General features: G+C 41.9%; 1 protein-coding gene and 1 pseudogene across 2 annotated transcripts; one reads left to right on the top strand and one right to left on the bottom strand.

The window, feature by feature from the left end:
- Positions 1 to 46,445: 46,445 nt before the first annotated feature.
- On the top strand, positions 46,446 to 96,456 carry IGSF5 (immunoglobulin superfamily member 5). The gene is made up of 10 exons (XM_032276839.1): positions 46,446 to 47,237; positions 56,392 to 56,460; positions 57,765 to 57,843; positions 60,374 to 60,691; positions 65,822 to 66,121; positions 74,797 to 75,000; positions 82,591 to 82,615; positions 86,439 to 86,530; positions 87,771 to 87,850; positions 95,639 to 96,456. The coding sequence occupies exons 3-10, from the start codon at positions 57,786 to 57,788 to the stop codon at positions 95,732 to 95,734; spliced, it is 1,173 nt and encodes a 390-aa protein (XP_032132730.1). The 5' UTR covers positions 46,446 to 47,237; positions 56,392 to 56,460; positions 57,765 to 57,785; the 3' UTR covers positions 95,735 to 96,456.
- Positions 96,457 to 97,702: 1,246 nt separating this feature from the next.
- LOC116550800 lies at positions 97,703 to 98,252 on the bottom strand (annotated as a pseudogene). Its single transcript, XR_004268583.1, has one exon. The product of XR_004268583.1 is annotated as a 60S ribosomal protein L21 pseudogene (transcript).
- Between the last annotated feature and the right edge of the window lie 16,498 nt (positions 98,253 to 114,750).

Genomic DNA, 114,750 nt, shown 5'->3' with positions numbered 1-114,750 from the left:
TTGCGTAACGCCTGCTCATCTCAGGTAAGAAGCAAGAGCGTCAGATAGGGGAGAGACTCTGGAGCGCCCCTGACCCAACCTCCCTATTGTACAGAGGACAAAAGGCACTTGCAGCTGCCTTTTCCACAGGAGACAGCATTGGAAACATGGCCTTCCTACCCATGTCTCTGTAATATTAGCTGTTTCTGGATATTGAATGCCACAATAAATCATAGCAGGTAAGATGTTATGTTGAAACACAAAACCTTGACTGGGTGTGGTGGCTCACGCCTGTAATCCCAGCACTTGGGAGGCCAGGGTGGTCGGATCATCTGAAGTAAGGATCTCGAGACCAGCCTGGCTGACATGGTGAAACCCTGTCTCTACTAAAAATACGAAAATAAGCTGGGTGTGGTGGTGCGTGCCTGTGATCTCAGCTACTCCGAAGGCTGAGGCAGGAGAATGCTTGGACCCAGGAGGTGGAGGTTGCAGTGAGCTGAGATCATGCCACTGCACTCCAGCCTGGGCCACAGAGCAAGACTCCATCTCAAGAAAACAAACAATTAAAAAAGCCCTTTCTGTGTTATTTGCTGATCCTGCCGTATGTCAGAAGAGACCATAGGTAAGACTGTATGTAAAAGAAGAGAAAACCTTTCCATCCAGAGGCTCAGAAAATTTACATTTTTGCCCAAGTCACACAGCTAGAAATTGACCCTAGAGTTTTACTTTACTGCATTAAAACCTAGAATTCAAAAATAGACCCAAGGGTGTACATCTTAAAGGAAGCATGCTGTAATGCTATGCTCAGACTTCTAGGCGTGTACTGACTGGCACTTGCTCAGCATTCATCAACACATTTTGGCTGATGCTTATCATGCACCAGAGTTCCTGCTGTCATGAACTTATTTTCTGTTTAAGAAAGTGGTTTGTAAACAGGCCTTTACAATGCCACGTGATATTGATGGATGCAAGGGGGTGTGCAAAGAGAGGGCACTGATGATGTTCTTTTTTCTTTCTTTCTTTTTTTGAGACATTCTTCCTCTGTCCCTCAGGCTGGAATGCAGTGGTGTGATCTTGGCTCATTGCAACCTCAACCTCCCAGGTGCAAGCAATTCTCCTGCCTCAGCCTCCCAAGTAGGTGGGATTACAGGCACCCACTATCACGCCTGGCTAACTTTCATATTTTTGAGTAGAGATGGGATTTCACCATGTTGGCCAGACTGGTCTCGAACTCCTGACCTCAGGTGACACGCCTGCCTCAGCCTCCCAAAGTGCTGGGATTACAGGCATAAGTCACCACCACTGGGCCTCTGATAGTGTTCTTGAGAGTTGAGGAGAGCTTCCCAGAAAAAGTGAAGTCTAACCTGAAACCTAAGTAAGGCCTAGTCACATGGGAGGAGAAGGGGGCTCCAGGGAGAGAGGCCAGCATGTGGAAAGAAGCAAGGGGATGGGGAGCTGAAGCAGGGGGCTGGGGAAGGAAATGAGGTTCAACACAGCAGGAGCACTGAGTCCAAGGCCGTGGGATGCAGAGATGAGGCTTGTTGTGGACTGAATTTGCCCCTCTCAGATTCATATGTTGAAGCCCTGATCCCCAGTGTGATGGTATTGGGAGGTGGGGCCTTTGAGAGGTAATTCAGTCATGGGGTGAAGCCCTCATAAGTGCAGTAAGTGCCTTTATAAGAAGAAACACACGGGAGATGACCTCTCTCTGTGCCATATGAAGACAGGGCAAGAAGGCCAAGAAGGTGACTGTGTGCAAACCAGGATGGGTGTGTACCACAGCATGCTACAGGGAATACTAAGGACACAGGGCAAAAACTCTGGTGACAGAAATCCAGGCTGCAACCTGAATAGTGGTTTTAGTCTTAGCCCTGGACCTTGAACTTTAAGCAAGAGACTTAATCTCTCTGAGACTGCGTCTCTACAAAATTTATTTTTCATCACCAAAATAAAGATAACTATCCTTTCCTTACCTTCCACCCAGAGCCACTGTTGTTCCTTAAGATCACCTGTACATAAAATAGAAAAGCGTCCCTCTCTTCTGGCTCTTGAGCTGAGTGTCCTTGGGAAGAGGACCTCCTGCATGAGTTCAGCGATGGCTGCATGAGTTAGCTAATGCTGTGTAATGACTTACCGCCCCAGCAGCTTAAACCAACATTTATCATTGCAGAATTTCTTTGAGACTCTAGGCACGGGTACTTGTGTGTCTCTGGGACAGGGTTTTTCATAAGGCTTCAAAGTGTTGGCTGGTATCTCGTCTGAAGGTTTGACTGGGGGTGGGTCATCTTCCCAGTGTTGGCAGGACTTAGTTCTGTATTAGTGGGGACTCTACCAGAGAGAGACAGAACCATCATCCATATCTGTATCTACCTCTGGGTTTTTATTGCAAGGAATTGGCTTGTGCAATTACAGTGGTTGGCTTGACAAGTCTGAAACTCACAGGGCAGGCCATTAGGAAGGGCAGGCTGTAATCCTTTTGATGCTGCAGTCCACAGGTAGAATTTCTGATTTCTCAAAGGAGCTGCAATTCTGTTTTTTAAGAACTTCTGGTTGATTGGCTCAGGCCCACCCACATTATCCAGGATAACCTCTCTTGTATAAAGTCAACTGACTGTAGATGTTAACCATATCTACAAAATAGCTTCACAGCAACACTGAGGCTAGGGTCATATCAAATCATGGGGACTGTGGCCTGACCGTGAGGACACACAGCCTGATCATTACAAGTTCCTTGTTGGTGGGGGTCAGGGTGTGAGACTGAGGCTCTCTGTTCCTCACTGGCTGTGAACAGAGACCATCCTCAGCTCCCTACCAGGTAGCTCCCCACACTTAGCTCCTAACACGACAAGGCCCATGCCACAGTCTTCTGTAGCTGGACCATGTAAGATGCAATGACATCATATTTTTCTTGTTGTATTCTACTTGTTAGAAGTAAATCTCTTGGTCCCACCCCTACTCGGGGCAGAGGATTGCTTCAGGGCCATGAGTAGAAGTCTGCAAACACAGTGGCCCTACTGTCATTGCTGGGGAGAGTATCTGAGATGATGTGTGTGAAATAATTATGTGAGCCTGTATGTAAATATTAGCTAGAATCACAGGAAATCGTTTTGTTTATTTTTCACCTACAAAAATGGCTCACCTAATGTAAATGATTATAGTAAAACAGGAGACTGAGAGGGCACAAAATGACTTTATGATTTTGGGGGGGAACGGACAAGAATGAAATTTTGGCTAAATGGTAATTAAAACAGAATCTGGGGGTAAACAGGGGAGAGAGAAAGAGAGAGAGAGAGAGAGAGAAGGAGGTGGTTCCGATTGTACTAGGTTTACACTGGGCTTATTTTTCTTTCAATCTATTGTCTGTCTATCATCTATCTATCTATCATCATCATCATCTGTCTGTCATCTATCTATCTATCTAATCTATTTTGTCATCCATCATCCATGTATCGATATTATGTATTTTGTGCTGGTCAGATGCTAGGCTTTATCTGAGCATACAGCCATACCATGTAACAATGTTTTGATCAAGATGAACTGCCTGTGTGATGGTGGTTCCATAAGATTATAATGTAGCTGAAAAATTCCCATGGTCTAGTGATGTCATAGCCATTGTACCATTGTAGCTCAATGCATTTGTGGTGATGCTGATGTAACCTTCAGGGCTGCTGGTTGTATAAAAGTCTAGCACACACAATTATGTGCAATATAGAATAGTTGATAATGATAATAAACAACTGTTAGTGGTTTATATATCAACTGTACTATACTTTTTATCTCTCAGAGTGTACTCTTTTACTTACATTAAGAAAGGTAACCATAAAATAGCCTCAGGTAGGTCCTTCAGCTTTTTATCTCTCAGAGTGTACTCTTTTACTTATATTAAGAAAGGTAACTATAAAATAGCCTCAGGCAGGTCCTTCAGGAGGTGTCCAGAAGCAGGCATTGTCGTCATAGAAGATGACAGCTCCATGCATGTTATTGCCTCTGAAGACCTTCCAGTGGCACAAGATGTCCAGGTGAATGACAGTGATATGGATGAATCTGACCCTGTGTAGGCCTAGGCTAATGTGTATGTTCATGTCTTAGTTTTTAGCGAAAGAATTTAAAAACTAAAAAAGTAAAATTAAAAATATGAAAAGCTTATAGAACAAAGATATAAAGAAAATATATTTTTGCATTTTTGTATTTGTGTTTATGTTTTAAGCTAAGTGTTAGTACAAATGAATTAAAAAGTTAAAAACATTAGAAAGCTTATGAAGTAAAAAGGTTACAGCAAGCTGAGGTTAATTTATTATTGAAGAAAGAAAAATATTTTTTATAAACTTAGGATAGGCTAAGTGTAAGTACACTCTATGATGTTCTCACAACGAAATTGCATAAGAGCACATTTCTTAGAGCTTGTCCCAGTGGTTATGCAACATGACTGTATTTAAAATGCAGCGCAATAACAGTGCTTTAGAAATGTTTTGTCTGTACCTTGAGAAACGCATTTGTTCTAAATTTGTAGCACACTTGCCTGTGAGATAACAGTAGTAATTGTGTAAGTCAAAAATGAATACGCATAGATGGTGCAAAGGAATGACTTGGATAGAAGAGTTAGAATCTAAACCTCACTGAGAACATCTTGTCTTGAAAATTTGACTTTGTAACAATATGAATATTTTTACGATTATACACCAAAATAAAAAAGTAATTTCCAAAGTTTATTGAAAAAAGCAAAATAAAACAAATGATCACAGCATGTAAAGTGACTTTAAAACACAGTACCTTGCCTATCTTTAGGAAGATAAATCCTAAAAACAAAAAGAATGGCAAAAAAATATTTACAACTCCTTTCAGGGATCTTATCTGGCGTGGCAGAGTTGCTGTGATCTTTCCTAGACTATTGATCTGTAATGTGAAATGAAGCAAGTGAGTACTTGTGCTGAGAATGAGAATGTTCAGTGTTGCTGAGGAGATGCGAATGTAAGACCTATGACGTTAAATAAACACTTTGTTGCTCTGAGTTTTTGATTTGGCAATATCAGGCTCCACTCACGATGTAATTTCTTTCTGTCGTAGAAATATTTCCTTATTTTTGTCTAGGCTACAGGCTAGAGACAATGAATAATCCTTCAGCAACGAAGACTCACTGTCCATATTGTGATCTCTAAAGAAAAAAAAAACAAAAAAAACTAAAACCCAAAAAACAAAAACAAACACACAAAAAAACACAAAAACCAGAACACACAACCTAGAGATCCTTGAAGAAATGGCTGATTTCAGATTTGAGGTAGCAATTGGAGAAGATGAGCCTGAAATATGTTATCCTACCTGAAAGCAGGCAAGCCAACAAATACTATGGGATCATGTCACAAAGACTCAGGAGCCTGTAGTCTACATAACAAGCCTGTAGTCTTATTATAATAAGTGGTAATAAGAATAATCCTGCCAGGTGCAGTGGCTCATGCCTGTAATCCCAAAGCTTTGGGAAGCCAAGACAGGAGGATCACTTGAGCCCAGGAGTTCAAGACCAGCCTGGGCAACGTAATGAGATCCCAGTTCTATATAAAAAAAAACAAACAAACTTAGCCTGGCATGGTAGCACGCACCTGTGGTCCCCGCTACTTGAAAGACTGAGGCAGGAGGCTCACTTGAGCCTAAGAGTTCAAGGCTGCAGTTAGGCATGATTATACCACTGCACTGCATGCTGGGCAGCAGAGCAAGACCCTGTCTCAAAAACAAACAAACAATAGTCACTGCATTGAAATCCATTAGTTGTTTAATGTTACTAAAACACACACACACACACACCAGTCATATTTAGAAAATATCAGGGGACCAATTCACTATTTTTAAAAGTATAAACAAAAAGAAAGGGTACAACATTTATCCTGATTTTCCTTTATAAAATATACTGTTCATCAGGGATTGGAGAACCAGAGCTTGAGAGTCATATTGGCCCTGCTGCTCTGTTTTTGTGAATAAAGTTTTATTGGAACACAGTGGGTTTGTCTGTGGCCTCTCTCACACTATGGCAGTAGTTGCCATAAAGACCATATGACCCATAGAGCCAAACATATTTACTATTGGGCCCCATTGTAGATTGAACCCTGCCTTAGGGTATTTTATATATTTGACCAGGGGAGTTATCTTTTTTAAAAAAATAATTTTTATTTTTAATTTTTGCTGGTTCATAATTGGTATATATATTTATGGGGCACATGAGATAGTTTGATATAAAGGGAGCTATCTTTTAATAGCTGTATTGAAGATAAATAAAGAAGGAGTGATAGAATATCACCATCTTCCAACTCTTAATACAAATAGGGGAACAAATTAATAATTATAAATGGTTGCTAATATTGAAAAGAGACAACCAGATACTAAGGGCTTTCTGATAGAATTGCATGATACCACCTATAGCAGTCTGTTTTCACACTGCTAATAAAGACATACCTGAAACCGGGCAATTTACAAAAGAAAGAGATTTAATTGGGCTTACAGTTCCACGTGGCTGAGGAAGCCTCACAGGCATGGTGGAAGGCAAGGAGGAGCAAGTCACATCTTACATAGATGGCAGTAGGCAAAGAGAGAGCTTGTTCTGGGGAACTCCCTCTTATATAACCATCAAATCTCATGAGGCTTATTCACTATCATAACAGCATGGGAAAGACCTGCCCCCATGATTCAATGACCTCCCACCAGATCCCTCCCACAACACATGGGAATTCAAGATGAGATTTGGGTGGGGACACAGCTAAACCGTATCACCACTTATGAAGTATTCTTGCAAAAAAAAAGAGAGAAGTCAAACTGCAGTCAGGTCAGACTTCCATATCTAGCTATCAATCTACAGGAAATGCAGGGGACAGAAGAATCTCTTGACTAACAACACAGGCAATCAGCAAAGTCCTAGAAGGTGGGAAACTACAGGACAAAAACTCGGTTTCTTCCACAAATATATTGTAACAAAAAGAGAATGCAGTGATGGGATGTGGGGGGGCTCTTGTGGATTAATAGAGAAAGAAAGTGACATTGTGAGCAATTGCAATTTATGGCTGTTTCTTATCTTTTGATTACAACACAAATACTCTGATAAAACATAAGTGGAGAAATTAAACACATTCTAGATATTTGATAATATCATGGAATTATTGTTAAATTTCAGCTGTGATAGTTGTTTTATGGTTGTGTTTGAAAGAGTACTTGTCTTTTACAGATGCATACTGGAATATTTATGAACAATAAAATGTCTGGTATTTGCTTCCAAATAATGTGACATAATTGGAAGGAAACGTGTGGGTGTGTCAATGAAGCAAGATAAGTTGATAATACTGAAGATGGCTAATAGTTATGTGTAGGCTTGTCCTACTATTTTCTCTACATTTATGTATGTACTAGTTTTCCGTGGGTGTTATAAGAAATAACCACAAACTTCGTTGCTTAAAGCAAGGTTAAATTTATTCTACAATTCTGTAGATCAGATATCCAACGTGAGTCTCATGGGGCTAAAATCATGGTGTCAGTGGGTGTCTTAGTCTGTTCTGTGCTGCTATGACAATACCTGAGGCTGGGTAATGTATAATGAACAAAAACTTATTTCTAATAGTTTTAGAGACTGTGAAGTCCAAGGTCAAGGGGCTGGCATCTGGTGAGGATCTTCTTGTTGTGTCATCCCATAACAGAAGTTGGAAGAGCAAGAAAGGGTGACAGAGAGCAAGAGATCAAACTCAAAGTCTCAAGCCCTTTTATAATCAACATTAATCCATTCATGAGGGTGGAGTCCTCTTTACCTAAGCACTTAAGGCCCACCTCTTAACACTGTTGCATTGGGGATTAAGTTTCCAGCACATGCCTTTTGGGGGACATAGTCTAGCCATAGCAGTGGGCAGTGCTGCATTCCTTTCTGGAAGCTCTGAGGAGAATGTTTTCCTGCCTTTTCCAGCTTTTAGAGGCTGCATATTCCTAAACTTGTGGCCCCCTTCCTTGACCTTCAAAGCCTCAAGGGCAGGTTGAGTCCTGTTCATGCTACCATCTCTTTGGGTTCTCACCAGCCATAAAATATCCTCTGCTTTAAAAACCTTATGTGGCTACATTGGACTCACTGGTTAGTCCAGGATAATCTCGCCATCTCAAGGTCAGCTGACTAGCAACCTTAATTCCCCTTTGTCATGTAATCTAGCATATTCACAAAGTCTAGGAATTAGGATGTAGATATCTCTGGAGGATGGAATTGTTCTGCCTACCAGATTATTATGTTAGACATTTTTCACAATAGAATGTAGAAAATAAAAGTTACCTGAGGAAAAGCATACCCTTCATTGTTTTCTTTTGACTGTGTTTATAAATTGGCTGCACAACCAATTTTGCTTAGCACAAAAACAAAACTTTCAGTTGAACAAGGTCCATGGTAGTGAGGAACTTTGCCCTATATATGACACCAGGAGGAAAATGCAGATGTTGTAATCCCATCACTATGTGGATTGTATCTAAAGCATTGAATAAAGAAGAGGAACCATTACAGGATCATGCCACAAGTGAAATTTAGCTTGCCTGATTTATTACCTTGTTTTCAAAGCAAAACTGTAATGTGGTGGTGAGTTATATAAAAAGAAACCAATTGGTAAGAAAAAAATCAATTAAAAATAGCACCTTACCATTATAAAATATTTGTACTGATTCTCATTCGACTTCACAACAACCTTTCTGTTGAGCAGGATATGTGTACTTTTTTCATTTTGCAGTTGAAGAACTTAATTGGGACTCTGGAAGTAATGACTTGTTTTAACTTTTCTTGGTTAACTGGCAAGATAAGGAATGGGACCCAGCTCTTTTGACTCCCCTGCACCAAATTGCCTTGGTAAACACCAGAGAAATGCTGGGATGTGTTCAGAACACCTGTTTTTTAAGAAAAAGATGATTGTAAATCCATATTGTTTTCCATAAACACTAGATAAACCAGGTATAAAATTTAAGGTACCTGTTTAATGGTCACCGATGTTGGGATTTCTTCCCTGCAGCCCTCTCTGCTCAGTTCCTGCCTCAACCTATGAACTCTGATTTTGAACGCCCAGTGCAGATTATTTCCCAACTAAAATAGAAACAGTGTCACTAAATCACATTTTAGTTTCCTTTTCCTTGTACAACAGGAGATGGCATTTCCCGGCAATGCCCGAATTTAGCTGAGGCCATGTGACCAGTTCTAGCCAACAGCCTATAAGCAGAGTGTTGGGTGTGGCTTTTGGATTGAAACATAGAAGAGCACCTGTGAATTCTCCATGCTTTTTTTTTTCCCCCCGCCCTTAGTGGTAAGTTTTGAGGCCACTTGTTGACATGATAGAGCCCCAGATTGGAAGTGGCTTAGGTCTCAGTGAACCACTGAAGTACTATTTAACGCCAGTATTAGAGATATTAACACCACAATGAGAGTTAACCGATTATGAAAGTGTGTGTTTCCCCTACAAAATTTGAGAATCTTGCAATGAGCAAGGGTGTGTATCAAGTTCATATTTCTTTGCTCTATAATCTGACATCAATATATCTTACTTTCTTATTAAGGACTCTTATTGCCATTAAAGAAAAAATATTGCTTGGCAAAGATTAAAATAAATAGAGGCTAAGCAATATTTGTAGCTTGTGAGAATCATAAAGACAGGATAATAATATAACTGGATTAGAAATAAATAACTGGATTAGAAAAAAATAGTAATATAAGTGGATTAGAAAGATAAGAGTGTGTGTTAGAGGTTTGCCCTGTCATGGCAATTACGCCTAAAGAAATCACGCTGTGCTTGTTGCAGCCAGACTGGTGAGATGTAGGTAGCCCCTTTCTGACTGTGGATGGCAGCATGGCTTTCCACGGCAGCCAGGGACAGAGGGCACAAGGTGAGCCAGGTGACCTGCAGTCCTTGACTGTGTCAGTCTGGGGAACCTCTGCTCAGTCAACCATTCAATTTACAACCCTTGGGTTGAGACCTTTAAAAACAAAATAAATGGTAAGAAAAATTTCTCACAGCAACAGTGCAATAAACTGACAATTAGAGTAAATAATCTAACATCTTACATTTGTGTACTGTTAATGATTTACAAAGCACGTTCTCTTTTTGGGCCTCAGGATGACTCTGAGAAGTGGACTGAGAGGTAAAACTCCCATTTCCTGTGAGGGTGCACAGGATTTGCCCTCATGGGCCTTCCTGGCTTTGCTTGGCACTCCACTTTCTTCTCCTTGTTTGTCCACTTAAAGATAACGCTTCGGCAAATTGTTCTCCACGCAGAGTGTGTTAAGCTTGGTTCATAACTCATAAGCTCCTGTAGATTTCCCAGCTGCCCTTGTAATTAGTTTGGGACCAACTCCTACTGGTCGTTGACTTAAGATAGAAGGCAATTAAGAGCCACTGTGCCCTGTCCATCCTTCTCCCCACTGAGCTGACCTTGGAGGCTGTGTATTCCAGTTGACCGTGTAACCCACAACCTCCATTGGCCTTAGGAGTGAAAAATTAGCCTTTCCTGTGTGAAGCCACTGACATTTCAGGGTCTATTTTGTGGTTTCACCATAACTTACCCTATCCTGATTAATAAAATTACTTACTCTCCAGTCTTTGTAAGTGTATCATTAAGAGATGTTTCTAAGAATCCTTAGAAATTGGTGGCTGAAATTGGAATGCTGAAACACTACAGAACATGATCAGTATCATTTCTACTTTTAACTTTACATGAGTTTTCCCACAGGCAGAATTTTAAAAAATAATTCTTTTTATCAAAATCATACATTTACATAGTGTAAAATGTCACTGGTGGGCTCAGGCTTGTGAGTACTGACAGCAGCAGCTCTCTGCCCCAGCCCTTCTCTCCCAGGTCTGAGTCCTTTCTGCCGTTTCCTCTGGCATTTAGGTCTATATTTCTAAATAATACACTTATCCTGCTGTTCTTGTTCTGTTGTTTCAGACGTCTTCCATTGGCTTTCTGCTACTGCAGATGGGGATTCAGCCACCTTCTCCCCTCACCACCACTGCGCCTCCCCCATCTTCTCATTATATCACAATTTTTGGCAAATCTGAATTTACTATTAATTATTTATAACCACGAAAATATTGCTCACTGCTAGGACAAATAGTGTGCCATGATTACATATTTTTTTTTTTCTGTGAAAGTTCCTCTTTATTTTTTATTTACTTAGTTTGTGTAGGTGGCCATCAACCGTGCTTCCCTCCTCATTCAAGTGCCTATTAATTCCAGGCTCCGCATGGCCAAAGGTCATGGATCATTTTCTGATTGGAGCCCGTGCTCGTGTGCTCGTGGCACTTGCTCTTCCTCCCGTGGTCGGGTCTGGCTGCGTTGCTCCCCAGCTGCCATCCCGGGTCCCATGTCCTGGAGTCCATGCCTTTCTTCTTTTGGGGTTAGGCTCTTTTGTGAGTGGAGCACATCCTTTTGGAGTTTCCAGAGAAAGGGTGCATGAAGGTAAAACTTTTGATATCTTGCTTCTGTGAAAATGTTTGCTCATGTTGCTGTGGATAGTTTGATAGTTTGGATTTGGAAATGGAGTTGAAAATAATTTCCTTCCCAGTCCATCTCTGGAAGCACACACTGGGAGTGGTTGCCCTTGAGGAGGAAAACAGGTTAGGGATGGGGTGAGACTGACTTCATCATATAACCTTTTGTACTATACAACTTTTAGAAATCATTTGTGGACTCTGCATTATGAAACTTAAAAAGGCATTAGTAAACAGAAATCATGAAAAATATTATCTCAGAGCCACAAAATTAATGGAGATTTGGAAATTTTAGGGAAAAGGAGCACATGTAAACAAAAGTTTGGTCATCAAAGATGGAAGTGAATTTGTCTCCAACAGTCTTCCTGTATTCTGAAATTCTTACTGTCTTTACTGTTACCATTGCCCTTACTCTCCCGAACAATGCCACCCCAAACCATTTCCACAGAAACCAGATTGCTTTAAGTGGACTTTCTTGGACTTTCCTAGTTCAACTAAATAGCAACTCTGCAGACAGGTAGGCATCTCAGTGGACAATGCAAAACAAGAAGGCTGAATCTGGCTAAGGGCCTACCTGTAACAGTTACATGATGTTACACAGAATTCAGAGTTAAATGAACATATGAGAGGGACGTGGTTCAACCTGTATTTTCTGTGAAATGCTCTTTTTGTTGTTACATAGTATTTTATGTGTTTATGGGATATTTTGTTGCATGAATAGACTGTGTAATGATCAAATCAGGGTATTTGGGGTATCTGTCACCTTGAGTATTTATCATTTCTATGTGTTGGGAAGATTTCAAGGCCTCTCTTCTAGCTACTTTGAAATATACAGTACATTGTTGCTAATTATAGTCTTCCCACTCTCCTGTTGAACATTAGAACTTACTCCTTCTATGTAACTGTGTGTTTTTATCCACTAACCAACATCTCTTCATCCCCCCGCACCCACACAACCCTTCCCAGCCTCTGGTATCCATCATTCCATTCTCTACCTCCATCAACCTTTTTACCTCCCCACATATGAGTGAGAACAGGTGGTATTTGTCTTTCTGTGCCTGGCTTATTTCACTTAATGACTATGGTTTCCTCTATGTTATTGTAAATGACATAGTTTCATTCTTTTTTATGGCCACATGGTATTTCATCATATATAATACCACATTTTTAATGTATATGTTTCTTACTATAAAAAGCTCTCAGGCTTGTCCTTAGGCATTAAACATTTAAAAACATCTATCCATCAATCTATCAATTTTATCCTATCTATCTATCTGCCTAATCTATCATCTATCTGTCCACCTAATCTATCATCTATCCATCCACCTAATCTGTCATCTATCTATCTGTCTATCCTACTCCCTGCCATGGTCAGTCCAAGAGCCTTTTTAATTATAGAGATAATCTTTGCGAATCCGTCCTGCTTTTCCCAATAATTGTGGGGGAAAATGGCCAAGGAGGAGCCTTCAGTGGACACAAACATAAAATAATTTAAAATGTTAACAAATGGTAAATTTCCGTAATCTAGAGAGAGAGAGTGGTTCTCAGCTCAGGCTGAGGATTGTAACCACCCAAAGACCTTGAAAAATACCGATGCTTGGGTCTGTCTTGAGAGATTTTGACTTAATTGATGTGGTTACATCTTGAGCATTAGAAGTGTTAAAAGCTCTCCACGTGATTCTAATGCTGCCAGGCCTGAGAGGCACTGCTCTAGGGAGGATACTGACCTCTAGAGATGGAAAATGAAAGAGGTCATTATTTATTTCTGATGGATCATGGACACTCTTGTCTTCACATGCTTATGTATTCGGCAATACAGATTTTCCATTAGTTTTTCTCCCATTTAATAGACTTTATTTTTTGGAGCAGTTTTAGTTCACAGCAAAATTGAGAAGGTGCAGAGATTTCCCATATACTCCTTCTCCCCCTCCATGGATAGCCTCCTCTACTATTGATGGTCCCCAGCAAAGTGGTGGTGCATTTGTTATAATCAATGAACCTACATTGACACATCGCTATCAGTCAGAGTCCATAGTTTACATTAGGGTTCACTCCTGGTGCTTCATAAATTCTATGGGTTTGGACAAATGTATAACGACATGGATGCACCTTATCACATCATGCAGCATAGTTTCACTGCCTAAAAATCTTCTGTGCTCTGCCTATGTATCCCTCTATCTCTCTTCTGGCCCCTAGTAACAACGGATTTTTTAAATAGTCTCCATAGTTTGTGTTTTCCAGAATGTCATATGATTGGAATCATACTATATGTAGCCTTTTCAGATTGGCTTTTGTTTTTTTCACTTAGAAATGTGCATTTAAGTTTCCTCCCCGTATTTTTGTGGCTTGTTACCTCATGTCTTCTCTTTTCAGTACTGAGTAATATTCTGTTGTCTTGATTACCAGTTTATCCATTCACCCACTGCTTCGAAGTCTTGACAATTGTGAATAAAGCTGCTAGCTATAAACATCTATGTGCCGTTTTTCTGTGGACCTAAGTTTTCTGTTCTTTTGAAAAGACAGCAAGGAGTGTGATTGCTGGATCATACAGTAAAAGTGTGTTTAGTTTTGTGCAAAACTGCCAAGCTGTCTTCCAAGGTGGCGGCACCATTTTGCATTCCCATCAGCAATGGGTAAACATTCCCATTGCTCCACGTTCCCACCAGCATTTGATGTTGCCATTGTTCTGGATTTTGACCTTTGTAATAAGTGTGTGGTAGTGTTAGCTATTTATTTACTATTTGTTAGATTTTTTTTAACTTTTATTTTAGGTTCAGGGGTACATGTGCAGGTTTGTTATAGAGGTAAATTGCTTGTTGTAGGGGGTTACTGTAAAGATGATTTCATCACCTAGGTAATAAGCATGATACAGGATACGTAGTTTTTCAATTCTTACCCTCCTCCCACCCTCCACTCTCAAGTAGGGCCCATTGTCTGTTGTTCCCATCTTTGTGTCCATGTGTACTACACTTATAAGTGAGAACACATGGTATTTGGTTTTCTGTTCCTGTGTTAGTTTGCGTAGGATAATGGCCTCCAGCTCCAGTCGTGTCACTGCAAAGGACATGATTCCATTTTTTAAGGCTGTATAGTATTCCATGGTGTATATGTCCCATATTTTATTTGTTCAGTCTACCATTCATGGGTATTTAGAGTGATTCCATTTCTTTGCTGTTGTGAATAGTACTTCAGTGATCACATGTGTGCATGTGTCTTTATGATAGAATGATTTATATTCCTTTGAGTACATACCCAGTAATGGCCTTGCTCGGCCGAGTGGTAATTCTGTTTTAAGTTCTTTGAGAAGTTGCCACATTGATTTGCACAATGGCTTGGATAATTTCCATTCCCACCAGCAGTGTTTAGTCATTGTTGGATTTAATTCCTACTTAAAAAGAATGCATGCTAAATGGTCTCCAGACTTAATTAGTGTTGTGGTTTTGGCATTATTTGTCTTTCATCTACTTTTTCACATTAAACAATGAAATATACATGAAATGTGAAATAATCCGTACAGTTTAATGAATTACAATAAGGCAAGCACAGGAAAGCATAACCTGACCAACCAGCACCTAGAAGCTTCTTTTGTGCCTTGCCTGAAAAATAACTTCTGACTCTTTTGATAATTAATTTCTTGCCTTATAGTTCTGCCTATGCATGTATTCCTAAACAATCCAGTTGTTTGCTTGTATTTAAAAAATTGTTTAGCTTTGTAGCTGTAGTTTACACATCACTGTAGGATGTTCCATTGCATGAATATAACATAACTGACCCTCTCTATTGTTGATGGACATTTTCGTTGTTTGCATCTATTGGCTGTTACGAATGATGTGCTTCAGACAGTCTTGGTGATGCACCCAGTACCCAAATACACTAATTTCCTTAGAGCATATATTCCCAGTGTGGCGTATTTTCAACTTTAATACAAAATATAAATGAAGTTCCAGATTGATTACACTAACTTAGCCCCATAAACAGTATATGAGAGGTCTCATTGCTTTAAATACTCCATAGCACTTGGTATTTCCAGTTCTGCAGTGTTTACCAGTATCGTGGGTGGGTAACAGTGTTTCCTTGTTTTAATTTGAGTTTCCTCAATTAATAAAGAGACTAAGAATATGCAGCAAATGCTTCTGTGGCACCAGGTTACATCCCCTTGGCTCACCATCTATTTCATAGGTTTTATTTGGTGTTCCTTTTCTTACTCCTTGAGATGGGTTCTCGGTCCATTCATCTTCAGCTCGTCTTCCTTCCTTACTTTTCTTTTCTTTTCTTTTTTTTGAGACAGAGTTTTGCTCTTTGTTTCCCAGGCTGGAGTGCAATGGCAAGATCTCAGCTCACTGAAGCCTCTGCCTCCCGGGTTCAAGTGATTCTCCTGTCTCAGTCTCCTAAGTGGCTGGGATTACAGGTGCCCACCACCATGCCTGGCCGATTTTTGTATTTTTAATGGAGGTGGAGTTTCACCATGTTGGCCAGACTGGTCTTGAATTCCTGACCTCAGGTGATCCACCTGCCCTGGCCTCCCAAGTGCTGGGATTACATGCATGAGCCACTGCACCCGGCCACTCTTCTTCCTTTCTATCTGTGTATTCAGGGCTATGCGTTTCTTCCTACACACAGTTCTAACTGCAGCCTGCAAGTTTTGATATGTAGTATTTTCATAAACTTTCATTTAGGTAATGTTTATTATCGAACCAATGAGGATTTCTCAGCTATGTGCATTAGACCACATTTGTTTATTCATGATATTTATTTTTACTATTTTTCTATCTGCCTATTCTATCAATTACTGACAGAAAAATGTTAAAATTCTCCCACAAGTATTGTGGATTTTGCTTCATATAGTTTGAAGCCAAGTTATTGGATATATATTAATTAAAAAGAGTTATATCGCGCTAGTTGGCCAAGCATTGCATCACTGTGAGTGACTCATTTTAACGCAAGCAATGTTGTGTGCCTTCCAGTCTTGTTGATTTTAATGTACCAGCTTTATCTTTCTTACTTTTTGCATGCTGTATTTTTCCCATCCTTCAATGTTCAACCTTAATGTATTCCTATAATGTACATGCATCTTTTGTAAATAGCATGCAGTGAGATTTTGTTTTCTAATCCAATAGTTTTTATACCTTTTAACTGGAGCATTTAATTTGTTTACATTTAATACAATTATCGACATATTTGGTGTACACTTTATTTTGAGCTTTGTATTTATATTACCTGTTCTGTTTCCTTTTTTTTTTCCCATCGATTTATTTTGAGTTTAGCTAATTATTTTTTTGCCTCTAATAGTTTGGAAATTGTGAACTGTGATTCTGTTGCTTTAGTGATCACCCTGAAACCACACACACATACTTCTTTGATAAAAATCTAGAGTTAATCAATGCTTTATCCTCTTCTCAGGTAATACAAGGAGATTAAACATGGCAATTACAATTATTCTCCTCCTGACACGAGTTAATGTTGTCATATATTATAATTCTTTCATTTTAATCCCACTAATTGTTATTATTATTATTTTATAGGTAATGTTTACTTATCTTTGCCCATCTCAGGCCTTCCATCTAGGATTGCTTTCCTTCTGTGGAAGGTACCTCCTTGAAAATTGATATAGAATTAGAAGTTAGCAGTTGTTTTCTTTTAGGACATTGAAGATTTCATTCCAACCACCCTTTGGCTTCCATTGTTGCTGCTGAGGAACCAGCAGAAACAATGGTCTAATTGTTATTTCTTTGTTTTAAGATTTTTTTTCCTTGTCTGATATTCTGCATTTTCACTATAGATATGGATTTATTTTTATCTACTCTTTGTGGGAATCATTGGACTTCTTGAATTGCTGATATTTCTAAGGCTGTCTTTTATAATTTGAACTCAGGGAGCGTGGGTGTCTCGGAATCTGTATCTGAAGTCTTGCAAGTCTGTTTTGCCATTTGTTATTTTTCTACACAGTGCCTTGTGTCCTTGTGTGGTTGACTTCCTTTGATTGGACACCGATCATTGCTCTGAAAATTATCTGTGGGATTCTCTGATGCCTAGGATGAAAGTGCCTGCCTTTAGCCCTGAGGTTCTTTCCCTAGGCACATAGGTACACTACCTTTTGGTACAATTCCACTTCACAGCTTGAGGTTTCTTGGAATGCTCCAGTGTGGTAGATCTGGGCTTCAGATCTGCCAACCACCTGCCCACTTTTGGACATATTTTCTCCTTTCTCGTTTTTTTTTTTTGTTTAATTTTTTAAATTTTTATATTGCGCTAAGCACCAAAGGCAACATTCTTCACAGCTGCTTGTGGGTGAGAGGAAAGAAGCAGGCTCACCCCAACCCTAATTGTGGAGCTGTGTATGGTTGCAATGAATGTGCTGGGATGCTAAGAGACTCACAAACTTTGGCAGCCGTGAGTGTTCATTTCTGTTTCTCCCAACCCCATGAATCTATCAAAACACAGCTTAATCTTGCAATCTGGAATAGCTGAAGGTAAAGGCGATCAAACATTTTGTTGACTTCTCTGGGATCTTGCTTTTCTTCAGGTCTCGGTTTGGTCATTCATCACTATGTTGTCAACCCTTCAATGCATATAAGAAAATGTAAAAAAAAATTATCATTTACAATTACTTCCAGAGGATGATCGATCTCAACAATTCAGCGCAGCGTTGTTCAACAGTGTGTTCTGTGGGGATGGAAATGTTCTGTATTCAAGCTTTCCAATATGGTAGCCACTGCATTCTCTGGCTGTCGAGCACGTAAAATGCAGCTAGCATGCCTGATGAACTGAAGTTCTTATTTTAAAATGTACATAGCCACATGTGGCTGTGGCCACCATATTGGACAGTGCAGCTCTAGTTCATGAGCAATTATCAGAAATGGGAGTGTCTTTATTCTTTAATTTCCTCTGGTTGAGCAGATAACTGACTGCAATGCATCTAGCCCAGCTGCCAGAATCTTGGTGAAGCATCGTGGTTTTCTTTGTGTTTATTTAAATTTCCTATTTATATAGTAAGGCTGTATTCTTTGTATAGCACAGAAGAAAAATTTTGTTTTATTAAAAAATTATTTATTTATTTAGAGACAGGGTCTTGCTCTGTCACCCGGGCTGGAGTGCAGTGGCGTGGTCATAGCTTACCGTATCCTCAAACTTCTGGGCTCGAATGATCCTCCCACCTCAACCTCCCAGGGCACTAGGGGGAAAATATTGTGTTAAATATCACCACAATGCGTAGGTAGAATGCCATTTCTTAAGATGAGTCACATCAAGGATAGGAGAGAGACATACTTTGTGGGTTTTTTTGGTGACAGACTTTAATACGATCAACTACAGTTTGCTTGTCATTCCAAGGCCAACCTCAACAACATAATAAGCGCTGTCCTTAGTCTTAGAGAAATATTTATCTAGAGAAATATAAAAAGGAAAGCAACAAAAACATAAATGGAGTCATTTTCCACCTGGCTGGCTGCTTCCACACTGCTCACCCGGTGCAGGCAGCAGTAGGTGTGTAGAGGAGGAGGATGACGTGTCCCGCAGCGAGAGTGTCTCCCCCAATAGTCTCAGGAAATGCTGTTGCTTCCTGCCAGGAGAGGACAACAGCTTGAGGACAGGGTTCTCGTCTCACGCGTTTGTTCCACGCTGCGGAACCAAGCTTTGAACTGTACTTGATGTACCACGGGTGCACAGAAAAGATTTTCTGGATAAAATCATTTTGGTGCCATTGTCTTTTAATTATTAGAACATCAAAAACAGCACAGAATTGTTATTTCCTCCAGTATTCCGGAGGACCCTGCGCTTGGCAATACAGCAGCTGGCTCTGGCTTGGCTACAGTCTGCTCCCTTCTTGCTTCTCGGGTGACAAATGCTCACCTCTGTTGACAGTGTGATCTAGTGTTGGCCAATCAGAGTGCCTCATTCCTCCCCACCTCAGAATTGTTCATGGGTGGCAGCTTCATGCAAGCCCAGATTAGAGTCCTTCTGTTAGGCTGTTCTTACCAGAATCTCAGGAGGCCGCCCATGAGTCTCTTGGGGAGCTACAAGAGTGGGGGCCAGCTGCTTTCCATTGTAACCCTTGCCATTTGGAGAAGGCCTCTCAGGAGGAGGAGAGAAGGACACCAAGCAGGGAGATGAGAGGTTCGGGTGATGGTAGAGGAGGGACCCCATCACTGAGGTCCCCAGAGCAGTCCAGGTTCTCTATTTCTTCTTCCAGATCTTTGAACTCCACTAGTATCCTTTCGACAAGGTAATTTTCTGTTATAAATGATCCTTAATTAGGTTTCTGCCACTTGCAACAAATATCTTTTATCCTAAGTTGTTAAAATGAAAAGTGTGTGTGTTGGGGGCACATTTTCAGGGGAAAGAAAATTCCCAGCAGCTTCAGAATCAGCTGAGGTGGGGTAAGCATAGTCTTCCGCATGTTCTTCTGGTGCAATTCTTTTGTCGCTCTGTTTCTTTGATAGTTTTTAGTGGACATCATCCTAAAATTCAAATACCAATTTCATTTCTCATCCAAGATGAGCTGTGTCACAAATGAACAAGAAGAGTACCAGCAATGTGATTTCTTTTTTTTTTTTAAATTAAAAAACCAGAACTTCCAAGGTACAGAAAATACACCACCCTGTCCAAATTTAGGGCCACTGTCATCAAGGGATACTTGTCTTCCTTCCTTTCCTTCCTCCCTTCCCTTCCCTCCTTTCCTCCTTCTCTCCTTCCCTCCTCCTTTCCTTCCTTCCTCCCTTTCTCCCTTCCTTCCTTCCTCCCCTCCTCCCTCCCCTCTCTCTGTCTCCTTCCCTCCCTCTCTTTCTCTCTCTTTTTCTCCTTCCTTCCTCCCTCTCTTTCTTTTCTTTTCTTTCTCTCCTTCTCTTTTCTTCTTTTGATATGAGGTCTCACTCTGTCACCCAGGCTGGAATGCAGTGGTGTGATATCAGCTCACTGCAAACTCTGCCTCCCTTGCTCAGGTGATCCTCTCACCTCAGCCTTGCAATTAGCTGGGACTACAGTAGGTGCATGCCACCGTGCCTGGCTAATTTTTTGTATTTTTAGTAGAGATAGGGTTTTACCGTGTTTCCTAGGCTGGTCTTGGACTCCTGAGCTCAGGTGATCCTCCTGCTTCAAGCTCCCAAAGTGATGGCATTACGGGTGTAAGCCACCATGCCCAGCCCAGTTAATAATTTCTAATGCTATAAAGACCTCTTTCTAAGTGTAAATACATGCTTTTGTTTTCATCTGGGCCATATCATTCCAACTTCTGGAAAGTGTTAGTTCAAGTTATGGATGTCCAAGTATTTATTTTCTTAATAATCATCATTAGCACTCATTCATTCATCCATCCATTCATTTTCCATTGAGTGCTTATCCATGACAGGCAATGCCCTAGATACCGAGGATACATTGTAAACAAATAAGAAAATAGACCCTGGCCCTTGTATAGTACACAGAGTGTTATGGCTAATTTTAGCTTGGATTATGAAAGCATAAACACAGAGGAAAATATGGCTCGAGGATGATCATTCATGGGCTTTATAGTGTAATTTACAGAATTCACAGGATTACTGCGTCACCCAACCTCACTAAATCAAATGAAGTGTGTGTGTGGGGGGGTGAGGTGGGGGTGGGGGAGGGGGTGGCTGGGGGAAACCAACCCAGGAATGTTATTAAGTAAAGTTTTATGTTCAAGTCTTTCTCATTCAGTACATCACCTTGCAGTGCCATCTGGCGGTTAGAATGAAGGAAAACATGTCAACCCATACTGATGGTTGTGGGAACCTGGGAACTGTGTGGGCTTCTGTGTACAGGGTATTGGGAGGGTCGTGCACTAGAGTCCCCAGTGAGCACCTGTCTCAGTGCTCAGTTGAACCCCTGGGGAGGCACCATCCAGCCTGAAGGTCCCCTGCATCATGACTTAACCGTCCCCTAATACAAACACCACACAGGTGGGGTCCAACCACAAGTCCCCACCCCTTACCACAGCGTAGACTCATTTGTTTCTATGATTTATTTTATTTTAACTTTGTTACTAGCCACTCTAAAAATGAGAATGTTTTCATTTCTTTCTTTCTTTCTTTCTTTTTTTTTTTTTTGTAACTAAGTCCTGCTCTGTCACCCAGGCTGGAGTGCAGTGGTGAGATCTCAGCTCGCTACAACCTCTGCTTCCCGGGTTCAAGCGATCCTCCTGCCTCAGCCTCCTGAGTAGTTGGGATTACAGGCGTGAACCACCACGCCTGGCTAATTTTTGTATTTTTAGTAGAGATGGGGTTTCACCATGTTGGCCAGGCTGGCCTCGAACTCCTGATCTCAAGTGATCCACCTACCTCGGCCTCCCAAAGTGCTGGTATTATAGGCGTGAGGAGAATTTTTTCTTTAATTTTAGGTTTGGGGGTACATGTGAAGGTTTTTTACATAGATAAACATGCATCATAAGTGGTTTGATGTACCTTTTTCACATCACCTAGGCATTTGGCCCAGTACCCAACATCTTTTCTGCTTCTCTCCTTCCTCCTACCCTCCCTACTCAAATAGACCCCAGTGTCTGCTGTTTCCTTCTTTGTATTCATAAGTTCTTATCATTCAGCTTCCACTTATAAGTGAGAAAATGTGGTATTTGGTTTTCTGTTCCTGCATTAGTTTGCTAAGGATGATAGCCTCCAGCTCCATCCATATTCCAGCAAAAGACATGATCTTGTTCTTCTTTATGGTTACATAATATTCCATGGTGTATATGTACCACGTTTTCTTTATCCAGTCTGTCACTGATGGCCATGCAGGCTGATTCTATGTATTTGCTATGGTGAATAGTGCTGCAGTGAACATTTGTGTGCATGTGTCTTTACGGTAGAATGCTTTATATTTCTCTGGGTGTAGACCCAGTAATGGGATTGCTGGGTCGAATGGTAGTTCTGCTTTTAGCTCTTTGAGGAATCATCATACTGCTTTTCACAATGGTTGAGGTAATTTACACTCCCACCAACAGTGTATAAGGATTCCCTTTTCTCTGCAACCTTGCCAATATCTATTATTTTTGACTTTTTAATAATAGCCATCCTGACTTGTGTGAGATGGTATCTCACTGTGGTTTTGATTTGTATTTCTCTCATGATCAGTGATATTGAGCTCTTTTTCAAATGCTTCTTAGCTGCATGTATTTCTTCTATTGAGAAGCCCACTTTTTAATGGGGTTTTCTCTTGTAAATTTGTTTAAATGCCTTACAGATGCTGGATATCAGACCCTTGTCAGGTACATAGTTTGCAGACAGTTTCTCCCATTTTGTAGGCTGTACGTTTACTCTGTAGTGCGCTCCAGCCGCTGAGGCTAGTGGGGCCGACAGGGGAGTCATTTCCACTGGCAACACCCAGGCCAAGCATTATTCTCATAGTCACAGAGCAATCCTTGGCAATTCAACATGTGGAAACAACATCTTCATGATTTAGCTTTTGATTGAACTTTTTTTGGTCTTAGCCTTTTCAAAAATAACCTTTATGCTTTAGAATAGTTTTATATGTAAAAATTGTGAATATGGTATGGATCGGCAGTCCCCAACCTTTCTGGCACCAGGGATCGTTTTCATGGAAGACAGTTTTTCCACAGACCTGAGGTGAAGGGGATGGTTTCAGGATAAAACTGTTCCACCTCAGGTCATCAGGCATTAGATTCTTATAAGGAACGTACAACCTTGATCTCTCATATGCACAGTTGACAATAGGGTTCACACTTCTATGAGAATCTGATGCCACCACGGATCTGAGAGGAGGCTGAGCTCAGGTAGTGATGTGAGCAAAGGGGAGTGGCTGTAAATACAGATGAGGCTTCGCTCACTCACCTGCCACTCACCTGCTGTGAAGCCCAGTTTCTAACAAGCCACACACCAGAACCAACCAGTCCATGGCTCAAGGGTTGGGGACTCCTGGAATGGAAAGTTCCATGTCATCCATACCCAGTTTCCCCTATAGTTAACATCTTACGTAAGTATGGTACATGAACAACATCAGACAAATCTCAATTGAGAAACATTTGACAGGACACTTGGCCAGTACTGCTCAAAACTGTCCTAGTGTCCAGAAAGTCCGGAGAAGCTGTTACAGCCAAGTGGCGCCTATGAAGACATGATGACTGAGTGTAATGTGGTGTCCTGGATGGAATTCAAGACAGGAAAGGGGCATTGGGGAAAAACTCAGGAAATACATCTGAATAAGGCATGGACTTTGGTTAACATTCACTTGTCAGTATTGGTTTTCACCAGTTGTGACATGTTTAACATACTAAGGTAAGATGTTAATAACGGGAACTTTTAAAAAAAAATTTTTTTAAAAATTTTTAAAAGTTTTTAAAGGATTAGGAGTTTCAAAATAATGGCAATTCAGGAACAAACCCTACAAAACTACAATCTGCCAGCCTTCTACCCACCCTTTATATCAAAATGTGAATGAGAGTCAATCTTTTGTAAATGTGCTTTATTATAAGTATATGAAGATCTTAATGTCACTGGGCAAAACAGTCATTTATTAGAATAGTTCAAACTCACTCTTGCAACAAAGTAAACCACATTCCATCAAGGCACAGGAAAAATGAATGCAGGGATTTAGGAATGCTATACTTGCTTCTCTTCAACTTTAGCAGCGGAAGTTGGAGAGTTAATAACGGGAATTCTTGGGGGAGGTACATGGGAATTCTCTGTATGATCATATTAATTTTTCTGTGAATCTAAAACTACTCTAAAATAATTTCATTGAACAACAACAAAAAATCAGAACTTCAAAACAAAACAAACAAAACCAACCACAGCCACCTGAAGTGAACAGAGCCTTATGTCATGTGACTGGTGGATTGAACTGCAGGTGGAAAAACTTAACCTATAGAAAGAGACATTTTAAACCATATCTTTCATTGAAAGAAAAGTTTTCCAAATGGGAGATTAGATTAGTGAAGCATCTGACAAACTTTGTCGTAAATATCTGAATTAAAAGATGGCACAGCACAGTGAGGAGAATACAGGGAGATTCTGATGTCAATGTTAGAGACAAAACTCTTGGCCGTCCAATGGCATGACTCTTGGGAATATCATGAGATCTTTAGAGCCTCTGTTTAGTCCCTTTAAAGTGAGTATAATACCCACTTCTCACCTTTGTGAGACTGATTGAATGAGACTACAGGTACAGCCCCCTACAAAGTTCCTGGCGCAGGAAAGCAATCGTTCCACTTAGGCAATTCTGAAATCTGTAAGACCGAAAACCAAGAAGGGCAGCTGGAACTCTGGGCACCAGTGCAAGTTCAGGTGGAAGTCCTGCTTTTTCTGGGAAGCCTCCTTTCTGTTATTAAAGCCTTTCAACTGATTGAATCAAGCTCACTCAGACTATCTGGATAATATCTTTTACTTCAAATTAATGTTAATCACATCTACAGAATGCCTTCCCAGAAACTCCCTTATTAGTGTTTGATTGAATAATTGGGGACTAGAGCCTGGCCACGATGACACAGAAAACTGGCCATCTGTCTCTCCATCCATCTTTCCTCCCCTCCCTCCCTCCCTCTCTCCCTCCTTTCCTTCCTTCCTTTTTTCTGTTTTTCCATCCATCCTTTCTTCTTTCCATCCATCCATCCATCCATCCACCCATCCATCTTTTATTTCTTGCAGGTTTTTGGACTGAGGGATGAAGTTTCTAGCTGGCTATTCAGGAGAGTCTGCCTTCAGTCTTGATTCCTTGCCATGTGGACCTCTCCAACATGACTACCTGCACCATCCAAGTGCACCTGCTGAGAAGGGAATAGAGAGATTCTGCTAGCAAGACAAAAGCTGTAATCCCATGGAATCACAGAAGTGGCATGCTATCACTTTTGCTACAATCTGTGAGTTAGAAGCAAGAGAAGCAAGTGAGAAGTCCCAGCCCAACTCAAAGCAAGGAAATTACAGAGTATGATTACTGCAGGCAGGGATTACTAAGAGCATCTGAGAGTTTGCCTGCAACAAGGAACTTGGAATTCAGAAAGGTCACATAGTGGGTCAGTGGTAAAGACTGTGTCACCCTGACCTCACTGAGACCTGACATAACTATAGGGGTAGAATATATTCCCTAAAGCAAGACACAAGTATTAATTTTGTTCCAATTAGTGCCAGAATCAGGATCCTGACTGACACACATCTTCTTTGTGGAAAAAAAAAAAAAAAAAAAAAAAAAAAAGAAATCAGAAGTGAATCTTTAAGAAATTAGCTGTTGATTTCATGAAATTATTAAACAAATTGCTTGGATCTAAAAAAAACTTTTGGGCTTGGCATGGTGGCTTATGCCTGTAATCCTGGCACTTTGAGAGGCCAAGGTGGGTGGATCATTTGAGGTCAGAAGTTCAAGACCAGCCTTACCAACATGGAGGAACCCCATCTCTACTAAAAATACAAAATTAGCTGGGTGAGGTGGTGCATGTCTGTAATTCCAGCTAGTTGTGAGGCTGGGGCAGGAGAATCACTTGAACCTAGGAGGAGGAGGTGCAGTGAGCCGAGATTGTGCCATTGCACTCCAGCCTGGGCAACAAGAGTAAAACTCCGTCTCAAAAAAAAAATATATATAGAATACATTTCTCATCTTCCTTTGCAGGAGGTGTAGACATTTGACTAAATTCTAGCCACTTTGTTATGTGGGCTTCTTGGAAGATTCCTTATACTTGATATGGTTTGGCTGTGTCCCCACCCAAATCTCATCTTGAATTTCCATGTGTTGTGGGAGGGACTCGGTGGGAGGTAATTGAATCATGGGGGCAGGCCTTTCCCAGCCAGTTCTCAGGATAGTGAATATGTCTCATGAGATCTGATGGTTTTAAAATGAGGCATTTCCCTGCACAAGCTCTCTCTCTTTGCCTGCTGCCATCTATGTAAGATGTGACTTTATTCTGCTTGCCTTCTGCCTTGATTGTGAGGCTTCCCTACCCACATGGAGCTGGAAGTCCAACAAACTTCTTTCTTTTGTAGATTGCTCAGTCTTGGGTATGTCTTTTATCAGCAGCGTGAACATGGACTAATACACTGGGGGATAAGTTGGCCGTCACATTCTTTGTGGATTTCCTTCTTCTTGCTGTCCGCACCAGCTGGGCAGTGAGAGGATATAGAGAACAAATTTTTATGCTGAGGGTGGCAGAGGAGAAAGATGAGAGGAATCTAGGCCTGTAGACATTGTGAAGTGGTCTAGGACTGTACCTCCCGACTTCTTTGTGCAAGAGAGTAAAGCCTTACATGCATGAATCTGTTGAGGTCTCTTTTATAGAATTCAGCATTTGAATCGTCTGTGGCTGAAAAGAACCTGGATACAATAGAAACTATTTACACCCTAGAGAGCTGTGCTAAAGAAACTATTTGCCATCTCATCAGGCTGGCAAATGACACACAGTGTTCAATAAAACTCAAACAGATGCTATTCTCTTCTCTGCTAAATGTGACTGATTTATCTATTGTGATGTCTCGCCATTCCAAATAAAGAGATCAGGATTCCCTTGCCCCATGGCTGTTCTGCAGAGTCTGCCTTGCCCATCTGGCATGTAAAACCCTGAAATGTAAAACTCTGCTATTTGTAGGAGTGCCAAGATGTTTCAACATATTTTAGATATTTTTTGGAAAGTTGTAAAACATGGCTAATATAGGAAATGGTAGCAGTTCATAAACACTACTTAGTGTTCTTTGCTTCAGATGTCACTAGACTTATGTAAATGGAACTGAGATGTTTTTCTTTGTTCTGTGTAAAGTGAAGCCCATTTTTTCCCCTCCAACATTATAGACACTCCAGAGTGGTTTTCAGCATTTGAAAGCAGCAGGGCCTCTTTCTTTTTGGATTTGGTTAAAATAAAAGGGCTACGGACAGTCTTGAAGTGTGAATCCAAACCCCAGGGTTTTAAACTCTTCAGCAAATCTGAACGACGACAAGTTTCCTCCTTCAGAGACAAAACAGGGCTCAATCTATGAAACCTGACTTTGAAGCAGATGACAACTTTTCCCACAGGTGGTGTACCAGTACTTCTAGGAAACACAAACACCTAATTTTGATCTTATTTATTAGGATTTCATTTTAACGTGGATCTGGAAGAAACATAACTAGCACATCTTGCTCATAATTATACAGCTGTTACTGTTTAGGAGGAGGCCTAACAGTAAGTTAATTAAGTGGGTCATTAACAATCGTTAATTGTGTTTAAGCAGGAGATCAAGTGAAAGAATAATCCTCAGTGAATCTTGGCTGTGGGTGACTGATGGAAGTTTCGGAGGCTGGACTGGAAGATGAAATTGGGGCGAGGTGGCACACAGCATGGCCTCAGGAACCTGGGATCCAGCCTCCTGCAGCTCCCAATGGAGGCCCCAGGGAGTGACTGGTGAGTGAAGTGTCTCTCCACCCATCTGAATAACAAGAGGTGGGCCTTGTGATTTTCCTCCATTGTATGTTGTCCGGTTTCTAACCTCCTCTTGTTACTGTCAGTTTTAACTGTGTGTATATCTATGTGTGTTCAACTCTCATGGACAGGGTGGCAGAACTCTCTAGGGTAGGAGGAGAGACCATGAAAACAGACCTTGATTCCTAAGTGTGGACTTTGAGAGCGATTTCTCCATCATTTAGCCTGTGGGTTGTAGCATTTTGAAAAGCTAAATTCAGAAATTAGATGGAGACCTCTAGTGGAGGCTTGGGAGGAGGGGGACTGGAAAAGATCAGAGTCTACAAAGGCTGGGATGGTGGCATGTGGATGGGCAGCTTGGAATGCACAGAAGTCACACAGGCCTCTGTCTCACATTGGGGCTCACCAGGGCCTCCGGGTGCTGCGTCCAGTAGTGTTAGCCAGTCTTTGTCCTCAGTCACCAGTGCTCAGGCGGTGGCTGTGGATGGAGGAGCCAAGATGGCAGGGGTGGGCATGGCCCCTCACCAAGGCTGATGCAGCTCCTGCCTCCGCTGAATGTTGTGTCTACCCTATGTTGCCAGCCCCGGGAGACCAGCAGTCACTTGGTAGCAAGCTCATTACATCTGGCCCCTTCAATTGCAGCTGGAGGTAATTTTCCCTTGCTGGAATTGATGTCTGCTCCTAATACAGATTTGCCTTTTCTGCCTGTTCTCCTGCTAGCACCCCCATCTGAGGGCCTCCAGGAGGAATGACATCTCAAATGGAAACCTGCGTAACATCAGCCCAAACCAAGGACCCATTTTATCGTCAGAGAGGTATGCCATGAATGCATGACGGTGGGATCCACTGCTTTGACCACATCTGGATGACTTGGAAGCTGCTAGCTTCCATGAACAATGAAAAGGCTTTGATGGCTCGGCAAAGGTGCCAGCTCAGGGCTGATGCTCCCTGGGGATGGCCTCCAGAGCGGCCACAGTGCCATAACAATGGCCAATATGGTGCTGAACCTGCAGCCTACATATGGTGCTTTGACACCAATTGTCAGGACACATGGGTCTGGAAACCAAATCTTGGAAGTAGGATTGGCTGCTCTCCTCGTAACTCCTAGTGACCCAGTAGTAGAATTTTGCTTCCTGTCCCTGAGAACTTACATTCCGCAGGACTAGAGATCCTGGTTCCTGGGACGAAGCAGGGTAGCTTCTGCTGAGGTTCACAGTAAAGGTTCTGTTGAGCCTGAATATGACTACTGCTGGGTCCCTTTGGGCCTGCTAATGGACGAACAGGCAAAGGAAGAACTTACTCCATGATCTGGGGGCAGATAATTCCAGTTCCCAGTGGGGCTGTGGTTGTTGCTAGGGGACTGAAACACAGCTGAGACCAAGCAGATTGTCGGTGGCTTCCTCTGGTGCTTGCAATTCTGGGGATAATGATGACTGGGCAATGCCAGAGGGCTTGATAGACACAAGGCAACCGAGAGCTCAGACTCTCAGCGGTAAAGGGCCAGCCAGTGCTCAGGCAGGTGGCCCAGAGCAGCATAAGCGCTGACAGAGAGAAGTCTAGGACGGGCGGTGGAGGAGGGAGATGGCACATCCCTGGTTACCTGCAGGCAGCGTGCCCACTATGCCTTCTCTATGGAATCGTTTGGAGATGGTGGCTGGCCGTGATCTTGCAGGCTTAGTGACAGAGCAATCTGAGAAGAAAGAGGCTTGGACTGCTGCAGACCCGTGCGGTGCTCTGACTCATGCCCTCCCAGTCTAACCTCTAATTTCAGCAGGAATTGGGGTGTGTTTCTGTTCGTGTTTAAGACACTGCATGCTCATAGCAGCTTACCTCCAGCATGGGGTGCAAGGTTTTGCTTTCTTCATCAGGATTCCTCTCGTGCCATTGTTGAGATTCAGTCGGGGTGGCTGGCAAAATATTAGGGAAATGTTAGGGAAAGTTAGAAGATTATAGTCTCAAACCTTTGGGAAGGCCAAAAGGTTTTAATGGAATGGGCCGAAGGCAGGCAGTTCTTAAGTTAGAGCACTAAGTCATAGGGTGAAGATTTAGGGACAATACAAGCTTCCCCAGTTAAGTCTGTCTACTCCACATTCCTTTGTCTCTGTTTACTCACGTGAACTTTCTGCTGGCCTCTCAGTGGGAGGTCGAAGGGGAATTACCTGCTAAAGCTGTTTACTCTGGGCCCTGGAACCAAGACCTTTTATCATTCATAAAACCACTCTTAACCATGTTAGCTGTCCACAAGCATGTTGACATAGAACCTCTGTTATTAAATCTATATTGCATAAATGTGAGGAGGAACAGGGAGTCATGATCGGTTAGCAGCAATTGCCCTGTGAAAGCAGTCGACGGCCGGCTCTAGCCCACTCGAACTCACTGTACTGGGTGTGAGTGCATTCATTCACCTGTGGTTGAGTCAGTGTCTGCAGGACAGATCTCTGCAGGTGGTGACCAGCATCTCATGCCATGAATAGGGAAAGCTCAAAACTCTGGGAGTTGATATTCCTAGAGAAAAATGCTGGTGAGGAAAGGCTCATACCCCCTGTGTTTTGGGGGCACTGTTCTAGGGCCTTCTGTGCACGTCTCAGGATGTCTAAGCAGAACAGAGCACCCACTGTTCACAGAAGTTTCCTTGGCAATATTATTGCTTTTTCCTCCCCAGTCTCACTGTGACAGGTTGAACTGTGTCCGTGAAAAGATATGTTCAAGGCCTAACCCTGGGTATCTGCGAATATGACCTTATTTGCAATTAGGGTCTCTGCAGATGTAATCAAGTTAAGATGAAGTTAGGCTGGACTAGGGTGGACCCTTCATGCAGTATGACTGGTGTCCTTATACAAAGACAATGTGAAGACATGTGGGGAGAGCACCATGTGATGGTGAGACAGAGACAGAGAATGGAGTGAGGCAGCCTCAAGCCAAGGAGCGCCAAGGTCGACAACAAATACCTGAAGCCAGGGAGAGGCCAGGGAGGATTCCATCCTGTGGTTTCCAGAGGGAGAAACACATCTTGGTCTTGGACTCCCAGCCTCCAGAAATGCGAAGGAACGGGTTTCTGTGGTTTGACCTGCCCAGGGGTGGTCATGCAGCCTCAGGAGATGACACATTCACTTTCTGCTTCCTCTCTCATGCTCCCTGGGGTCACCTCTCCAATCAACTGCCTGCTCACAATCCATGTTTTCAGAATTTTCTTTATTAGAAATCCAAGCTAGATTAACCCCTATGCTGTGCGAAGCGGTATACACCGCTGCCTAATGACACTTCAGTTTTTGAATGAACTCTTTTCTGGGAGATACAGTTAATCATAATGACATTTACCATTCTCTGACCACCTGTTGTGTGCCTGGCACTTTACAAACATACCAAATCTAACCTAGTATAATGCCGTGTGGAGCTGCTGTTACCACTATTTTATAGAAGAGAAACTGAGTCTGATGGAGGTTGAGAGACTCGCACTGTTGTGATCCCAAATCGACATTCTTTGTAAATACTGGGACCCAATCTTTGCCCGATACTTTTTCTTTCTAGGCTCCAGCTTTTCTCTATGTATCCACCTGGATTAGTTGATATCTAGGCTTGGCTGCTGTGACAAAGACCAAAATATGAGTGACTTAAACAAGATGAAAGTTTATTTCTTTTTACAGAAAGCTACATATGGGGCAGCCCTGCTCCTCAGGGCCCACGAGGGCTCAGATTCCTCCTGTCTACTTGCTCTGCCAGGTGTTGTTTTTGGTGGCTTAGTCTTGGGATACTACAGAAAGATCCCAGTGACCACTGAGCCTGGTTTCGATTTTTGAAGGAAATACACCAGTTGAATAAAGCAGTGTGATGTGAGAGAAAGGAGACCAGCAAAGGTGAATGGGACACCAGTCTTTCAAGGACTTGTGCAGAGCAATTGGAGGAGGCGGGGGCTCGGCCAACACTGCGGATCAGTTTCCTAGGCTGCTGTAAAAAAGCACCACAACCTAGTGGCTTAGAACAGTGGAAAGACGTTCGTTCACGGTTCTAGAAACTGTAGGTTATAAACTGAGTGTGGCAGGGTCACGACCCCTCTGAAACCTAGGAGGGAAGTATCCTTCCCAGCTTCTTCCTGCTTCTGCTATACCCTGACGTTCCTGGGCTAGTGGCAGCATAATTCTGGCCCCTGCCTCTGTCTTAACATGGTATTTTTTTTTCCTGTGTCTCTTCGTGTTGCCTTTTCTCTCTGTGCCTTTACCTCTGAATCCAAATTTCCCCTTTTTATGAGGACACCAGTCATGTTGGATTAGGGCCCACTATAAAGACCTTGTTTTAACTTGATTATTCTATTGAGACCCTGAGAATCTCCAAATAAGGCCACATTCTGAGGAACTGTGGGTTAGGAGTTCAGCATGTCTTTCTGGGGGAGTCACAACCCAACCCATACCAGCTTGTTTGATGGATATTCTAGCTGAAGTCAAAGAAAATTTAATTCTCATCCTCAGAAGCAAAAAAGATTCCACAACTAAAGCCAACAATAATATCCTGGGAGTTCGTTTCCTGAGCAACGACCAGCCCTTTGCACAGCATGAATTGCCAAGAAAGGCCAGCGTGGTCATTTGTCGGCCATGCATACCTGTGTTGGGCAAGCCATTTTGACATGCCAAAAATGAGAATTCCCCAGTAAAAATAAAATAGAGTAAATTAGATTATAATGTTCCGACGGCAATTTATGCTTTTCTGTGCTTTAGGATTCATTTTCAAAGCATGTTTCATTTGTCTTCAAAAGTCCAATTTCATGCTCAAGGCTCCTTTTAGCTTGCTTTTTGCCCAACAATTAGTGTGCAATGCATGGGATAGTCAGTAAGCGGGAACTCCTGGCTTAGAACCAAGAAACCCACAGAAGGTCCCCAAAATGAGTGCTTTAAAAGAATGTGCACGTTTTAAAGCCCTCTCACCCATCCGCAAACACCCGCTTTTCTCCATGGACAAATCAGAGCGTCCTGACAAGGTCTCCTGTCCCCTGGTGGACAATTGATACCATTGCAGACCTTTATTCACCAAAATTCTAGGAAGAAAGCAGGTTAGAACAATGTGTCCTTAAGGTTGCAAGGGCTGTTTTTCCCCTTGGATAGGAATGTCACATTGTCACGTAATGGTCTCATTTAAGTTATCTTGGACATCAACCACATTACTGGAGACATAATTAGCAATTTTGGAATGAGGATGAGCAGCAGAAAATTTGCTTTCTGTATAAACCACTCCAAAGTTATAGTGTCACTAATACAGTGACACCGTGCCCAGTTGGAGGTCCAGGCTGCAAAAGACTTGCAGCTGTTATTTATTAGACTGGGAGGCCTGGGAGATTGCTTGCTTGGGATGTCTCTGGAAACAGGGGCCATCCTCTCCCACTCCCCTATGACCTCCCCTCATAGCCACAATTTGAAGATGTGGTGGTGTTATAAGATAATCTAAGAGAATCCCCCAGTTCTTGCAAACTCCTCTGTTGAGAGGTCTGTTTATGGCAGTTTATTTTCAGATCTATTAAGAAGTCTAAGTCCCCTCTCCCTGAATCTGAACTCTGTGACTGCATGGCTGATAGAGTACCTTGGGTGTGGCTGTGGTATAAGTCCTGAGGATGTATGTCCTCCCATATCCCCTTCCCTTTGAGTCTGGGAAAGTCTGGAATGCAGCGCTGTCACTCTTGTGATTTAGGGCAAAAGGGGGGTGATTTGAGTGGGCCTAGTCTAATCACATGGACTTTTTAACAGCAGAGTTTTTCTCCAGCTAGCAGCAGACAAGGAAGTCTGAGATTTGAAGCAGGAGGAGAATAGGCCACATTGTTACTGCCTTTGAACATGGAGGGGACATGTGCCAACCTAAAGTGCAAGTAGTTTTAGAAGCTGAGAGCAGCCCCTAAGTGAATTCAGCTCACAAATTGAATGACCTTGAAAGTGGAAGTTTTCTCAGAGCCTCCAGAAAAGGACTTTTCTGGCTAACATCTGGATGTTGGCCTTATGAGACCCCACCTAAGAAGAGAACCCATTCAAACCTTCCCATGCTTTTACAGAACTGAGAGATAGTAAATAAGTATAGTTTTAAGGCATGGAATTTGTAATAGTTTGTTATTTGCCGATGGAAAACTAATACAGTAACATTGTGCTCAATTCTAGGTCCAGCCTGCAAAAGACTTGTATGTTTTATTTGTTTCTTGGGGCAGTGGCTCCTGGAATCAGCAGCCATGCTGTGAGGAAGCCCAAGCAGCCCCAGAGAGCAGTTCATGTCAAATAGAATAAGACCCTCAGCCCAGCCACAACCAAGCTCCTAGTCAATGGTCAGGACTGACTTTCTAGCCTTGTGAATGAGCCACCCTGGAAATGAATCCTATAGCCCCAGCTGATCTGTTCCAGCTGACTCTGTGTGAAGCAGGACAGCCATCACCACTGAGCCCTGTCAAGATTCCAAAATAAATGTTTGTCCTTATTTGAAGCCACTAACTTCTGGGGTGGTTTTAATAGAGGGCACATTTTCAGCTGCTCATCCTCATTCCAAATTGCTAATTATGCCTCTAATAATATGGTTGATATCCAAGATAACTTAAATGAGACCATTAAGTGACAATGTGACATTCCTACCCAAGGGGAAATACAGCCCATGCAACCTTAAGGACACATTGTTGTAATGCATTCTTCATAGGGTTTTGTGAAGCAAGGACTGCAATCAACAGAGAACGTTTTGCAAATTCTTAGATACAGGTGGATTTATCAACTTTGTACCCAAATATACCACACTCATGAAAATCATAATAAGCAATGCTGTTGAAGGTGTGTTGAAATAAGCCATCTCTGACACAAAAGCTGGGATTGCAAATAGGTATAATTCTGGAAACTAATTTAACTCTATCAGTAATTTTAAAGTGAGCAATTTTTGACATTTAATTTAAAGAGCTAAAGAATCTAATTAAGAAATAATTCCAAGCTGGAAGCAATGGCTGACACCTGTAATGCCAGCATTTTGGGAGGCTGAGGAAGGTGGATTGCTTGAGTTCAGGAGTGTTAGACAAGCTTGGGCAACGTGGTGAAACCCTATTGCTGCTAAAAATACAAAACTGAGCTGGGTATGGTGGCTTATGCCTTTGTCCCAGCTTCTTGGGAGGCTGAGTTGGGAGGATCGCTTGAGCCTGGGAGGTCAAGGCTGCAGTGAGTCATGATCACACCACTGCACTCTAGCCTAGGTGACAGAGTGAGACCTTGTCTAAAAATAAAAGTAATTAAAAAATTAAAAAGTAAAAAAGAATGCAGTATTTGAAAAAAGAAAAAAAAAGACACAATACCAAAGACAAAATAAAATAAAAAAAAAGTAGCTGTCTCTCTGTGCTTAAATAAAATCACCTCAGTATTATTTGCAATATTGAAAAGTGGCAAACCGCATAATGCTTAACCGCATGGGTATTCTTAGGATGTATTCAAAATGATATTATATTTTGTATCATAAATGTAATATATTATTATGAAGCCATTAAAGCAATGTTCGTGAATGGTTTTTAGTGGGTATGCAACAATGTTTATAATGTAGTGTTAGATTAAAAAGGATATAAAGTTGTATATACAAATTATATTCTATAAAACATGTGAAAGTATATATGGGTGTCTAAGTAAAATGCTTCTAATAGCTGAAGTGGCACAACTTAGGGGTTAATAATAGTTCCTTAAATACCTGATGGTAGACCCATAAAACGTAATATTGTTTAATGACTTAAAATTATTTCATAACAATACAGAAACTGATAGAAAAACATTTAGGCTACTTGGTTAAGTGAGCGTATAAGCTTCCCAGGTTGCCTGGGAAGAGCTCCACAATTAGATAGCTTCAAACAACAGAAATGCACACTACCACCGTTCTGGAGGCCAAAAGTTTTGACTTCACGAGTCTGATATCAAAGTATTGGCAGGGCCATGTTCCCTTTGGAGGGTCTAGGGATGAGTCTTCCTTGCCTCCTCCTGGGTTTTGGTGGTGGCTGGCAGTTCCTGGCCTTCCCTGGCCATCATGCTAATCTCTGCTTCTTTTGTTACACAGCCTTCTCCCTGTGTGTCTTCACAATGTCTACCTTCCGTGAATGTCTCTGTGACCAAATTTCCCTCTTCTTATAAGGATACCAGTCATATTGATTCGGGGCCCACCATCCTCCAGTGTGACCCCGCCTTCATTTAATGAATTACATTTGCAACGACCCCATTTCCAAATAAAGTCACGTGCTGAAGTTCTGGGTAGACAAGAATTTTGGGTGAATACTGTTCAGCCTAGTGGATGAAGTGGAAAAAACAGATTTTCGATGTAAAATTACATATACTACTTCAACACAAAGTTTAAAATGATACTGCCCCCACACACTCACACTCATTATAGTGTCATACAGAATAGTTCTGCTGCCCCCAAAAATCCTCTGTGTGTCACCTATTTATCCCTGTCTCCTTTAACTCCTGGTAACCTCTGATTTTTTTTTTTTTAACTGACTCCATGGTAGCAGTTGCATTTTCTGGAACTGATTCTAAGGGATTCATGAGGTGTATCCTTTTTGATTCAGTGAGGATGGTGTTTGCCACCACTTGTAATGGTAGAAATTGAAAACAACTGAATTTCATCTGTGGGAAGCTACTTATAAGTGATGTTATTAAATTGTTGGGATTACACTTCATCACTAAACATAATGTATTTACTGATATGAAGCAAAGGTTTCTTAGTAATATATGGTTGTCAAACAGTAGGTAAAATATAATCTTTTTTTTTTTTGAGACATAGTCTTGCGCTGTCACCCAGGCTGGAATGCAGTGGCATGATCTGGGCTCACTGTAACCTCTGCCTCCTGGGTTCAAGCAAGTCTCCTGTTTCAGCCTCCCAAGTAGCTGAGACTCCAGGTATGTGCCATCACACCTGGATAATTTTTGCATTTTTAGTAGAGATGAGGTTTTATTATGTTGGCCAGGCTGGTCTTGAACTCCTAGCCACAAGTAGTGATCCACTCACCCTGGCCTCCCAAAGTGCTGGGATTACAGATGTAAGCTACCATGCCTGGCCAAAGTATAATCATTTTTAAAAAACAAATGTATGCCATACTGTTAACAGTGTTTGTGTCTGTATGATGTGTGTTTTTAAATTTTCCTCCCTTTCTGCTTTCTTTCTTTTCCTAGTTTTTCTATAGTGACTATACATCACTTTTGTAATAAAGAAAATCATAAAAGTTAGTCATTAAAAATTCATAATGCTGAACTATGGGTGCTATTGAGATTACAAATGGTTCGTATTTTCTTTTTATTAAGCTGAGCCTAATAGAAAATTGTTATTTCTGTAGATTAAAAAAAGTTAAATATTGGCCCTTTAATTTAGCCTACTTTTAAAAGTATTTTCTAAATATTCTACAGAAATCATATGCCTAAATTCCTCATATGCCTAAATTTCTGAAATTCCTCAAAAGCCTCCTGTTAAAGCATTTTAAAAAAGATAACATCATGGTTCTCTTACAAATCTAAAATAATTACATGCCAAGCATTTAAGTCATGAATGAAGGGACAGGCAAGATGCTACAAGACATTCAATGGAGAACTCGAAGAATACGCATGTAGATGTCATCATGGACATGGAAAGATTTACAGATTGAAGCAAAATTGGTCAATACCTGCAGGGCAAAAATCGATGACATTTCCCTCAAAGTTCACTTGCATTTCTAGGTATAAAAACTATTGGTATTGCTCTCAGCTTCCTATAGCTTAGAGTTATAAATCCCTTAAGAGCAGCTCTGGCCCTATTAAATCAGATAACTCCACAATCTGTGCCCATTTCAACTTCTTTTTTCACAATTTTCCTGATGTTCCTTTTTACACCTGAAGATAAAAGGTGAACTCTTGACTGTGTGCTTGGGTCTGGCCCCTCTGTGGGCTCATCTGAGGCCACCCCACGATCCTACCTTCTTATGCTCAGGACGTACCAGCCTCTTTAACTTCCTAAGGGGTCCCAGGCCCCCTGCCACCCACCCTGCTGCCTCAATATCCATCGATCTCTCTGCCCCAAGAGGTGGTCCTCCCACGCCCCATCATCCTACCCACTGAAGGCCTAACATCCTCCCCTCACCTGAGCTCAAACCCACTGTCCTCAGGGAATGCCAGGGCCTCTCGCCCTCCAGCAGCAGTTCCTTCAGAGCCTAGACTGCAATTTGAATTACAACTTGAGTATGTTTTAGGCAAATCCGAACTTTGTGATTTTAAAATAGCATAGGCTAAAAATATTAGTAAAGTCTCTCTTTATGCAAAAACTTTGAAATAATGCAAATCTCTCAAATTACCAAAAAAAAAAAAAAAAAAAGAAAAAAGAAAAAACTCCTCAAAGCAAAAGTCTCTCCCAGGACTGCACATTTTTAAAGCTGCATTTCCAAAGAGTTGTACATAGGGTTTTCACTCTTGCTCCACTGTGGCCTCTCTGCAAGTGGTCAATAGAAACTTGGGGTCACCAGGTGGGGGGCACTGTACCTGCTACGGAACTTCTGAGAGTGGCTATTGCTACGGCATAGGTATTGCTGTTAAAGCACTCATTGTTATAGTAACTTAAAGTCTTCCAGAAACCCTAACAATATTCTCTGGTAGTGGTGCTGAGGCTGAGGCTGGGGGTCTTGGCAAGGGGAGTTGGATGGGATCGGTGCTTTGCGGGCCAGCCCTCACAACTCCTGCTGCCAAATGATACCTAAACATGGTGACAGAGGCCAAGAGAATACAAAGCACAAAGAGCAAAAATGCACTGACCTGAGTTCTATTCCTGTGCCATATTGTTCTGGAGTTATTTGAAGTTTGACTTAAGCTAGGCCTGCAGGGACATGGCCCATGGGTAAGATGCTACAGCCCTCTGTATATTTGTGAGATTATTTGACTAGTATGTTATCTCCCTGATCTGTCTGCTTTGTTCACCATTTTTCTTACCAGCTTCTAGTAGGAGAGAAAAAAAAACTTCCTCTTGTGTTTAAAAAAAACCAAAACCCACCACTCAATGTGCTTTTTCCTATTCTCCTATTCAACACTGTAACAACCAGCACGGACTTCTGGCTGGGGTTGGGGTTCTCCAGCGCAAATTGGCAAGGATGGGTTTCTCCCCACCACCAAGTAAGCAATCAGCTCTGTATCGGACACTGTCTGGGTGTCCTCCAATTCCATTCTGACACTATCTACTTGGAGAGAGCTCAGATCTCACAGAGCAAGGGCTCTGTTACACAAGGGAGACCCCCTCCCCCTACTTTCCCACCAACTGCAAGTCCTGGCCTCCAGAACTTATGACCGAATGGCTTCAATTTGGAATTTCCACAATCCCTTCTTTCGGCTCGATTCATTTGCTAGAGTGACTTATAGAACTCATTTTTGGTTTGATTCATCTGCTAGAGTGACTCATAGAACTCAGGAAAACACTTGTTTACACTTAGTGGTTTATTATAAAGGATACTGCAAAGCACACAGATGAAGATGAAGATGCGTAGGGCAAGGGATGTGGGAAGATTGCAGAGCTTCTGTGCCCTCCCTGGATATGCCGCCCTGCAGGAACCTCCATGTATTCTGGAGACGTCATTGGATAGGTATCCCTGAAGCATGAACAGCTGTGTTGAAATGAGATTGGGCAAAAAGGGTTTGGTCTAAATCCAGCAGGGCCTGTTCGTTCAGATTCTTCTGGCCTCTCTCCGCAGCATTCCTTTCTCCAAGGGATGGGGCAGGACCCCGCCTGGAATGAGGGTCTTATGACCCACAAGTTGGCTAGAGTTCTGCTATGTGAAGGTGAAAGGAGAGAAGAAGGTCAGAGAGAGAGATTCTGTTTACCCAAGGGAGTACACAGAAGGGCCATGGGAGTTATGAGCCAGGCACCATGGGTGAAAACCGGCTGTGTGTGTATATCTGTATCATCTGTAGCTATTTCTATGTGTATGTCACACTTCTACCCTCTTACATTCAGCAGCTGAGTATTTGTTTGTTTTCATGCTGCTGATAAAGACATACTCAAGGCTGGGAAGAAAAAGAGGTTTAATGGCCTCACAGTTCCATGTGGCTGGGAAAGCCCCAAAATCATGGCAGAAGGCAGAAGGCACTTCTTACATGGTGGTGGCAAGAGAGAATGAGAGAGAAGTGAAAGCTGAAACCCCTTACAAAACCATGAGATCACATGAGACTTATTCCCAACCACGTGAACAGCATGGAAGAATCCCCCCCTTGATTCAATTATCTCCCACCGGGTCCCTCCCACAACACATGGGAATTAAGGGAGTTACAATTCAAGATGAGATTTGGGTGGGGACACAGAGCCAAGCTATAACAGCTGGCAACTATGAATTAAAGTGATAAAAGACAGAGTCACGGGAGAAAAGGCATACAAATTTTATTTAACAATCATATTTTAATTTTTATGTGCATGGAGGCCTTCAACAAAAGTAGAGACCCAAACATGTGGTTAGATTTGGGAGCTTAGATGCCTTTTAGCAAAGGGCAATACATTGTGGAGAGGTGACAAAGGAAAAGAGGTTTGGGCTTCTAGGGGTGGTCACTGTGGGAAAGTAAACACACAGGTGAAAGCTGTGGGAGACTGGGTTATTTAGCAAGGTTTAATCCATGCAGATTCCTCTCGGTGCTGTCTTCCTCTCTGGCGATAGAGGTTGTTCTTCCCTCCCCGGTAGGAGGGCTGAGGGGACATCTTCACAAGGGAAATTTATGCCCTCCTTTAATTTTTTATTTTTATTTTTAGTAGAGAGGGGGTTTTGCCATACTGGTCAGGCTGGTCTTGAACTCCTGACCTCAAGCGATCTGCACACTGTGGCCTCCCAAAGTGCTGGGATTACAGGCATGAGCCACCGAGCCCAGCCCCCTTTTCCTAGCTCTGCTTTTTCTCAATTACCTTCGGCTCCAAATAATTCTTATACCAAAATGGCATAGTTTGGGGTGGCATGTTCTGATCCCTTTCAGCACAGGGGTTTATTGTTTTGAATCAATAAATGAGGAATAAATATTCTTACTAAAACCCAATAATTCATCAACTCAGAGGGGTCTTGTGAAGAAGGTGGTCTCTCAGCATGCTCTGGGTTCTGTTTGCTTGCCGATGGGACACAGTTAATCAGCTCACGGGACTTGCGAAGCTTGTGTGTAGTGAATAGTGAGACACTTTCAGAATAGGGGCTGAGCACACTATCAGAGCGCTCAGAGGTGGCCATTGTTGTCACTATTATTATTAACCATCATTGTTATTATTGTCTACTATTATGATCTCTAACATGCCTCTATTCGCCCTTCAAGTGAGTAAAACATTCCTCAGGCCTTGCCTGGCAAGAGCACCTTGGAGAAGTTCAGGCTGCTGGTGGGCATCCAGGGCTGACCCCAGCATGTCCTGAAGAAGGTCAGTGCAAGGACAGGCACTTGACTTGGTTAGTTGCTTTCTCTTGCCCAGGCCAAGTGTGAAGCGCTCTCTGAACAGCCACTGCATGAAATTAGTGGGTAACACAGCTAACCTGTTTTCACGCTGTTGATAAAGACGTACCTGAGACTGGGAAGAAAGAGTTTTAATGGACTCGCAGTTCCACATGACTGAAATGGCCTCAAAATGATGGCGGAAGGTGAAAGCCACTTTTTACATGGTGGCAGCAAGAGAGAATCAATTCAAGATGAGATTTGGGTGGGGACACAGCCAAACCATATCACCTGGCCACATGGCCTGTGGGTGCCAGGAACCCGGAAGTGGACTTAATTGTAATTCCAAAGACGAGGCGTTTCTGCCAACACTGACTTAGCAGAACTATTTAATGAATTAATTACTTGGGAATGATGGAAGTTACCTCCAAGTTAATAAGGGTGATGGAAATTCATTATTTACACAAGGAAACCCACAGAACTAGGCAAGAGACCACCTAAAATTTTGTTCACCTGAAATTCCAGAGTTCTTTGGGCAAACCAAATGGGTGGTTGTCTAATTTTAAACTAAGAGGAACAGATAGGAAGTCTAGGCCATTAACAATGTGTGCTCTTGGTTCATTTTTCAAATGGACTTCATATTGCATTTTTCTTCTGATTCAGTTGAGATAGAGTGACAGCTCCTAAATGTGTGATATTTTCAGCTAAGTGCTAGTGTCCAAGGACAAGGGAATTCCCGAAAGAAAATGGTTTAAGTGAGGAGTAGCCAGAGAAACAGTGTGCACCTGAAACACTCAGACCAAAAAAAAAAAAATTCTGTTTAAAAATGGCTTTTAACGCTAAAGCACTGGAAGGATTAAATGTTCATAATTTAGAATTGATGATTATACCAGATTTTCAGATATGGCCATTTTCTGTGGAGGAGGAAGTGCTACTACCTTTGTCAGTTTGGACTGCTGTAACAAAATACCATACATGGGCTGAGTTGAATAGCAGGCATTTATTTCTCCCAGTTCTGCAAGTCAGAAGTCCAAGGTCAAGGTGCCAGCAGAGTCGGTGTCTGGTGAGGGCTCTCTTGCTGGCTTGCAGGTGGCCTCTTCTTTGCTGTGTCTTCACATGACCCTTCCTTGGAGTGTGCAAGTGAAGAGAGAAAGAGATCTTGTATATGGGACACGAGTCCCATCAGAAGGGCTCCATTTTGAGGACCTTATGACCTCCCAAAGGCTCCATCTCTAAATACCATGACATCGGGGGTGAGGGCTTCAATACAGCAATTTCGGGGGAACACAATTCCATTTATAGAAGCTAGCAAATAATGTGCTATTTGTGGAAGAGAATGATTTTCACACTATGATATTTTTTATTTTAACGGAGTGGTTGTGGTCAGCTGAAGTTCCACCAGAAGAAAGGAAGAGCAGCCAGAGAGGTTAGAAATAAGCCTCAGCACTCACGGCATTGTGATGTGCAGCTGAAGTCGCCCTGAGAAAGTTGCATTGGATGACTAAAAAGGATACAAATGAGACAAATGTCTAGTTGTTGTATAAACACACACAAAATTAACTTTTCCTCTATTCTCTTAGGTTCAGTACCTGGAGCCTGTGAAAGAAACTTATAAAAGACAAATTAACAGGTGAAAAAAACATTTATGACTTATGTATGTGGGAGCCAACAAAGGAAGTAGCTGGCTCATTAATGATTACAGTTAAAAGCTTATATATCTAACGTGGTAGGAGAGGAGAAGAGGGAGAAAGGCTTCCTATAGGAAGAACAAATAGGTTTATAGGTTTCAAGTAGTTTTTTTTTTTTTTTTTTTTGAGACAGAGTCTTGTTCTGTTGCCAGGGTGGAGTGCAGTGGCACGATCTCCATTCACTGCAACCTCTACTTCCTGGGTTCAGGTAATTCTCCTGCCTCAGCTTCCCAAGTAGCTGGGACTACAGGTCCATGTCACTACACCTGGTTAATTTTTGTATTTTTAGTGGAGATGGGGTTTTGCCATGTTGGCCAGGCTGCTCTTGAACTCCTGACCTCAAGTCATCTGCTCACCTCAGCCTCCCAATGTGCTGGGATTATAGGCATAAGCCACTGCGCCCAGCCCAACAAACAGTTTTTTTCTTTTTTTTTTTTTTTAAATGATACTTTAAGTTCTGGGGTACATGTGCAGAATGTGCAGGGTTGCTACTTACATATGCACATAACATGGTGGTTTGCTGCACCCATCAACCCGTCATCTACATTAGGTATTTCTCCTAATGCTCTCTGTCACTTTGCCCTCCACCCCCCGACAGGCCCCAGTGTGTGATGCTCCCCTCCCTGTGTCCATGTGTTCTCATTGTTCAACTCCCACTTATGAGTGAGAACATGTGGTGTGTGGTTTTCTGTTCTTGTGTTAGTTTGCTGAAAATGATGGTTTCCAGCTTCATCCATGTCCCTGCAAGGGACATGAACTCATCCTTTTTTATGGCTGCATAGTATTCCATGGTGCATATGTGCCACATTTTCTTTATTCAGGTGATCACCAAAAAGTCAGGAAACAGCAGATGCTGGAGAGGATGTGGAGAAGTAGGAACACTTTTACACTGTTGGTGGGAGTGTAAATTAGTTCAGTCATTGTGGAAGACAGTGTGGTGATTCCTCAATGATCTAGGACTAGAAATACTATTTGACCCAGCAATCCCATTACTGGGTATATACCCAAAGGATTATAAATCATTCTACTATAAAGACACATGCACACATACGTTTATTGCAACACTGTTCACAATAGCAAAGACTTGGAACCAACACAAACATGTTTTAAGGAGAAAATGTTACCAAACTGAAATTGGGTCTACCTACCTGGTGCAGTAAAGCCAAACACTGACATGGGGAGAAAGTGAGGCATTTATTACAGGGCGCCAAGCAAGGGGAATCAGACAGCTCATGCTGAAGACCCTGACTCCCAGTTGGTCTACAGGTAAGGATTTTTAGGTGTGAGGAGGTAGGAGTTACAGGCAAAGCTGTAAGTCAATACATGGAGGCTATACATTGGTTTGGCCTGAGAAGGTGAGACACCTCCAACAGGGGGTGCTCACAGGTTATGGGTGGATACAAAGCTTTTCCTATCTGTGATTGGTTAAGAAGGTGAACCTTTGTCTAGAAAGTTCATGGGCGTGACCTCCTATAGGCGCTTCAGGAAGAAATTTAGAACAAAGACCAGTGGTATGAGTTCAGTCCTCAGCTCCACCTTATCTGAGGTCTGCCAGCATGGATGGCATTTTTCATTTGGTGAGGGTCTGAGTTTCTGAAAAACAACCCAGGGACATACATTATGATGTTATCTTTAGTTTCTTCAGGGATCCAAACATCTTGTGACTGTAACGTCTTTGGCAATTGTTGTAAGCTATTGCCTTCTTGCTTATCACGTTGCTCATATACTTCTCAGGATTAGCCAAGTGCCTAAAATTTCCCTTAAAGGAACTCAAGATTTTCCTCCATCCATGCTTAGGATGGGCGGGGGAATGCCCAATAGGCCCCTAAGAGGGGTCCTTCCTCCATCTCAAACAGACGGGAAATAAGAAAGTTGCTGATAATATTTGCCTCTACATGTGTGAATGGTCTGTCTTTTCAGGGTCATAATATTCTCCTGGAGAAGGGATTGAGGGTAGGTTTTATTCTTATTCCCTTTTCTGGGAGTGTATCTATCCCAAAGAGGAGTTTAATGGAAGACTTATCTCCCAGAAGCTTCTGCTTTTAGTCAGATAAGAGAAGCTTTCTATCTGTTGAATCTCAAATATCTCCAGCTTACAATAATCTGTATGCCAAAGTGGCATGGTTTGGTGTGGTATATTCTGATCCCCTTTGTATACCCACAGTATCTGAGACTGGTGGTGTGATCTCGGCCCACTGCAACCTCTGCCACCCTGGTTCAAGCAATTCTCATGCCTCAGCCTCCCTAGAAGCTGAGACTACAGGCGCACACCACCACACCCAGCATATTTATTTATTTATTTAGAGATGGGGTTTTACCATATTGGTCAGGCTGGTCTTGAACTCCTGAGCTTGTGATATGCTCGCCTCGGCCTCCCAAAGTGCTGGGATTACAGGCATAAGCCACCATGCCCAGCTAATTTGTTAAGCAGAGATGGGGTTTCACCATGTTGGCCAGGCTGGTCTTGAACTCCTGACCTCAGGTGATCCTCCCACCTTGGCCTCTCAAAGTGCTGGGATTACAAGGATGAGCCACCACGTCCGGCCAGTGTCAATCAATTTAGAAAGCTTATTTTGTCAAGGTTAAGAATGTACCTGTGACACAGTCTCAGGCGGTCCTGACAACATGTACCCAAAGTGGTCAGAGCACAGCTTGCTTTTATACATTTTATGGAGGCATGAGACATCAATCGATATGTATAAGGTGTACATTGGTTCTGTCTGGAAAGGCAGGACAACTGGGGGCTTCCAAGTCATAGGTACTCAGAGACACACGGTTGCATTCTTTCGGGTCTTTGACCAGCCTCTCATTGAATACACAATTTACATGTGAGAGAGGGGTAGGGCGATAGTCACTTATGCCTTAGTGACCCAGTGAATCTGTATTTTTACATAAACAATAGGGCAGAGAAAGCAATCAGATACGCATTTGTCTCAGGTGAGCAAAGGGATGACTTTGGGTTCTGTCCTTTGCCCTGAACCTGTGGAGATAAGCTACAATTTACATTGCCAGGGTGAAATTCAACAGAACTGTTTTTAAGGTAAAGATCTGGAGGCCCACAAGGAACTTTTCTCACGGGCAGACCGCGAGGGAGGTCTGTAGCAGCCTTTTCATCTTTATCGCTTTCTTATTTAGGAATAAAACGGGAGGCAGGTCTGCCTGGCACAGTTCCTAGCTTGACTTTCTCCTTTTGGCTTAGTGATTTTGGGGTCCCATGATTTATCTTCCTTTCACATTTTCAACTGGAAAAAACAGCATTCTCTTCTTCCCCTGACCCCATTTATTTACTTCTTGGTCTTTAAATAAGTGAGCTATATCTTCTGTTAGTGCCTAGTATGCGCAGACATTGTTGACTCTGAGTTCCCTGACAAGATCATCAAAAAGGACCATTAAAAAAGCAGAACTTTCACTGGGTGTGGTGGCTCCCACCTGTAATCCCAGTACTTTGGAAGGCTGAGGCTGGAGTACTGCTTGAGCTGAGGAGTTCATGGTTGCAGTGAGCTGTGATCACGCTTCTGCACTCCAGCCTGGGTGACAGAGAAAGATGCTGTCTTCAAAAAAAAAAAAAAAAAAAGCAGACTGTTCAGTATGGTGCCGAGCATTGGGATCTTGGGAGACAGACAGTCTTCCAGAACTGTCACAGTGCTCTGCAAAGCCACGTTCCTGTGTTCACCTCCCAGCACTGGGGAGTAGGGAGTTGGAGCTCTGCCCTACCCACCAGTCCTCAAGCAAATGCCATGGAAACTGCACTTACTTCTAATGGCTGTCTCATCCCAGAGGACTGCACCCTCAGGACCTTTTTCTTTCTTAAGAGGGTTTGTTCTTGTGGACGTCTGGATGCCTGGCTGGGAGAAGGAGCCAGTTCCACCAGCCCATGAGCTTTGCTGGAGGCAAGGTCAGTCAGACAGGCAGCACATTTTGGGCAGCAAGGCTCTGTAAGCCTCCAGCTGGTGGAAGAGGACCAGCCTCCGGGTTGAGCAGGGCCTTGACTCCAAAGGACTTGGAAGAGGAGGAAGAGGAAGTGGAGGCCAGAGTAGAGGACAGACGGACCCTGAGGCCTCTGCATTCCCAGCCTGGGGCCTGGGCTTCCTGTGTTTGGCTGCCGTGTGAGGCTGGCTAATGATTAAGAAGGAACTATGCACCCTGAAGAGCTCCCTGGAGTGGGAGGCCGCATCTGTGTTTATAACACAGCCTGGGGTGTGACACAGCCATTTGGTAAGGAACTTCTGGTTCTGGTGAGGCAGAATCTCAGGACTCTCTAGTGGCCAGACAAGAGTGTGTTTCTACATTTGTGTGGAGAGAGGACAGCAGTCACAAATAAGCCTTTAGGAAATACAGCGCCTTTGCTGAAGCCCTACGGAGGGCTTACCTGTCATCTGGGGTAAGACAACTCCAGTTTGTGGCTCTCCTGTGACAGGTGATTGTCAGGTGAGTTTCTCCACAGGGACCCTCAAGCCCCGCGCAGGCTGTTATCTGCGTTTCTCTGGAAAGTGCTGGACATTTACACACATGATCTTCGCTTTCCAACTTCCAGAGAGTTAAAAACGACAAGAGGGGGCTTCTCTGAGAGTTCAGAAACTCCAGATGGTTTCTAATCAGTGAGTGTCACTTTCACAGTGAACTGTTCTCAGATGGGTTGAAACCTGAGACTTGGCTGAAATTTGGTGGGGTGGGAGGTCAGGATTCAAATAACAGAAAGTTTTAAAAATGCTTTTGTTGGCTTAGAGGGTACAAGCACAGCTTTGTTACATGGGGACATTGTGCAGCGGTGAAGTCCAGGCTTTTGAAAATGACTGACTCATGACGCCTCCAATTCATTGGACAAACTTGTAAATGCCTTTTTCCCTCTCTAGTGAGAAGACTTAGGGAAACTAGAATTGTCCTGAAGTCTCTGGAGGTTACGAGAAGGCAGGTCCTGCATGCAGGATGCACAGAGCTGGAGTCTTCTGAGTGCAGGAGGAATGCCAACGCCTCTCTATTGGGCCGAGGTGTGGAGGGAGCCCCTAAGTGGGAGCCGCTAAGACCCTTGCCAGGCTTTTGTTACAGCTATTTCCTTTTCTCTTTACTTTTGAAAAATTTCAATAGTTTTTGGAGTACAGATGGTTTTTGGTTACATGAATAAGTTCTTTAATGGTGATTTCAGAGATTTTAGAGCACCTGTCACCCGAGGAGTGTATACTGTGCCTAATAGGTAGTCTTTTATTCCCCACCCCCCTTCTTCGCTGAGTCCCCCTTCTATCATTCTTGTACCTTTGTGTCCTCATAGCTTAGCTCCCACTTATAAGTGAGAACATGTGACAGTTGGCTTTCCATTCCTGAGTTACTTTACTTAGAAGAATGGGCTCCAGCTCCATCCAAGTTGCTGCAAAATATATTATTTCATTCCTTTCTTGTGGCCGAGTAGTATTCCATGGTGTATATATACCACATTTTCTTTATCCATTCATTAGTTAATAGGCATTTAGGTTGGTTCTATGTTGTTGCCATTGCAAGTGTGTTGCTATAAACATGCATGTGCAATGTCTTTTTCATATGATGACTTTTTTTTCCTTTGGGTAGATACCCAGTAATGGGATTGCTGGATTGAATGGTAGTTTTACTTTTAGTTCTTTAAGGAACCTCCTACTGTTTTCATAGTGGTTGTACTAATTTGCATTCCCAGCAGTGTAAAAGTATTCCCTTTCACCACATCCACACCGACATTTATGGTTTTTTCTTTTATGATCATTCTTAGGAGTAAGTCAGCATCTCATTATGGTTTTAACTTGCATTTCCCTGATGATTAGTGATGTTGAATATTTTTTCATATGTTTGTTGGCTGTTTGCATATTTTCTTTTGAGAAATGTCTATTAATGTTCTTTGCCCACTTTTTGATGGACTTAATAGTTTTTTCTTCTTGCTGATTTGTTGTAGTTCCCTGTAGATTCTGGATACTCGTCCTTTGTTGGAGGCATAGTTTGCAAATATTTTCTCCCACTCTGTGGGTTGTGTTTACTCTGCTGATTCTTTCTTTCTTTCTTTCTTTTTTTGAAAGAGAGAAAGAGAAAGAGAAAGGGAGAGAGAGAACAGGAGTCTTGCTCTATTGCCCAGGCTGGAATGCAATCTAAAAATAGGTATTAAAAACCTCTTTTATGCTGATAATTGTGCTTAACAGCAGAGACAGGAGGGAATAAGGGAAGAAAATAACAAACAAACAGCCAACCAATATTTCATTTAAGTCTGTGAAATGCTATGCAAATGCTGAAGAGTGATTTACTTCCAATTATGTGGTCACTTTTGAAATAGGTGTAATATGATACTGAGAAAAATGTATGTTCTGTGGACCTGGGGTGAGGAATTCTATAAATATTCACCGAGTTTACTTGTTCCAGGTCTGACTTCAAATCATAGATGTCCCTGTTAATTTTCTATCTCGATGATCCGTCGAATATTGACAATGTGGTGTCAAAGTCTCCTGCTATTATTGTACAGGAGTCCAAGTCTCTTTATAAGTCATTAAGAACTTGTCTTATGTATCTGAGTGCTCCTATATTAGGTGCATATATATTTATGATCATTGACTCCTGTTGTTGCATTGATCCTTTTACCATTATGTAATGTCCTTCTTTGTTTCTTTTAGTCTTTGTTACTATTAAAGTCTATTTTGTCAGAGACAAAAGTTACAACTCCTATTTTCTTTTCTTTTTTTTCTTTCTTTTTTTTTTTTTTGCTCTCCATTTGATTAGTAAGTCTTCCACCAACCCTTCGTTTTGAGTCTTAGTGTGTCCTTGCTTATGAGCTGGATCTGGATACACAGAACTGATGGGCTTTGACTTTTTATTCAATTTGCCTGTCTGTGTCTTTGATCGGGGCATTTAATCCATTTAAATTTAAGATTAATATTGATATTTGTGAGTTTAATATTGTCGTTTAATGCTAGCTGGCTATTTTGCCCATAAGTTGATATAGATTCTTCATTATGGAGATACTCTTTACCTTTTGGTAAATTTTTGGGATGACTGATATTGGTTGTTCCTTCATGTGTATGGTGCTTCCTTCAGAAGCTCTTGTAAAGCAGGCTTGGTGGCGATGAAATCTCTGAGTGCTTGCTTGTTCGTGAAAAATTTTATTTTTCCTTCATTTATGAAGCTTAATTTGGCTGGATATGCGATTCTGGGTTGAAAATTCTTTCCTTTGAGGGTATTGAATATTGACCCCCACTCTCTTCTAGTTTGTAGGGTTTCAGCTGAGAGATCTGCTGTGAGTCTGATAGGCTTCCCTTTGTGGGTAACCTGACCTTTCTTTCTAGCTGCCCTTAGAATTTTCTCCTTTATTTCAATCCTGGTGAATCTAAAGATTATGTGTCTTGGGGTTGCTCTACTTGAGGAATATCTTTGTGGTGTTCTCTCTATTACTTGGAGTTGAGTATTTTCCTGCTTTACTAGGTTAGGAAAGTTTTCCTGAATAATATCCTGAAGAATATTTTCCAGCTTGGATTCATTGTCTTCATGACATTCAGGTACACCTATCAAACGTAAATTAGGTCTTTTCACATAGTCCCATATTTCTTGGAGAATTTGCTCATTCCTTTTTGCTCTTTCTTCTCTAATCTTCTCGTTTCATTTCATTAAGCTGGTCTTCGACCTCTGATATCCTTTCTTCTGCTTGATCAATTCGACTGTTAAAACCTGTGCATATTTCGCGGAGTTCTCATATTGTATTCTTCAGTTCCATTAATTCACTTATATTCCTCTCTAGATTGTCTATTCTTGTTAGGATTTTGTCGAACCTTTTTTCAAGGTTCTCAGTTTCTTTACATTGGGCTAGAACATGTTCTTTTAACTCACAGAAGTTTCTTATTATCCACCTTCTGAAGCCTAACTCTGTTAATGGAACGCACTCGTTCTCCATCAGGCCTTGTTCCCTTGTTGATGAGGAACTGTGATCCCCGTAGAGGGAGAGGCATTCTGATTTTGGGTATTCTCAGCCCTTTTACGCTGGTTTCTTCCCATCATTGTAAATTTATCCACCTGTCGTCTTTGTAATTACCGACTTTCAAATTAGGTCTCTGAGTGGACCTCCAACTTGTTGATTCCCAGCGCCAGAATCTGAGCAACCCACTGCGCTGGCCAAAACAGCGGCGTTAAGATTCGTGGTGCTTTTCTGCCTGGGAATCTTGGGTCTGGCTTCCTTCTTGAGTCCCTTTTCCAATCAGCTGAATAGGCGACTGCCTTCCCGGAGCTCCAAACGTCGACCAAAAGGGGACCCAGTCCCATTTACTCTGCACCAAGAACCACTGCGCTGGGGTGCTGGCAAAAGCGCCACGCCAGCCACAAGAGTCGCGCTGGCGACCCGTGGGGCTCCTCCACTGGGAATCTCCTGGTCCGTGAGCAACAAAAATTCATCCGAAAGTGTGGCGCCCTCTCGTTCTCTGTGCTTTCACTGGGAGCAACAATCCTGAGCTGCTAGTAATCAGCCATCTTGGATCTCTCTCCTGCTGATGATTTCTTTTGTTGTGCAGAAACTTTTTAGCTTAATTAGATTCCATTTATTTTATTTTATTTTTTGCATTTGCTTTTGAGGTCTTAGTCATTAATTTTTTGCCTAAGCTAATGTCCAGGGCATTGTTCTGATGTCATGTTCTAGAATTCTTATGGTTTCAGGTCTTATATTTAAGTCTTTCATCTATCTTGAGTTAGTTTTTGTAGAAGGTGAGAGATGGGGAATCCAGTTTCATTCTTCTCTGTATAGCTTGCCAATTATCCCAGGACCATTTATTTGATAGGGTGTCCTTTCCCCAGTTTGTGTTTTTGTATGCTTGGTTGAAGATCAGTTGGCTGTAAGTATTTGGCTTTATTTCTGAATTCTCTATTTCTGTTCCATTAGTCGATGTGCCTATTTTTATGTGAGTACTATGCTGTTTTTGTAACTATAGCCTTGTAGTATAATTTGAAGTCGGGTAATGTGAAGCCTCTAGATTTGTTCTTTTGCTTAGTATTGCTTTGGTTATGTGGGCTCTTTTTTTGGTTCCATATAATTTTTAGGATTATTTTTTCTAGCTCTGTGAAGAATGATGATGATATTTTGATGGGAATTCCACTGAATTTGTAGATTGCTTTGGGCAGTATGGTCATTTTCACAACATTGATTCTTCCCATCCATGAGCGAGGCATGTGTTCCCTTTTGTTTGTGTTGTTTATGATTTCTTTCAACAGTGTTTTGTGGTTCTTGTAGAGAACTTTCACCTCCTTGGTTAAGTATATTGCTAAGTTTTTGTTTGTTTTTGCTGTTGTAAAAGATGTTGAGTTCTTGATTTGACTCTCAGCTTGGTCATTGTTAGTGTATAAGTGCCACTGATTTATATACATTGATTTTGTAACCTGAGACTTTACTGAATTTGTTTATGAGATCTAGGAGATTTTTGGACAAGTTTTAGGGTTTTCTAGGTATACAATCATATAATCAGCAAACGATAACAGTTTGTTTTTGTCTTTTCCAATTTGGATGCCTTTATTTCTTTCTCTTATCTGATTGCTCTGACTAGAACTTCCAGTACTGTGTTGAATAAAGTGGTGAAGTGGGGCATCCTTGTCTTGTTCCAGTTCTCGGGGGAATGTTTTCAACTTTTTCTCATATAGAATGATGTTGGCTGTGGGTTTGTCATATATGACATTTTTTTATTTTGAGGTAAGTCCCTTCTATGCCTATTTTGGATTTTTTTTGCATATATTGAGATGATCATATGGGTTTTTGTTTTTAATTCTGTTTATATGATGTATTACATTTTTTGACTTGCATATATTAAATCATCCCTGCATCCCTGGGGTGAAACTCACTTGATCATGATGTATTATATTCTTGATGTACTACTGGATTCTGTTGGGTGGTATTTTGTTGACCACTTTTGCAACTACATTCATTAGGGATATTGGTATATAGTTTTCTTTATTTGTTATATACTTTCCTGATTTTGGTATTAGGGTGATACTGGCTTCATGAAATGATTTAGGGATGATTCCCTCTTTCTCTTTCTTTTGGAGTAGTTTTAGTAGGATCGGTACCAATTCTCCTTTGAATGCCTGGTACAATTTAGCTGTGAATACATCTGGTCATGGACTTTGTTTTGCTGGCCTTTAAAAAAATTGCTTATTCAATTTCACTGCTTGTTATTTGTCCATTCAGAGTTTCTATTTCTTCCTGATTTAATTTAGAAGGATTGTATGTTTCAATGAATTTATCAATTTCTTCTAGATTTTCTAGTTTGTGCACATAAAGCTGCTCATAGAAGCCTTAAATGATCTTTTGTATTTATGTGGTATTGGCTGTAATAGTTCCAGTTTCATTTCTAATCAAGCTTATTTTTATATTCTCTCTTCTTGGATAATCTTACTAATAGTCTATCAATCTTGTTTGTCCGTTCAAAGGACCAGTTTTTTTGTTTCATTTATCTTTCGTATTTTTTTGTTTCAATTTCATTTAGTTCTGCTCTGATCTTTGTTATTTCTTTTATTCTGCTGGGTTTGGGTTTAATTTGTTCTTGTTTCTCTATTTCCTTGAGATGTGACATTAGATTGTGAATTTGTGCTCTTTCAGGCTTTTTGATGTAGGCCTTTAATGCTATGAACTTCTTTTTTTTAGCACTGCTTTTGCTATATCCCAGAGGTTTTGATATGTGTTTCACTATTATCATTCATTTCAAAGAAATTTTTAATTTGCATCTTGATTTCATTGTTAACCCAAAAATCATTCAGAAGCAGATTATTTAATTTCAATGTATTTGTATAGTTTTGAGTATTCCTTTTGGAGTTGATTTCCAGTTTTGTTCCATTGTGGTTGAGAAGATACTTGATATAATTTGGATTTTCTGAAATTTATTGAGATTGTTTTGTGGCCTATCATATGGTTTATCTTGGAGAATGTTCCATGTGCTGATAAGAAAAATGTATACTCTACAGTTGTTGAGAAGAATGTTGTGTAAATATTTGTTAGGTCCATTTGTTCTAGGGTATAGTTTATATCCATTGTTTCTTTGTTGGTTTTCTGTCTTGATGATCTGTCTACTGTTGTCTGTCGGGTATTGAAGACCCCCACTATTATTGTGTTGCTGTCTATCTAATATCCTAGGTCTAGTAGTACCTGTTTTTTAAATCTGGGTGCTCTAGTATTAGGTGCATATAAATTTAGGATTGTAATATCTTCTTGTTGGATTAATCTTTTTATCACTATACAATATCCTTCTTTGTCTTTTTTTTCAACTGTTGTTGCTTTAAAATCTGTTTCATCTAAAATAAAAGCTACTCCTGCTTGCTTTTGGTTTCCATTTGTGTGAAATATATTTTTCCAACTCTTTACCTTGAGTTTATGTGAATGCTTAGGTGTTAGCTGAATCTCTTGAAGACAGCAGTTATTTGGTTATTTTTCTTTGTTTTTGAATCCATTCTGCCATTTTGTATCTCCTAAGTGGAGCATTTAGGCCATTCACATTGGGTTAATATTGAGATGTGAGGTACTGTTGTATTCATCATGTAAGTTGTTACCTATATGCTTCTATTTTTAATTGTGTTACTGTTTTATAGACCCTGTGAGATTTATGCGTTAAGCAGGTTCTATTTTGGTGCAATATCAACCTTTTGTTTCAAGATTTAGAACTCCTTTTAGCATTTCTTGTAGTGCTGGTTTGGTAGTGGCAAATGCCCTCAGCATTTGTTTGTCTGCAAAAGACTTTATCTCTCATTTATGAAGCTTAGTTTTGCTGGTTACAAAATTCTTGGCTGACAATTATTTTGTTTAAAGAGGCTAAAGACAGGACTCCAATCCCTTCTGACTTGTAAGGTTTCCACTGAGGAATCTGTATGGCTATTTCCCACCAACCCTGAGCAGACACTTGTTCCCTATTATGTTTGTGTTTGAGCTTCTTGCTGTTGCCCCAAACAGAACATTTTCTGGCACTTTTAAAGATTCCATTATAAAGCTATTTATGAGAGTCCGAAAATAAGGGGCTAATTAAGTGAGATCTCAAATGCACCAATTTTCTTTCTGAGAGGACTAGCTTGTGAGTCCTGGCTGATCTTCTGAGTGTGTTTGCCTCTTGTCAGGACAGGGAGGAATTGGTGGGTGGCTAAATCTTGTCTATTTAATACAATTTAATAAAACTAAAGACTTTAAGAAAAAAAGATTTTTCAACTAAGTGTGGGTAATTCAAGTCTGCTTTAATGAAATGAATGAGAAGTTAAATCTCAAGTCCTATTCAACTACCCCATAGGGATATTAATGAACAATACCTGGCATACGTTTTTATTTAATGAAAGCAGCTCGTTTGATTTCAGTTAAACTTGAAATCAGCTTTATGACAGTGTTCCAACTGCATACACCCTTCAAATGCTATCCTTTCTCAAATCCTTATATGTAGTAACCTCACTGTTTGATTTCTGGAGCTCTAAGGGTGTTTTTGCACTGCCTGCCCTGTGATTCTGCTAGATTCTTCTTTCATACGGAGTTAAAATACAGATGACATGTGAGGATGTTGGCAGAATGGAGTGTGTTGAGTAAGTTAAGCAATCTGTTCTTAGTCTGTTGCCTGACTCTACCCATTTATCAGGGACTAGAAGTCTTTCCTAATGGACCTCAATCTATTACTGCAATATTTCCTATAACACTGGGTTCACACTTGGCAATGACTACTTTTGGTAAAATATGTAATTTTTTATAACTAGATGACTCAATTTCTCCTTCATCCTCTGCTAGAGGCTGGCATTCCAGGTAACTACTTGTGGAGTTGTGTTAATCAAACCTTGACAATTAGTAAATGATTTATTTGACACTTCATAATTCTAGATCTTGGATCAATCTGGGAAGGCTGTGATTTCATTTTGGTTTGTGTACAGCTGTCGTACAACTTGCTACTGAGGCATATTTGTAGGAATTTGCTGAGTCTATCATAGATTATTGTAACAGGCTGGGTCCCACAATGGAATGGTGCTGCAGGTATTTCAAACCTTAAGTTATGGACATGAGTAGTTATAGTTTAGTACACATGTTGAATTTTGCTTTTCAAAGACTTCAGAGAAACAAAGGATCGGAAACTCCACATTCCTTCTCAAGTCTGTGAATACCCAGTAATGCACTTAAATGTTAAACGTGGGTCATCAGCCTGAGCATCTCTGCTGTCCTTTACACTGACACTCTGGGTTTCATTCAGTAACTTAGATGAGATGCCCACAGGTCAAGGTGTGGCTGTTGTTTTCCCATCACAATTTCAGTTCTTGTATTTATGCTTCTATGTTGGCTGGGGGTCTGCCTTCTAGGGCCTGTCAGGAAAGAAAGGGGACTGGAGCCCTGGATGTGTGTGTCAACACATTATAAAGTCTCGCCTCAAACCTGGCACCTCATATTCTGGAGGGACGGGTGGACGAGCCTCGCAGGGCTGTGTAATGTGTATAGATACCAAAGCTGAAATGAGAACCATCCAGGTCACTGGACTCCACACATTGGTGCTATGGACGAATGTTTGAAATAAAGAGACCCTTTCCTGAGGCTAAGGAGTGTTGTTTTGCAGGTGGTTCATGACATGTCTAGCATATAGGTGATCTAACCCTGAATCTTCCAGGAGGACACATCAGTACTGGTGAGTGCCTTGGATAAGCCTCTTCTAGGGGAGAGAAAAAAGCAAAAAGAAAAAATGCAAGGGTGGAGGGTGACCAAGAAGGCATCAAAAAACAAGGGGGTGGGGGTTGGAAGGAAGGAACAAGAGGTGCACATGGCAGAATCCTCATGTGCTGTCAATGGGCTGGCCAGGCCTTACCTATCTATCCTGACTTCCCTGAACTCTGGCCTCACCCCTTCCACCCACCTCGCGCTCTGCCTCAGAGCCTTCTCTACAGTTCATCAAGCCCAGCAGGCACAGTCCCTACCAGGGCCTTAGCACCTGCTGTTTCCTCTGCTGGGAAAGTTCTTCCTGCAGGTGTCCAATGCAGTGGTATGGTCTCGCCTCATTCACTGTGCAGGGTGCACCTTCCCGGGGCCTTTCCCCGACGACCCTGTTTGAAATGGTAGCTGGTCCCCCTCCTTGCCCTATTTTTCCCCACACCTATTGCCACCTTCTAGTAGGCTATATCATCTATTTATTCATTTGGTTGCCTGTCTTCCCTTTTGAGAATGTGAGCTCATAAGGGCAGGATTTTTTTCTCAGTGATTGAAATGAATGTAATAAGCCCCTGCTCTGCATTTTGGTTAGTACTTCAGGGGTAAGTCTATACCATCTACATCTCTTCGTGATGCAGGTGGGCTTATGGGTGGGGTAAGATGATTTCATCTAGTGATTCTCAAATTTGACGAGGCACCAGAATCACCTGGGGGGCTTGTTGAAATCCAAATTTCTGGGCCCACCCCAGGGGTTTCTGATTTAGGAGGTCTGACATGGGCCCAAGAATGTGTGTGTGTGTGTGTGTGTGTGTGTGTGTGTGTATGTGTGTGTGTGTGTGTGTGTGTGTGTGTGTGTGGTGTGTTTTGAGATGGAGTCTCACTGTTGCTCATGTTGGAGTGCAATGGTGCTATCTCTGCTCACTGCAACCTTCACCTCCTGGGTTCAAGCAATTCTCCTGCTTCAGTCTCCCAAGTACCATGGATTACAGGTGCACACTGCCACACTGGGATAATTTTTCCATTTTTAGTAGAGACGGGGTTTCAATGTTGACCAGGCTGGTCTCGAACTCCTGACCTCAAATGATCCACCCACCTCGGCCTCCCAAAGTGCTGGGATTACAGGTACGAGTCACTGTACCCCAGGTGAGGCTGCCACTGTCCACACTGAAATGTGTGGATCTAATGTGTCCACAGGCACACACTAGCTGTGGGAGGTGGCACAGAAGACTTCTGAACAGTAGATGCTCATCAGTGATGGGCTATTATCTGCTTGCTTTATTTTCCCAGGGCCAGGAAGAACATATAGAGATGCAGGGCTGCAGGAATTCTGTGCTGACCATGCTGGTCATCCTGGCTGGGCTGGCAGGTAAGGATCGCCTGAGCTTGGTGGGCTGTTCACTGACGTCCACTTGGGGTGTTGGGGGAATTTGGTGTTTAGGGTTGGATGCCTCTTGTTTCATCTGAAGGTCAAATCAAAGTCAAGGAGGGGTGTAGCTCCCTCCTCCCTCCTTTTCACCTCCCATCTGCAGAAGAGGGTTATGTGGCCTGCACAGATTGTATGATTTCTGTAGTGACACGTGTGGCCTCTGGGGTACATAAAGAGTGGCTTTGGAGTGAACTAAGTTCAGCACTTCACACAAGGCACTGGAAGGAACTGTAGTTTCAGAGGGATACTTGTTCTGTTGGCGTTGTGTGGCCCAGGCTTCTCACAGGGCAAGGCTGGGGCTCACCCAGCCCATTGTCCCCACACTCACCCTGCTGGGCTCTGTCCACTAGACTGCCAGGGACCGAGGCAGGAGTGCAGGAAGAGTGTGGTTATTACAGCATGGACACTCGAGGCATAGACTGGGCTTTTTCTCTTCTTCTTAACATGCAATTCAGAGTCCATGGAAAAGGCCCTCTGGCTTCCCTGGGGGGAATTGTTTCTAACTTCCATTTCTCAGACTTAAAAATCAAAGACCAAAGAGATCTTGGCTCAGAAAGGCTTGCCTGAGGTCAGGGAGAGTACCTAATCTGAGTTGTGTTTTAGAGTCATGCTTTTTTTTTTTTTTTTTTAAATCACATCCAGGGACAAAACAAAGAGCAGTAATCATGTTTATCCAAACTCTGGCTTAGCCTTAGTGAACTCTCTCCTTCTTCATTTCTGCCTCTCCCAAGCCGGTGGGCCCCCTCTTCAACCCTGGCATCCTCGTTTCCTGGTCCTGCTTCTGCAGGGCCTGTTCCTGATGGTGACTTCCTCCTTCCCCTTCACCTGTTGTTCTAGCAGGGGCAGCTCTGCTCCCACAATGCACCTAGGTATGCAGGTGAAGTGCTAAAGTGCTACTGCGTGTCCAATGGTGTGATTCCCCCCCAGAAACCTTTAGGGCTGTAAGGATAGTTTTTCAGAACTTGCCTTGCCATTTTTCTTTTCTTTTTTTGAGACAGTCTTGCTCTGTTTCCCAGGCTGGAGTGCAGTGTCACAATCTCAGCTCACTGCAACCACTGCCTCCCGGGTTCAAGTGATTCTCTGCCTCAGTCCCCTGAGTACTGGGACTATAGGCATCCACCACCAAGCTTGGCTAATTTTTGTACTTTTAGTAGAAATGGGGTTTCACCATGTTGGCCAGGCTGGTCTCGAACTCCTGACCTCAGGTCATCTGCCCTCCTCAGCCTCCCAAAGTGCTGGGATTACAAGCGTGAGCCACCATGCCCTGCCTGCCTTGCCATTTGACTTTACAAGGCGGAAGGAAAGGGAGGCGCTGCAGTGTTTCGGGCTACCTAGTGTATGTGATGGCAGGCTGCTTGGTTCACCCACGGGGATCCCACAACGGCAGAAGGTAGTAGGACATGTTGCAGTCTCACTGATGTGGTAGGCAACAACAAGAAGAAGCCACAGTATGTGGTCTGCCAGGGCGTCTTCTTGCTATAAACTCTGAATGACATCAGAAGGAAAAGAGTATGAAATTCAGAGTGGGGAAGTCTGAGTTTCGTCCCAGTTTCACTACTGTGAATGCAAATCCTGGGATGTTGCCAGTTGGCAGAGGCTTTTTTTTTTGTTTGTTTGTTTGTTTGAGACAGAGTCTCACACTGCCACCCAGGCTAGAGTGTAGTGGCACAATCTTGAATCACTGCAACCTCTGCCTCCTGGGTTCAAGTGATTTTCCTGACTCAGCCTCCTCAGTAGCTGAGATTACAGGGGCCCACTGCCATGCCCAGCTAATTTTTTGTATTTTTAGTAGAGACGGGGTTTCACCATGTTGGTCAGGTTGGTCTTGAACTCCCAATCTTGTGATATGCTCACCTCAGCCTCCCGAAGTGCTAGGATTACAGGCATAAGCCACCGTGCCTGGCCGGGCAGAATTGTTTTTCCATGGAGGCTGAGGAAAGATATTCCATGCCCGTTCCTGAACTCCTGATGTTGCTGCAGTCCTTGTCATCCCTTGGCCTGTAGCAGCATCACTCCAGTCTGCGTCCGTCCTCACACGGTGTTCTTCTCTGCAGGCCTCTGTGCCTCAAATCTCACTCTGCCTTCCTCTGATAGGAACACCTGTGATTGGACTTAGGGCCCATTCCAAACCCAGGTTGATTTCATCTTGAGATCCTTACCTAATTACATCTGCCAAGACCCTATTTTCAAAGGTTTCATTCTGAGGATCCAGTAGACATGAGTTTTTGAGGAATTCTGTTTAACCCAATACAGCTGTAGAGCTAGGGGAAAGGAGAACATAGCAGTGGCTTCCACTAGAAGCTCCTGGTCTGCCCAGGAGAGCTGGTGTTAGGATCTAAAAGACACACAGTCTGAGCCACTGGATGGATACTGCAGGGGTTACCACCAGTAAATACAGAAAGGCTACAGCACACAGTTGATTTATGGAGATCCACTCACTTGCCAACTTGAAAAACTGGCTGCTTTCCAGGTTCTGGATCTGGTTATGGAGTCATAGAAGGCCCCCAAAACGTAACAGTCCTGAAGGGCTCCCAGGCTCGCTTCAACTGCACTGTCTCCCAGGGCTGGCAGCTCATCATGTGGGCGCTCAACGGTATGGTGGTGCTGAGCATCCGGCCCACGGAGCCCATCATCACCAATGACCGCTTCACCTCCAAGAGGTATGATCAGGGTGGGAACTTCACCTCGGAGATGATCATCCACAACGTGCAGCCCAGTGATTCAGGGCACATCACATGCAGCCTCCAGAACAGTCTCCTGCATGGGTCTGCTTTCCTTATGGTCCAAGGTGTGTATGCAGGTGGCTTCCGAATGCGGCGTCTGACGTCCATTGGGTTAAATGTCATAGGGCAGGAAGGACCTTCTAAAATTCATGCCATGTATGATGGCAGATATGGTCTACCTTCAGTTGGTGTTGACCTACGACTATTCTGAACGGATGAATGTGAGGTTCTTTCTTTTAGACCTCACAATGTTTTGTGGATCCCAGCTGACTCTCCCCCACATATTTCTGTACCGTGCTCCCAACTACAGTGGGATAGTCATTATAGTCAAAGTTTTGTGTTCTCCAAGTATATCAAGCCACTGAGAGAAAAGAAAAGGGCAAACAAAATTGATAATAATAGCTTATTTTTCATTTTTAGAGTTAATTTTGGGGTGCTGAAGATGATGTTACAAAGTGAAAAAATGTAAAAGATACTTTACAAAGATTTGGAATAGTCGTACCAAAATTTAATCACTTTGCATTCTTTAAAAGTGTGTTTATATTCCATTTAAAGATATAGAGTTCCTGATTTCTATGGCAGCATTTCTTATAAGAGAAGATATTATATCTTAGAAATTACTTCTTATATCTATGTATTTGCTTGTCAGGAAGAAATTTCCAAAGATTCTGTCCATATTCATGTTTCTATCAAATCAGATTTGATAACATTTGGTGGAGACATGTCTACCTATTTCTATTTGTGTTTTAAAAAATGATTTTTTACTTTAGAAATTTAGCTAAATGGGTGTGTCTCTAATTTTGTTTTTAATTTTGTGTAGTTTAATTAGGGACACAATGATGTTTTCTAAATAAGTGATTTTATAAGGCTATTTAGGACTGTTGGCCTATTTTGCATGACCAGATTCTTATTGGGATGATTTGTGATATAAGGGAAAGAATACAGGAAAAGAGAATCAAAAATATAAATTCTGGTTTTGGCTGCATCAGTTATCTGTCAGAGAGACCACTGAGATGGCTCAATTTCTTCATCTTTAACCTGGAGATGAACCTTCCCAGCCCACCTCGTGGGCTTGCTGTGTGGATCAGGTGAAAAAATGACTAAGGATGATTTGATGACTCCAAAGTCCTGTCTGATTCAACTCCCTGCACATTAAGTTGGGAGCCAGAGTAATGTAGTGGTCAGGAGTGCAGACTTGGGGCTTGGCTGCCTGGGTCCATGTTACTGCTTTATGACAAAGCATGACCCTGGACACAATTACTTAATGACTTTGAGTCCTAGTGTCCTCATCATGGGCTGCCGTGGTGTCAAATGAGTAGGTCTATGTAAAGCCTTTACTGCCCCTGGCTCGTAGCAATCATTGTACAGCTGTTTGCTATTATTTATTGTGTTCCCAATAAAAGCATGCCATTGTGTTGGGTATTTAAGAGTGACTCAAAGAGGAATAGAATAAGACACAGTTCCTTTCTTTTAGAACCTCACAAGAAGAGTGCAGAATGCAAGCTGCACAAATAATAGGATGCCAGCCACCCAGATGCTGGCAAGTCAGATGGAAAGACAAGGTCGGGTTCCCATTGGGAGGGCAGCTGACAGAGTCGGCAAAGCCTTCGTGGATGAGTTCATGGAGAAGGTGCCATTGGAGATGTGCCTTCCGGGTCTGTAGGTGGTAGACAAAATGGGAAAGCAAGAGAGGAGGGGGGCCTGGGTCAGGGAAACACAGCATCACAGGTGTGGCTTCTTATTCCTATACTTACGACACATCACATTCAGAAACCATGTGATTTTTGTAGCATCTTTTCCCAAAGTTACAAGTCTACAAATTTGTCTGAATACCCATAACATGCCTTTTTATGTGTTGGTAATTATGGTAGTTTTTGGTTTTAATATAGATGGAAAAGCAAGCGTCTAGAGAAGGCAAAGACTTCTCCAAGACATTGCGAGAGGAACCCATAGAGCTGGGACAGAACTCCATCCTGGTATCCTCATCTCATTGCTCTGAATGGCACTTAGTTCCTAGCAGAGCAAATGTTCTCCTAGCAACAGGGTCTCCCTCAAGGGAGAAAAAAAAGAGAGGAAACAATCATGAATTATTCTATGATTTTTTCCCCCTCATTATATGTCAACAAAATAGAAATAACATAACTCCAAATTGAGTCATCTGAAATCCATGTGAATATTCTAGTATCACTTTTGTATAAAGTGTTTGTCATGCTACTGCAAAACCTTTATGAAAGCCAGTGGGGAAAAGTGGAATCCCAACTGTGTATAGAAAAAGGAAAACCTGTAGGTTGTTGAGCTGGTCCACTTACTGCCTTATGCACCAACTAGTAATCACACACCAAACTCTAGACCTCTTATGTTTTGAGGGCCTCAAGGACTTGAGTTCAAGAGCTTCTGTTATTAACTGAGGCAATGTCGTTCTTCCCAGCTCTGACATCTTAAACCACCCCTCTGTCAAACAAAACAACAAACACAAAATGCTTTAGACTTTAGGGACAAACCCTTTCTCCACTCCTTGTTGCATTTACAGTAGCTCTTTCTTTTTTTTTTTTTTTGGGACGGAGTTTCGCTTTTGTTACCCAGGCTGGAGTGCAATGGTGCGATCTCGGCTCACCGCAACCTCCGCCTCCTGGGTTCAGGCAATTCTCCTGCCTCAGCTTCCTGAGTAGCTGGGATTACAGGCACGCACCACCATGCCCAGCTAATTTTTTGTATTTTTAGTAGAGACGGGGTTTCACCGTGTTGACCAGGATGGTCTCAATCTCTTGACCTCGTGATCCACCCACCTCGGCCTCCCAAAGTGCTGGGATTACAGGCTTGAGCCACCGCGCCCGGCCTTACAGTAGCTCTTGAATTAGCAAAGTGCCTCTCTTATTCCAAGGGAATATTCAGGAAGGAATAATTCAGAGCTGACCCAGTTCACAGTAGTCTGGGGACTCCTTGGTGTACCCTTAGATCCTTTCAGGGTGGTCTGTGAATTCATGATTGATTTTATAATAATATGAAGATTTGTATTATTGTTGCCTTTTTCACAAGTGCACAGGAGAGCTTTCCACTGTACATTGGGAAGGTCTTCATGACTCAGCAGACCAGCGTTTTCCAAATGACTGAAGTGTAACAAAATCATGCAGGGGTAAAAGGTCCATTCAAAGTACCAGATAATGCAATGGATTTTAATGTAACGGAGAATGAAAGTTCCTTGATAGAGTTTCAGATTCCACTGTGTAACAAACACTTAAGAAACCTCAGCTGGGAATGGTGAATCACGCCTGTAATCCCAGCATTTTGGGAGGCCCAGGCGGGCAGATCACTTGCGCCCAGGAGTTTGAGACCGGCCTCGGCAACGTGGTGAAATTCCATCTCTTAAAGTAAAAAGCACTGGGCGCAGTGGCTCATGCCTGTAATCCCAGCACTTTGGGAGGCTGAGGCACATGGATCACCTGAGGTCAAGAGTTTGAGACCAGCCTGACCAACCTGGAGAAAGCACATCTCTACTAAAAATACAAAATTAGTCAGGCGTGGTGGTGCATGCCTGTAATCCCAGCTACTCGGGAGGCTGAGGCAGGAGAATTGCTTGAACCCAAGAGGCAGAGGTTGCCATGAGCCAAGATTATGCCATTGCATTCCAACCTGGGCAACAAGAGAGAAACTCCATCTCAAAAACAAACAAACAAAACAAAACAAAGAAAAAGAAAAAAAGTAAGCTTTGGTAACAGTATTCAAGAATATCCACAATTATCTGAAAAAGCTATTAAATACTCCTCACTGTTCCAACTACATATCTGTGTGAAGTCAGGTTTTCTTTACATTCTTCAAACAAAGCAGTATATTGCAACAGACTGACGAAAAAACTATGAGAATCCAGCCAGACATTACAGAGATTTGCATAAGTATAAAACAATGTCACTCCTCTTATTTTTTTTTTGTTTAAAAGTGTAATTTATTTCCATGAAAATATGCTAATCAAAATTTACACATAATAAATTATTTTAAAATACATATTTAAAATAATTGTTTAATTTTAATTTCAAATACGATAATTGTTACTAGCTAAAACCCACATAAGTGAAAGGTCTTTGGAGTCCTCAATGATTTTGAAGAGTATAAAAGGTACTGAAACCAAAGTGTTTGAGAACTGCTGATCTGGTCAAACTATCTCATTCAGTAAGTACAAAAAAGAGAGCCAGGAAAAATTCAGTGACTTGCCCAAAGGGATGACAATTTTCTGGTAGAGCCAGTATTGAAAACAGATTTTTTGATTCTTAGTCCAGTATTCTTTCCATTATGTTGTGTGGCCCAGAGTTTCAGCATGTTTTAGCTTGGACATTTCTCTCTCTCTCTCTCTCTCTCTCTCTCTCTCTCTCTATCTATCTCATATATATATATATATATATATATAATGTACATTTCACTAAGGCTGTGTCTTTACTGGGGCCAATTCTCAGGTTGTTTAGTAATACCTGTGAAAACAAGTGTTATTTTCATATGTGTTATTTGCAGTGTGAACACTGACCTATGCAAGGGTGTTCTAAAAAATAAAAAATAGCTTATCTAAGCTATTCTGATACATGATTTGGTTTAGTTATTTCTGTAAAGATTAGATTGGATTTTGATTTAATTTGTAATGAGAAACCTATGTTAAGTCAATATCATAGGAAGTTATGTTTAAGACTATATGACCCAGAAATAAATAAAATGTATCTAATTGACCAAAACTCCTGGGGAGACTTGTGTCCCACCCTGGGCTGTATCCTCCTCACAGTGAGAAGGTGAAGCTCGTTTCTCTTTTTCCCTTTGCTCCCTGGGCAGCCCAAGATAACTTTGTGGCTCCTTCAGAGATTGCATAGCCTCTCATGGCATGCACTCCCTTTTTTGTTTCCCGTATCATTATTTCCCCCTGGTTTCTGATTTTTATGAAGCATTTTCTATGTAACTTTGTGTTTTCTTGTGAGCAACCTCACCTTCTTCAGAGACCATAGCAGGTGTACAAAAAAGACTCAGATAAAATCTGAGTTAAGATCTCCTAGCAGAGATGCAGCCTCTTTGAGCTTGGGAAAATAGGTCTCACAAAATGTGATTTGAAGCAAAAAAGAAAAGAAAGAAAAATCTTTAAAAAAGAAAAGAAAGAAAAATAAAACCTTAGAAGTGAGAGGCACAGTCATGTGTTCAGTGTGTTTCTCTCTTTTCTTCTTTAGTTATGGGAGAGTTGTTCATTCCCAATGATAATCTTGTAGTCGTTGAGAATGAACCTTGTAGAGTTACTTGTCGAGCCTTGAACTGGCCCGTGCTCCCGGATATTTTCTGGGAGCTCGGTGCCCTGGTCAGCCATTCAAGCTATTATTTTGCTCCGGAGCCCAGCGACCTTCAGAGTGCAGTGAGCATCCTGGATCTGATCCCACAGGGCAATGGGACTTTGACTTGCGTGGCTACCTTGAAGAGCCTGCAGGCCTCCAAGTCTGCAACTGTAAATCTCACTGTGATGCGGCCTCACCGAGGTAAGTGAAGACTTTCTGCTTTATATGAAACGAATGATTGTTTCATGCTTAAATCTTATGTAGAATGCTGCTTCATCCACAGTGCCTGGAGCAATCATACGGCGACTTTGATTTCGGGTAGGGGTGATCAGGCTGATCACATCTGCTGTCAGCTTCCTAATCCTGGACCCTCATTGGCTTTTTAAATTCCATCTCTAAGTTTTTTTCTTCTCTCTCTCCCTTTTTTTTTTTAAATAACATTTGAAAACCATTTAGAATCTTGGCAATTATTTATCATCAAAGAACATCAAGTTTGGAGACAAATACTGGAATTAAACACTTTTTCTCTAGCTTTTACCCACCACTGTTTCAGTTCGATCCCACCCCCTGAGACAGCAGCTCCTCGTATTGCAGGAGGGTGTTCAGGTCTCCCTGGATTTTTTCCAATCTAAGTGGAACTCTAATGCTTCATTTTTTTTTTAACCCAGCAAATCCACAGTGTATTTGAAAGTGTCGAGCCTGTATGTATAGTTCAACTTGACTAAGCGACATAACTTTAAAGCTCAGGTCCGCCTAAAGAATCTGCTGTGGGATGTTTGGCATAACGGAAACTCTAACCACATTCCTTGAAAGGGCCCATACAGCCTGTGAGCTTTGAATCAGCCTGGACAGGGTGGACCAGGGGTGCTGGAGATTGACTTTAACTTAACATTTTACAAAAGAGGAAGCAAGGCCTGGAGAAATTCTGTGCTTCCCTCTGGGTCACATGCCACAATGGTAGAGCTGGGCCTAGAAGCTAAGAAGAAAAAAAAGCTTCTCATCTGAAGCTTTTCCCACCATGACAACATCTTTACCTGAGATCTTCCAAAGTTCAGAACAAAGCCACAGCCAAAGCCAAGTAATAATAATAACAACAATAAGAAACAGCATTCCCAGCACTTACCAAGTTGTCAGGCACCGTTCTGAGCACTTCTCAAATAGTCACAGAATTAACCTGCTTGACAGCTGTATGAGTGAGTGTTGCTGTTATTCCTATTGTAAAGGCAAGATGACAGGGACAGTGCTGTTGGGATTTTGCCCAGGTCTGTAGAGGGAGTAAATGACAGGGCAACCCCAGGCAGTCTGTCTCCAGAAACTGCTCACCTGGAAACACTGCTTGCTGTGTGAGCAGCCACGTGGAGGGTATATGAGGTCCTGTGGCTGTCGTAACAGGAGACCACAGGCTTGGTGGCTTAAACAAGAGAAAGGGATTTTCTCCCTGTCCTGAAGGTTGGAAGTCTGAGATCACGGTGTCAGCTGGGCTGGTTCCCCGTGAGGGCTGCGAGGGAGCCTCTGTTTCTTGCCTCTCCCCTTGTTTCCTTGTGGTTGCTGGCCATCTTCCACTTCCTTGGCTGGTGGAAACATCACCCTCATCTCTGCCTTCAACTTCACTTGGTGTTCTCCCATTTTTTGGGGTCTTTTCTGAGACAAACATTTTTGAACATTTTGTACAGATTGTTTTTGCAAGGTGCCTCTCAATTTGGATTTGTCTAAAATTTTCAACATACTTTGATTTAGGCTACATATTTTTGGCAAGATATAGGTAATGTCATGTGGTTACAGGATGACAATTTTCACTCACATGGGTCTAAGTTTGACCCTTTGGTGAAGGTGGCATACCCTGAATTTATCCATCATAAAAGTACCTTTTTTGCCTTTATAATTAATGTGTAATCAGTAGATATTGTGGGAATACCCTGTTTACCCACAGTCTTTCACCTAACAAAATTGTTTTTTGAAACTTTTAAGTTTAGGGTTATACACGCTGGTTTGTTATATAGGTAAACTCGCGTCACAGGGGATTGTTGTAGAAATTATTTTATGACCTAGGTACTAAGCCTAGTACCCATTAGTTATTTTTCCTGCTCCTCTCCTTCCTCCCACCCTCCACCCTCAGATAGACCCAAGTGTGTGTTGTTACCCTCTATATGTCCATGTGTTCTCATCATTTAGCTCCTACTTATAAGTAAGAACGCGCAGTATTTAGTTTTCTGTTCCTGCGTTAGTTTGCCAAGGATAGCGACCTCCAGCTCCGTCCATGTCCTTGCGAAGGAGATGATTTTGTTCTTTTTTCACCTACTAACTTTTACATTCATTGATAAATCATTGCCTGAATCGATGACTTCTACGGTGGTTGTAAAGAGTGATTTTCTGCCTCTATTGTTCTTTCTGTATCTAGTAATTGGCTTTCTTTTGTTAAACAAGAGACTTCTCTCCCCTTTCTTCCGTTTTCTTTTTTGCATTTTAGTAGGGACTCAGTTTTGTTCAACACACTGTAATCTGTTCCTGTCATTTTTCATTTTGACACTCAGATTGCTCCAGACTTGGCCATCAGTGTCCCTTCAAGCTGTGCTGGCATCCTTCCAACAGCCTCCTGTTAGTTTTCCAGCACCTGGACCTGTAAGGTCTTCCAGACTCACTTTGCATTCCCAAGTCCCCGCCTGGAATCAGTCATTTCTCCAGGGAGCTAACCTTAAATATCATAAGTTAGTCTACTTAAATATAATAACGTACGGTCCAGGCTTTGAAAGGGAAGATTCTTAAAAATTCCATTAGCACCAAATGGAATAAAATGGACTGTTTAAAGCATATATTTTAACAAGGTAATGATACAGCAGGAGTTCTGGCCTGATTGATGGTACCTTAGAGAGATGGATTTTAGCGACTGGCTTGCCAGCAAATGTTTTCTTTTTATGGTGGAAGGGAAAGGGAGCAATTTCTTAATTTCCCTTGATCAGGTTTAACTCACCTGAATTCTTCTTAGACCAAGACTGGCGACTTAATGACAGCAGCCAGAGGCATGACGGCTGGGAGAGGGAGGCCCGGTGGAGGCTTGCAATGAGTCTAACTTTATTGGACTCATTTGGAAAAGGGTAATTTGTTTCTAAATTATTCATCAAGAGCCAGTGCAGCTGGTGGTTGGCTGCATGTTGCGTGTTTTATGTAAGTTTTATTAGCTGAAGACCTCATTGCAGCCTTGGCTGGCAGAGCTGGTGACCAGACAAGGCTGTGAGGAGCACACCCAGGTTTCCAGAGAGCCAAGAATTAAAGGGGCTGTGCCCATTCAGGCTTCTTCAGGAATCAGATAAACATCAATTTTTCCACCCATTTCCTAAAAGTGCAAAGCATTTGTTTTAATTTCTGAAATGGTCTCTCCAAGTCATTGAAAGAAGAATGACGTCAGCTTTGGAGGCCTATCCAATCAGGGCAAGCCACAGGGTTGTATGAAATACTTTCTGGTTTATAGTTCAAAAGGTTTCTTTAGAGAGAAGCATACTGGGAGGGCTGATGCTCGCTTCAGACCTGTTTTTTAGAAATTGATTTTCTTAACTACAGAAGTGACACAAACCTCGAGCACTGCTGATGTATCCAGAACTAGAGAGTGAGGCCCTCTCACCCCATCTTGGGACATGCATTGTTAGAGCCACCTGCCCCTCGGGGTGGTTTTCTTTGTGCACTTACTTGTGGGTAGGTTGTGAAATGGTTAATGTGAAGCACTGTTTTTCGGACACATGAGCACCTTGTAGAATGTAGTGATTCCTGGTCATAACCTTACTATTTTGAGAAATGGCAATTTTGGGCGCAGAGGGGTGTAGTAGAAGTGGCAGTCCTAGGCTTTTCCTGTGGCACTGACGGTGCAACTTTGGGCAAGCCAGCAACCTTCCGGGCTCAGTTTTCTCACCTGTGACGTGGGTGGGAGAAGAATAGAGAAGTTCTCTCTCCCAGCTGTGGGTCAGAGCCAGCAGAGGAAGCTTCTTCATAAATATGTGGAGGCTCAGGTCCCTCTTGGGGGTTTAGTTTCATTGGTTTTTGTGGAGCCTGGGAATTGCAATTGTAAAAAAGTTCCCAAATTCCTCTAATGGGTGGCCAGGATTTGGGGGCTACTGAACTGAAAAAGTCTCTAAGGCTTGGGCTTCCATCCAGCCCGATCAAGTGTTATGTCTATACAGACTTGGACATTAGACAGCCTGGGTTCCAATCCCAGCTCACCCAATCACTACCTGTGTGTTCTGTGCAAGTTACTTACCCTCTCTGAGCCTGTATTTTAGAACAGTCCTTGCCCCAGAGCACACAGGACTGGAGAGGGAGTGGTTGTTCTCATTTACAGTGTTAATTCGGAGATCTCCTGTGTCACCTCTCATGGGCACAGGGGTGTGCTTTGCACACGATTGATGGTGATGACATTTGGTATTAATATGTACCTGGCACATGTTGGTGCTGACATTTTATATTAATACATTTGGTTTCAAGAAATTCTATACCTTTTTAAAACTCTATGCATTCCTTTGAGAGCATCTGGGAAATGCTATTTTCCTTTTCTTCACAGATGGGGAAAGGACAATCTCCAAGCGGAGACTAAAGCACATGGTAAAGTCAGTCATGGGGCCCTAACAAGCACACAGAGGTGTGATGGAGCATAGGGAGATAGGCAAGCAGCGTGGACCTTGGAGCTAATCTTCCTTAGTCACTGAGTGTGGGTAACTCAGGTATACTCATCTGCTCCAGCAAAGCCGCCATTCCCCTTGAGCCAGGCACACCCACACCCTCCATAGTGTACAAGACACAGACCAGCACCCCACTGTAGACTTTATGCAAATATATTTATGTTGTATCTGGGCCATATTTTCCTCAGAAGGATTATTCCACATTGGAGACAAAGCATGGCAGTATGGAAAGATATAAGTCAGGGGCCCTGTGGCTTCCCGTTCTGGGCTCCCTGTGCCGTTTAATTCGTCTCCCTGAGTGTCTTGTCTGCATGATGAAAAGATTGGATTGTAGATGAGATCATTCCAAGAGTCTGTGTTCTCTGTCCACTGTCAGATTTCTGATTTGTCCATAATATATGGCTATGATCTATTTTTCAATCTACAGTAAATGCACTCTTTTTTAAAAAAATTAGCCGCATACTAAACAAAAATATCCATGCATGTGTGTATACCTATGGAGATATATATATATATACACACACACACACACACACATATATATGTTATATATGATAAATTTGAAATGGTTATAAAAATAAGAAAGGTCTATCTGTGTATCTCCAGCACTAAATATGCCTCTTGCTGACTCGTACATTATTAAAGCACCATGTGCTTTAATCTCCACTTGGAGATTTGGGCTCCACTGGATTAAAGGGAGACCTCAGTCTCACCTAGGCATAAAACTCCTTGGAAAATTCGCCTTCCAATGGAGGGTGGTCACAACAAATAACAAGCGAAAGAGTAAGTGATGTGGTTCCTAACACCAGCTGTCATTTGGGTCAGAGTTTGGGGCTTTTGACTGAGCACAGGCATCACTTTCTGGACTTTGTGGTTAAATTAAGGGACAAAAGAGTGTTTAAAGTCCCTCTGGCCCTCAGTCTCTCCCTTGATTCAGTCACCATCCCCAGCAAAGTGTCCCTTCCCTTCTGTTAAGCATGCATTCCCTGAAAATAAGGCAGGCTCTGTCTGTGCTAGATTAGAGGAAATGTAATGTCCAGACTCAAGAAGGTTGGCACACTCGTATTCTCTGTGGTAGGAGAAGAAAAGTCTGCTGATAGGGAGTGTGTGAGTAAGTTAACAAGCATGCTGTCTTACGCCAGCGAGAATTTCAAGCCTATTTCTTAAATCTTGAGCCAGACCTTAATGGTTAACCCCAGTCAGCTCCCTTTTAAGAAAGCTTGCTACATTTGCAAACTTCAGTTAGTAAGAGTCCATTAGACTGGAAAGAGGATGACCACTGCCATCTTGAACCTGTGCATTGTAGCTTACAGCATTCTCAGAACTTTTACACACACCCCCGAACAGCCTGGTGGGACAGGAGTTGTTACTGGCAAGTGAGCCAGAGCCAAATGTAATGCAGCAAGAAATGCTGGTCATGAGATTTGACTGGCTCCATCCACAGGAAACCTAAAGCTCTTAACTGAGTCATAAAGCTCCCACACAGTGGTCCAACTTTCAACTCAGGACTGTGACGATCATCGAGGCAACTCTGGACTTCATCGTTTTGCTATCACACCTGTGAGGGGGACAGTGTGAGCGCATCCTGTCATGTTGTGGGTAGCATGGGCAGTGTTTACATCTTGGCTGCACACAAGGGATTCCCAAAATGTGGGTCACTAACTCTCTGCCTCAAAATCACTTGGGGTATCATTCCAGATATCCTGACTTTGTGTCCCTGGAGGCGGGCTTTGAATCTGCATGTGCAATGGTATTCCAGGTGATGCTTGGGATTCTGCTGTCTGTGGAGCAAGGGGATAAATGTGCTCGCTGCATGTGAAGGGTCTGGCTTGTGTTACTGCTTCAGCTCTGGGGGTGGGAAGGCTGTAATCTATTCCTTCCCTCTTCACCATTTTCGGGAGAACCCTTTACGAGTCTCTATCTGTTCCAGCTCATCTCAGATGGTGGGAGATGTGGAGATAGCATTAGGAAAGTAGTTTGATTTTCTTATAATCCTACAGTTCTGCTCTGGGCATCTTACTGTGGGGAGAAAGGTGAGCCCTAGATCTGGTTCAGCTGCAGCTGACTGCCTGGTGCATAGACTTCTCTTCTCCATGGAGAGTCAGAAGAGAACTTTCTCTTAATCTGTCCCTTCATCCATTCATCTATGCACCCATCCACCCACTCACTCACTCATTCATCTACCCATCCATCCATCCATCCATCCCTCAATCCATCCATCCTATATTAGTCTGGTTTCTCTAGAGGGACAGAACTAATAGGATATATATATATGTCTCCTGGCTGCACTGGCAGCTGATTAGATGGTGCCCACCCAGATTAAGGGTGGGTCTGCTTTTCCCAGCCCACTGAATCAAAAGTTAATCTCCTTTGGCAACACCTTCACAGACATACCCAGGGTCAATACTTTGCATTCCTCAATCCAATCAAGTTAACACTCAGTATTAACCATCACATATCCATTGTTCCTAATATGTATTTGGGATGTAAGAAAAATAAGACGTAGTCCTTGACCTTGAGGGGACTGAGTCCCCAGTTTAGACAGTAGCAGGTATATATAGGAATAAATGAAAGGGGCAATTGATTTCACAGACATTTGAGATGGCAATGAATATGAGATGTTAAAAAAAGGAACTGTCAAAATTATTTGACATTTCTTATAAGAAAAATTAAAAAACTCATCTCAGGTAATGCAGAGAAGCTTTTCAAGAAGGGCAAAAGACAAGTATCTTTTTATATTGTGTAATTCGCCAAAGCACAAGAGTTCTCTGAATTTAAGCACTTGTTTTTAGACATGTGTATGAGTTATTCTGCAATTGATTCCTTGCTAGCCCATGAGTTAGCACCAAGGTAGTTCATAATTATAGACACCAGGGCATGAATGATTATCTGTAATCACTCCTGCAACTTATTCTGAGCATTTATCTTTGACACAGGAATAGCAAACTACTATTGCAAGGTCAATTTTCAAGGAAAATTCTAAGGAAGAACATCTAAGAGCTGATTTTCAACTCTAGTCTCTGGTTCCAAAGCGGTGGATGGCCGTTGAGTTCCAAGCAAACCCCATGTTCCTTCATAGGAAGTCTACTGTTTCAATATTCTCTAATGACTAGTTTCAATATTTTCTAAAGAAATAGCATGTATTTACATTAAGACACCACCCAAGCATGCAGGGTTGAGTGACAGCCTTTTGTTAAATAACAATTCACAATTAAACAGATCAACTTACATGTGTGTGGTTTGACTTCAGAGTGGTGTGGTGGGGAGAAGTACAGTGCTGAATTAGGACCCTCTTGGGAACATCAGTGTCATTCCCATACTGTCCCTTTCTGTGATGATAAAAATGTTCTACATCTGTGGTGACTGAGCACTTGGCTAGAGCAACTGAGGCACTGAATATTTAATGACACGTATTTTTAATTAACTTAAATTTGAATTTGGATAATCATGTGAAGCCACGGCAGCTCTGGCTAAGACATGGTGGAAAAGAATCAAAATGGCTTTTTCCTCTCTCCTTCTCTCCCCACATCCCTCTTGCTTCCTGATTGCTCTGTCTCACCTTACCCTTTTGTCCTCTTACCTCCAACTACTGGGTAAAATAAGAGGCCAATGAACGCACTAAGGAAGGTGCCTCCTGAAAAGCATTGGAAAAAGCAATTACTGCGTAAGGAATAAATTTGAGGGTCAGGGAGTTGGATGGGGCTGGGGTGAAAAGCCATGAACTGTAGTTCCTTCAGAAGTGAGCCTCCCTCAAAATGTCCTGGTTTTCTTGGGCTCTGGACTCCCGGCGAGTGGGGACATGGAAGGGCGAACAAAACGTCTTTATTCCAATCTCGTCCGGCAGTAGTGCTCAAAAGTATTTCATGATTAAACAAAGGATGTCAAATGTGACCCCCACTATGCCAACCTTAGGGGATTGTTAGCCCAGCCCTGCCTTGTCTACCTCTCAGGGATATTAGAGACATTAAACAGCCAACACTTGAACTGGGTTACTAAGAAGTTGTTTACTGGCAGAAATAAGTATTGTGATGGAAGGTACTGTAGAGTATTGAATAACTAAACACATTGAAAGAAACTTGTCCTATGACCGCTTAGCTGTAGCAGGCTGAATAGTTATAACATTATTAGAAAACATAATGCAACTGGTAATGGGGCAGAATCTGGGATTCGAGGCAATGCCAGTATCACTAAAATATATTTTTTCTCCTTTAGACGCTGGAGGAGGCAGAAGTAGCTATCCAGTTTTTTTACCAGGCTTGGGTTTTTCGTTGCCTACTTGGGCCAAAGCTGCACTTGGACTATCAGGCGCCCTGCTCCTGACGCTGACGTGCGCCCTTACGATTCGCTGCTGCTGCCGCTGCTGCTCCTGCGGCTGCTGCTGCCGCTGCTGCTGCTGCTGCTGCAGAAGAAAAAGAGGTGACTTTTTTGTTCATTTAGATGTGTATGTACTTTTGAACTTTTGGTATAAGCAGTTGAAGTTAACAAACTCATCAGCTCTTTCAAAAGATAGGTGAACAACAATGTCACTTTCCCTCTGTTAGAATGCTATTATAAAAAAGACAAAAGATAACAAGTGTTGGTGAAGATGTGGTTGCACTGTTGGTGAGAGTGTAAATTGTGACAGCCTTTATGGAAACAGTACGGGGGCTCCTCAAAAAATTAAAATAGAACTATCGTATAATCCGGCAATCCCACTACTGAGCTACGTCCAAAAGAAATGACATCTTCATATTGAAGAGATATCTGCATTCCCATGTTCATTACATCACTGTTCACAATAGCCAAGAAATGGAATCAACCTGTGTAGATCAGTAGATAAAGAAAATGTGGTATACAGACACAGTGGACTACTAGTCAGCCTTCAGAAAGAAGACAGTCTTGTCCTTTGCTACACCCTAGAGAAAGCTAAAGGACGTTATTCTAACTGAAATAAACCAGACACAGAAAGACAAATATTGTATGATCTCGACTGTAGGTGGAATCTAAAACAGCCAAGCTCATAGAAACAGAAGGTAGAATGGTGGTTACGCGGGAGTGGGAATGGGGTTGGGGAGATGTTGGTCAGAGGGTACAACGTTTCAATTAGACACGAAAAATAAATTCTGTATATCTATTGTACAGCATGATGACTGTAATTAATTATAATGTATTGTGTACTTGAACATTGCTAAGAGAACAGATCTTATTCTCACCACAAAATAGTGAATATGTGAGATGATAGATATATGAATTAGCTTGATTTAATCATTTCACAATGGGTACACAGCTCAAAATACCACATTGTACACTGTAAATACATATAATTGTTATTTGTCAGTGCATTTTAATAAAGCTCAGAGAGACAACAACAGTAACATAAAAACCAAAACAAAAGATGCATCGGCTTTAAGAGTACTTGAAAGGGATGGCAGCAAATTCTTAGAGAAGAAAAGGACTTTTTTAAGGAAGAGGGTTGCTTCCTTGGGGCTTGATGCAACCCCTCAGGAAGATTCAGATCTTCATGCTCTTGAAAAGATGATTGAAGTAGTGCCTTTCTCACCAAAGACACTGATTATTGGATTTTTGTGCTTATTTGTAAGGATATAGAACTATTACAATGTCATTTAGATGCTATGGTTTTTTTTAGACTCATATCTACATATCCGAGCACATTAAAACGTTGCTTCCTATTTTGAAGAATTTTAAATCTCCCTTTGTACGTGAATGTTGATTGAGTGGTAGAAAGAAAAATAAGATCTCCTGTTAATAAAAAATAGTACCCATACAATTAATAAAAATAATTCCATATTTCTTTAGAACGAAGTTCTCTGAGATACTCCCACATTCTATGAAAGCAGTAGCCTTGCTTGGGGTTGGGATCAAGGGTGGGGTGGGCACATGAACACTGGGTGGGCTTGTCGTAGAATTAGGCAGTTTGTGACTTCAGAGGCCTACGGACGCTTTATCATGAGAATGCTCCAGGACCTTCCGTGTGCTGAATGTGTGTATGTCCTTACTTTTCTTCCTTTGGTTAAAAATGTCATGTACTGCTATTTGAACATTTTCTTCAGTTAGATTATTTTTCTTAAGATCAGAGTTTTGATGTTAGCTTACATGTCAGTTGACCTACATTTTAAGTTTTATTAACACTAACTGCCACTCAATGTGTGTGTGTAACTTTGTGTGTGTGTGTGTGTGTGTGTGTGCCAGGCACTGTGCTAACTCTTTTACATGGAATATATCACTAAAATGCATGGTCTAGCCTTAACTAAGCTAATGGTCTAGACTTAGCTCCTCTATGAATTTGGTTTGTGATTGGGTGATTCATTCTGCAGTATAACTTAAAATAATTTCAGACACATGAATATTTTCTTATATTCCCTTCTTTCTTACATGAAAGGCAGGACACTACAGATATTCTTTTGCATATCAATCCATGTCAGTTCATTGAGATTCTCTTCCTTTCTTATTACAGTTGCATGGTAATCCTATTGTAGATGCACCGTGGTTTATTCAACCATTCTCCAATATGTGAGCATTTAGATCATTTTCGGTATTTTGCAATTATAAGCAATGTTGCAATGAATAACGTTGTGTATATTCATATTTATGGAAATGTAGTTTTTGGGTAAAATCTCAGAAGTAGGATTGCTAGGTCAAAAGCTAAGTGTATATGTAGTTTTGTCATGGATTGCCAAATTTCCCTCCAGAAAGTTGTACTATTTGCATGCTTACCAGCAACACATGAGAATTCCTGATTCCCCACAGCCTGACCAACAGGGTGTCACCATAGTGTTTAGGTTATGCCAATCTGGAAGGTAAGTAAATAAGAAATGGTATCTCAGCATAGTTTTGATTTTATCTTACTATAAGTGAGGTTGAACTACTATTCCATCTTTTTGTATGATTGAGAACAGTTTTTATATGTTTTTATAACTTGTCTATGTGTTTTGCTCATTCTTTTCTCTCTCAGATTTTTGGGCTTTTTACTTCCTCTAGTTTTTTTTTTCCCCCATTTATTTATTTTATTGCATTTTAGGTTTTGGGGTACATGTGAAGAACATGCAAAATTGTTGCATAGGTACATACCTGGCAGTGTGATTTGCTGCCTTCCTCCCCATCACCTACATCTGGCATTTCTCCCCCTGCTATCTCTCCCCAGCTCCCCACCCCCCACCGTCCCTCCCCTATTTCCCCCCAACTGACCCAGTGTGTAGTGCTCCCCTCCCTGTGTCCATGTGTTCCCATTGTTCAACACCCGCCTATGAGTGAGAACATGCGGTGTTTGATCTTCTGCTCTTCTGTCAGTTTGCTGAGAATGATGGTTTCCAGGTTCATCCATGTCCCTACAAAGGACCCAAACTCATCGTTTTTGATGGCTGCATAATATTCCATGGTGTATATGTGCCACATTTTCCCTATCCAGTTCCTCTAGTTTTAAGATTTTCTTTTTATGTTAGGACTGATGGCCCCCTTTATCTACATTTTGAGTCATAGGAAATCTTTTGTTATATAGCAGTTTTTTTTTTTTTCTGGTGCTTATATTTTATATGGTTTCATTTATTTGTCTTTATAGGTTTCATTCATTCTTCTGTGTGTATGTTGTATGAATCTAATTTTGTCTTCTTCCAAATGATGAAGCAGTTATCCCAGCAGCATTGACTGAAATCTCTGTCTTTGGCTTGGTGGTTTGGGGTGCCACCTTTATCATATACCGATTTCCATATGCACTTAGGTCTCTTTCTCGGTTCTCTATTCTGTTCCATTGGTCTGTTGGCCTATTCATGAACTTACACTGCACCATTTTAATTATAGAAGCTTTACAGTATGTTTTAATGTCTCTTCAGGCAAGTCGGCCTTGTGGCTTTCCCTTTTAGTATTCTCCTGGCTAGTTTTGCATGTTTATTGTTAAAACTTGTTTATTTTTAAAAATTGTGACAAAATCTGTATAGCATAACAATTTCCATTTTAACCATTTTTGGGTATACAGTTCAGTAGCAATAAATACATTTAGACTTTCGTGCAGCCATCACTACCATCCATCCACAGACCTAGGTTCATCTGGCAAAATAAACTCTGTATCTATCAAACAGTAACTCCCTATTCCTCCTTTCCCCCTGTCCCTGGCTACTTTCTACTTTCTACTACCATGATTCTATTTTCTATCTCTATAAATTTGACTACTCTAAGCATCTTATATAAGTGGAATAATGCAGTATTTGTCTTTTTAAAAGTGGGATACAGAGTGATATTTTGATATGTGTATATAATGTATCAATGATCAAATGAGGGTAATTATATCCATCATCTCAAACATTTATAATTTCTTTGTGTGGTAAACATTCAAAATCTCCTCTTCCAGACTTTTGAAAACACAATACTTTATAGTTAACAATATTCATCTTACAGTGCTGAAGAACACTGAAACTTTCCCTCCTATCTAGCTGTAACTTTGTGTTCATTAACCAAACTGTTAATGAACATATGATTCCACCATAAAACAGATGAGCCCTGGAAAGCATTGTGTTAAGTGAAATAAATCAGGCAAAAAAAAAAATTTTTTTTTGAGCACATTGAAGCATGGATTATAATTGTGGGGGTCAGAGGCTGGGAAGGGGAGATAACATCTGATTCCAACAATTACAATCTCTGCCTCAATGTGTTCAAACTTTTTTTAGCTCCCATATGTGAGTGAGAACATGTAGTATTTATCTTTCCATGCCTGACTTATTTCACTTAATGCAATGCCCTCCAGGCTCATCCATGTTGCTATGAATGACATGATTTCATTCTCTTGTATGGTGGGATAGTATTCCATTGTGTACAAATGTCTATCCACTCATCTGTGAATAGACATTTAGATTGATTGCATATCTGAGCTATTGTGAATAGTGCTGCAATAAACATGGGTGTGCAGATATCTCTTTGACATACTGATTTCAATTCTTTGGGATACCCAGATTGCCAGATTGTATGATAGCTCTATTTTTAGTTTTTTTTTTTTTTTTTTTTTTAAACCTTCATACTGTTTTCCACAATCACTGTACTAATACACATTCCCACCAGTAGAGTATAAGGGTTTCCATTTCTGTGCATTCTCACCAGCATTTTTATTTTTTGTCTTTTTGATAGTAGCCACTGTAACTAGGGTGCGATGATATCTCATTGTGTTTTTGATTTGCATTTCCCTGATAATTAGTGATGTTGAACATTTTTTCACACATCTATTGACAATTTACATGTCTAAGAGGACATTTAAATTGAGAAATGTCTGTTCAACTTATTTACTCATTTTAAAATTGGATTTTTTGTTGTTGCTGCTGTTGAGATGGTTGAGTTCCTTGTATAGTCTGGATATATTAATCCCTTATTGGATGAATAGTTTGCAAATATTTCCCCCCATTCTATAGATTATATTTTCACTGTTGATTGTTTCTTTTGCTGGGCAGAAGCTTTTCAGTTTAATTTAGTTCCATTTATCTATTTTTTCTTTTTGTTGCTGGTGATTTTGAAGACTTAGCTATAAAATCTTTGTCTAGGTCAGTGTCCTGAAGGATTTGTCCTATGTTTTCTTCTAGCAGTTTTATAGTTTGGTGTCTTATATTTAATTCTTTAAGTTTGAATTTGTTTTGTATCCACTGTGAGTTTACTTTTTTATATGGTAAGAGATGGGGTCTAATTTCATTTTTCTGTGTATGGATATCCAGTTTTCTCAGCTATATATTGAAGAGGCAGCCTTTCCCCAATGTATGTTCTTGGCAACTTTGTAAAAAATCAGTTGGCTGTAAATACATGGATTTATTTCTAGGTTCTCAATTCTGTTCCATCTGTGATATACCTTTATTCTCTGGGAAGCAGAAATTAAAAGGCAGTAAACTCCTGTTGGACCTAAATTCGATGGGAAATTGTTTTTACCTGGGAATTATTCCATGTGCCGTAGATGGGTTAATCTAAAGGAAGACACTGGATTTTAAAGGAAAACTACTAAATGACTTAGATTTTAATAGAGATGTTACAAGAGCTTGCTCAGTACCTTCAGATCATTACTTCCAACATGAGCTATGTGGAGTAGCTGGAGAAATTCTGGTTATTTGTACATCCTGGTCCCCTTCAGCTTTTGTCTATTTTATTCTAGTCTCATAAGAAGACTAACTAATTGTTGTTGGCCTACACGAGATATGAAGGGTGTGATTTTTAGTTTCTTCATTTATGGAATGGGAATAAACGCTATCCTATAGATTGGTTGTAATAATTAAATAAATTAGTATATTAAAAGTTTCTGTGATCCATCTTAGATTTAATATTTTCTTTAAGACTGGGGTTGGTGGTTCACACCTGTAATCCCAGCACTTTGGGAGGCCAGAGCAGGCGGATCACCTGATGTTGGGAGTTCAAGGTCAGCGTGATCAACATGGAGAAACCCTGTCTCTACTAAAAATACAAAAAAAAATTAGCCAGGTGTGGTAGTGCATGCCTGTAATCCCAGCTACTTGGGAAGCTGAGGCAGGAGAATTGCTTGAACCTGGGAGGCAGAGGTTGTGGTGAGCTGAGATCACGCCATTGCACTCTAGCCTGGCAACAAGAACGAAACTTCGTCTAAAAAGCAAAAAAGAAAAAAGATATTTTCTTTAACTTTGAGATGAAAAGCCCATATATGAATGAACTGTACCCCCTCTCTGCCCACCCCAGTCACAGTAAGTCCAGACAAGGCTATGAACAGGGCTGCCAAAGCCTACTTACAGTGCCCACCTTCCCCACCAGGTGTGATTCACAGTGGAAATTATACTATACCTTCACATAAGTGTGAAGCATGAGTAAAGGTCTGGATTTCTCCATGATGATTATTTCAATGCTTAAAAAATAATAAACATCAAAATTTTTCAGAAAGTATTTTCTGGTTCTCTGCTACTACCCAGAGATTTCTCAGTAAGCTGACTGGTTAACTGACTACTCAGGAATGGCCGAGGTTCTACTTAGCCTGGCCTGGGGGCCTTGGGATGGCAGCATTCTAGAGGGACCCCAGGCTCCTTTCTTATAAATTGTCCTTACACTGGGGACATTGGAGGCTTTCCCCTATTGCTGGAGGGCATTTACCTATTACCTGATAGTCTCTTTCCTGCAATCCAGATAGAGTTGTTTCAGTTTGGGATGTAAATTGGCAGCTGTTGTTAGAACTGAAAACAAGTGAGAACGTTGTCTAAAAACTAAGGAAAATGAGTATTTAAAAAATCTTAGTCAAGCTTGATATATAGAAGACCTGGACAAAAAAGCTTGGTTGTAAAGATCACAGGCTTTTGGGACAAAAGTTTGGGGACTCAACCTGTGGCTTTTTACTCTCCATCTTCAAATTCTAGTTTCTTTCTGGTCAGTTCGTGGATCCATTGACTAAATCCATTGACTGAAAATATTAGCAATTTAATGACAGTGTTTTTTTTTGGTGGGGGTGGGGGCACAACTGTATGAATTGATACCTTTGGTACCTATTGATTGAAAATGTATCTTTGAATTAAAGAAATATGGTAATATTAATATATTAGTGTCTAGTCTGTTAAAAATATAATATCAATAACCCCTACTTTTGAGTTATTGTAACAGTTAAATGAGCTAGTGCTTTGTACAGAGCCTGCGTGGTGCTGGCACACAGTAAGAACTAAAGGGCAGCAATGATTGGTAACACAGGACATCTCTTTTTGGTAAATGGAGTCTTTATAATCTCACTAATTAAATTCAATATTCACGAAGCAATAAGTAAATAACCTCTCAGTACCTGAAATATAGTAAGTACTGTATAGTCTATATTTCAGGTAGATAGAAGTTATTTATTTTTCTAGTAGTTAGCAGTGAATTCTACTTTCCTATGCCTAGAAGTCACTTGATAATTTGGTGTGGGATAACTTAGTAATATCCTTTGGGTCACAAATACTAATGTTAGGTCATTAAAATAAGGGAGCCTATAAAAATTAATGAGACTCAATTTTTAGAATAAGTATCCTGATTCTTCTAATGTAATTTTGTTCTTTTTTGCAGGAATTCGCATTCAATTTCAAAGAAGGTAAGTTTGAAAGCACACCTATTTTCTGAAAACAAAACAAAAAAACCTGAACAACAACAATAATAACAATACCTACACAGAGCTGAGGGCTTTTCAGATTTATGTTATTTAAAATTAAGTACTGTAAGTAGGCAACACTGAAAAACACTTATGCCAATCACAAACCCATAGGGCAACATTGATTGTGGAGTGAAGCAGGCGGTTTGCCACTGCCTACCTTTGACTTGCTCTGGTTCCTTAGGGAAACGGAGATTTTCTTAGTGTCTGGCATTTGCAACTCTTTCCACAAGAGGACACTGTGCACCAGGACTATCATCCTGCCTGCTTTGGGCAGAGGCCGGGGCCACCAGCAGAGGTCCTGCTGGGATTTATGGGGGCGTAGAGAGCAGTGAGCCAAGCCGGATGCCTGCAAGGCACCTGAAACTGTCCAGGCAGACAAATTAGGCAGTGTTTGGTGCTCATTCAGCCAAGGGGAGCGGACAGGACTGAAAAATTCCTTTCATCCCCAGGCTGCCCAGCAGTAGCTGCAAGCACTTTTAAGGTAACTATGTCAAGGACTTGGAATAAGTAGCCAGTAGCCCTTTTAAATGTCTGCAATATTAACATAGCCATATGTGCACCAGCGGGATGGTTTTTTAGACAGCCGTTGTTTGCTGTGGATAATATACCAACACATGTAGTTATCGGTATTTTATTAGAATATTTACGTTTTGAAGTGCTGAGTTCCTACAGTACGCTTTGGCTACATTCTGTGAATGAATGTGCACAATCACCTGCAGCAAACTCTATCCCTTCTCCCTCTGACCCCAGCCATGGTGAAGGTTGGAGAGAGGATTCCAGAAAGCAGCAATCTGAAAATATCTCCCTTTGAGGCCTGACCTGGGGCAAGGAAAGAGGAAGAAAAATGGGCCCTGATAATTATTCTGGCATTTCTCTTGATTGCTACTACCGGCAGAAGGGAAGCCTGGACTCTTGGTTCACTGTTGTTGACTGTGCCAACATCTTTCATGTCTGTTCTCTGGGGTCTTAGGTGATTTGAAAGCACAGTAAAGTGAGCAATAGCTACTCAGGATAATGGGTAGAGAAGAACGACAACTAGAGAATAATGACCCTGGGAGCGTGAGAATAGCTAGCATATCTTGAGTGCCTAATGTACACGCCAGGTACTCACTGCTCTACACTTTGTAGGGTTTTTTTTTGTCAGAATGTGAACTGGGCAGACCTGCCTCAGGGTTTGGGCCCTTCATCTGTCTGTAGCCCTTGAACTTAGGCCAGACTGCATTAGGCCCCAGAGGGACAATGGGGGTTGCCCCCTGGATAATCCAATCCCACTTGCTTTCCTCTTTCATGGTGTCCATGGTGCTAGCTCCAGCGCTCAAGGACTTCTTTTGCATAGAAATAAATAAAATATCGATATGTGTGTATTTGTGTATATATATACATATAGTTGTATGTTATAGAAAAAAATCAATGCATGCTTATTTTAGAAAAAATTAAATATAATGACAGGTTAGAAAAATCACCCACACTGCTATAGCTCCAAAATAATTACTGTTAACTAAGTATGTATGTATCTACATGCTCAAGCGTTCATAGATATACTCATTGATGTGCACACAAAGCATTTTGTGAAATTTAAATGATAGTAAACACTATTTCATAGCTTGCTATTTTCACTTGCATATTCTGAAGATTATTTCTGTTAACAAGTACTTGCCCACAGCATTTTTGTCTTGTTTGATAGTTTTAGATAGAACTATATTATAAGCATGGAGAAGTGCACAAGTTACAGGTGTGTAGCTGGATCACGTTTCACAAAAAGCACAAATGCCTGGGCTTGATGGCTGAAATTCACAGCCGGAACATCCTTAGCATCCCCAAAGCGCCCTAGACCCTCGTCAAATGGTGGCCTACCCCTCCTCCCCAAAGGTGACATTCTCTGACATCTTGTCCACTTCCCCAGAGATCAGGTGCATATTAACTGCATATCTGTGGTATCATTTTGTGTACAGTCACTTATGTCTGCCTTTTTGAGCCTCTCACTCTGAGACTGATCCATACTGTGGCACGCGGGTGTCAGTGTTTTATTATTATGTAATAATATTACATTTGGGGCACATAGGGAATTTATTTTTACCTTTTGCTTTAAATGGGCATTTGAATAGTTTTCAGGTTGGGACCAATACAAACACTAGCTCTCTGGCCAGGCGCGGTGGCTCATTCCTGTATTCCCAGCACTTTGGGAGGCTGAGGCGGGTGGATTCCTTGAGCCCAGGAGCTTGAGAGCAGCCTGGACAACATGGAAAAGCCCCATCTCCACAAAAAGTACAAAATTAGCCAGGCACGATGGCGCTTGCCTGTAGGCCCAGCTACTCAGGAGGCTGATGTGGGAGGATTGCTTGAGCCCAGGAGGCAGAGGTTACAGCGAGCCAAGATCACACCATTGTACTCCAGCCTGGGTGACAGAATGAGGCCTTCTCACAAAGAAACAACAACAACAAAACAGTAACTACTCTGAGCATTCTCGTAGGCGTCTTTTGGTGAACATAAGTACTCATTTCTCTTTGGTTCTGTGAGGAAATATAGTCGGCCCTCTGTATCTGCAGGTTCCACATTCGCTGATTCAACCAACTATCGGTCAAAAATATTTGAAAAAAATACAACAGTAAAAAATAATACAAAATAAAGAAGCAGTACAGTAGAACAACTACTTGCATACCATTTACATTGTATTAGGTATTATAAATAATCTAGAGATGATTTAAAGTAAATGGGAGGATGCACGTCGGTTATATGCATACGCAAATATAACACCATTTTATATCAGACTTGAACATTCCCAAATTTTGGTATCTGCAGGGGTCCTGGAATCAATCCCTAACAAATACCAAGGGAGACTGTATCTAGTCCCAAAAGCTGGCAAGAAGGTAGCATATGTTCAGCTTTAGACGGTGCCACATTTTAGCAGAGAAGGTATACCAGCTTACACTCCCACCAGCAGTGCGTGAGAGCGCTCATATGTAATAATTTTGACACGCGGCATGGAATTCCATTTTAGAGAACTGTCGTCATTTATTTTACTGGCCCTTCTCGGGCACTTGGTTGTTTGCAGTTTGCCTTTATAAGTAGCTCATGAATCGGCATTCTTTCAAGTACATATTTGCACATATCCTCGATTGTTTCCCTAGCATACATTCTTGGAGGTCGAGTATGACTATTTTGAATTCTTTGGCTATCCATTGTCAGACTTCCTTCCAGCCTCCAAACCCTAGGAGGCTGCACCAACCTTTGCCTTATTTCAGGAATTGGCACAATTTTTACATAAAGGGCCACGTAGTAAATATTTTTAGTTTTGCCAGCCGTATGGCCTCTGTCACAAGGACTCAACTCTGCTGTGACAACAGGACTATGGCTACTTGTTTAGGTAGCCATAGACAATATGTGAGCTGACTGGTGTGGCTATGTTCCAGTGAAACTTTATTTACACAAACTGGGTGGGTCAGATTTGGCCTGTGGGTCCTGTTTGCTGACTGTTGCTTTATTTGGTGAATGGTTTCTGAGAGTTGAGCACCAACTGGGGAGTGGGGTCCACAGGCCATGATAAACTTTCATGTCTCCCCATAACGGGAATGTGTGAATAGGCAGGTGTCTATACCTGCCACACAGAAGCCAGCGACAGAGCTATAGGCTTCCTGTGTTAAGTTCAATGTGTAAACATACTCTTGAGTGTAGCCATGTGAACCACGTAGGTATCCATTGCCAATGAACGCTTGGCAATGTTCATGGCAACAATTAACATGAACATAAAATGGTCTAATTGCAGGAAATCTGAAAAAGAGAAGGATAAAAAAGAAACGGAGACAAAATGTGGAAATAAAAACCCTGACGGCAGTTCGGATGAACCGAAGGCCACAGGTGAGTAGACATGAGGGGCGCCAGATGAACTGAAGGCCACAGGTAAGTAGACACGAGGGGCGCTAGAAAGACCTGGAAAAGGGGCAGCTGGAAGAAGGGCTGGCTTGCTAGATGCCAGCTGCACAGGGAGGATAACTGAGCAATGCTGATTATTATTTTTTGGATAAATTTTAGAAGAAGAAATTCTAGAACAAGGAATATTCTAGTAGGTTAACACTAAAAACCCACCTGTTTGTCTAATGCTTAAAGTATGGAGGAACATTGAAAGCTTTAAAAATTTTTGTTTTTTCCCCATGGTTTCTTTTTTGTTTAAACCCCTCTACATTAAAATATGTCAGGGGTAACTTCCTCCCAATTTCAACTAGAGTCAAGTAAGAAATCTGTTCCCCTGGAATATAACAGCTGAAAAGTAGACCCACTTTTGGAGAGTCTTGCTGTAGCATCTCATTTTCTTGCCATGAGACAGTACAGAGTGATAATGGGGTGGGGGCACCTCTAAGACAAACATCACCAGGAAGCAGCAGCAGTCGAAATTTGAAAGTCGATGAGAGGGGAATGCTGAACACACCCTCCTCTGCAGGATGAAGGAGACACCTGCCCTCACCGGCTGCCAGGAAAACCAAATTCCGTGGGAAGGTTTTTAGCCAATCAGTCCTTGCTGAGGGGCCTACACACCTTCTTTTTCCACTAAAATTGGGGCTCTACTTTTGGCAGCCACATTTTTTTTTTCATTTTACCATGGCTGCCTCCTATGTGTATTACAGATTGCATCTTTCAGATTTAAAAAAATTCCAGAGAGCATGGACTATTTCCTTTGATAATCTGACCACAGCTTCTTGTAGTTTCCTGTTAGTGAATATGTATTCATTAGTATTTTGAGCAATTAATTATCTCGATGATAATCATGGCCCAAATCTAACATCTCTGTCTTTTTTATCTCCATTTGTCTGCCATTTATTGTCCTCGATCAGCTACTGGAGCTTTAGATCATTTTGTCTCTGGGTGAAACTAATGTGTCGAGAAAGAAATTGATTTTGAGTTAGTTCTCCATATTTTTATTTCTTTGAAAAAATAGAGTTCTAAAGGTATGCGATCTCAAGGGGACTTAAAAAAAAGTATTCATGGTGAAAGATTATGCTAGGGGTACTACTTAAAAGCAAATATGTTTCTTTATAAATCAGAATTGTTAGACCACTTGGTTTTTGCCACTTAATACCCTAAAATTGTTCTTCTGTTGCAGAAACTGATTCTCTCCCTCCTAAATCCTGTGAATCCAGTGATCCTGGACAAAGAAGCAGTAGCTGTGCCCCCCCTCAACAGGTGATTTAGACCATTATCCCTCCTTTTGGAGTTTTTTTTGCCATTTAAAAATTCTTATCCTGTGGTGGGTGATTATAAAACGGTGCACGTTGTATATTCATGATGGTGGTACATGGCCTTTCCTCCCCTCCACATCAACTGGTCAGCGTGGAAACGGGGCTGAGACATGGACCGTTTCTTGCTCTCAGTAGTGGTAGCTCCAGGATCAAGGCTGGTTTTGGGGAACAGCTCTGTGTTCACATTTTGGGAGGATGTGACTTGATTTGGGACATGCCCGTCTGAGTTGGCATAAGAGTGAGCAGCATATATAATATCCCATTTATTCTCTTCAAGCCACCTTCTCCCAGGACTCAAGTCCATTCTGCTCTCCTGGTTACCCGGCTCCCACGTGGTACTCATCTGTACTTGGACCTTTGGGGTCTTTGGGCTCATAGAAGGATGTACTGGGTTTGAGGATCAGGACAGAGAAAATGTGGTTTGCTCTGCATGCAAGTTCTATGCTGGTAAGCTTGAGGGCTGAAAAAATCCTGTTGGAGTTAGAATTTTAGGGGAGAGAGGATGAGTCCTTGATGATTAAGGAATATGGCCAGAACTGCTAGAAGGCTGGAGGTGCCATTGACTTAGAGGTATGTTATATGTGGAGCAGATTAGGGGGGAGGCTCAAACATCTAATTTGGAGCTTGTAGATTCTGAGGCCTCTTTGATGTCCACATGGATATGCTGAATGTGTAGTGAAATTCACCAGTCTGCAGTTCCAGGGAGAGATACTAGCTGTCGATACTGGTTGGCTGCTTGGCAATGTTTTGATGGGAGCTTTTTTCACACGATGCTTCACTTAAATAAAACAGTCAACTGGCAGCCCTGAGGACTTAGTATGTTAATTTGCTGGTGTAGAGTCAGCATTGGTTATCATACATGAATGAATTAGAGTTTGTTTTATATCCCAAATAATAAATTAGGTAGAATATTTATAATCAACACCCTTTTCTGACCTGCACAAATACAACTGCGAACAAGAAGTATTTCAAGGCGATTCTGTGATTGTGTCCCTAACAAGTATAGATGTTATCTTCTTTTACCTTTTGGAAAAGGCAAACTTGCAGACTGGGTTTCCGATAGCACACTGGGCCAGGTGGGTTGTATTTGTTCTGCTAGGAGCTGCTTTACCTGAGGGGACGGTGCCCAGCAGGTACCTGTGTGGCCTCTGATGGTTCTTTCTTGGCACAGGTATTTACCTGAGTTTCCAGGCAGCTCTGGACAATAACATTCCTCCCTGCAATTGGGATTCAGCTCAATAACATACATCTTGCCAGTGATGTGTGTTTTTCAGGCCTGTAGGGAGGAAGGGAGCTCTGATTGATGCTCAGTCATGTACTGGAAAAACCTAAGTGATACTATTAATATTACTGTCAACATAGGTAGCCAGACAATAAGACATATGAGGGGTCTGGGGCATAAAGGAAGCTGTGCCCAAGTAACAAATTGTTAGCTCCTGGTACAAGTTTCAGTGACTTTCCTCAGGCTGGTGTCAGGAAAATGGAGAGGTAATGCTTTTTCCATCAGGGCTGCTCTCTTTGGCACGTATGTTTTGATGTATTTAGTTTGGAGCTGGAAGGGATGATGATGCAACAGGTTTGCTTTAGACGGACCAGCCTCTGAGTAAGAGGTGGCTGTGGAAGGGAGTAATTGCTGGGCTGTGAGCGATGTTGCATGTCACGTCTTCCATGACTGGGCCTGAGTGGGCGTTGCAAGCTAGAGAAGGGGCATGGCTGGCTGAGGGGCTCTCTCCCACCCCAGCTCTAAGCACGGACACCCAAGAGCACATTTAGGCCAACCATGATTTCCATAGCCCTTCTGTGGTTATCTTTGTCTATCAAGTGTGTTTCTATCAGACAAGCCAAAGTGTTCAGCTATGGGGTTGTGGGGAGGGTGTAAGTTGGGAGGAGATTCAGAATAGGTCATGCCACATCATCCTGTTTGAAATACGTCTAGTATGAATGAGGAGGAAGGGGAACGCTCGGTGCATTTGGATATCCGAGTGGAGAATGACATTTTGGAGCTCGGAGTGGATGCTTCTTGATGCTAGTAGTGTTCTTTTGAACATACACAGGGAGAGAAACTTAAGAGGTTTCTGCTACTGAAACATGTACCCAGCTAAATAATCTATTGGTGGAAAAAGAACAGTGACCCTCGAGGTGCTGAGCCCTGGGGACTGGTAACATATACTCCCGTTTCTTATTTCCTGAAAGGTTTGTCGTCTATCTAGGGGAGCCAGGCACCTCATCAGAGAGCACCCACGCCCTTAAGAAACAAATCAGGACTCTAGGAAGATGAATTATCTTGGCCTGGGCTAGAAACTAGTGAGGCTTATTAAATAACTGGCTCTTTCTACTCATAGTGTGCCTGAGTAACAAATCGTTAGCTTCTAGAACAAGTTCCAGTCACTTTCCTCCGGCTGGGTGTCAGGAAAATGGAAAGGTAATGCTTTTTTTCCATTTAGGACATTTAGGATTTAGGACAAAGTCCTAAACAAGAGATCTATCTTTGATTATGACCAAGGAGGGACTTTGCAGTCGTGGGCCCAGACATCACCTCCAGGTTGCCCATTTGGAGAACCTGGATGCAGGATTACCATGGCCGTGTTTCCCGGGAAGCACTTAGAGAAGGAATGAGCAAAATGGGCCACAGTGGAAAGGCTGGGCCTGGGAACACAACAGTTCCCTTCCATTTCCTCGGTCCAAAGAAGACATAGACCTTGTTGTGGTCAACTGGCCACTTGAGAGCTGCCAGAACGGCCAAGCCACAGCTTGTATGAGCAGTCAAGGTGATCTTGGCACAGAGGTTCTTTTTAAGACTCCCCAGAAGAGACCCTTCAGCCCTGCCAGGTCCCTGTTACCAGGTCCATGCTGTGTGGGCTGATGAGGAGCTGTGCGTTCTGAATTCCTTGGTCCAAGGTGTGAAGACAATGCAATGCGTGCCTTCTTTTCTCAAAACTTCTCTCCATTCTGCAATAAGCCTTGTTCCTTGTAGGACCTAGGAGAGGCAGCTGAGAGCTATTCAGAGCCCCATCTCAGTTTTCCTTTCATCTCCCCCTCCGCAGGCCTCAGTATGGCTCCAATTTGTCAGAGTCTCCTGCACCGGGGCCGGATGTTCTGTGCACACAGGCCTCCCAGGCCCAGAGCTGGTGCCCAGCAGGGCTCCTGCGTGAGAAGCTGGCTTGTTAGGGTTCAGGATTGTTGACTACAGATTGCGCTATTTTGCAGAAACCCCGCATGAAGCTCAGGTCCTGAAAAGCTTGTAGATTAGACTAAAAGATCTCAAGCTGTGAGCCAGCCTGAAGCAAACGCTTTTCCGATCGTGGTTGCTGAAGAGATAGTTGGGTCAGATAAATGGCCTGTCCGTGGAGACACGGCACACTCAACAGCAACTAAAGCTGATGCTTTGTTTTCATAGATCGCAGAGCAGGATAGTCTTGGTTTTGTGAACAGTATGGCAACTGCTGATCACAGACACTCTCTGTTCATGCTGTATTCTCTGCTGAAACTAGTGATCTGTTTACACTCAGCATTTTCAGGAGGTCTTAACTAACGGTTGACTGTTGACTACACACAGGCTAGTCCAGTATTTCTAGGTGCTGAATAAACAGTTACTCATTAGAGTGGAGAATACCTTCCATGCCCAGCATTATGCTGTCACAAGCAAGATGCTATAAGATACATGGATGTTCAGATAAATAAAGTTCCTTTGCTTTTTTTTTTTTTTTTTGGATGGAGTTTTGTACTGTTGCCCAAGCTAGAGTGCAGTGGCAGTGGGGCGATCTCAGCTCACTGCAAACTCCGCCTCCCGGGTTCAAATGATTCTCCTGTCTCAGCCTCCCGAGTAGCTGGGATTATAGGCACCTGCCAGCATGCCCAGCTAATTTTTGTATTTTTAGTTGAGATGGGGTTTCACCATATGGGCCAGGCTGGTCTCAAACTCTTGACCTCAGATGATCTACCCACCCCAGCCTCCCAAAGTGCTGAGATTACAGGCATAAGCCACTGTGCCTGGCCTCTTAAAAAAAAGTTTGAGGCATGGTCTTTGTTGCCCAGGATGGAATGCAGTGGCATGATCATAACTCACTGTAACCTCATATTCCTGGGGCTCAAGGGATCCTCCTGCCCTGGCTTTCCAAAGAGCTAGGACTACAGGCACTTGCTGCCATGCCTGGCTAATTTTATTTATTTACTTATTTTTGTAGGGATCGGGGAGGGGGAGGGTCTCATGTATTTGCCCAGGGTGTTCTTAAACTCTTGGCCTAAGCGATCCTCCACATTGGCATCCCAGAGCACTGGGATTAGAGGCATGAGCCACTGCACCTGACCCCAACTTCCTTTGCTCTTAATCCCAATCAGCTATGACAAAAATATGGTTAGATGACTACAGATGAATGTTCAACCTAAAAATAACCTCATGTTTTGGGCCATTGAGAAAAGTTAAATAATTTCATATCAAACTACCATTCCGCTTCTTTGTGATGGAGGCACTTTGGTTTTCTTCAGGGGCCCATTGCTTAAATATACCCCCAGGACGGGGAAATCTGACATGCCAGGGTTGGCCCACAGAAGTCACTGATGAGGCCCTTGGGAAGTCCAGGTTCACGGTCCTCACCTCTAGACATCAGGACTCAGAGGGTTGAGGAGCTGTTTAAGCAGCTCTGCTTTTTAGGACAACTTGATGTGGCTAGGCTTAAGAGGTATTGATTACCTTACAGGAAGAGGGGAGTCAGGAGTTTTGGAGAGGAAAGAGTGGCAGGTCCCCAAGCAGCAGTCTGCCTCCTTCATAACTTTACCCTGCCCGGCAGGTACTCAGCAATTTCGCTTTCTCAGCATCCTGAGGCCTTCATACTAGCCTGTGCTTACCCACCTGGAGGGGGCGCTACTGGGGTTGATGGTGCCTATGCTCTTGCCCCCTCTGCTGGGAGTCAGCTATACTTCCGCAAGGAGAGGAGTGTCTGGACCCTGGGTCCAGAGTCTGGGATGGCACCCAGCGCAGGTGGTGTACAGCGTTAGGAGGAGCAGCAGGTTTCCAGGTTACTTGTGCCCCCACCTTCAATGTCACAACCCTCCATCTCTTCTCCCCGAGTGGTGCACATCTGTGTCTATATCTCAAGCTTCCATGGGTCTCTGCATACGGAATCTTTGTGGTGAATCACCCAGCTCAACTTAATAACATCCAACAGTTACTAAAACAGGAAACTAGAACTTTAATATTTTAGGAAAGGACAGAGAACCCCATTTACTGCGGCCCCAGCCTCCCATAGCTCCTGCTGCTTTGGCATCCTTTCGGTTAAGATCTGGTATGCCACAGGCACACCCTGCCGTGGAGACCAGCAAAGGTGAGATGCAGTGCTGAAACCTTTTTTTCAAACCTTAATTATCTCCTAATGCTTTCAGTGCTGGGAGTCCTTAGAAAACTTCAGAAGGGTGGGGGCATGTCTCAGGAGCAGTGTCATGGGGGAACAGGCTGGGGCTGGAGTTTTGACCCAGCAAAGGCCAGACACTGTGGCCAGGAGCTATGGGGACAATGGTGGATAGGCCGGTTCCTCAGGAGGATGCTGGGTTGTAGACAATGGAAAGAGGCACCAGTTCCTAGACCTCTTAGTCCCCAGGCTGCCTGGAGCTCCGTCTTCTGCTCATCTCCATCTCTAAGCCCCCTCTCCTGCCAAGTTCTTCCCTGAATATGGGACTTTCCAATCAAGAAACGGGGCAGTCCTAGTTCCTGCCACCACCTGGCAGAAATGGTGGATGTATTTCCTGAATTCTCTATTCCGGTTTTCCCAAAGAATGCTTGCTGAGTATGGAGGTGCACCCAGCGCCTATAAATACCTCTGCCTTGGTACCCTGCTGGCGTAGCAGCAGCTCTTAGTACAGCCCTGTGCCAGGAGCACACTGGGTTCTTGTTAAAATGCACACTCTTGGGCCTCCGCCAGACTTTCTGGATCAGAATGTCTCGGAGAGAGGGCCAAAGAATCAGTATTTTTATCACAGTCTCCAGGTGATCTGCTTTGAGGAATTTTCTTTTTGTCCCAGTGTGAAAACACCACAGAGACATGTATAGCATTGTTTCTAAGGGAGTGCGTTCCCTGATTTCTAGAAGTCTTCCTACAACTGTGCATTTAGAATTACTTGTACCTGGTGTCTCTGCTCCACTGACCTTGCTGCAAAGCACAGAGAAGAGTTTGAGATGCTTATGGTGGTGCGGTATTGAAAGCCAAGTGAAGGGTCTTGACACCAAATGCTCTGCTGTCCACGTGGCATCCTACCAGGGACACTCTTATGTAAACCTCCCTTATTTTAGACAGATTCTAAAGCACACTGCATTCAACATAAATGAAAAAATAGGATCCTAGACTGTAGAGAGCTTGATCATGCATTAAATTGTAAGAAGGGTCGGAGGAAAAAAGAGATTGATTTTCAAAACTGACATATACAATATGACACTTTCCTTCTCTGATTATTTCTCCGATGACTCAATCTACAGTTAGAATATATAGTACTGACATTGCTTTCTAGACAAGAGTTCCCTGTTGGTGAAATATAATAAATTTGGGTGTAACTGCAGCTAAAATATGTTAGGGTAAAAGTAATAAGTAAAATTAGAAATTCTTACCAAAATTTACAGTCAGTTACTGGGAAAGGCATGCTTAAAAATTTTTATATGGAGCCAGGGATTTGCAAATGTTTTGTATCTTGGTGAATAGTTAAAACAAAGAAGCCTCCTTTTCCTCTCCTTGTCCTGTGCCTTAACTCACTGTCGGTGCATTTTTCTGGTTGTTTTAGGTAATTCTCTGTCTCTGTCATTTTTGGAAGGTGGGCATATGAACAAACTTGAAACCTGGATGAAGTCTTCCCCACAAGTCACCCCTTCATTGAGATAAACAGAAATACATGTTTGATAGATTCAAAAAGCAGCGACATTTGCACAACCCAGCAGTGAAAGCGAAAGCGAACAACAGTAAAAGTCTAGTATGTTCGTGGAAGAAGGCACAAATCTCACAGCATTGCTGACGTGGTTCCATCCACTGTCCAGTTTTCCCTGTGTTATTGGGAGTCAACAAATTAAAAGCATGAGCCAGAGTAATTCTACCATCAAGACTTACTAGCATTCCATCGCAACGTGAATAATTCATCACTCCCGGTTACATTATTTAAGATATTAAATGCAGCTACTGTGACCTGGAACCTGAGCTGCCACTCTCAGGACTGGCAGGAAAAACGTGTTGCACGCATTTTAATAGGGCAGTGTTATTAGACAGGCATGGGCCACTCTGAATTTCTGAATGAGAACAGGGATGACTGTGTTTCTCCCTGATAGGGAAAGGGAACAGATGCGTGATCTGTCTGGAGTCAGTTCTTCAAGTTTGTCCCCCTCTTCCAGAAGCAATGCATGCCCTTTAAGAAGTTTAAAAATATTTTATATTTTCATAAAAAATTTAGCCAGCAAAGCAAGAACTTCCATAGGAAAATTGAAAAACAAAACAAAACAATAAGTCATTGTGGTACTTTGCCTTAATAAAAACAAAAACTGATTCTTGGAATTGGATTGCTCTTTAGGGCCTGAACTTGGAAAACTTCTATATTGTGTGTTATTGGAAATAATGAAAGAAAGGAAGAGCTTATTTTAACATTTCTGTTCCTTCCTGCACCTTACTTTTATCTTAACAGATGAGTGAAGCTTCCTTTTCAAGTGTACATTTTACAGTGATCTCAACCCATTAAATTGACTTTTTTCCTCCTCTGTTGCCAGGAGGCTGATCAATGTCTGCCCAGGCCAGCAAATCATCCACAGGCTTCTTTTAATCTGGCCAGTCCTAAGGAATTCAGGAATACAACTTTAGTATAGCAAAGACTTCATCAAGCTACACTGAACACTTGGTTGACAATTTACAGCATGGTGACGGCATCCTTCCTTTCCATCCTGAGACTGGCCTGCAGCTCTGCCAACATTACCTGAACAGGAGATGTCGGAGTCATCAGAACTGATACTTGACAGTGAGAGAAGGAATCAATTTTCCCAGATTTCAAAGTAGAATGTGACATTTAAAAGGTTTCAAGGTTTCTGTGAATTCCATGAAGTTACCAAGTAAAAGCTGCAAATTCATCATAATTTTTCTCAACACTCGACACTCCCACTTGTTAATCCAACAAATGGTAGATAAAAGTCAACATTCTACCATCACTTTAAAAAGTTTTGATTATCTTAAAGCATATGAAGATGATGATATTTGTACATATTTAATATGCAGGGGTATACATATTATCAGTGAATTGTGAGTATAAAAATGAGGATCAACCAGAAGTCTACAGTTGACTCTCAAAACCGAGCTCAGTTAAAATAAGATTCAATCCTAATATGAAGATGCATGTTCCTTAATATCTCATGAAGTATTTACTTGAAGACATTCATTTTTATCTGTCCCTTATCAGACTTATTTGAATCTCCTCAAATGAATTACATGTGACTTGTGCTCTGTAGAGGGTGGACCTCACCTACTATGCATACCATGAAAAAACTGGAAATGGGCATTGTAGTCTTTAATTAATAAAAAGGAAAACACCAAAAAATGTGTATTGCCTTTCTTAACTCTTCACTCTTCAGGTGGTAGTTTAAAGAATCAGTGTTTAGGAATCAAGCCTTTTCCAAGAAGTAAACAAGAGCCTTCGGTTAAAACCCATCCCATCTTCACACTTATCTTTGCTGACTGTACATTTACTTCATCTAAAATTAACATGAATGTTGTTATGAAGAATGAATTGCTGCCTTTCCCGAATATTTTTCTTTTTCCATGTAGATACAGTCAGTGAATTTCACTGCCCATTTTACCCCTCATATTTAACCTAGAGGCAAGACTGTGATTTGACTGTGCTCTGAACTTATTGGTGCAGATTTCTATGCTGGTTATAATTAGCAACAGCTCTGAGCCCCTCAAGCTCAACCATGCTATTGCTAAAGCAGAATTTAACATTTAAAATGTGTCAGGATTTTAGTGAATTCCTTACAAATACTTAGTAATAGTTGCAAATTTGTCATGATGTTTCTCATCATTCGCTCCTGCTAGCTAATCCAGTAAATGGTAGTCTCACACTACCATGATTTATAAAATACTTTAATGATCTTAAATCAGTTTCAGCCCCTACCCAGGACCTTCCTGTAAACAAGAAACGAACTGAAGGAGTGTATGAGTCTGTTCTCATGCTGCTAATAAAGACACACCCCAGACTAGGTAATTTTATAAAGAAAAAGAGGTTTAATGGACTCATGGTTCCACATTGCTGAGGAGGTCCCACAATCATGGTGGAAAGTGAAGGAGGAGCAAAGACACGTCTTACATGGTGGCAGGTAAGAGGGAACTGCCCTTTATAAAACCATTGGCTCTCATGAGACTTATTCAGTATCATGAGAACAGCACAGGAAAAACCCACCCCTGTAATTCAGTTACCTCCCACTGTGTTCCTCCCACAACATGTGGGGATTATGGAAGTATAATTCAAGATGAGATTTGGGTGGGGAAACAGCCAAACCATATCAAGGGGTATTTTCTGGCACCCTGTGGAGCCAGGCATGTGTTTTGATTGGCTGATGCTCATACTATATTCATTCTGAGTGGTCAGTGCCCATACAATATCAATTCTAACTGGGTAGTGTTCATGCCTTACAGGTTGTCATCTATTTTGAATATCATCTCTGCTTAGAGGATCCTGAAAAAAAAAGGTCATCTCTTTTAGGACCATGTTCCTAATGTGAGAAAATTGGCTGTTTATATATATATATACATACATATATATATATATATATATACACATACATACAAGAGGTCTTTTATTTTTTTTTTTAACACCTATTATGCCATGAATTCATAGGGAATAGGTTCCAGCAGCTCAGGCTCCTTTCCATTGGCTCTCACAAAGTGTGCTTCTCTGGGTGGAGCAGGCTGGCGCTTCAGCTGGACCCAGGTAACTTTCTCTTTGGCTTCTTTCTTTTTCTGATCATTTTCCTTCACACGTTTTAGGAAGCTATCTCGGCTCTTAGAGTGCTTGATGTGCTCAATACGCACATTAATTCTCTTGGCAAGAATCTTGCCCTTAACTTGTTTGTTTACAACAATGTCAACAGCATGCTGGGTAACATTGTAGACTCCTCCAGTTTTGCCATGATAACATTTGTGGGGCATTCCTTTTTGAACAGTACCCATTCCCTTGATGTCTACAATATCACCTTTCTTATAGATTCGCATATACATGGCCAAAGGAACAACTCCATGTTTTCTAAAAGGCCTAGAGAACACGTATCGAGTGCCTCTCCTCTTTCCCTTTGTGTTCGTCATTTTGGCGAATTACTGGAAGATGGCGGTTCCGGCTGAAAAGCTATATTCTTGGAAGTAGAATTGAAATGCAAAATCTCAAAAACCCATAAATATTGCTATATCATATTCCCAAGAGTCTTTTCAAGGGAAAAAATTGCCAATTCAACTGGTTAAAAATGAGGCTCATTTAGTGTACTAATTTCTTTATTCCCTGCCAATGCAGTTCTGTTTTTCCACTACACTCCTGGAATGAATACAAGGAGAAGAGAAAGACAAGAAGGTTCTTGAGTCTCTTTAGGCAGAGCTAAAGGGTGAATGCCATACTCTTCACTTAAGAGTTTATGCTCTTTAAACCACCACAGAATTCGGATCCTAAGATAAGGCAAATGCCATGTCATTTATGCCTTTTGTAGCTTTTACAGCACCTGATATACTGCAAGTGTTCAGTAAATATTGACATCAAACAGGTCAATATTAAGAAAGGTTATATATTAAATGCAAGAAATATTTGTCATTTGCTTGCTATAAGAATAATATTTGCGGCAATTTTGAGAGTCAAGGGGATTGCATATAAAATATAATTGAAATTTAAGTTTTGAAATCTGGAGGACAATGGCAAATCATTTCCATAGAAGTTCCTCCAACTTACTATGTGCTTATGAGTCATACTCAAAATATGTTTTCATTTATCAGAATATGGGATTTTTTTTTTGTGGTGTCACTTATGAATAAATTCTTCCTACTGAATCTTACTCCAGGAGTAACGCTTCTCAAAGAGATGCCCTGGCCAGTATGTATTTCACATTAGGTAGATACATTATTTGAACAGAACTATCTAGAGCTGCCCTGTCCAATACTGTAGCCACACGGGGCTATTTAAATTTACATTATTTAAACTAAATAAAATATAAGATTCATTTTCTTGGTTGCACTGGCCACACTGCAAGGGTTCAGTAGCTCCGTGTGGCCAGTGGCTACTTTATCGGGCAATGCAGATGGAATTGGTGGGTTTCCATTGTTGCAGTAAGTTCTGCAGGAGTGCTCATCTAGAGATAGCTACTTGGAAATGACCTTGATGTGTCAAGCATGGACTCTTTTACATAAACTCACAATCCGTGTTTTCTTCAGCATTATGTCTGTGCACTCAGCCAGTTTCTATTTAGGAATCCTGCAATACCCAAGGCAGTTCTCAACCGAATATGGTGTTTTGCTGATGTGGTGAATTCTTATCTCACTTCTGCAATGCAGAGAGAGCTGTGGCAGACTCAGGAGGGTGGGATGAGAGGAGTCAATCAAAGTAAAACATCATGGTCAAGGTTGTTTCTCAGGAAGATACAGCTCTTTGCTAATAATAGGCGATGAAGGCTGCAAATTTATCTAAACAAATATCCCTCAAAGTTTTATGCCATAAAACTCTAGCCAGGGAAACCATACCTGCCCATCCCTCCCAGCCGTCTTTTACTTTGGTTGGTCTGTCAGATTCCAATGCATGCAGCCAAGGCTCTTCCATAGTTTACTCAGAGTAGGACCTAAGTATTCATGCCAATACCTTGAAGACAATGGAGAGCTTGAGAGCTTCCCCTGCTCTGTGTGGCCCTGAAAAACTGTTAGGGATGCTAAAGTTTGCTTGCACGTTCCTAAGAGTTTAATGACATAAAAAGGTCAATGGATGAGACTGGGCACGGTGGCTCATGTCTGTAATCCTAGTACTTTAGGAGGCCAAAGTGGTGAATTGCTTAAGGCCAGGAGGTGGACATTAGCCTGGGCAACCTGGCAAAACCCCATCTCTACTAAAAATACAAAAATTAGCCAAGCATGGTGGTGCATGCCTGCAGTCCCAGCTACTCAGGAGGCTGAGGCACAAGAATTTTTTGAACCTGGGGCGTGGAGGTTGCAGCGAGCTGAGATTGCACTACTGCACTCCAGCCTGTGCAACAGAGTGAGACTTCATCTCAAAAAATTTTTAAAAAATGGTCAAGGGATGGTTCAGAGCAAACAAGAGATGCCATGCCAGTACCTGAACCTGTACCTGTCATCAAAGTGCTTGTTGATATCGTTGGGGAAGAACACCATCCTCTGTAAAGAGGAAGGATGGTCCTCTCCGTGGGGCAGATGAGAACTTGTAGAGTTCAGAGATGGGAGAATCAGGTGAGAGCAGGACAGGAAGCGAGGGTTCAGGGGAAGGTAGTGTGAGGTGAAGGTCTGGATAGGCAGGTGGTTCAGCAGGCCCGGGCCATTCCTGTAGGCCTGAGGAGCTGTTGTCATCCACTGGACCAAGAGGGCAGGAAGAGATTGATGGAGCAGTGTGGAGAGGGCCTCTGACTGCTGCCGTGGCCACACCCTGAAAACCTGGCAGGGAGGGAGTCAGAGTGACAGGGATCCAGCCATCCACTCTCTCTTTTTGGTCACCTGCTCACACCTACACAACCAGAGCCAGAGGTCCTGGAGCCCATCAGCGTGGTTCATATGGGTCAGTCTCCTGAGGGGACTGTGCTGGATGCAGAAGGTGGGAGGGGCAGGCAGAGCATTTAGCAAGGAGAAATTGATGAATGGAGAATGTAAAGGAGATGAGAGGAGAATTAATGATGCATGTAAAGTCAGAAGGAGGGTGTTTTGCCTGGTAGTGCTGCACTGCTTACCTTTCTTAGGAATGAAGCCATTTACTGAGAAAGGTGTATGGGCCAAGAGCTCCGCTCACTGAAAATTTACTGAAAGTCATTGACAGGTTGCTGATGGGTAGGACAAAAGGCATACAAATTTATTTAATGTGTGTACAAGGGAGCTTTCAGAATGAAGACCCAAAGATGCAGGGCAAATTGTTTTTATGCTCAGACTTAACAATGTATGGACAACCATGCAAAAATATGATTGGACACAAAGGGCAAAACTTAATGCTAATAGACTGAATGGGGAAATCCAGCTTGACCTGTCTGTCTAGATTCTTCTTGGCTTCTCTGAGTATCATTCCTTCCCACTGGGTGTGGGGCAGGACTCACTCTGGAATGGGAGTCTTATGATCTGTAGCTAAGCAAGATAGGTCAGACAATTTCTTCACATCCAGTTTTTACGTAGAACATGTTTAAGTTTTATGGCTGGCTTTAGAGAAAAAAAAGTTCTAGTTTCTATGGCCTGCCTTGGGAGAGAGGGATTGTATTTTTAGCTAGCCTTGGGAAAGAATGGGACTGAGAGACAAAAGGGGAGGAGAAGATCAAATAAACACTTTTGCTTCTGAGGTCTTTACTTCGGGGTATTATTTTCTGAGCCCCAACAGAGAGCATCATTGGGAGGAAAGGAATTTGGCTGCATTGAACTCGAGTAGCTCCCATGTTTGGTGCCCAGTTTCATCTCCGTAGAACAAGGGGATTGGATGGTGGGCCCTTGAAGTCCCTTCTGGCACTTATCTTCATAGAGATGTTCACACACACACACACTCATCCTCACCTGACATGACCCAGCTGTTAGGACTGAGGCTGCGCTGTCTAAATGCGTGCAAGCATCTCTTGTCCCTGCTGTACCGGGAGGGAACTGTGTTTTTACGGATGGTAAATATTTAATTTTTACCTAGCGCAGTCTGTAAATCATGGCACAGGTGGTGACAGCCTCAGGGAAAGCACTCTCCAACATTTATGAAGCAGATGCTCCGACCTCGTAGCCCAGACCTCTACGAAATGCAGAGTGTAGGGCAGCAGGCTGGGTCCCTGGCTGAAAGCAACCTGATCATTGTCTTTTTTCTTTTCTTGGGGGAGCCATGTCATTTATAAAAATACAATGGGATTCTGAACCTGAGGACTGGTGGGAAGATTTGTGAGAATTATTGCCCCATCGATGGTCAGACTGAGACATTCATGCCCTGCCTTTTAATAATACTGGCTTGATGCAGTTGAAAACTGATAAGGTTCCAGGAAACTCCATGGGGAAATGTAGTACAGAATGTATTGATTATATTTCTCTTCAGAAACCTTAAGAATGTATGCCTGCGGAAGCCCGTTTTGGAACAGGAATGTTTACCCAAAGCCTATACCACATTGAACCTTGGAAGTAAATCACTTGTCTTTGATTTTACAAGCTCATAGTTGGAAGGAACTTGCCTTGAGTCTCAAATGAGACTTTGGGCTTTTGAGTTAATGTTGGAATGAGTTTAGACTGTCGGGGACTATTGAAAAGGGATGACTGTGTTTTGCAATGTAAGGACATAAGCTTTGTGGGGACCAGGGTTGTAATAATATGATCTGGATGTCTGTCCTCCTGATACCCATGTTGAAATGTAATCCCCAATATTGGAGGTGGGCCCAGTGGGAGGTGTTTGGGCCATGGGGGTGGATCCCTCACGAATGGCTTGGTGCCCCCCTCATGGTAATTCTTGAGTGAGTTCTTGCTGAGTTTATGTGAGAACTGCTTGTTTAAAAGTGGGTGGCACCTCCCCCCTTTCTCTTTTGCTGTCTTTTTCACCATGTGATGCACTGGCTCCCCTCCACCTTTTGCTGTAATTGTAAGCTTCCTGAGGCCTCATCAGGAGCTGAAAACATGCTGGTGTCATGCTTGTACAGCCTGCAGAAGTGTGAGTCAATAAATCTCTTTTCTTCATAAACAGGAGGCTTTTCTTTATAAGCCTCAGGTATTTCTGTCTAGCAATGCAAGAACGAACTGACACCGCTCTCACCATGGCAGCAGCAGGTGATGGAAGAATATGCCCACCCTCTTGCCTCCTCACAGTTGCATGGCGTGTATGCATCTATTTGTGTATATGTGCATGTTTGGGTGTGTTCTGCTGTGTTTGTGTGTGTATATGGTGTGTCTGTGTGTGTCTGTGTATGTATGCTGTGTAATGTATGTATGTGTGTATGCATGCATGTATATATACATGGTGTGTGGTGTGTCTGTGTATGTGTCTGTGTGTATGTGATGCATTGTGTAAATGTACATGTGTGTGTGTATAAATATATGGTATGTGTGGCTAGGTGTCTGTGTGTATATGATACATAGTGTGTATATGTGTGTATAAACATATGTGGTGTGTGTCTGTGTGATTTGTCTATATGTGTGTCTGTATGTGCGTTTGTGTGTCTCTCTGTGTGTGCATATATGGTCTGTATATGTGTGTATGTGGGGATTTGTGTGTTTGTGTGTGTGTGTCTGTGTTTGAAAAGCAAGGAAAGGAGAGAAACATTTGTTTTGTGTCTGCCACAGGGGTCAGCAAACTATAGCCCACAAGCCAAGTCCAGCCTGCTGCTTATTTTTATATGGTCTGCAAACTAAGAATAATTATTACATGTCCAAGTCGTTGAAAAAAATCAAAAGAAGAATTATAATTCATGAAATGTGAAAATGACATGAAGTCTAGATTTCAGCCTCACAAGGAAAGTGTACAGGAACATGACCAGGGCTCATTCACGCATGGTCTGTGGCTACCATCATGCCACAATGGCAGAGTGGAGCGGTTGTGACAGAGACTGAAAATGGACTACGTGGCCCTTTGCAGAAATCGTGTGCCCGCCCCGGTCTTCCTCACGTGGGAACTTTTCATGGCTTACCTCATTTAGTCCCCCCTTAATCCTGTGGTGTTTTTTTGTCTTCATTGTGCCAATGCTTGAGGTAAGGGCAGGCACCTGGAGTCACGTAGCTTTTGACCCCACGGTGGGCACACTATCTAGTCTCCCTGCCAGGTGACACCTCCCCGTGAACCTCCATCACTCTTAGGATAAAATCTAGGCTCGGCACGGTGGCTCACATCTGTCATCCCAGCAGTTTGGGAGGCTGAGGAGCGTGGATCACCTGAGGTCAGGAGTTCGAGACCGGCCTTGCCAACATGGTGAAACCCCATCTCTACTAAAAATATAAAAATTAGCCTGGTATGGTGGCAGGTGCCTGTAATCCCAGCTACTCTGGAGACTGAGGCAGGAGAATCACTTGAACCTGGGAGGCGGAGATTGCAGTGAGCCGAGACTGTGGCATTGCACTCCAGCCTGGGCAATAAGAGCGAAACACTCAAAAAAAAAAAATTAAAATCCTTCCATAGGCTAGGAGGCCTGGCCAGGTCTAGCCCCAGCCCAGTGTGGCCGTGCACCTGTCTCTCCCCACAAATCACACTCTGGTGCCTGTAAGGCAGAAAGTCCCCCAGGCCCCCGTGCCTTGCCTGTCTTGGGGCCTTGGTGCTTCTGCTTGGGCACCCCCCTATAGCCACTTCCCAGGTGCAGAGAGAGCAGCTTCTTTCTTCCCCAGCATGTCCTGTGATTGCGTGAGGGCTAATTGCTGTAGCAGATCACTCAACACATATCACTTGTGTCATAATGCTTCCCTGATGGGACTCTAATGGGTACACACTCCCTGTGCCCTACCAACCCCCAGACTGGATTAGTGCTTCTGTTACTATGTCACCTGAGGCTTCTTCTTCAATTGTGCTGATCACTAATGACATAATTGTCTGCAAAATTATTTATTGGATGCTTACTTTCCTGCTAAATTCCATGAAGGTGGGTAGGCTCCATGCCAGCCTTGTCCCCACTGCGGCTACCTAGATCAGACTATGCATTTTCTATGCAGAATACTTAGAGAATGAAGGATTTATTCTAAAAGCAGAGAGGGAACATGAAAATTGATTTTGCTTTTAAGTGGTGGTTCACATTGTTCGCAGAATCTCTCAGCTGTCTAGAACCATTGATAAGTGCACATTGGTAAGTGGCCACTTTCCACTCGCTGGCTCACCTGGTATCCCAGCTTTTCAAAACAGGGAGACACAGGCATCCCCATGTGGCTGAAAGACACACCTTTAGGGTAATTATCATAATGTGATTTTTTTTTTTTTTTTTTTGGCTAGGGGGTCACTGTAGAGTTGGATTTTCCCTTTGTGGAGTCTGAGAAGCATGATTCAGAGGAATGAGCCTGGAAAGAAGAGACTGAGACTACTGCCAACTTGCTGTGTGGCCTTGGGGATGTTGCCTGACTCATCTGAGCAACATGCTCATTGGTAAAAGACCTGGTTCTTCTCCTAGTGTGCCTATGGGTGCTTGAGTTTCTTAATGATTGATAGGTGCTCATGAACTTTTAGTTGGAGGGAGGATTTCTGGATGTCCTACAATACTTAAGAAAAGCTTGCAAAACTTTCAGATATCCCCAGAGATATTGAAGTAATTGATAAGACTGCTTATCTGAGACAATTTGTCACTATAAATATTTTGTCATATACAAAAATATAAAATATGTTGGTTATTATACATGTAAGTTACTGTGAATCTCCATGAATACAATATCTTGAATATCAAGGGAAGGCTAAAGTTAGCTTTGTTAGAAACTTCATCAAGAATTGCTTGGCATTTTAGAATACATATCACCAATAGCACTGCCGTTTGTAGTCTTGAGTTGATAAAAGAGCACACATACACCCATTTAATTCATAACTGTTGAATTTCTGGTGATTCCAAGTATAGATCCGACAACTTCATATGTCAGCTGGTGTAGTCCTATCAGGCACTGCATTTGCTAAATCATAAACAACCTTCCTTTATATCTGCTATACCCACATATAGTGAAGCATGTTGGAGTTTTTTGTCTAGAAGTTTAGGTATATAGGTACATTCCCTAATCAATTAATTTCAGAATAGTAAAATAAGCATTACAAAATAATTGATATTCAAAATGAGGCTGCATTGGAAAGCATTGGAGCCTTTAGACTATCTGAATACCAATATCCTTTTAGTTTTAAAATATGCCTGCCTTTCCCCCATTCCACAATGCCACATTTGATTTCTAAAGGAGGTTTGGCAAAGGGAAAAGAGAGAAAACCCAAAATTAGCATGTTCAGGTATCGATATCTTCTTCCATCTGTTCTTCTTCTTAACTGAATATTTGCATATTTATTGAAAACTTTTAGAGTGATGGAGGAGCACTGGTGACATCAAAGCTTCTTGGGAATTGTGTTGTGCTTGACATTGTCTTGCTTGCAAAATAGATTTTTCCAGCATAAAATGAATTTAGCATTTAGATGCAACAAAACTTGCCATTTAACTGAGATATGGGTTCTGTGTCTGCCTAGGATGTAGAAAACTGGAAAGAACGTCATTCAGACTTTAAGGAGAAAAAAGCAGATTAACTACCAAGTCATGGCTTTTCCTGAACCCATCAGAGAGCCAGAGAACTAAGATCAAGGGGCAATCAAGTAGCTGGCCATCCAAGAAGGGAGAGTCTCTCCCCCAAGAAAATGAAGTGCACAAGCACTGAAGCAGAACGCAGGAGGGAGGCATCTATGCTGTCAAAGGGTTTGGAAGAAACCGGCCAAAGTTTTAACAACTTGCTGAGGCCTAGTGGGACTAGTAGAACAATAGAGAAACCTTAGGGGTAACAGCCACAGGGGTTCACACTCATTCACAGACTCTTCTGTAGACTTCTGCCAGTGACCCCTAAGAAAGATTGCAGAGGGGAGCTGGAGAGAGCCTCTTTGGTAGTGCAGGCCTATAGGGCATGATTGGCACCACTGAAGGGGTAGGGGTCCTGGGTGGCAGGGAGGAGGGGAAGAAGCAGAAAGCCCCACACTTCTGCCTGGTGCTTCCCTCATTGCAAAAGCCTTCAGCTGTTGACAGAGGAGGCAGTGGAATTTGTAGCCTCCAAGGCATAGGAACAGACCCATTGCTGCTAAGGGAAGGCTAGAAGACAAAGTCCTCTACGCTGGGACACAAAAGGCTCTGGGCTAGTGTACTAGTCTGTTTTGTGCTGCTATAAGGGAATACCTGGGGCTGGGTAGTTTATAAAGAAAAGAGTTTATCTGGCTTACGGTTCTGCAGCTACACAAGAATCATGGTGCTGGCGTCTGCCTGGTTTCTGGTGAGGCCTCAGGGAGCTGCTACTCATGGCAGAGGGTGGAGGGAAAACTGGAAGTCACACGGGGAGACAGGGAGTGAGAGAGGGAAGGGAGATCCCAGACTCTTTAACAATCAGATCTCATGTGAACCCACTCGTTACCATGAGGATGGCACCAAGACACTCATGAGGGATCTGCCTCCATGGCCCAAACACCTCCCACTAGGTCCGTCTCCAACACTGATGATCACATTTCGACGTGAGATTTGAAAGGGACTAAAATTCCAAACGATATCCACCAGACTTCTATTCCATCACCATTAGGATCTCCTATCCCTAGGGGAGGGTAGGAAGGCTCACAACAGCTAGAAAGCAGAGCTTGGCTTTCATGGGAGGAGGGTCAGGGACATTTAGAAAGCTCCTGGGGGGTGCCAGGATATTCCACCCTAAAATATATCTCTTCAGCATATGGATTATTTTGAGCTAAAGGCCACTGACAGCCAGCAGATGCAGAAAAAGCTCTAAAAATAGGGCAAAGTTTTCTTTATATAAAAGAAATTTACATTTAGAAAGGAAATTTCCATTTGGAAATGTGTCTCCTTCTCCCATACCAGGAAGAGGAGGACTCTTAGCTTTTATCAATGGAGAAGACACAGACTTAAATTTGCACAGCAAATCTAACTAAATAACCTTTGTTTGCTCTACTTTCGCTGGTCCAATTCCCATAACTTGCCACCTTCCCTTCCCACTCCCCAGATTCCCCTAACCTCTCTTCCTTCGTTTAACCTGACATGGTATATAAGCCTCAATCATCTACCACCTCCCTGAGATGAATTTTTTGTTTCTTTGTGAACTCCCAAGCATTTTTCATAATTAAAAATTTTTTTTCTCTTGCTAATCTGTCTTTTATCAGTTTGATTCCCTGACCCCAGCCATTGAACCTAGGAGAGTAGAGGGAAAAACATTTTCCTTCCTTATGCTTTATTCTTAAGCCCCAAACACACAGGGTCTAAGACTGATGTAAGCCCAGGACAACAGAAATCCCCTTGCGACCTACCACTAGCCTAGCAAGCACTGAGTGACAAACAGCAGCATCTACTGCCAGTGAAGGACAGCGCTTGAAGAAACATCCTCTGTGGGGCTGGCACATAGGGTTGTGCAAAAGCTGAGGATGGAATAGTATCAGTGAGAAAACCCTCTGAGCCCTAAAGCCCCCATCCGAAGCGAAAGCATTGTTAACAGGATGCAAAAGCTTTGGCACAGGGATGGTAACTGTATGAGTTTGCTATGGCTGCTGCAACAAAATACCAGGACTGCAGTGGCTGGAAACAGAGACCTATTTTCTCATAATTCTAGAGGCTGGAAGTCTGAGATGAAGATGTGAGCAGGACTGGCTCCTTGGAGGCCCCTCTCCTTGGCTTGTAGACAGCCATCTTCTCCCCGTGGTCCCACATAGCCATTTTGTGGTGTGCATGCATCCCTGCTCTCTTTAATAAAGACATCAGTCAGACTGGATTAGGCCTCGATTCTGATTTCATTTAAACTTAATTATCTCTTTAAAGATCGTATCTCCAAATACAGTCACATCGAGGGTTAGGGCTTCAACACAGAAATTTGTGGGGAGGGGACACAATTCAGCCCATAATAGTAACCATAGCTGAAACAGAGACCCAAAGCAGTTCAGTCCTAACTAGATTTACTCAATGCCACTCCTTGTCTTAAAAAATAAAGTTGCCCGTCACTGTAAGTAGTTTTCCTATTGCTGTGTAATCTTCATGGCTTCCATTTTTAATGGCTGCCTATGGTTTTTCTGAGTGCATTTCCTGTTCTTCACTTGTGCCCTTTCCTATCGTATATTTTAGATTTGTTCCTTCTTTTTTCTGTAAGGAAAAATCCTTATGCACATCTTTTCCTATAGTTTGAAATAGTCCCTTAAGATAGGTTCTGAAAAGAGAAATTACTGCACCAAACGTCATGACTCCTGTCATGGGCTGAATTGTGTCCCTGCAAAATTCATATATTGAAGGCCTAGGTCCCAGTGTGATGGTATTGGAGATGGGGCCTTTGGAGGTAATTAGGGTTAAGTGAGTTCATAAAGGTGGGGCCCTAAGCCAATGGAACTGGTGACTTTCTAAGTGGAAGGGGAGACACCCAAAAGCTCTCAGTCTCCAGCTGCCATGTGAGTACACAGTGAGAAGGTGGTCATCTGCAAGCCAAGAAAGGAGCCCTCACCAGGAATGGAATTTGCTGGCATTTTGCTCTTAAACTTCTAGTTCCCAAAACTGTGAAAATATAAACTTCTTTGTTTAAGTCACCCAGGCTGTAGTATTTTGTGTGAGTCCAAGCAAATAAATTCAACCCCTTTTATATGCATTACTTCTCAATTAAAAAAAAAATATCAACCTGCCCTTGTCTATATTAACAGCCATCTGCTTTTTTCTGTTTATATAAACTTTTTTTGTGCTTATTCCTTCTAAATTAACTTTTCTGTCTTCTGTAAATGACAATTCACATGCATTCCCTCATGTAAATAATTTACAAAGCTGTATGTCAGATTCTAGCACTAATATCCAATAATTCAAAATCATACATTTTGTATCTTTAAGCTCATCAATAACAAAGTAGTTCTTCTAATTCTGATATTTCTCTTTCTATTTTTTTTGATAATCCTGTTCATGTACCAGGAAACACACACGTAATAAAAATAATCTCCCTCCAAAAAACTCAAACAAACCCCAAATCCCAAATTAAAAAAATCTTGAAGTCATACAAATTCATTCCTAACCTCTGCATTTCAACATAAACATTTTTCTAAAGTGTATTTATATATATCTTAATACACAAAAAATGTTAGTTAAATCCTTGTTGCTATGAAATAATTTGTGTTAGTTTATAAAATGGAGAGGAAAACTTAAAACACTTTTCTTTTATGTGAATCAGCAAATACTGTGAGTAGAAATTACATAAAAATTAAAAATGAATAGCCAATGAGAGATTTACCATCGTTGAATGATTTGAGTTCTAAGATAAACCCTTGACTCACACTAGAAAATGGCCTCTGTGGGACTGTAGAAGTATCATGTCAATGGAAGGCCAAATTTTGTTCTGAACATTTATTTTATTATCTTTGATAGAAGCAACTTCAAAGTTGGGCAATAAACATTTATTAAAGGTTTCTTAGGACGTAAAGTGCTATCCTCATAGAATTTTCAAGTTATTGGTCTGTCAAAGTGTTGTTTTAAGGTTGAATGTTGATTGCAATTTTCCCTGTGGACTTGCAGTTGAGTTCTCCCATGAGCTAATACTATCTGAAAGAGAGAAACTTCTTTGCTTCTCAGGTCTATTTACTTTATATTACTTCAAAGACTGACTACATTGCAGCCAATGTATAGGTCAGGACTTTTTGGGATATTAGTGAAATTTTCAGATGAGCCAAAATTGCCACTGTCTTAGTTTGTTTTATGATGCTGTAACAGATATCTGAGAATAGATAATTTAGAAAGAACAGAAATTTATTTCTGCTCATTTAGTTCTCCTCTGATCGTCATTCTTTCTTTTCTGCTGCTGGGTTTGGGTTTGGATTGTTCTATTTCTCCAGTTCTATGAGGTGAGACCTGGAATTGTCAAAAAGTCTTTCAGACTTTTTGATGTAGGCATTTAATGCTATAAACTTTCCTCTTAGCACTGTTTTTACTGTATCCCAGAAGTTTTGATAGATCATGTCACTATTATTGTTCAGTTCAAAGAATTTTTAAATTTCCGTCTTTATTTCATTGTTAACCCAATGATCATTCAGGAGAAGGTTATTTAATTTCCTTGTATTTGCATGGTTTTGTAGGTTCCTTTTGGAGTTAATTTCCAGTTTTATTTCACTGTGGTCTGAGAGAGTACATGATATAATTTCCATTTTCTTAAATTTGTTGAGACTTGTTTTGTGGCCTGTCATATGAGCTATCTTGGAGAATCTTCTATATGCTGATGAATAGAATATTTTGTAGTTGTTGGGTATAATGTTCTTTAAATATCTGTCAAGTCCATTTGCTATAGGGTAGAATTCAAGTCCATTGTTTCTTTGTTGACTTTCTGTCTCGATGACCTGCCTAGTGCTATCAGTAGAGTATTAAAGTCCCACACTATTATTATGTTGCTGTCTATCTCATTTCTTAGGTTTAGTAGTAATCGTTTTATAAATTTGGAGGCTCCAGTGCTAGGTGCATATATATTTAGAATTGTGATATTTAACTGCTGTTGCTTTAAAGTTTGTTTTGTCTTATATAAGAATACCTACTCCTGCTTGCTTTTGGTGTCCATTTGCATGGAATATCTTTTTCCACTTCTTTATATTAAATTTATGTGAATCCTCATGTGTTAGGTGAGTCTCTAGAAGACAGTAGAAACTTGGTTAGTGAATTCTTAATCATTCTGCCTTTCTGTACCTTTTAAGTGGAGCATTTAGGCCATTTACATTCAATGTTAGTATTGCAATGTGAGGTACTGTTCTATTCATCATGCTATTTGTTCCCTGAATACCTTGTTTTTTTTTTTTTTTTTTTTTTTTCTCGTTGTGCTATTGTTATAAAGGTCCTGTGAGATTTATGTTTTAAGAGAGGTTTATTTTGGTTTATTTCAAGAATTTGTTTTGAGATTTAGAGCTGTCTTTAGCAGTTCTTGTAGTGCTGTCATGGTAGTGGCAAATTCTTTCAGGATTTGTCTGGAGAAGACTGTATCTTTCCTTCATTTATGAAGCTTAGTTTCACTGGATGCAAACTTTTTGGCTGATAATTCTTTTGTTTAAGGAGGCTAAAAATAGGATTCCAATCCCTTCTAGCTTGTAGAGTTTCTGCTGAGAAATCTGCTGTTAATCTGATATATTTTCCTTTATAGGTTACCTGATGCTTTTGCCTCACAGCTCTTAAAATTCTTTTTTTTTTTTTTTGAGATGGAGTTTCGATCTTGTTACCCAGGCTGGAGTGCAATGGCGTGATCTCGGCTCACCACAACCTCTGCCTCCTGGGTTCAGGCAATTCTCCTGCCTCAACCTCCTCAGTAGCTGGGATTACAGGCACGCGCCACCATGCCCAGCTAATGTTTTGTATTTTTAGTAGAGATGGGGTTTCACCATGTTGACCAGGATGGTGTCGATCTCTTAACCTCGTGATCCACCCTCCTCGGCCTCCCAAAGTGCTGGGATTACAGGCTTCAGCCACCGCGCCCGGCCTTAAAATTCTTTCTTTTGAATTGACTTTAGTTAACCTGCTGACTGTGTGCGTAGGTGATGATCTTTTTGCAATGAATTTCCTGGGTTTTCTTTAAAGTTCTTGTATTGTGATGTCTAGATCTCTAGCAAGACCAGGGAAGTTTTCCTTGATTATTCCCTCAAATATGTTTTCCAAACTTTCAGATTTCTCTTCTTCCTTGGGAATACCAATTACTCTTGGGTTTGGATGTTTAACATAGTCCCAAACTTCTTATATGTTTTGTCCATTAAAAAATTTTTTTTCTTTATCTTTGATGGATTGGACTAATTCAAAAGCCTTGTCTTTGAGCTCTGAAGTTCTTTCTTCTTCTTGTTTGATTATACTCCTGAGACTTTCCAGTGCATTTTGCATTTCTCTAAGTGTGCCCTTGAAGTGGTTTCCCGAAGTTGTAATTGTTTTTTATTTGTGCTATTTCACCGAAGAGTTTTCCTTTCATATCTTGTATCATGTTTTTGATTTCTTTAAGTTTGAAAACTTGCTTCTTCTGAGCCACTTTCGTTTTTGGCTCCTATGTTGCCTCATTTTCTTGATTTTCCTGCTACTTCAAATTGCTTTCTTTAGTGCTTGTTTTTACAAGATTGCATGTTGGAGGGCCATTTTCCTGTTTCCCTAGTCCTTGTTTTCCTGTTTGTTTATACTTTTTTTGTTAGGTAATGTTTTATGGTCCCATGACCTTGTATACCATCTATATGCTCACAGCTTCCAAGCTTATCTTAGCCTTGTATATAAAATGCCCACTTGACATTTCTAATTTGATGTCTACTAGGCTGCTCAAACCAAAATGTCCAAAACAGAGCTCTTGATCCTCCACAAAATGTGGAGAAAATCCTGGAAGTAAATCTTAATTCTTTCTTTCCATCATTGTGACTACGAACCCATCAGCAAGTCCTGCCAACTCTACCTTCATAATACATTTCCTCAGCACATCCCCATGGCTCCCACGAGGTCCAAGCCACCACCGCCTCTTGTCTAGAAAACTACCGAAGACTTCTGTGGTCTCCTTGCTTTCACTCTACCTCCAGTCTGTGTCATTCTCTTAGCAGCAAGAAGAGTCTTTAAAAATGTAAATCAGATAATACTACTTCCTTATGAAAACTATCCAATGGCTTCTCGTTACACATAAAGAAAAAAAATCCTCCAAGTTTTCTTAACCTGGCTGTGCCTAATTATTCTGACCTCAGTTATCAGCACCACCCCTGCCCACCCCATCAGCACACACATGAACTGGATGACCACGCTGCAGCTTCTCTGGTCTACCTACCTGCCTTCCCCACATTTGTTGACCTTCTTTCCATCTCATGACCTTTGTATTTACTGATCCTCTGCCTTGCGTGCGGTTTTCACACATCTTCACACCATCTGAGTCTCAGATTTATGTCGCCTCCTCAGAGACAGCCCTCTCTTTTATGCCTGATAAGAAAACGGAGGCTCAGAAAGGTCCAGTAACTTGCATGAGACTAACATGCAAGTAAGTAACACATGTGTAATCTGAGCCTGGAGGGTCTGATGCTACATCTTTTGTCTTGATCACTATTTTATGTCTTTACTCACCCATAAAAGGGGCAAGAGAACACAGCATGGTGCAGGGCTTGTTGGGGGCCACACCTGCAGAAGATACCAAGAATGGAGGGAAGAAAAGGAGCAGAAGAAGGAGCAAGCGAGCCCATGAGCCTCTTTTGGCAGCAGTAGCAGAGCCCAGTAACAGAACAGTTGGATGTTGAATAAAATGTGAGTAAAATGAAGAGTGAACCATTAACTCCTCTATACAGCCAAGGTTAAGATATCAGATCATGATACAGAGACGAGAGGATGAGGGCTGCAAAGCTAACTTGCTGTCCCAGCTAGAGAAGTATTATTTATTTCCTAGGGAAGTAAAATAGGAATAAAAACCCAACTCCTACTTGTGTCCATGATTAGCATCTTAGTCCTGATTTAACAACTCAGTATATATCCTCAGTAATTTATCACAGTGTGTTATTCTCAAGTAAGTTCTTTAGTTTACTATTACTATTAAAATAATTGCAATGGATATTGGTTGAAATAGAAATATCTGAAACTGGTGGATTGGGATTGAGCAGGAAAGAATGGTGGAAATAATAATAATAAGAGTGGATACCAACTGTCCTCTTTGGTCATTTAGGTGTTCCTTTTGGGTACATCTATAGTACAATCTTCTGGGGAGAGAGAGAGACAGGAGACCCCTATTTTGGGGCCGGGAAAGAGGACAGTAATTACATAAACATATTGAGACGTCAGCATAATCTTTAGTGCATATACTGAGTTTAATACTGTCTTCCCAAATTCATGTTCATTCAGAATCTGTGAATCTGCCATTATTTAGAAATAGAGTCATTGCAAATGTAATCAAGTTAAGATGAAGTCATTAGGGTACACCCTAAATCCAATATGAATGGTGTCCTTACAGAAGGAGAAATTTGGATAGAGAGACACATACACAGGGAGAACGCTGGGTGAAAACAGACAGAGGTGAAGATTGCAGTAATGCA

This window comes from Sapajus apella, unplaced genomic scaffold (assembly GCF_009761245.1).
Source record: "Sapajus apella isolate SASKATOON/1434 unplaced genomic scaffold, GSC_monkey_1.0 scaffold8, whole genome shotgun sequence".
NCBI classification, from domain to species: domain Eukaryota; kingdom Metazoa; phylum Chordata; class Mammalia; order Primates; family Cebidae; genus Sapajus; species Sapajus apella.
The sequence above is the reverse complement of the archived record's forward strand: the minus strand, read 5'-3'. Positions and strand labels throughout refer to the sequence as shown.

Excerpts from the sequence above, each read along its gene's own strand:
- IGSF5 (XM_032276839.1), top strand. The coding sequence starts at position 57,786 with ATGCAGGGCTGCAGGAATTCTGTGCTGACCATGCTGGTCATCCTGGCT. Across the intron at positions 57,844-60,373 it reads CATCCTGGCTGGGCTGGCAG|GTTCTGGATCTGGTTATGGA; the intron begins GTAAGGATCGCC and ends GCTGCTTTCCAG. Across the intron at positions 75,001-82,590 it reads CTGCTGCAGAAGAAAAAGAG|GAATTCGCATTCAATTTCAA; the intron begins GTGACTTTTTTG and ends TCTTTTTTGCAG.